This window comes from Benincasa hispida, chromosome 10 (genome assembly GCF_009727055.1).
Source record: "Benincasa hispida cultivar B227 chromosome 10, ASM972705v1, whole genome shotgun sequence".
Lineage (NCBI taxonomy): Eukaryota > Viridiplantae > Streptophyta > Magnoliopsida > Cucurbitales > Cucurbitaceae > Benincasa > Benincasa hispida.
In genome coordinates, this window is record NC_052358.1 from 36,899,221 (window position 1) to 37,043,399 (window position 144,179).

Here is a 144,179-nt window from a genome sequence, read left to right on the forward strand (position 1 = left end):
TGTCATTTTAGCCTCATATTACCAAAACATCAAAGAGAATAAATGAAACTTTCGAAGCCCTTTCTAACATTTTGTTCAATTTATAAGTATGGTTGGAAAGAACACGAAAAACTGTATGTACATGAGAGATCATTTAGTTAAAAACAGGAGTAGTATCGACGGAAATATGACCAAAACAAAATTGCATAATGAGAGGTACACGATTGTACACTTCATGCTTAATAGTCGTGCACCTTTTGTTATGCGATCGTGCAATTGTGCACCCTAAACAATAAGATCATGTAGATCTCGCAATGTGATTTTGTTTTGGTCATATCTTCATTAATATAACTTCATTTTAGTTAAATGTCATTCATTTTCATACATTTTTTTTTCGTTCTCTTTCCACCATGCTTATAAACTAAACAAAAACTAAAAAAAAAATCTTTGATTTTAATACCCAAAAATCAAATTGCTCTAAGTTTAAATTGTGTTAGGTTGTCTAAATTCAAGATTCTTTAACATTTTGCTCTATCTAAAAGTATGGTTGAGGATACGATAGAACGTATGAAAATATGTCGTTATTTAGTAAAATGAAATTGTAATAAGAGAAATACGATCAAATTTATGGTATTTGATGTTTTGCTAATATAACGGTAAAAGGAAAAATTCACTCCTCATAAAGGTAAAGAAAAAAAAACATGTTTTAAAAAAAAAAATCATTTGCATAGAAGTTTTTGGGTTTAGGTTATTTTGAGCAAATTTCCTTGTGAAATGGGAATGCTAAAACTAAGTTGAAAAGTCAAAAACTATTTTTAAAAAAAAATGATATGCTTTCTAAAAAGTGTGTTTATTTAACTTTTTGAGTGGTGAAATTATCTTCTTATCCTTTAGATTACAAACATATCAAACTATCTCCTTTATATCCCACCATGACTTGAGCACTACAAACTCAGAATGTTGAAAGAGTTGAAGAAAAACATTATGAAATCTAAATTTAGGGTCAAATGATTTTTTTTTTTTTTTGTTGAATAGTGAAATAAAGATACCTTCTAGTACGTAGATCCTTTTTGGAAATATTCAATGGTATAGTGCATTTTTGTGATCGTATCTGCAATAAAATCACAAAGCATGCACATGAATGAAATCGCATCTATGATAAGATCAATAATGTGCTAATGTGTTATAAGATTGTGCATGTCAACGTGATCGTACCATTAGAATAATCATCAAAGACTATGAGGAAGCTTCAAGCCATATGATTAACAAATCCATTGTTGGATATTTATAGTGAAAAAAAGTGAAACTTTGGTGAATATTTAAAACATAAAAATAGATTTAATTGTATAAATTAAATTCGTTGTTAGAAACTTTCAAATTAGATTGAAACATCAAATTAAGATGATGTTTCATGTACAAATTCAACATGTATGAAATTTAAATTTGTGGTTTCTTCAATTTGAACGAGTTATGTTTGATTTTGGTTGGGCTTGATGAATCGACCAATTCCTCTACCCCGCTTCTTCCCCTTATCTTTCTTTCACTATTCCTACCCTTGAGGTTGCTTGGCCGGTCTCGAACCAGTGCTTAGTAAGCTAGGCCAAGGCCCCTTGTATAGGTTGGAGCTTCAAAGCGGACCTTCTTATTAGAGAAAGGAGAAAGAGCTTTTTCATTTAAGTAACAACTTAATTGAGTTAAATTTGACAAATGTTTCAATTTTTGTATTTATTTGATTTTATTTTGTATTGTGGAGAGTTAATAAGTTGTTAGCCTATAAATAGCAACTTGGTTCTTCATTTTTTGTATCCCAATCCAAATTGAAGAGTTCTCACTTTTCTTTCTTTCTTTTCATCTTAAGTTAAGTTAAGAGTAAGTATTCAAGAGTTTTCTAGATTCGAGTAGTTCAAAGTTGCAGTTCTACCAGAGTTAGTCGTTATATCCTGCTGAAACGATCGATTTAGTCTACTTGCAGCTCGTGCAGAGTGAATAATTGTCTTCATGACAGCACTTATCAGAAGCGTGTCTCGACTTCCTATTGACGTTGCCGCAATATCTTGAAGTTTTTTTAGCTATTTCAATTCTAAACCTTGTTATACTATTTGGCTTACTATTGTATAAAATGTGTACTATATTTAATAGAGGTGTAATCAATTTACTAATCTATTGAGTTTATATATTTCATTTCCCCCCAACAAATTTATGTTTATTGCTACCAAAAATGTAAAATATAACAAAGTTGTGGAGATCGAGATGCTAGAATTTAAATATGTGGAGTTGGACTCTAACGAAGACTTAAAAGACCCCAAAATGATCGAAGTCGAAGCTGAATATGATTGGGCTTAAGTTAAGGTTTTTTTAATTAAACTTAATAAATAATTTTTATTTAATTTAACTAAATCTATTTATGGGACTTAATAAATGTCATAAATTGGTGACATTTAAAAACCATTCTAAATGGACAAAAATTCAAAAAATTACGTTCACACTTATGACACTATTTTATTTTAGCAACCTCAATTTATCCATATTATTGTGTCCATGAAACCTAAACTTGTTGTAGTGTTTCCTAACAAAAAAAATGAAGGTGTTTAATGAGAGGAAGAACAAAGTGTGGAAGGCTATTTAAAAGTAGGAAGAAAATATCGTTTTTGATCAATGGTCAAAAAGTTCTTCTCAGCAGTTTCTCAAGTTATTTCTGATTATAAGATAAATTGTATCGAACTCCCTGCTGATCCATATAGTTTTGGATATGATGTCAGGTCGTCTTGGTACGGTTTGACGAGTGGCAAACCACGTGTTGAAGAGATTGACACAAAAGGAAGAGAAACAATCTCTTTTGAAGAAAGAAACTTTAATTTAAAAATATATAAGGATGAACACTTACAAATTACTCTTTTACTCTCAAGACACTCAATCACTTTTCTACACTAGCTCTCTAACTTTGTTTGGTTCACATACGAGGTCACACCATATAGGCATGAGATCTTTTGAGGCCAAGTAAAAGGATTTTTCTAGGCTATTATTGGATCCTATAAACGTTCTAGATATTTAGATTATTCTTATCTAAAGGAATTCTCGAATTCCTTGAATCTAAGAAAAATCTAGAATATTTCTAGATCTTTTCTTTTGAGATATTTATTTTACATATTACAGCATGCCTCTAGAAATCTAATTTACATTTTTATATCATATAGTAGATACTTTAAGAACCTTCTAAACTAATTAGTGTTGTTATATATTTTAACATATCCCTTTCCTTGTAATTAACACTATAGCTTTACTTTAGGAGAACTTCTTTATTATAGATTGAGATAATTGGACAAATGACTAATTTAAATAATCGTCTCGAAAAATGAGTAATGACAATGAGTTTTTTATTGAATAAATGACAAAAAGAAAAAAGTAACAAATTATTTTAAATAATGTCGAATGGAAATCCATTCTACAAATTTTCAAATTTGAGAAGATTATGACGATATTGAATAAAGTTATACAATCAAATCAAATGAAAAATAAATATAAAACAGATAAAATATCGAACAAAATCTTAGACGTTTGAAATAATAATATATAATTGTGATTTTTCAAAATCAAAATAAATAAATGGTACAGATTTACTAAAAAATATGAAATTTTATGCACAAATTACCGATATTTTAGCTGTTTAGAAATTTCGTGAGCAAATATTGGCTCGATGGTAAGGAGACTCAACCTAGACTCTTCTCCCTTTGAAGGTGTTTGATTCATATTTTTTTTTTCAATTCAATAATTTGTATAGAATTATCATTTGAGTTATGCTCATGTTAACAACTTCATATATGAAGTAAATTAATCATTAATAAATTTTAGTTTTAAATTAAAAAAAAAGTAATATTTGATAAGTAATTATTATAATATAACTTAATAAATTAAATATACTTGTTATCAATCTTTACATAATTATTTGTTGATAATTTATATATATTTTTTTAAATAATTGTTTGAAATGTTGTGTTTTCATTTCTTTAGAACAACAATCGAGGCATGAGATTATTAAAAGAAAATTTTCACATATAGATACTGATAGATTTTTATAAGTGTGATAAAAACTGATAGAAATATATTATTTGATAGATGTCTATTAGTGTCTATTAGTATAGAAACGGATAGAAGCCTAAAATGATTAAATTTTACTATTTTATGTAAATAATATTTCTGATTTTTCTATTTTAAAAATTTTTCATTATTAAAAGAAATTTGGAATAGGACTTGAGCTTCTAAAATCAAGTGAAGATGTAATTGTATTATTAATTTTATTTTTTAAAATGATTAACTAATTTATTTGAAAATCAATGACACAGAATTTGAGTGCATAAAAAAATAGTGCTCATTGCATATAAAGCAAAATGAGACTAAAATATTGTAAAAATAGCCCAACTTAATTAGAACGAGTGGTAAATATAACAAATTTTATCTTCGATCCATAGAAAATGTCCAAAAAATCTGTTGAAGGCACAATAAAATGTTGGAAGCACGAAATTTTTTATTTTAGAGAAAAATAATGAACTTTTATCATTGTTTATTAGTGATAGATTTCTATCAGTGTCTATTAAATCAGTGATAAACAGTTATAGAAGTCTATCACCAATTCTTTTTTTTTCGACAGTGATAGAAGTTCGTCACTAATAAACTTATTCGATACTTCATTTGTTGGATGTCTGTGTTTAATGATAAACTAATTGTTTGTATTTACATGTAGGCACCTTGATAACTTGAAGCCGAAGAGACAACTAAAGTATCACGTGAGTGTGATAACTTCTCACTTTTCTTCTCTCCCACTTCCACAAGGGCGTTATTTTAATTAAACTAAATATAATATAATTAATTAAAATAAAAACTAATTAGTTAAATAATAATTAAATTAAGGGTTTTTTAAAAAAATAAAAAATATTTAAAAATATTTACACTTTATAGCAAAAAGTTCAAAAAATATAAATACTTTTTGAATTTTTGCTATAAAGTATAAATATTTTTTAGATTTTCCTATTTATAAGAATTTCCCTTAAATTTAATTGATTGATTTAATTAAATATCTCATATTCAAATATTTATTTTTCTCATAACTTTTAGTTTTAATATGAATCTTATTTACATTAACTTTTAACCTATAGTTTAATATGAATCTTACTCATATTAACTCGTTATTTGAATCACATTAAAATACATTACATCTCCCATATTATATAGTTTAATTTAGAATTAGCGATATATTATAATGTATCTATATACATTATGTTAGTCGTATTATTTTCAAAACATTGGTTCTTGTTAATCCATTGTGAGCTAGTAAGGGGACCTAATGAATCTACAGATAATAAGCTTCAATGATCCGAGATTAACTAATTAAACTCTTTAATTAGATTAATCAACATTCATTAAATAGGTGGCGAACCACTATAGACCCATAATTGCACTCTTATGCATTGTAGAACATGTTGCATCCATGGATATAACCACTATGCGTAAGTTAATCCTTCACGAGTTGTTCGTAATTGCATATGGGTCAAATATTCATATTACCCTTATAATCACCTCTTAATTCTTAAGTATTGTTGATCCTCTAATGAACAATTTGTTTATAGTATAACCATAAACCAAGTCTTTCTCCGGGTCAATGAGAGAGTGTGACCCTTTTGTTCAAGTCATAGAGTAACACTTAAGGAACTGCTCATCTACTTTCCCTAAATGGGAATGAGTGAATTCCATCTTATGAAATTATATTCTCAGCTCCCTATCCGATCAAATCCCAAAATGGTAGGCTTATTGAATTAGCGACTTGAATCACTCTCACACTTACAAATCAAAGGATGAGCCCCATTAGACAGGAGTTCGTAACTCACTCAGGATTCAAATCGAGTTACATATGAACATCCTGTGAAATAGATTAGCAGAGTTACAAAGAGAGATTAATTACTTCTCGGTTTAGTCTTATACAAACTTTTCGTATAGGATACCCCCACGGTCTCCACATGAACGATTTGGATTACATCATTTGTAACACTTACAAAGTGGGTCGTATCCATATACTATAGACCCTTTAGATTATTATTTGAACATGATCCTGTATGCCAACTATTTAAATTTTATGCAATAATATTGGATTTTTACTGTAATGGATAATTCATTGTATTAAGTAATTAAGTAACTACGAAGTTTTAGGGTATAAATCCCAACACAAAGTCGGTGAACGACTAAGGAGCCTTCAGTATTGCATCTTGATTTTTTTATGAGTGGGTGAAAGAGGTCGACTGGGCGATGACAACAGTATGGTAGTCTCAATTGCAGAGGCCGACGAGACGACATTTATAAAAATTTTGAAAGTTGGGTGAAGAGAAATAATAATTATTTTATATTAACTATTAATAATTCAGTTTAAAATATATTAACAAAAGAATATATAAATTGAATATGTATAAAAGAACATATAAATTAAAATATTTTATGCTATTTTTTTAAACAAAAAAAATCTATTATGATTGGAATGATTTGATTATTTTTTTTTTCGAACTTTAATCTAAACAAAAATATCATTATTTTCTTAAAAAAAGTTAGTTCACATTTAGTCAAAAGAATCTATTTGTTATTTTGATTTGAAGATTTAATTACCTTCTTAATTTTAAACTTTTATTTTAACCAAAATATTTTTAACTTTGTGTGGTAGTCCTCTCTTAATTCAATGTAAAAATCTTTTTCATTTTGTTTTGGATGATTTGACTATATATATATATATTAGATTTAATAATAATCCATGATTTATCCTCTTAAATTTAAACTTTAATTTAAATAAAATGATAACAATAATATTAAAATTTGTAACTATCTTCCTTCAGTTTAAGAAAAATATTTTTATTTTGATTTGGATTATTTGTTTATCATTTAAATGTCAAACTTTAATTTAAACAAAACATTAAAAATTTATTACTTACAAATTTTGGTTCTTCCTAATTTCAAACTTTATTTCAAAGCAACATACCTCAAACAAATAAAAATACATAAATAATAGTGGTGTGATACTCTCAGACCTGAAAAAATGGGAATAAGTAAAAAAGATAAAAGATAAAATTTGAAAATAAGAAATACATGAAATAAAAAAAAAACTATAGACAATGCCTACCCTAAAAAAGGTTAAAAGAATAAGAAAAATATACAAAATGTTGGAATAATAAAATTTAAAAAATTACTTGAATGCAACAAAAAAGAATCTGCGAAAAATCAAATAAAAAATATTAATAAATAGGGAGAGCGAGTTAACAAAATTAAAATAAAATTACAAAAAGAAAAAAAAATACATGAGGAAATTAAAGGTTTTCTCCCAGTCCTATATTTTGTAACTTTTTGGATAACATATCTTAATCTAGATTTAAAATCCTAGATTTTAAAATTAATTGACATCGTGAATCTCCTCAATTTTAGAAAATTTGAGAATTCCCCCCAATTTTAGATAAATGAGAAAGTGAGTTTTTTTTTTTTTTTTTTTTAACGTGAGATTTTTTTAGATCTATACTAATTTAATGAAATTCAAATTAAAAGTTAAATCCCTTTCGATTTTCAAAGTTTTATGAAGATGAAAATACAAAAACATATAAAAAAATAGTAAGAATTATTATAACCCATAAATTAATTGGTGTGCATATACAAAAATTAAAAAGTGAAAAAAAATACAAAAACATAAAAATAGTCTATCACGATCTTTTCTGTTACTTTTTCGACCTCTAAATTTCTTGAACTGGTCGAATCTCAAAATCAAGGTCTTTCTCTCCACCATCTTCAATATTTGAGATCAATAGGTGAATCTTAGGTGAATCTAAGTGTATAGAAAAAACTACAAAAGCATATAAAAAATTACATTAAAAAAAGTTGGAAAAAAAAGATTCATTAAAAAAAATAGATATTTCTTCTCGATCCAACAAATACCCGAAGCATAACAATTAAACTCTTCCCAAAGAAAATGAAAAGAAATCTTGGAAAAGATGTTACTATCAACAAAATGGAAAAAAAAACATGAAGTAAAAAACATGGGAGAGTGAGTTAACAAAACAAAAAAATGAGGAGATACATTATGGAAATGAGAGTTTTGAATTTAGTTATTTGTACAGAAAATTTTGATTTCAAATCAACATTTGAAATTAAAATCTATGTGAATCATAAATCTTTTTTTTATCCACGTAAATGATAAAATTTTTGTTTTTAATGATAAATTTTAGATCTTAAATTAAATATCAGAGTCTAATATTAGAAATAACCAAATTTTAAACTAATAAAATCCATGTGAATGACAAATCTTTTTTATCCATGTGAATTAAGGGTGTTAAAAAAAGTCGATGATCCAGACAAAACCGATCAACTCAACCCAACCCAAATTACGATTTGGGTTGGGTTATCAACTCTTTTAGATTGAGTTGAGTTCATGCATGAGTTCACCTAAAATAACCTAAACCAACCTGAACCAATGCAAGTTTTGATAGAGTTAGCAAGCAGTCAATCGAAGAAATCAGGATCATTAAGCTCTCTAATTCATCAATTTTAGCATCAAATTAAGCATGTTCATCAAGTAAAAATAGGATTTCAGACAAGACTCACCTTTGATGACTTTAAGCTTCAAATTCAGTTCCAATTTCCTCAAAGTGTAGACCACCAAAAGATCTTTCATACTATTCTTTTTGGTCCTTATATGATTTATGGATATCAAAATGAGCTAAATTCAAACGAATTTTTTTGAGAACTCTACTGTTCTTTTACTAGGAAAAATGAAGAACTTTTCTTCTCTTCCGAAGACGGAAAAATCGAGTTTGCATGGCTTTTTCTCTCAGTTCAATAAGCTCGGTTTTTTATCTTCTTCAGCTAGCCAACCAAAATCATGTAGTGAAGACACCACTACTTCAAAAAGGAAGTGGATTTCTAGGTGTTTTTTGAAATTCTTTTCAAAATTAATATTAAATTCAGTATTTTGATTCTTTAATTGAATTGAAATTTCATTAATTTTATCAAAATTAATTCAATAATTAATTTTTAAATAGAATTAATAACTAATTAAACAATTTACTTAATTCTTATTAATTTAATATCAAATATCAAATATCAATTCCACAACCTTGAATCTCTATTTATGTAATTTAATATTTAAATGAAATTTAAATATTAGCCAATTCTCCAATTTCGTTTAATTCAAATTAAACGTATAATTATATCGTATATAATTACAAATTCCCTAAATTCGAATTTGAACGTTTCATATTAACTCATCACTCTATTCTAAAGTTTAATCCATTTGTAAGCCAGTAGGGGTACCTAATGGACCTACAGATCATGGGCTCCAACAATCCGAGATTAACCGGCTAAACTTTTTATACGGATCTAATCAACATTCGTTAGCTATCGGGTCACTTCACTAAAGCCCAATAGTTGCACTCCTTTCACTGTAGATAGAATTTTGTCCACTCGATATAACCATAATTAGTAAGTTAAACCTTCATAGGTTGTTCTTAATAACGGCGAGGTCAATAGCTGTTTTACCCCTGATATTACATCTTGTTCCTTAAGTCCCACTGATCCTCTAACGAACAATTAGTTTGTGATCCAATCAGCAAACCGAGTCCCTCTCAGGCCAATGAGAGGGTGGGACCCCTTGTTCAAGACCCGGAGTCAGCACTTAAGGAACAACATTTCTACTATCCCTAAAAGCGGGTAAGGGGATATCTTGCACCTTATGTCCTCAACTATCTACCCAATCTTATCCCTGAAATGGGAGACATATTGAGTCGGCGCGGTTGAGCCAACCCTCACCCATGCAAATCTAAGGATAATCCCAAATAAATAAGAGTTCATAGTTAGCTCAGGATGAAAGTCAAGTTACCTAGGTTATCACTTTAAAATAGTCAGTCTTAAACAGTAAACAATGTTATAAAGTAAGAGTGACTTGTTTCTTGGTCCGATCTTACACAAAACTCATTGCATAGAACGCCCCCACTCGCATGTCTCCTCATGAATGATTCAGGATCACGTCATTTGTACTAAATACAAAGTGGGCTACATTCAAGGTACCAAACCTTATTCATTTACTATAGACCGTTTTGGCTATTTACTAGAACTTGATCCTTTCTTATGTCTCTATATAAAGTCCAAGTATTCATGTAATAGCCATGAATCTTAGTTTATTAGATTTAGTCTTTACAAATGAAATTTACATATTCAATAACAGTTTTATTGAATAAACCTCAATAATATCTTTGTTGTAAATAAAATATGTTTAATATTGCAAACTACGAGTTTAGGATATACAACCCAACAAACTCCCACTTGGACTAAAACTCTAGTGGGTTTACATATATGCAATGTTGAGAGACGAGAGACTAAATACAATAAACTAGGACATCAGATATCCGATATTTCTCTCACTTGCCCTTGTTCTATCCAACTTGTAGTCCTAGTCCCACTAGGTGACCCTTGAACACTTTAATTGGGAGAGCCTTTGTAAACGAATCAACTAAGTTGTCTTTTAAGGCTATTTGCGTGACGATAACGTTTCCTTGATGTACGATCTCCTTGATGAGATGGTACTTGTGCTCAATATGTTTTATGTGTTTGTGGCTTCTTGGTTCTTTGGGATTTGCAACTGCTCCACTGTTGTCACAATAGAGGGTGATGGGCAGATGCATATTTGGAACAACTTCCAAATCGGACAAGAATTTTCTGAGCCATACTGCTTCTTTAGTTACCTCACATGGAGCTACATACTCAGCTTCCATAGTGGAGTCGACAATACAATTTTGCTTGATACTTCTCTATACTATAGCTCCTCCATTTAGAGTGAATACTGATCCCGAAGTTGATTTCCTCGAATTCACATCGGTCTGGAAGTCAAAATCAGTGTATCTAGTAAGGATCAGATCCTTAGCACTATACACGAGCATGTATTTCCTTGTTCTTCGAAGATACTTGAGGATATTTTTAATGGCAGTCCAATGATCATATCCAAGATTGGACTGATATCTACTAATAATTCCAACTGCATAGTATATGTCAAGGCATGTGCACAACATGATATACATCAAAATCCCTACTGTTGATGCATATGGAATTTGTTTCATAACCCCAACCTCTTGAGGTGTCTTAGTGATGGATTAAGCATGCATAAAGCGAAAGCAAACATAACCATTAAGCACTCTAATTACCCTTAATTTGAGTACAAAACATGCTAATAAAAAACTTCAAATAGAAAAGGGTTTCAACATGTATACCTTTGAAGATTTCCACTTAATCCTATAGACATCATCGTATACATCACATGTGTTCTAAAACTAGAAGCTATAGCATTTGCATTGAGAGATGACTTGTTGTTGTATGTATGTAGCAAGATTGCATAACATGAATGCAATCTTAGGAAGTGTTAGCTAAATCCCTTCTCAACCCGTTCCCTTGCATACTCATTGCACTTACATATTATTAACACTTTTCTCAAATCCACCGCATAGACTTTATACCTTAAACAACATACCAACCAACACATTGTTTTATTTGTTACTGCAAAGAGATCTGAAATTACCATCGCATACTGTTTCCATAGTCCCTGTGTTCGATCCTGGACTTACCAGGCAACTTAGTAGGATTTATAATTGGATTTTGCTAAGAAAACTTGCATGCAAAATGCATATTCCACCATCGCATTCTACACCATTATTTCATCGCATTAAACATGCATAAAGTTTTTGGCGCCGTTGCCGGGGACTACGGCAATACAGATTTTGCTAACAGTAAATTTTTATTTTCTTTGCAGACTTCCCGTCTCTGTGCACTGCTTTTCCTTAGGTAAGGGAAGAAGCGGGCGTCGTATGAGTGAAGGACAAAATCTTGAGCCCATTTACGACCCAGAGATTGAGAGAACTTTCCGAAGAAGAAGAATAAATAGCCGTCAACAACAGCAACAAGAGAAAGATCCAAACATGGGGGAGCAACAAGAAGACAGAGCACCAAATGCAAATAATATCATGGCGAACCCCATCCTATTGGCGAACGACCGCAATACGCCCATCCGAGAGTATGCGTCGCCCAACCTCTATGATTTCTCCCCAGGAATCATGAGGCTAGCTCTTGACGGATCGAGGTTCGAAGTGAAACCGATGATGCTGCAGATGATTCAAACTGCTGGATAGTTTGGCAGTAGGCGTGGCGAGGATCCGCACGCCCACCTCCAGAGTTTTATTAAGATCTGCAATATATTTGTGTTCCCTAACATCTTCGCTGAGGAGGTTTGATTAACATTGTTCCCATTTTTATTGTATGACCAAGCACGAAAATGGGCTTATTCTCTCGAACTAGGGGAGATTACTATTGGGGTTGATGCCCTAAAGTCTTTTGTCCCGTAGTTTGTAAACAGTTTGTACGAACACTTGTGTTGTTAATATATGATATTTACTTCAAATCTTGTATTTTGCTCGGTTACTTATTTTATTTGCTTTACTATAAACCAATAAACATAAAATCCCTGGTTATCTGTATGTGACTCAAGCATGTATGTGGTGACATACAAGTGGATCATGTCTTGAGTGATAACCAAAATGGTCTGTAGTATATGGATATAGGAGGGAAACCTTATCTTGGTAACGCTACGGATGCGACCCTCTTTGTGGAATGGTCCCAAGTGTTGTAACTTGTCACAGATGATATGATCTTGATCATTCGTGTTGGGGACATGCGAGCGGGGACGTCCTATATAAAGAGTTTCTATAAGACTTGACCACGAAGTGTTAACGTTTCGTTATATAACACCGTTCATGACAGAGACTTCACTTCACTAGGATGACCATAGGTAACATGACCTCAATCCTGAGTGAGTTGGGAACTTTTGCCATTGACGGCGGTCCTTTGATTTGTATGGGTACGAGCAGCCAGGTCACCGATTCAAACCTATCATTTTGGGAATTCGTCTGATTTGGGAGCTGGGAACTCAGCTACACAAGATGGTATTCACTTCTTCTTCGAGGCAAGGGTAAGTAGATAGATGGCTCCCTTAAGGGCTGATTCCGGGGCTTGAACGATGTGGCGCCATACACCTTCTCTTAGCCCGAAAGGTGTTCACACATAGTTGGACTATATTGTATTGTTCATTAGAGGAATCAGTGGTACTTAATGAAGAAAATCAGAATCACAATTTCTATGAGCAGCGGAAGCAAGACTATTCCAAATTACAATCATGAATCAACAAATCATTTACAGTCGACTTCAATACAAGCGGTTATACAATTTACAGAGAAATTACAGCAGAGAAACAACAAATCTATAGAGGGAAAAACTGTACTAACAACTGCAAAGCATCTCTATGCTCCGATGTGCACTCTAATCGAACAGCAGCAACCACGAGTGCTTGATCTACACGACTACAACACCGCACGAACACAGCACAAACACTTCACGTTCGTCCTCAACGATTTCCTCGGTCACGATCTCCTCTGCAACATGAACTCCTCTGCAACACCACGAATGGACTCTTCCAAAGCACCACGAACGGCCTCTAGCAAACCTCGACGATGTTGAGTTGAGTCTGACACCACCAACAAGGCGACCTTGGTATTCTCGGTGTGAGAATCCAGAGGGTGGGCTCTGTTCAGACTTGGTGTGAGGCAGACGTAGGAGGGAAACAACGATCGCGTACACGACTGAGTAAGTGGGAGAAGTTGAAGATCTATCGTATAGATCGATGCCAATTGTTTAGATAAAACTATGCGATCGTCTAGCAAAAGCTATGCGATCGTTTAGCTTCGGTCGATTCTACACGATCGTTTACCTAGGGCCAACGATTGTTTAGCCAAGCAATGCGATCGTTTTGTAAACACCGCACGATCGTTTAGCTAGCACCTGCATGATCGTTTACCTAGCCCTGCCATCATTTAGTAAATCTGTATTTACTTGACGACTTCCATGAGTTTCTTTCACCGGAGAGAAAACTCAAATTCTTTTCAAAACTTTTATGAAAAAAACTCTTTTTCAAAATAGGAAACCGATTTCTTTTTAAACTCACGGTTACCATGATCAAGAACCACCCACTACATTTGGTTATTTAAAAGAAAAAATATTAATTATCTAATAATTAATATTATTATAAATATAAATGATAACCAACTTATCATACTAATTTATAACCTATAGTTTTAATATTTTCATCTCATGAAACATATAAACCAGAGTCCTTTTTTCTATTCCATGGTACTTAATGTAAATCTCATTTACATCAATCCTCCACTAGATGTATCTCATACATCATACCAATTATATCATATATAATCAAAATACCTCTTGTCAATTTGAACATTTCAAATCAACACCAAGAACTCGATCTTCAACATGAATCCAAGCTACAAGGGGACCTCATGGACCTATAGATCCGAAGCTCCAATGGTATGTGAATAACTGACTAAACTCTGTAGTCACGGGATCCACCATCCGTTAACTGCCAGGCACTCCACAAAAGACCGACAACTGAACTCTCTTCACTACAGATATATTATGTGTTCATCTTAACCAATCAGCAGTACGATAACCCTTCACAGATCGCTCATAAGTTCAGCTGGGCCAATAACCGTTATGCCCCTGTGGTTACATATGTCTCCTTAAGTACCACTAATCCCTCTAATGAACATAAATCATAGTCCTACTATGACTGAGTCTTCTCTTCCAAAGAGAAGTTGTGGCCACTATGTTCAAGCCCTGGAATCAGCCCTTAAGAGAGTAATTTCTCTACTTTCCCTGCTTCGGGAAAGGAGTGAATTCCATATTGTGAATTGAGTTCCCATCTTCCAGATCAGACAAGTCCCCAAAAAGGTAGGCATGTTGAGTTGGCAATCTGGCCACTCTTACCCATACTAATCAAAGAACTACCCTCAAAGGCAGAAGTTCACAAAACACTCAGGATTGAGGTCGTGTCGTCTATGGTTGTTTAGGTGAGATGCAAGTCTCTAGTATCAACGACGTTATATATAGAGTCTAGTCATCTCGTGGTTCAGGTCTTATACAAACACTTTGTATAGGATACCCCCGCTCCACGTCTCCACACGAATGGTCAGGATCAACCATCTATAGTAGTTTACAACACTTGCAAACCTCTACAAAGCCGGCCGTATCCGTAGTGTCAGAAGGATCAGGTATCCCACCTTAATCCTTATACTACAGACCGATTTAGGATATCACTTAAGGATGATTCACTTGTATATCGCATATCATGCTTAAGTTCACATAAGATAACCAAGGAGCTTTGTTTATTGGATATGAGTAAATGCTAGAATTAAATAACACTTATTTTATTCATTGAACAATGTGTATCTTTACAAAACAATGAAACTCCGGGAGAATTAGGACACCAATCCCAACACTTAAGAAGTGAGATGTAACTACAGGGACATAACGTAATTTGGCCCAGTTGTACTTATGTGCATTTGTGAAGGGTCATCGTATTCATGATTGGTTATATCCGATGGACACAGAAATATATCTGTGGTAAGAAGAGTTCATCTGTTGGTCTTTAGTGAAATGCCTGACAGTTAACTGATGATGGATCTCTGGCTAAAGAGTTTAGTCAACTATTCACGGACCGTTGAAGCCTCGAGCCATAAGTCCATTAGGTCCCATGGGTAGCTTGGATAAAGTCGAGAACTAGTATTTGGGTTAATTTGAAATGTTCAAATTGACAAGAGGAAGTTCAATTATATATGACATAATTGAACTGGTTAATTATATATGATATAATTGGCAAATGTATGAGATACATTATTTTGGAGGAAATTAGATATAAATATGATTTATATCAAGTAGAGGAGAAAATACTATAATAGATATGTGATATCAAACTATAGGATAGAAATATAATATGATTATATTTATTAATTAATTAGTTGGTTAATTATATGATAATTAATCCAAAAATTGTGTTTGGACATGGGTTAGTGGGAATGAGTTGGTTATTGTAACCGATGAAATGAAAATGAAAAGAGTTTTTATTTTTGCTCCGTCCGTCAATCGCTCAAAAGAATTCGTGAGAGCGTGCATTGGTAGAAAGCAAAACGATCGCTTAAGAAAATCGAAAGACTATATAATTGCTCTTCTCCACCTAAACGATCATCCACCTCGTGCTAAACGATCGCACACTGTTGCCTACATGATCAGATAGCTTCTCTAAACGATCGTATAGTGTGCCAGTTTTACTAAACAATCGTGTACTTTTTCCTAAACACTTGTTCAGTAAATCCTACATGATCGTGTAGCTCCTCCTGAACGATAAGCATTTCTGCTATGCGATAGCGTTTTCTTCCCTTCCACTTGCTTATCGCCTACACAATTCATGTTTTCTCCTTCCTCTACCAAATTCACCAAAGCCCACCCTTTGGGTTTTCACTTCGAGAATACTCGGGGCTCTTTAGTGGTGGTGTCGTCCCCATTGTGGTCGTGAGTTCGCATTGTTCGTGTTGCTGCAGTCGACGTTTCCACTGGGCATTGGTAGATCGCGTGGTGCTTTTCCGCTGCGTTGGAGTTTTGAAGTGTGAAGAGTGTCTTCAACTGGTATGGAACTCTCTCCTTCGTTGTTTATCTTATTCATAGCATGCCATTAATTAAGTTTTGTTTGCATAACTGTTTGTATTGAATGTATAATATGTATTTCGGTCACGGTGAGATCGGAGCGATCCAAACTCGCTCATGGAACTCTACGAAATGAGATCTTTCAATTACATCATAGGAACAAGTAGTGGAGAAGTTCATGAAGAAGTACTTCCCCCGATGGAGAACGCCAGAAGGAGGAAGTTGATTACTAATTTTGACCAGGATATTGACGAATCGCTCAGTGATGCCTGGGCGAGGTTTAAGAGGCTGGTAAGAGATTGCCCGTATAATGGCTTACCAGATTGTTTACAGATGGAAATTTTCTACCACGGATTGAACCCTGCATCGTAAAAGGCTGGCAATACGGTAACAGTAGGAGGTCTGTTCGATAAAACATACGATGAGGCTAAGAACATACTTGATCGCATTTCGAAAAATCATGAAGACTAAAGAGAAAACGATTAAAGATTGAGAATTAAGGACAGTGATGCAAATAACGGGGCCATCGCATCCATACAGAACCAAAAGACTGCGATGATGAATTTGATACAAGGCATTGCAATCAGTCGCATGGGAACGCATAAAATGCAGGTCAACGCAATCACTCAAACGACTACGAGTTGTGTCACCTGTGGAGAAGCACATCCAGTTGAAGAATGCCCAAGAAATCTGCAGTCAGTATACTTCATTAAGAATAACTCTTTCTCTGATACGTATAACCCCGGGTTGAGAAATCACCACAATTTCACGTGAAAAAATCAACAACAAAGCTATCATCCTATGGTGCAAAAGGAAGGGCCACCAGGATTTTTCCCGTGAACAAACAGTCAAACGCAAAATCAAGCCAGCAGTTCGCAGGCGCCGCAATCTTCATCTTTCGAGAGCTTACTAAAGCAGTATATTGAGAAGAATGAATCAGTGCTTCAGAATCAAACGACGTCCATCTGCAATCTATAAATTCAGATAGGACAGATTGCGGGCGAACTAAAAAATAGACTGCAAGGAGCGTTGCCGAGCTCAACTGAGCTCCCTCGCAACTCTAGGGGTGCATGAAAGGAACAATACCTAGCAGTCTCCTTGCTAAACGAAAAAACGACAACAGAAGAAAGGGAAAAGCCCATCATGACCAACCAGAATGCGGTGAAAAACAAGAACCCGTGATATATGATTCAAAAAAACCCAAGAAAATGAACCCAGAAGTTGCGTCCACCATCAATACTCTAGAACACGAAGCAGACATACAACCACCACCATTCCCGCAAAGATTGAAAAAGAAACAGAATGATGAAGAAAAAATCGCTACAGTGGTAGTAATGCAAAGGTTAGATACTATGATCCCACAAAAAATGTTCGACCCAGGAAGCTTTACGATACCTTGCTCAATTGGAGGCATCTACATTGGTTAAGCACTATGCGATCTTGAGGCAAGTATAAACTTAATGCCGCTATCAATTTTCAAATGATTAAATATGGGAGAACTAATGGCCACGACATAGACTCTTTTGCTTGTGGATAGATCCCGAGTACACCTCAAGGGAGAATTGAAGAATGTCGCGGTCTCGATTGAAAAATTCATTTTACCGGCAAACTTCATCATTTTGGATCATAAAGCAGACAAAGATGCACTCATCATATTAGGACAACCATTCTTATCAACCGATCGCGCTTAAATTGATGTACACAAGGGAGAAATCGTTATAAACCTTAACAGGGAGAAGATTCAGATTGAGGCAATCAAGATCCCAGAAGATTGAGAAAAGAGGAGAAAGCCGCCTTGGACGTAAAAACCCCAGATTGAAAGGAATAAACGGTCCCTAAGATTGTTGTGCGATTCAAATTTATCAGGGACGCAATCTTTTTTATAAGTATCCTTTGAAATCTTCATGAACTCAATTCTACCTCCTTATATCTGTTATCATCTTTACATTCTTTTTACTCGTTGCATCTTAAAAAAAAAACAAAAAAACAAAAGGGGTCGTGATCGTGGTAAACGATTTTGCTAACTCTGTCTTTTATTTGACCCTTTTGATGTTTTCTTTGCAACGATCATGATGAATGATTGCAGAGGAGCTACACGAATGACGCCACTAGTTTATTCTGCCACCACAATAAAAAAAAGCAGTTCGCCGCAAAGAAGGATGCGATCACAAATAATGCGGGCGATAGAGCAAATTTGGGGGTTGTATCTTTCCCTAACTTTGTCTATTCCAAATGTTACATTCTCACATCGCATTTTAACTTTGATAATTTTATCATCGCATCCTCTTTAGACGGCACAATCATTACACATTGATTAATTTAGTAAGTCGCCGCATTATTTCTCTTTGCCAATTATGATTCCAATGATGAAATGCGTGCCTATATTTTTCATTACATGCACTAGAATCAACTTAATTTTAGGACAGTCAATTCATGAAATATTTCTAGAAGTTAGTGGTCCACCAGTTTTCTTTTAAACTGACTTTTACGAAACTTCCTAAGAGCACCGCATGAATCCTTTCAATCTTTCAGCAATGAGGACATTGCTGCGTTTTAATTTGAGGGTGTGGTATTCATTTTCAACCTTGCTATTTTTAGGCATTACAAAAAATATATATATAAAAAATTAAATTATAACGTTGCGATCGGATCCTACTCGTAGTTGGATGTCTGCATTACACCCGTGGGGGCAAGCTAAAACAAAGTTAGGAATCGTGATCAATGCATAAATAAAATGATCGCAACTCCGCTGCCAAATGGGCATGAGTTCAGACTGAGAAAGAGCGCCTTGCTCGTAATTGGATGTCCGCATGACACCCGTGGGGGCAAGCCAAAACGAAGGCTAGGCACTCGGATCAGCGCAAGACCATAGAAAAAAAATATATCTAAACTACGCAAGGATAAAAATCAGTTGAAAACACCCAGTTGAATTTTTTTTTTTTATGAAATAAATCATGTGATGCCCTGGAAACTAGTAAAGTCTTTTTGAAGGTTAAACTTGCGGTCCCTAAATTTTAGAAATATTTTAAGAAGAGACCCAGATAAGAATTAAGGAGATTTTGGTACATAGGATTTGAATAAGGCAACTTTGAGAAATCTAGGAAAGAAGAAGGCGGTCGACTTTCTAGAGAAAATCTTTAGTTATGCTTGAGGACAAACATTGTTTTAAATTTGGGGTTGTGATAATGGGCATAAATGCACGTTATTACAACGCAACGATATAAAACAATGAAGGATTACGACGATAAAAATGTATAAAATTGTATCCAAAAACATTAAGTTTAGAACATTGCGATTGCATGCATCCATCGCATTAAAGCAGCTAACTTATGTATTTTGTGCAGGAAAATGCGTTGCTTTAAGGCAGAATTGCGATCCAAGGAAATTAGCGTCCGAGCACATTAAAAGATTGCGATCACAAGGTTATGCGATTGTTTGCGTTCACGAAAATCTGCTCAAGAAGGTGGCTGTATAGAGTCGGCGCATCAAGGTGAAAGCTTAATAATTCACGATGGGACAGAAAGCTGATGATGGTCGATTCCGAATTTAGTTGATAAGCCGTTAACGACACACTGTAGCAAGTACACTCAACTTTACGGTGACAAATATTCGGCGCATCAGAAAGAGAATTAATCACAGCCCATCAGTGCAATCATTTGAGAGAAAAAGCTCTTCACCCTGAAGCTCTATAAATACCAAAGGCCACCTTCGTTAAAGGAGTTCGATTTGATTCTATTCCAGCTAAGCCATATAGCGAGTTCACCATATAGAAGATAGTTAGCCTTTGTTCATAGTTTTTTTATACTTAGAAGGCGGAGGCAAGAGAAGAGAGAAGATGCCGAAAGATCGTCCTGGTAAGCTCGAGAGAGTGCCAGGGAGCGTGGAAAATAGAGAGAGGGCCGACTCTTGTGAAAGCAAGAGTATTCTTTGAGCAGAGTAGAGAAAAACAGTGTAAAAGCCTTGGGAAGCAAGAAATTGCTACCAGACTCCTTATCTTTATTTCCCATTGTCATTATGTATTTCGATTTCATTTATAGAATGGAACTTGCATTTCTACATCTGTTCACTCTCTTTACATTACACATGAGTAACTAAACTTTCGAATGGGTTGAGAAGCACTTAGCTAGCATGACCTAAGATTTTCATTGGATACGATCATCTTGTCTTATGTTGCGTCCATCACCCCTTTAGAGCTACTCGAGAGAGAGTCTAATGAAATAACCTAAGACTTGAGAGAGCTAGGCTAGAATCTAGACTTGAGAAAGCAAGATTAGATCTGCATAAGTAAGAGATAGAGACTTAGAAATAAACTTTGTTTGCTAACATGCATCGCATGCACCCTAGAAATAGGATATGGTATTATGCGGTTGCCTTGTGTATGTGTGTGTCATTCATCATCGCATAGACAAGAATAGAGGCTTAGACGTAAGTCCTATACACATCATCGCATACATCACATGCGTTCTAAAACTAGAAGCTATAGCATTTGCATTGAGAGATGACTTGTTGTTGTATGTATGTAGCATGATCGCATAACATGAACTCAATCTTAAGAAGTGTTAACTAAATCCCTTTTCAACCCATTCCCCTGCATACTCATTGTACTTTCGTATTATTAACTCTTTTCTCAAATCTGCCGCATAGACTTTATACCTTAAACAACATACCAACCAACGCATTTTTTATTTGTTATCGCAAAGAGATATGAAATTACCATCGCATGCTGTTTCCATAGTCCTTGTGTTCGACCCTGGACTTACCAAGCAACTTAGTAGGATTTATACTTGGATCTTGCTAAGAAAACTTGCATGCACAACGCATATTCCACCCTTGCATTCTACACCTTATTTCATCACATTAAACACGCATAAATGACCTGAATCCGGAGTGAGTTGTGAACTCCTGCTCATGAAGGCGGTCCTTTGATTTGTATGGGTGAGAGTGGCTAGATTGCCAACTTGACAAGCCTACCATTTTGGGACTTCGTCTGACAAGCCTACCATCTTGACAAGTCTAATGGGTTAGCACAATGTAAAGATATAAAACAATATGGGAATTCGATGATAAAAATATGCAAAATTGTGTCCAAAAGCATTAAGTTAAGAATATTGCGATCGCGTGTGCCCATCACAATTAAGCGGCTAATTTACATATTTTGTGCAGGAAAATGCATTGGTGCAAAGAAAATTGCGATCTAAGGGATTCAACGCCCGAGCGCGTTAGAAGATTGCAACTGCAAAGCTATGCGATCATATGTGCTCGCGAAGGTCTACTCAAGAAGGTGGCCGCATAAAGACGGCGCATCAAGGTGAAAGCATAATAAATCGTTATGGGATGAAAAGCTAACGACGGTCGAATCCGAATTTAGTTGACAAGCCATTAACGACGTACTGTAGCAAGTACATTCAACTTTTCGATGAACATTAATCAGCGCAAATTAATGACCGCCCATCATTGCAATCATTTTAGATAATAGTTCTTCACCTTGAAGCTCTATAAATACCGAAGGCCACCACCATGAAAGGAGTTCGGAAAAATAGTTTTGCTAGTCGGAGATATACACAATTCGCCATATACAAAGAAGATAGATCATAGGTAGCCGTTAGTCTGTAATTCTTATACTTAGAAAGCAGAGGCGATCGAAGAGAGAAGACGCTGAAATGAAAGATCATTCCTGGTTAGCTCGAGAGACTGTCGGGAAGCGTAGAGAACAGAGAGAGGGTCGACACTTGCGAGAGCAAGAACATTCTTTTGGGCAGAGTAGAGTAAAACACAGTGTAAAAGCTTCGGGAAGCAAGACATTGCTACCGGGCGACCTATCCCTACTTTCCATTATCGTTTTGTATTCTGATTTTATTTACAAAATGGAATTTATATCTCTATATCTGTTCAATCTCTTCACATTGCGCATGAGTAACTAAATTTCTAAATGGGTTGAGAAGCACTTAGCTAGCATGACCTAAGATCTTCATTTTATACGATCATCTTGTCTTATGTATGCGTCCATCACCCTTTAGAGATACTTGAGAGAGTAATCTAAAGAAAGAACCTAGACTTGAAAGAGTCAGGTTAGAATCGAGGCTTGAGAAAGTCAGATTAGAACCGCATAAGCAATAGATAGATACTTAGAGATAAGTTCTGTTTGCTATCATGCATCGCATGCACCCTAGAAATAGGATATGATAGTATGCGGTCACCTTGTATATGTATGTATTAGTCATCATCGCATAGACTAGAATAGAGGCTTAGACATAAGTCTTATAGACATTATCGTATGCATCACATGCGTCCTAAAATTAGGAATGATGGCATTTGCATTGAGAGAGGACATGCTGATGTGTATGTGTAGCATGATCGCATAACTTGAACGCAATCTTAGGAAGTGTTAGCTAAAACCCTTCTCAACCTGTTCCCCACATACTTATTGTAACTTTCGCTGTCATTAACTTTTTACTCAATTCCACTGCATAGGATTTATACTTTAAACAACATACCAACCAACTTATTGTTTTTGTCACCGCAAAGGAATCAAAATTTACCGTCGCATATTTTTTCAATAGTCCTTGTGTTCAACCCTGGGCTTATCAGGAAACCTAGTAAGGTTTATACTTGGATTTTACTAGGAAAACTTTCATATGGAACGCATAGTTCACCACCGCAATTTCATACCCATCAAGTTATTGGCGCTGTTGCCGGGGACTACGGCAGTACATATTGCACTAATAGTAACTTTTTTATTTTCTTTGCAACTTTCAACCTCTGTGCACTGCCTCTCCTTTGGTAAAGGAAGAAGCGAGTGTCGTATGAGCGAAGGACAAGTTCCTGAGCCCACTACAACCCAGAGATTTAAAGAACGTTCCAAAGAAGGAGAAGAAACAGCTGCCGACAACAACAACACAGAAATCCCAACATGGCGGAGCAACCGAAAGAAAGAGCACCGAACGCAAATAATCTCATGGAAAACCCCATTCTCCTGGTGAACGATCGCAATAGGCCCATTCAGAACTATGCGTCGTCCAACCTCTATGATTTCTCCCCAGGAATTATGAGGCCAGCCTTGGACGGATCGAGATTCGAGATGAAACCGTTTATGCTGCAGATGATTCAGACTGCCAGAAAGTTTGGCGGAAGGGTTGGTGAGGATCCGCACCCCATCTCTAGAGTTTTATGAAAATTTGTAATACTTTTGTGTTCCCAAACGTCTCAACTGAGGAGGTTTGACTAATGTTGTTCCCATTTTTACTATGCGACCAAGCAAGGAAGTGGGCTTACTCTCTTGAACCAGGGGAGATTACGTCTTGGGAACAAGTAGTGGAAAGTTTCATGAAGAAGTACTTCCCCTGACAGAGAATGCAAGAAGGAGGAAGTTGATTACAAATTTTGAACAAGGTATTGACGAATCGCTCATGACGCCTGGGCGAGGTTTAAAAGACTGGTGCGAGATTGTCTGCACAATGGCTTATTCAATTTTCTCCAAATGGAAATTTTTTATCATGGTTTGAACCCTGCATCGCAGATGGCTGCCAATGCGGCAACAGCTGGAGGTCTGCTTGACAAAACATATGACGAGGCAAAAAACATCCTTGATCGCATTTCGAAGAATCATGAAGACTGGAGGGAAAACGATCAACGACTGGGAATAAAAGAAGGTGACGCAAGTAGATAAATTACTCATTCCCCTATGCAGGGGCAAGTAGATAAATTACTCCCTTAAGGGCTGATTCTGGGGCTTGAGCATAGTAGTCACACCCTCTCTGGGGCTTGAGCATAGTTGGACTATGACTTATTGTTCATTAGAGGGATCAGTGGTACTTAAGGAGTTACTTGTAACTACAGGGGAAAAACAATATTTTTGGCTCAACTGTACTTACAAGCAATTTGTGAAGGGTCATCACACTCTTGATTGGTCATATCCAATGGACACAGAAATTTATCTACAGTGCGAAGAGTGCAGCTATCAGTCTTTAATGGAATGACCGGCAGTTAATGAATATTGGGTAATTTAATTAAAGAGTTTAATTAATTATCCAAGTACCGTTGGAGCTTCAATTTATAGGTCCATAAGGTCCCCTCTGTAATTCAACAGGGATCTAATTGAGAATTACTTTTGGATTAATTTGAAGTGTTCAAATTAATTGAGGGAATTAATTATATGTTATATAATTAATCAAATTAATTATATATGAGATATAATTAATATAATGTATTTGATACATTATAATATAAGGTAATTTGAGAGAAATTTGAATATGATTCAAATACTAATTATATGAATGAGATTCATGTAATTAAATTTAATATAAATATGATTTATATTAAATACCATAAATAAGTTGAGAGGAATTAAATATTTGAATATGATTCAAATATTAATTATATGAATGAGATTCATATAAGTGAATTTAATATAAATGTGATCTATATTAAATGCCATGTATGGTTTAGAGAAAATACATCTATATGTTATACAATATGTAACTATAATTTATGTGTTATATGGGTTATAACATATACATATAATAAGGTTGTTATTATACGTATAATTATTATTAGTTTTATTTTATTAAATTAATATTAATTAATTAAAGAGAGGGAGTTACAACTCCTTCCCCCTAATTTCTCTCAGCCATGTACGTGGGGTTAGAGAGATAGATGGTATTGGATTCATCTTGTCTCTACGGTGATGGGGTTGATATCCTAAAGTCTTGTGTCTTGTAGTTTGTAAACAGTTTGTACGAATGCTTGTGTTGTTAATATATGATATTTACTTCACATTTTGTATTTTGTTTAGTTACTTGTTTTATTTGCTTTAGCACAAACTAATAAACATAAAATCTCTGGTTATCTGTATGTGACTCAAGCATGTATGTGGTGACATACAAGTGGATCATGTCTTGATTGATAACCAGAATGGTCTGTAGTATATGGATATAGGAGGGAAACCTTATCCTGATAACGCTACGGATGTAGCCCTCTTTGTGGAATGGTCACAAGTGTTGTGACTTGTCACAGTAGTCTGATCCTGATCATTCGTGTTCGGGACATGCAAATGGGGGCATCATATACAAAGAGTTTGTATAAGTCCTGACTACGAAGTGTTAACGTCTCGTTATATAACACCGTTCATGACAGAGATTTCACTTCACTAGGATGACCATAGGTAACATGACCTCAATCCTAAGTCAGTTGGGAATTCCTACCATTGAGGGCGGTTCTTTGATTTGTATGGGTGCGAATGGCCAGGTCGCCGATTCAAACCTATCATTTTGGGGATTCGTCTGATTTAGGAGTTGGGAACTCAACTTCACAAGATGGAATTCACTCCTTTCTCGAGGTAGGGGTAAGTAGATAGATAGCTCCCTTAAGGACTGATTTCGGGGCTTGAATGATATGGTACCACACACCTTCTCTTGGCCCGAGAGGTGTTCACACATAGTTGGACTATGTTGTATTGTTCATTAGAGGAATTAGTGGTACTTAAGGAGCGAGATGTAATTACAGGGGCAAAACGGTAATTTGGCTCAACTGTACCTACGAGCATCTGTGAAGGGTCATTGTACTCAAGATTGGTTATATCTAATGGACATAGAAATATATCTATGGTAAGAAGAGTTCAGCTGTTGGTCTTTAGTGGAATGCCTGACAGTTAACGGATGGTGGATCTCGTGGTTAAAGAGTTTAGTCAGCTATTCACAGACCGTTCGAGCTTCGAGCCACAGGTCCATTAGGTCCCCTGGGTAGCTTGGATAAAGTTGAGAGCCAGTGCTTGGGTTAATTTGAAATGTTTAAATTGACAAGAGGAAGTTCGATTATATATGATATAATTGGCTAAATGTATGAGATACATTATTTTGGAGGAAATTAGATATAAATATGATTTATATCAAATAGAGGAGAAAATACAATAGTAGATATGTGATATCAAACTATAGGATAAAAATATAATGTGATCATATTTATTAATTAATTAGTTAGTAAATTATATGTTAATTAATCCAAAATTCACGTTCAGACGTGGGTTATGGGAACCGTCGGTTATTGTAACCGATGAATTAAAATGAAAAATGTTTTCATTTGAATCGCCCAGAGTTAGATCGTCCAAAAAGAAATCAAGCGCGCGTTGGTGGACATTTAAACGATCACTTACGCAAAACGAGAGCCTATACGATAGTTCTCTCCGCTTAAACGATCATCCACCTCGCGCCTAAATGATCGCATAGCTTCTCTAAACGGTCGTATAGTATGCCAATTTTGCTAAACGATCGTATACCTTTTCCTAAACGATCATTCAGTAAAACCTACACGATCATGTAGCTTCTCCTAAATGATAAGCATTCTGCTATGCGATAGTATCTTTTTCCCTCCCACTCGCTTATCGCCTACACGATTCGTGTTCCTCCTTCCTCTACCAAATTCACCAAAGACCACCCTTTGGGTTTTCACGTCGACAATACCCGAGGCTCTTTACTGGTGGTGTCGTCCCCGTTGCGGTCATGAGTTTGCAGTTGTTTGTGCTGCTGTTGTTGACGCTGCTGCTGGGCGTTGGTAGATCGCTTGGAGGGTTCCGCTGCATTGAGTTCCGAAGATGGAAGATTGTCTTCAACTAGTACGGAACTCTCTCTCTTGTTATTTTGATGTTCATAGCATGCCAATAATTAGTGTTTGTTTGCATAACTGTTCGTATGAATGTATAATGTTGTATTTCGATCACTGTGAGATCGGAGCGATCAGAACGTACTCATGGAACTCTTTGATATGAGATCCTTCATATGGATGTCTGAGAGAAGTGTTCTTTCTAAAAAGAAACACATAGAAGAGAAAAGTTCTCTGAAAAATTCCCTCTCTTCCAGCCCATTTCCCTTCCCTCTTCCAGGGATTCAAGCAAAGTCGACAACTCTTGCTTGAATCTTTTGTCCCAAGAGAATACAGAGGGTTCTCAAATGGTGATGTTCCTTTTTGGAGAAGCTAACTTGCTCGAGGGATTCTTGAAGAAAGTGTTCTTCAAAGGTAAGAGTTTCTTAAACCCTAAGTTTTCCTTTTTTTGAAAGCATGTTATAATTTATGTGAATGCATATCTTGTTCTTGTTTTACTGTAAAACTTATATTCAATAAAAAATGGAAATTTGGGTTGATCTTGCTTCCACTCAAGGATCTCTCCGATTAGAGTTCCTTCACACCCTTAACTCATTTTAGGTTTATGTAGTAGAGACTGCAGCGTACATCCTAAATTGCGTTCCTTTCAAGAGTGTTGCTAGAACACCTTTGGAGTTATGGAATGGTCGTAAAGCTAGTTTACGTCATTTCAGAATCTGGGGTTGCCCAGCACATGTGCTTGAGGCTAATCCTAAGAAATTGGAACCAATTTCAAGGTTATGTCTATTTGTAGGCTGCCCCAAAGGAATGAGCACTAGAAGAAATTCGGGCTTTAATGTCGATTGGAAATCGATATTAAAGATAGTGTTATTAAAGCCCTTTAATGTAGATTTAAAACCGGCATTAAAGGGCTTCAATAACACCAATAACACAGCCTTCAATGTCGGTTGACCAACATTAAAGGTCTTCAATGTCGGTTGCAATCGACATTAAAGGTCTTTGGAACCGACATCAAAGGTCTTTAGTGATTAAAGCCTGTTGGTTGCAATCAACATTAAAGCCTGTTTTATTTTTTTTTAATTCTTAACCGACATTGATGCCCGAATCTGTCTGTTTTATCAATTGTTGTCCATTTTTTAAAGTTCCCTTGCCAAATCCATTTTTTGGGTAAAAAAGTATAACATGACACATCATCATTGAACGTTGTGGCTATGACATAATATTCATGTATGGATTGTAAATCTATTACATTTAATCCGCAAATTATGCTATAGAATTATAATTTAAAAGGCGTACAATAATTCAAGCCTTGAAAACACAAATTACAAGTAATACAAAGATTATGATTTTACAAACATTATGAGTTTACTGTCCCTTTCTACTTGGTAAGTATGGATCCCTTCATAATTCTTTTTGAACAGACCCCCCAGCTTCAGCAGTGTCTGGTTATAAGCATCTTTGTCTGACCACTATTGTCAAAGGATCACAAACAATAAAGGTTTGAGCGTAAGCGTAACACATGCAACGGAAGATTGTATCCATTCAAATATATATAGATAGATATAAATGGATAAAAGGTTTGGGTGTAAGCGTAACACATGCAACGGAAGATTGTATCCATTCCTTACCCTTAGAAACTCTGCAACTTTTGCCAGCTAACTGTTGCTGCTCAAATGTACTTTGGTTTCCATGCCAAGAGAAAATAGGAGAGTCAGATTGCAGGACAAAACACTCAGTAGAGTTCAGTGAGGTTGCAACCTAGATAATTATAAGTTGAGACGTTACCATAAGACTTGCAATGGCTCAAATTAGTACAGGCTTTCAGCATAAACATGAAACATGACCCAATGACAATGTTATAACATTATTTCCAGTCAGCTTGAATATGTATGCACACATATATTTCAAACCTCAAGAGGCAAGATTGAAAGGCATTTTAAAAAGCATGAATCGCACTTAACATAGAAAAAAAATATCAAAATCACTACTACGTACAACTTCAACTTGCACTGCTTTATTGTTGTGAATGGATGTTTGTGATATCCTAATAAGGGCAACATAATCTTCTGTGTAAGTTTCATTAGCCAAAGCTTTATCTGCTATGAGTTTCTTGTAACTAGAGCTCAAGCCACCCTACACCAGAATTCATTAAGAAAATGATGGTTATCTGTGTCTCTCAAGGACCCTCTCAGTTCCACATCAGAACCTTGAAAAGAAACTACAACGTGATTCTAATCAAAAGAGTGAGTTAAGAAAGAAGCTTATAAGACTACCACCTTGAGCACCACAAAAGGTTGAAAAAGGGCAATAAATTGGGGTGGCTCTTTACCTGAAATATACGACCCTGCCAAAAGAAAAAAGCATATGATAAGGAAATTCCCAAAGATAGAAACTATTTATCACGTATACTTTATGTTTATGGTACCTAAACAGGCCTCCCTTTCAGCGAGTTGGACATTGTATTCGTCAACCGTGTAGCCATCTTTTGATCTTCCTGAGGTTTGAAAGAATAGAAAATGGTTTAACAACAATAAATAAAATTATGCCTAAGGTATCCTTTTAGTCGACAAGGCCATCTGCACTCTAGAGATTAATAATATAATACTTCTACTGGTAGATTTTGAAGTAGGGGTTGATTCAATGGTGAGAAGATGATGAAGGACCTGACACAATTAGAGAGTGAATCTAGAGCTCCAAAGCATAAAGTCAACCGAGAAAATAAAGGAACATGGACAAACTTACCTCACCGCCTACTGAATCATCAGAATATTGTTCTAAATTTTCAGATTCCATCTCGTTATCAATTGAAGGGTCCTTTGTAAGGGAAGAAGACCGCAAAGGCTCATAGTGGCACAATATTCTGAGAGTAGATATACGAACTCCCTTATCTGGGTGACACAAATTATCTACAAACACTTGTACAACATCTTCAAACTTATCTGCTTGAAACTCTTTAGAATAAAATCTTTTGCTGACCCCTGGCCTACAATTAACACGGTTAAGGGAATACTACATGCTTCCAACAACCAAGGTTGGAGATGAAATAATGATTAGAAGGTAGAAAAAATTGTCTAGAATGCAAAATTTCCAACTTACCCATAAATAAAATCCAAATAATAAGCTACAGCTACCAAGACTTGTGAACATGAGCTATATCTTTTGGCAAGGTACACAAATCTGTTTAATCCTTCAAGCCCAACCTTCTCACTAGAGAGTAACTTAAGGTAAGAACCTATGGTGGCACCAATTATGCTTTCCAAATTTTCTTTAGAGACGCCAAATATGTCGCCTAAAAGAGCATGAATAAATTCAACTGTAATTCTTAAAGAGAAAAATAAAACCAAGCACCTAAAAGTGGTAGTAGCCTCAACTAGTGCAATAAAGATAACCATAGCCATATCTTATATATCTAGTCTGTGTATGCATGTGCAAAAACAAACAAAATATCAAAACCATATTCAACTAGAAGAAGCACCTTTCCACTTGTTGTATAAGAGCAATATGTACTTATTATGATAATCTTATACACCCATCTAATTAATATCACTGTCATAAAGAAAATAAGATAAAATAAACCACTCTCATATTAGATGATTAAACTTTACCTTCAACAGTACAAAGCCAATCAAGTGCATCAATCAAGTCCACTAGTAAGGATAAATTGGCTTGAAATTTTACAATATATGGACAACAACGAATAACACCCCATATTCATTAATATCAATCGTGGATGAACTGTGTTGCATAAAATCAATGATCTCTTTAATCCAATGGCCAATGTGTATCTTGTTTCTTGTTTACTGTGAAATTTATATTCAATGAAAAAAGAAATTTCGTCGATCTGCTTCCATCCAACGTTCTCTCCCCAAAGAATTCCTTCAGATCTCCATATTATGTCTTCTGGAAAATATGTATAAAGTATCTTTTGAAGCTATTGAAGTGTTCGTTTTTTCAAGAGGTGTTCATATTTGTTCTGCTAGACTTGAAAATAACTTTTATATATTAAAACCAACTGAAGCAAAATTCATTTTAAATATAGAGATGTTTAAAACGGCAGAAACTCAAAATAAAAAACGAAAAATTTCTCCTAACACCTATCTTTGGCATCTTAGACTTGGTTACATAAATCTCATTAAGACTAAGATATTAGTTAAAAACGGTCATCTAAATCAATTAGCAAACAGTTCTTTACCTCTGCGTGAATCATGTCTTGAAGGAAAAATGACTAAAAGATCTTTTTCTGGAAAAGGTCTTTGTGTTAAAGAACCCCTAGAGCTTATACATTTAGACCTTTGTGGTCCAATGAATGTAAAAGCTCGAGGTGGATATGAATATTTTTTCAATTTTGTTGATGGCTATTCAAGATATGACTATATTTACTTAATGAGTCACAAATCAGATACTTTCAAAAAATTCAGAGAATTTAAGACAAAAGCTGAAAAGTTATTAGGTAAAAGAATTAAAACACTTCGATCAGATCGAGGTGGTGAGTATATGGATTTACAATTTCAGAACTATTCAGTAGATCATGGAATTTAATCACAACTCACAGCACCCAAAACACCACAGCAAAATGGTGTTGCAGAAAGAAGAAATCGAACCTTGTTAGACATAGTTCGTTTAATGATGAGTTATGCTCAGTTACCTCAATCCTTTTAAGGCTATGCAATACAAATTGCGATATATATTCTAAACATGGTTCCCTCAAAAAATGTTTCATAAACACCGTATGAGTTGTGGAGAAGACGTAAAAATAGTTTACTTCACTACCGAATTTGAGAATGTCCAACACACGCATTGGTACAAAACCCTAAAAAATTAGAATGATGTTCAAAATTATGCTTCTTTATAGGATACCATAAGGAAACAAATGGTGGATACTTCTATGATCCCTAAGAAGATAAAGTATTTGTATCGAAAAATGCTACATTATTGGAAGAAGATCATATTAGAAATCATCAACCTCGCAGTAAACTAATATTGGAAAAAATGACCAAAGATACTACATATAAATCAACAAAAGTTGTTGATTAAGTTGGTCCATCAACAACAGTTGTTGCCCGATCACATCATTCTCAAGAGTTAAGAATGCCTCGACGTAGTGGGAGGATTGTTAATCAACCTGAATGCTACATGGTTTTAACGGAAACTCAAGACATCATACTTGATGATGGGCTAGAGGATCCATTGACTTTTAAACAAGCAATGGAAGATGTTTATAGGGAACAATGGATAAAAGCCAAGGATGTAGAAATGGAGTCAATGTACTTCAATTTTTTCTGAGAAGTTGTAGATCAACAACATGGGGTTAAACCTACAGATTGTAAATGATCTACAAGAGAAAAAGAGACCAAATTCGTAAGGTGCAAACTTATAATGCCAGACTCGTGGCAAAAAGTTTTACCCAAAAGGAAAGGGTTGACTATGAAGAAACCTTTTCTTCTGTTGCCATGATAAGATCAATAAGAATACTCTTATTCCTTGCCACATATTATGACTATGAAAATTGGAAAATGGATGTCAATACAGCTTTCTTGAATGACTATCTTGATGAAAGTATTTTTATGTCTCAACCAGAAGGGTTCATTGAACAGGATCAAAAACCAAAGGTTTGTAAGCTTAAGAGATCCATTTATGGATTGAAGCAAGCTTCTAGATCTTGGAATATAAAATTTGACACTGCAATCAATTCAAGACTTTGAACAAAATGTTGACGAACCTTGTTTATATAAGAAAATAGTCAACAAAACTGTAGCATTCTTGGTACTTTATGTGTTGGATTAGTACCAGCACGCAGCGAAAGCGAACAGGATCAATAAGCACTCTAATTGATTAATTTTGGCAGAAAAGAAAACATGCTCAAACAAAATGTAATGGGTTTCAAGAACATACCTTCGAAGAACCGTTGAAATCTCTATTTCCAGCTACTATATCCTTCAAATCTTTATGCAGACCACCACAAGATCTTCCCTACTAATCTTTTGGTGCTCTAGATTGAGTTGTGAAAATCAAAATAAGCTAGAATCAAAGGAAATTTGGAGAAAGCTCACTGCAACAACCCAAATGAAGAACATTTTATTCTACCCTAATTTTTAAGAAAAATTCATTCGGTCGTCTCTCCTTAACTTCACTCCAATCTTTTCAATATATTGCAGACTATCATGCAAAGAGATTTCCTGCATGGGATGTAGCTCATGCCTGGAGTAAATAAAGTTTGAAGAAGTGGGTTTCATTGTGAGCAAGTTGAAGATGAAGATGAAAAAATCTAATTTTTTCTTTTTGTGTAATTTTCTATTTCCAAAATCCAAAATTGATTTTAAAATCATATTTTATTTCTAAAATCAAAATTTATTATTTTACAAATTAATTTCACAAATTAATTTTGTAATAAAATTAATAAACAATTTAAATAATTCTATTTAATTTAATATCCAATATTAAATTAATTTTTACACAAATTCATCTTCATATATTTAAATCATATTTAAATATATATTCTCCAATGTTTGATTCTAATTTGAACGTTTCAAATTAACTTATCATGCTACTCTAAACCTAATCCATTTCTGAGCTAGTAGAGAGACCTCGTGGACCTATAGATCATGGGCTCCAACGATCTGAGATTAATCGGCTAAACTCATTAGACTGATCTAACCCCTATTCGTTAACTAATGGGTGACTCCACTAAAGCCCATAGTTGAACTCCCCTCACTGTAGATATATTATGTCTACTCAATATAACCATGATTAGTAAGTTAACCCTTCACAGGTTATTCGTAATAACGGCTGGATCAAATCTCTATGTTACCCCAAAATCACCACTTGTTCCTTAAGTCCCCACTGATCCCCTAATGAACAATTGTTTTGTGATCTAATCAACAAAAACGAGTCCCTCTCGGGCCAGTGAGAAAGTGAGGCCCATTGTTCAAGACCTAGAATCAACACTTAAGGGAACAACTTTTTTACTATCCCTAAAGCGGGTAGAAGTGAATTCCATCTTGCACCCTATGTCCCCAGCTATTTATCTAGTCTTACCCCTGAAATGGGAGTCTTATTGAGCCGGCGCTGTTGAGCCAACCCTCACATATGCAAATCTAAGTGTAATCCCGAATAAACAAGAGTTCATAGTTAGCTCAAGATTAAGGTCAAGTTACCTAGGTCATCGCTTTGAAATAGTCAGTCTTAAATAGTAAACAACGTTATAAAGTAAGAGTGACTCATTTCGTGGTCCGATCTTGTACAAATCCTTTTGCACATGGACACTCCCACTCCTCATGTCCCTACATGAACAAATTAGGATCACTTCGTTTGTAGCACTTTACAATCCCTTGTAACAACTACAGAGCAGGTCGTATCCAATAGTGTTACCAGAATAAGGTATTCAACCTTATTCATATACTATAGATCATTGACTATTTACTCGAACCTGATCCACCTTTATATCTCCACATAAAGTTCAAGTACTCATCCAATAGTCAAGGGACTTTCAGGTTTATTTGATTTCTATCAAGCAATAGATCTATTCAATAATACCTTTATTGAATTTTCAGAATAAGTTCCATTGTATACATACCACGAGTTTTAGGACATAAAACCCAACATCATGTTGATGATATCTTGCTCATTGGGAATGAGACGAGTTTCCTTACTAACGTAAAGAGATGGTTAGCATCACAGTTCCAAATGAAAGATTTAGAAAATGCTCAATATGTTCTTGGGATTCAAATTTTTTGAAATCGAAAAAACAGAACCCTAACACTATCTCAGGCATCTTATATTGACAAAATGTTGTTGAGATATAATATGAAAAATTCTAAAAATGGTATGTTACCTTTTAGACATGGAATTCATTTGTTAAAGGAACAGTGTCCTAAGTGTTGGGAATGTCCTAGAACTCGCAGTTCATGTTAAACATTCTATTTATCAATAAATAATATATTGTTGATTTTGCATCTTATTATGAAAATCCAATAAACATATTCATGGCTATAGTCTGAATATTGTAATTTTATGTAGTGACATAAACAGGATCAAGTTAACAGTATATCGTTTAAATGGTCTAATAAGTATGTGGATGATATTCGATATCTCATCCTGGTAACACTATTGGATGCTGCCCATTCTATAGTTGTTACAAGAAGTTGTAAAAGTGCAACAAACGATGTGATCCACAGATCGTTCATGTTGAGATATGTGAGTGGGGGTGTCCTATGCAATGAGTTTGCATATAGACTGGACCACAAAATAGTCACTTTTCTTTATAACGACCATTTACTATTAAAACTGACTATTTCATTTATCAAATAATCTAGGTTAACTCAATCTTAATCCTAAGCCAGTTATGGACTCCTGTTTGTTCAGGATTATCCTTTGATCTGCAAACGGTGAGAATAGTCCAATAACACTACTCAATAAGCTTCCCATTTTAGGGATAAGACTGGATGAATAGCTTGGGACATAGCATTGCAAGATGGAATTCACTCATACCCGATTTAGGGTTAGCAGATAGGTTGTTCTCTTAAGTACTGATTCCAAGTCTTGAACAATCGGGGTCTCGCCTTCTCATGATAGAGAAAGGATTTGATTCATAGGAATTATGAATCAGAATTGTTCATTAGAGGGTCAGTGAGAATTTAAGGAACAAGATGTATTCACAGGGGTAAAAAGGTTATTTTACCCTATTACGATTACGAACAACCTGTGAGTTATTGACTTACTGATTATGGTTATAAAGTGGACATAATATATCTATAGTGAGGGGAGTTCAACTATGAGCTATAGTGGAGTGTCCCATTAGTTAACGAATGGGGGTTAGATCAGTCTAATGAGTTTAGTCAATTAATCTCGAATCGTTGGAGCCTATGATCTGTAGGTCCACGAGGTCCCCCTACTAGCTCGTAAATGATTAAGTTTTAGAGTTACTTGAGAAATTAGTTTGAAGCGCTCAAATTAAAATTAAACAGAATAGGAGAATATATATTTAAATATGATTTAAATATATGAAGATGATTTTGTGCAAAAATTAATTTAATATTTGATATTAAATTAATTAATATTTTTTAATTAATTTTAAAAAATTAATTTTTTCAGTTTTAAAAACAAAACGGTTTTAAAATCAAAATTTTGATTTTAAGATAAAATTGGAAAATTGGAAAACATGCACAAAATGGAAATTTGAAGTTTTCCATTATCATCTTCTTCATGCTCACACAAAACCCTCTTTCTCTTCTTCATTAACTCCAATCATGAGCTACAAGCCATGCATATTTCTTCTTTGCATGTTCATCTGCAATAAATAAAGAAGAATAGAGTGATTTGGAGGCATGAATTCTACAGAAATTTGAGAGAAAATTTCGGTTGAAGAAGAGTTCTTAAAAAACTGAGTGTTGTGAGCTTCTCCTTGCGTTTTACATTGCTTCAAGCTGTTCTTGAGTCCCACAACTCGGTCTAAAGCTCTAAGAGGATAGTGGGAAAGATTTTGAGGTAGTTCATAGTGATATTTGGAGAAGACTACTGCTGATTGATCGAGATCTTGAAGAGTTCTACAAATGTATGATTCAAAACCCTCTTATTTAGATGAGCATGCTTTAGTTTTCGCCAAAATTAATGAATTTGAATGCTTATTGATCCTTGTTACTTCTGCTGCATGTTATTACACTCTTACACTAAGACAACTTAAGAAATTGAGGAAATGAAAAGAATTCCATATGCATTGGGAGTCTGATGTACGCTATGTTGTGTACACGTCCTGTCATATGCTTTGTAGTTAAAATCGTCAGCAGGTTCCAATCTAACCCAAGACACATTCGTTGGACAGCTGTAAAAAACATCATCAAGTATCTCAAGTGAACGAGGGACTATATGCTTATGTATAGACCTAAGGATTTGATCCGTACAGGATACACTGATTTTGATTTTCAGACTGGCGTAGATTCTAGGAAATCTACTTCAGGATCAATTTTCACTCTTAACGGAGGAGCTACAGTATGGAAAAACATTAAATAAAGTTGTATAGCTAACTCCACGATGGAAGCAGAATACATAGCTGCATGCGAAGCAACTAAAGAAGCAACTTGGCTGCACAAGTTCCTGACAGATTTGAAAGTGATTCTAAATATGTACCTGCCCATTACTCTGTATTGTGACAACAGTGGTACAGTTGTTAATTCCAAGGAACCAAGGAGTCACAAACATGGAAAACACATCAAAAGAAAGTACTATCTCATCAGAGAGATCATAAACCGAACAGACGTGATAGTCATGCAAATAGCCTCAGAAGACAACCTTGCTGATCCTTTTATGAAGGCCCTCTCGGCTAAAGTGTTCGAGGGCCACCTGGTTGGACTAGAACTATGAGCATCATAATTTAGGGTAAGTGGGAGAATGTCAAAGGGTATTTTAGATGCCCTAGTTTATTGTATTTTCTCTCTTTATTTCTCAACATTGTAAACATTATATATTAATATTGTTTATCACTAGAGTATTAGTCAAAGTGGGAGATTGTTGGGAATGTCCTAAACTCGCAACTCGTATATGTTGTTTACATATTTTATTTATCAATAAAAATATTGTTGAGTACTTTATTCAATAAATTATTATTGATATTGCATTTTTGTATGAAAATCCAATAAACAAATCCATGGCTATAACATGAATACTTTAACTTTATGTGGCAATATAAAAAAAGATCAAATTTTAGTATGTAGTCAAAAATGGTTTATAAGTATATGGATGAGACTGGGTACCTCATCCTAGTGACACTATTGGATGTGGCCCATTTTGTATACTGATACAAATGATGTGACTCAAAAATCATTCATGTAGAGACATGTGATGAGGGCATTCTGTGCAATGAGTTTACATAAGACCGGACTTCGAAATAGTCACTTTTCTTTATAACAATTATTTACTGTTAAAACTGACTATTTCAATCTCAAGACCTAGGGTACCTCAATCTTAATGCTGAGCTAACTATGAACTTCTATTTATTCGAGTTTATCTTTTGATCTGCATAGATAAGAGTAGTTCTTCAACAGTACTCAATAAGCCTCCCATTTTAGGGATAAGACTAGATAGATAGTTAGGGATATAGCTTTTCAATATGGAATTCACTTCTACTCGACTTAGGGTTAGCAGATAGGTTGTTCTCTTAAGCGTTGATGCCTAGTCTTGAACAATTGGATCCCGCCCTCTCATGAAAGAGAGGGTTATGGTTTATAAGTTGGACTATAAATCAATTGTTCAATGGAGGATTAGTGGGAGCTTAAGAAGCAAGATGTATTTACAGGGGTAAAATGGTAATCTTTGACCCAGCTGTAAATACGAACGACCTTGAAGGATTGACTTACCAATTATGGTTAAAATGGACATAAATATATCTACAGTGAGGAGAGTGCAACTATCGAGCTATAGTGGAATATCTTAGTAGTTATTAATTCGATTTAAAGAGTTTAACCAATTAATTACAAATCGTTGGACTCATGTTCTGTAGGTCCATAAGATCTCTCTAATAGCTCGTAGTTTGGATTAGTAAATTGAGTAATCTTGATGAGATTTGAAATTAGGGTCTAGAAATTTGAAATGTTCAAATTCAATTAGGATTTCTATTAATTGTATTCGATACAATTGAAATGTTTAATTTTATCGAAATTAAATGAAATTGGAGAATCGATTAATGTTTAAATTATGATTTAAATATTGATTACATGAAATTAAATTTATTGTAGTAAAATTAGTGTTTTATTAATTTAATATTAGATATTAAATTAACAAGATTAATTAAAAGGTATAATTAATTAGTTTTATCTAAAATTAATTAATTGAATTAATTTTTATAAAACTAATAAACAAATAAATCAGTTTATTTATTAAATTTATTTTAGAAATCAATTTTGAAAATACAATTTGAAAAACAAAAGGGAAATTTCCAAAAGTTGGAAATCTCAACTAAAGGTGCAAGCACCTTATTCATCCAATTCCACTCAATCTCTATTAAATTCATGAAGAAGGAGTTGACCTTCATGCAAGCTTTGAGATTGCACGATGAAAGCTTTATAAATTGGAGTGTTAGACTGAATGACTAGCGATGCATTCAGAATTTCTACAAAAATTCTACCGAATTTGAAACCCTCAGCAGACCCTCTTCAATTCTATCAAAACCAACTCAATTTAGTGTTTCCACCCCAATCCTTGCAAGAGAATAGTAGAGAAGATCTTTGTGGTAGTCTACTTGAAGATTGAAGCATCTTTTCGAGGAGCTCAACTATTTTTGAAGAAGATTCATCAAATATATTGTATTCAACAAACCCTCTTATGAAATAGTTTTTCTAAAGCATGTTTTAAACTCAAATTAAGTGCAATTAAAGTGTTTATTGATTCTGATTTTCTCTGTTGCATGTTAATTTACTCCATCATAAGTATTCATGTAATAGTCATTAATCTTAGTTTATTGGATTTAATCTTTACAATTGCAATTTACGTATTCAATAACAGTTTTATTGAATAAACCTCAATAATATCTTTATTGTAAATAGAATATGTTTAATATTACAAATTGCGAGTTTTAGGATATACAACCCAACAAACTTATTATTAACTTTAAAATATATACATTTTTTTTACTTATGATATAATTAGATATACATATATTTATTTTAATTTTATTTAATTTCACTAGTTTTTTGATAATTTATTCTTCAACAAATCCTACAAATAGTTTTTTGAAGACTTTGGAAAGAAATTTTATATTATATAACTTGAAATTGAGTTGTTAAAGTTTGATTAAATGTATGAAAATAATTAAATTCAATTTTTACACATTAACATTTTACGTCCTTTTAGAACATAAATTTAAATAAATGATCAAAGTAACTCCAACCATCCCAACCCAACCCAAATGTTTCGTGGTTGGATTGGGTTAGGTTAATTTTTTAATGAGGGTTATTTGGATTGCAGAATTCGAATAAGTGGGTTAGATCTAAAAAGTTTTCAACCCAACTCAACCAACCTACGAACACCTTTATATGAATGATATAATTTTTGTTTTTTAATGATATAATTTTTTTTAATGATAAATTTTAGATCTTAAATTAAATATTTGAATAAAAATATTAGAAATAACCAAATTGTAAACCAATAAAATTTACGTGAATTATAATATATTACAATCAAAGTATAAAATTTAAAACCATTTAAATTTATGTGAATTATAAGTTATTTAATATGAATTTTTTTTAATGATTTAAATGCAAAATTACATCATATAACTTTAACCATCCATTAAAATGAGCACAAGAAAAACTCAAATGTTTCGTCATCAACCAAAATGGGCAAAATAAATAAAATGTTGCCCATTTTATGATAAGATAGATTTTCCAAAATGGTACTAGATATATAAAAATTAATTTTAATTCTTTTAAAAGAACAAAGTTGTAATGCAATTTGTTAAGGATAATGACATCATGGTTCTGTGATATATTAATTTCAAAACTTGAATTGTCTGACCAATGAAATTTTTATAATAATAATTTATGTTTTTATCTAGCTTCCAAATTTGATTTTTTCAGGAATGAAATTTGAAATTTTAGTATACAGAACTACATCAATAAAAGATATATTTTTTTAGTAAATCATGTTGTAAACTTTTTTTTTTGAGAGGATGTTATAATTTTTCTTTTGTTAAAATTAGAAATTCTATAATAAATATTTATAAAATAAATACATTGTAAATCTCTTAAAAAAATATTTAAATTGTAAAATAATAATCCTACCAAATTTTCCAAGAGCCCAAATTTCTATCATGTTAATTTATTAACATTAGTACTTTGAACATTGTATTTGGTAGATATAACAAAATTAATTGAGATATCATTTTTAAATATTTTGTCAAACATATTTATATTAAGAAAAAAAAAACATAGAATACAACTTTCATTTTCAACAAATCTATTAACTAGACATACATCATGTTTTAATGACAGTTTTATAAGATGCTTAGATATTTGAAGGTTCTATGATATTTTAGGGCACCTTTGTGGACGTCTAAGGAGTTTTGGATGTCCTCTTAAAATATAGATTTTTCGAATTTCTATACCGAAGACATCTATTTTCACCTTTTCATTATATATCATTCCTTTTTGTTATATTTTAATTGTTTTTATCTTTTAGAAAAATATTCAAATCCAAATCCAAATTAACATTTATTTTGCGAAAAAATATACATTATTGGTTTAGAAAAATAACATATAAAATAATAAAAACCATATTAACAAATATATTATATAAAGGTATTCTTGAAACATTAGATAAATTTAAGACATTCTCTAATAGAAATTTTATGAAACAAACACATTTATCTAAATTATCTCATATATCTACTAAAAAGTCAAACGACCCTTGTATAAATTCTAAATATACTATTTTTTATATAAAAAAATCCCAAATAGAAAAAATACCAAACTACTTATAGAAATAGAAAAAAAGATACGAATAGATATTGATAGATTTTTATCTACGTCTATTACATAGTATCATAATAAACCTCTATTAGTTTTAATTGACTTGTATCAATTTTTGAATTTTTTTATTTTATGAAAATAGTTAATTTCTATTTTTGAAAACCCACCGACGGAAATATTGACTCTTAAGACTGTAAGCTACGACCTAATCATATGGACATTTATATATTTAATAATTAATAAAGTGTGTTCATAAAATTGAAAAAAAAAATGTGGACATAAAATGCCTTCAAAAAAATAAAAAGAAAAAGAAGAAAGAAATTGTGAAGCATCTGAATTTCCAAGAAAACAAAGGGCGCCCTCAGATCAAGAGGGCATTACCAAAGTGTTGACGCTATTTCGAGAATTGGCGTGATTCTCAAGCGAAATTTCCGAATTCACTAAAAAGAAAAAAGAAATCACAGATTCTGATTTGACTTTTGGAACCCCATCTCTCCCAATTTAATTTTCCTTCGATATTTATCCAATTCAGAAACATAATCGTGACAATTTTATGCTTCGGAGCCTCCATCTTCCACTCCATTGAATCTCAGCCGTACGTTTGATTCAACTCCGACTCTCTGCGACTGCTCCACTTCTTCTTTTCCTATAAGTGTCCTTTCCTCACTAGGACTTCAGTTCTTTCTCTGCTTCTGTCTGCGGTCTGATCGCTGATTCCGGATTTCCGATTCAGGGGTCGAATTTTCGTTCTGGGTTTTTCTATTTCTTCGTAAATACACAGCCATGTCCGGCGGTATTGCACGCGGTCGTCTTGCGGAGGAGCGGAAGTCGTGGCGGAAGAATCATCCCCATGTGGGTATTTTTTCTTCTTTTGCGGAAAGGACTCTTGATTTTGTTTTTATTTATTTATTTTTTTAATGATTTTGTGTGTGTTTTTTTTAGGGTTTTGTTGCGAAACCGGAGACGATGCCTGATGGGACCGTGAATTTAATGATTTGGCATTGCATTATTCCTGGGAAAGTTGGGGTATGGTTTTTTTTGTCTTCAATTTTGTGGATGTGTTTTGTATTGGGGTTTTGATTTATGGGTTGATTGTTGTTTTGGATGTATTGCAGTGTATGCCTAATTGCGACATGGACTCTCCCATGTTCTGAAATCTTGCATGCCCTAATGCTTGTTTTGCTCTCGGGAACTCTGTGTCGGGTTCTTGATGAAGGATGTTATTTCTTGATTTTGTGGGTTGGTATTCTATTAGTTGTTATAAGCTTCTAGACAACTCTTAGTTCAACTATATCTAGAATTTAGATTTGGGAAAATGAAACCAACTTTGTGACTTTATCTTCTTTGCTTCTTTCCTTCCCGGTCTGTGTACTCGAACTTCAATTCACTTTTCTTTGCTTGTCATGTCAAACTGATCGGGATATCTAGGACTTTTCCTTTTCAACTTGGGATCACGAATTGGCCTATCTTTTGAAGCTCTTAGCCGTGCAATCAACTGGTATTGTGGCTAAAAGACAATTTTCTTTTCCATGACAAACTATCTTGATTTCAGGGCTCTAAGTTCCTTTGGGCCGACTAATTGAAATTTCTGACCACTAAATGAAGCTTTTCCAATCTGGGAATTGAAGAAAGGTTCAAACTAAATTGGGTATTATATCAAATTTTTTTTTTTCTTTCAGTAGTATAAGGTGACCAGTTGACACCTTCACGCAAATTCTTATGGTAACAAAACTGAAAATCTTTTCCCCATATTCCAGCTTCTTCAATATATAAAATAACGATCCTGTTGTTTCTGTACCATGTTAATATTAAAATATGGAATAAATGGAATCTTGAGTAATTGTCTAGGCTGAGTAGAAGTTAATTTGGTGATATAATCCTATCAGATAATGGGAAGTTCATAAATTCCAGATTCCACTACGAGGGGAAGGGGGGGTATTTATTTAATTATTTTTCAGCTGAATAATTTTAAACAAAATTTCTGGCCGTAGCTTGCTTTGCAACAATTATTGAAGATTTTCATTGATAAATTGACTTTGAAGGTTTTATTGTTAATGCTTGTTGGGTTGTAGTATGTGAAAGGCTTCGTTGAAATCCCGTCTATTGTCTATTTGAAAGGCTGCGCTGAAATCTGTTAGGAATCAAGGTAGTATGGGCTACCTTTGTCCCACATTAGTTAGAATGGGATGACCAATTTGGTACTTAAGTGGCTTGACTCTCTCTCCTCAATAAGTGGCTTTTGGGGTGTGGTTCTCCAAGGTACTTAAGTGCCTAATAACGGTATTAGAGCTGATTATTGACATTTTGGAGTGGAACCGATGGAGGGTTCTGACCGGTTGTGGCCAAGTGAAGTACCATTGGAGTAGCCATCGGGATTTTGACTTTCCAAGGATGGGATATTGTTAGGAATCAAGGTAGTATGTGCTACGTTTGTCTCACATTGGTTAGAATGGGATGACCAATGTGTTATTTAAGTGGCTTGGTTCTCCCACCTCAATAGTTGGCTTTTGGGGTGTGGTTCTCCAAGGTGCTTAAGTACCTAACAAAATCACTAAAGTATCGGTTGATTTGAGTGAGTTTTCAGCATATACATGCATAATATTTTAGTAGGAAAGGCTTTAGTAATTCATTTTAATATTTACTGCTGCCCTACTTTGTTGATTTCCATCTAGTTAAATTAGTGTTTGGCCTTTTGTAGCCTTTAGTTTGTTTGTTGTTGCTCTTATTGTTTTAATGGTAAAGGACTATCATCAGAGAGAGAAAAATACAAAAGGGTGATTAGAAGTCAATCCAAAACCATGGGGATTACAAGAAGTTCTCCTGTTAGAGACCATATGACATCCCACACTTCCTTAGTCCTTCTGGATTTGTCATAGAAAATATCTCATTTAACTGATAGAGGACTGTGCCAATTGATATTAAAAATGTCAAATGAAAATCATATCATTTGGTAAAATGGCATTGAACAAATAATTGATTCGTTTGATCTTTTGAATATTGTTATTATTATTAGGTTTACCTCTTCAAAAATCGAAATCAAAGTCATGACGACTACACGTGGCTACATGACTGTTTTTCTTAAACTTTGTGCTGTTCTTTAAGATGTTCTCGTCCATAGTCCTTTTCCCCGTGATTTCTATAGTTCTATGGACTTTGTTCTCCGACTTTTTTAAATAGTGCTCTGAAGTGTTGTATCATTGAAAGTTGACAAAGCCATTAACTTTCTACAGACAGACTGGGAGGGTGGTTTTTTTCCCCTTACACTTAATTTCAGTGAAGACTACCCAAGTAAGCCACCAAAGTGTAGATTCCCTCAGGGTTTCTTCCATCCTAACGTTTACCCATCAGGAACAGTCTGCCTGTCAATTCTCAATGAAGATAGTGTAAGTAATAAATGTAAATTTTTGGCCGTATGTTCATTGAGACATAACCTGACCTATCCTTGAATCTTCTTTGTTCATGTGTAGGGGTGGAGACCAGCCATAACAGTTAAACAAATTCTTGTTGGAATCCAGGATTTGCTGGATCAACCAAACCCTGCTGATCCTGCTCAGACAGAAGGGTATCATCTCTTCATCCAGGTATGTCATAACTTTTCTTGATAGGGCAGTGGAAAGCTCAATCCCCACTGATGATGGGCTAAAGGGTATTCTGTAGTGGTATATACTATACTCTCAGATATAAAACTAGTGATCTCAAAGATCTTGGGAATGGTAATGGCAACATTTGGTTCACAATTTTGTGTGAAGGCATAGTAATCCGAAGTCTATGCATTTAACATGTCAATGTATTGGCCCCTGAGCTGCTGACTAATGTGCGGGGTTTTAAAAGGCATATTTGTTGGTCAAGCTTGGGTAGAGTAGCAAAAAGATAATGCAGAGAAGAGAACAAAAGGAAATATGATTATCTGTTGTGTCTTCACTTTTATTTTAGTCATCACTCTTATTTCGATTTCACTTTATTTGGTGCTTCTCCTGAGTATTATAACCATTGCTGTTCACTATTGCACATAAAATTCCTTTTTGTTTCGTGGAGTTGTTTCTAAAATGGATTTTTCATGATGACCCTATCTACATGGTCCTGTGGGTTTGAACTTTGTGCACATTTTTTTCGAGGGAGAATATTTTGTTGTCTTCTTTGTATTAATTGTTTCTAGATTAGATACAAGAAAAGAGGCATACAATAGTTGTGTATGTGTTTCTAGACTTGCATGTGTTTCTTGAAATAGAATTGTTGAGAATAGTTACTTTTCAAAGGAAAAACAGAAGGGGTCTGGATGGATGGCTTTCCAGTTTCCAACTTTCATATGCCCTCATGTGGATTTCAGTGTCTTGTCCCTAGGAAAGGGGGCATGATACTGGTTCCTATAACCATTTGATTTGGAGGGAGTGCTTGAAGTTGAACCATACTCTGTTTGAAGAGATTTCGAACTGCTAGACTGTGCGGTTGGCAGTCTTTAACTCTGTGGAGGCACTGGGGTGTATAACAACCTTAATTGAACAAGATATGTTGTATAAGTTGTATGTCCTTGGGTTCTGAGGTGCTGAGGTGTATAATAACAAGTTCTGTGAATCTGATGTAATCGGACTTTTCTGATTTTCTATTGTTAAATGGAAGAATTTATCTTTGTGCAGGATGCCGTTGAGTACAAGAAGAGGGTTCGCCAACAAGCCAAACAGTATCCACCTCTGGTGTAAGCTGATTCTGGTTCCCATTATACTTCTTGATACTATGATGATAGATACTATGATGGTATTAGCAGCCAGTTGCCACTGATTGAATCAACATTTAAAACTGACTCGTTTTATAGATCGTTGGTATGTGGTGCACATTTCAATTGTCATGATAATCTCTGAAACTTTAATGTTTCCCAGATATGGACCAACTTATGTCGATATTTATATCGGTAGACATGTCAACAGCCTGATGCTGCATTGTGTTCATATTGTGAACTTGTGGTTTCCTGCTCTAAGAAGTGTATGAAAGAAAGGGTTTTTCTTAACTTATGGATCAACTTCTACTTTCTTTTATAAAGAATGCCATTTTCATGTAGGTCTGTCTTCTCTCAGAAGATTGAATAACCTCATCACTGCTCTTTGATAACAGGGATGCTCATTACTTATTTATATTTTCCTTTTGTCAATGGCTGCAGTGGCAATCGTCCTTTTGAAGTAGTCATTCTATAAAATTTTAATGACTTGGAATCACTTGAATGATGATTTTTTTAATGCTATTTTTATTGTTTTTTAATGTCCAATCATCTGGTTTCGTGAAATTTATGCCATTAACGTATGAAGTGGGTTTTTTTTCTCCTTGAACCATATACTTGTGGTCACTTGCTAGTTGAGCTATAATCACTTTGGTATGCATAAAGTGGTTGAAGAACGATGTAAATGGTATGACAATTTTGTGAGTGGGTGTGATGGGGCAGCACATAGGATTGGGAGTCCTAAGAAGTTATTGGATGAAAGTACACATTAGATCTTGTTATCTCTAATTCCCCTAATGGTTATCCTACTTTTTGTCTTTACATTAGAAATCATTTATCCTTCTTTACATTTGCATATGCCTCACACTCAATCATCAATGTTATCATCCTCTCCAATGACTAGTAACAAGTTTGAGGGAGATCATATTGGTTTGATGTGGGAGTTTTGGAGCTCAGGGGGATTGAAAATTTCTCGCCAAGCTTGTTGGGTCTGTTGCTTCTGCAACTAAATTGAAGATAGTTAAAAGCTGGGATGACTTTGACTCAAAGAGGAGCATCAGAACAGGGCTTCCCATGAGCTTTTATCTAGGAAGTGACCTTCAAGATCTAGTTGGGAGGGTTTTAAGATATTGAAGAAGGGATTGGTAATGGGTAGTGAGAGGAGGGAATAGATAGGAAGGATAAGAAGATTGTTCACATCAGTCCACAATTATTCTCTTTCACATTTTAAAGAGTTAAATGCCCCAAATTATTATCTTAAGATAAATTTTCAATATTTTTTTTGGGGAAAAGAAAGATAGCTCGTCTTTTTAACATTGCAGTCTCTACATAAAAAGGAATGTAAATACTTCGTGTTTATATAGAAAAGCACAAACAGTATGTTGGAAGTTCATAATCATCAATATTTTTTAACAAAGTATTTGTATGGATTAAGGGTGTGTTTGGTTTAACTTTTTTTTGTTTAATTTTAAAAATTAGTCATTTTGAAAATAATTGAAGTGTTTGGTAACTATTTAAAATACTTTCAAAGTTTATTTTAAACTCTTTATTAAAAGAGTGTAAATAAAAATGACTTTTTTCTTTTAACTTATTTGACCTTCAAGTAAAAGTATTTATGTTTAATCATCAATGTTCAAGAAAGGTTTTGAGATTATGAAGTTTTTGAGATTATGAGTGTATTAATGCAAAATTTGATATACAAGAAGATAGGAATCTTGGCTACAGCTCGAAAAACTTTGAGCTTCAATTTTATAATTCTATTTTTTGGAAGTGTCTATTTTCGTTTCCGAAATTAAATTTAGTTTTGATTTTAAATTAACTTAGTTCAAATAGTTTTATTTATTTATTTTAGATTAGGATACTTTATCACTAAATTTCAGATTTTAGTTGAATTTATGTTTTAGATTTCGGTTGGTTGTGTGTTGTTATATTCTTTATTTTGTTTTTTAAAAAAGAAAAACTGTAACTTGTGAATTGTATAGATGGTTTCATTCCAGATTTTGTTCGATTCTTGTTTTTTGGGATTAGATTTTGTTCAAAAAAAAAAAAAAAAAACTTTGTGCAGTGCACCCATCTGCTATACAGTCCAAACTGTACAACTGAATAAATCATACGTGACCTTTTTTTTTTTTTTTGTGTGTGTAGGGAAAGAATGGGAGCATAAAGATTAGGTACAACTCGTCCTTAGATTTGATATTAAGTACACGTAGAGATTTGCGGGGTATATCTATCCATTAAGTACTTTTAGATAAAATCAGATTTCATTTACAAAGAAAAGTCCTATTAGCTATTTCTTAAAAATACTATTTTATTTTAGCTATTTATCAAGTTGTCTTTAAAATAAGTCACTCTTACCTTTTGACGTTTAGAATGCATAATTGAAATTCGCTCTAAAAATTCAAAGTTTTAAGTATAACTCCTTGTCTGATGTCAATTCTGATGTAGCGTCTATCATGACGACTAAAGTAAGCACTATGGAAGAAAGGACAAAGATACCAAGAGTATGCTAACATCTTGTTGAAGGCAACTGAAGAAAGAGATTCACAAATTGCATACCTAAAGAACAAAATTAAGAACCAACATACTGCCAAATCAAGTTAAACTTTCTGTTATCAAATATGAGAACAAAGAGAAGAATGTTATGCATTTTTTTCATCTTTTAAAATTTTCATTGAGAAAAAATTGAAAAATAGGGTAAGAAAAATTTGTTGCGTAGGAAGATCGACCACAACACTTTGATTAGATTGCTTCTCCATCCATCTAACAACTTCTAGACATAAAAATGAACTCCATAAGAGCATAATATGACAATTTTTTTTTTAAAGTTCTCTTTTGTATTCTATACCATACACAAAAAGACTTGATAATTTGTACATGTCAACCAAATACTAGCTCCTGAAGTTTCAACAGTTTGATGGGAAGGATGACCTAAAGCAATATTTTGGTCATTTCCATTGAGCGAAAATACTGGTATACACAGAGAAATCTTTTAGTCAAACATATCTAAAGTTGAGTACGAGTCAATAGACAGTTAGGAATAGTTAAAAAAATGAACTTCTAAATGGTTTCTACAACACAAGACAAATCTTCAATATGTTTGCGCTCACAAACACTAAAGAACAAAAAGGTGAAAAGGAATTTCTTTCAAATTTATTTTAGATTCTATCTCTTGAAAATTTCTATTTGTAGCTTCAAATTGGTTGTGGATTGTACAACTAAGGTCAAAGGTCATTATTTTTGGGTAGGAACATCCTTGTAACTACTTTTTTTTTGGCTTTGATTAAGGTCTTCAAACTAAGTTATAACCCAGAAGCCCTGTTTTTATTGTTATAGGAACCTATGGAATAGTTTGAGAGCGATTTAGGACTTTAGAACATTGGTAAGTTATTTCTTACTTATTTTAAGAGTTATCAATTATGCAAGTTCTTAGGATAGGGCAAATGTATGGTCAATTTTAATTTGTTTTGTCTAATTTAATTAAGCATCTTAGTGTATGTTTTTAATTATTTTAATATTAGATAAATATGTCGTTTAGGTTAAAATCTCATAATAAGTTAAACATGTCATGCATCTTTATTATTTTGAACATATAAAGATAATACGATCATTGTCTTTCCTAATAATATTAGATCATCCCATATTTAGAGATAATTTAATTCAAATTTTAAATGGTGTAAAAATTGAATTGAATCTCTTTTTAGTATTTCAATGAAATATTGGGGATAATCTTTTAATTTTTGTTAAATGGGTTTAGAATTTTAGAAACTTAAGACTATCCATTAAGTGAATTAATGTTAAATAAGATTAAAAACAATGTTAATAATTCACCTAGGTTCATTAGATTAATAAGGGATTATTATTTAAAGATTCATAAATTAAAATGAAATTTGAGTATGAGACTTTGTTTATAAAATGGTTTTATCTAGATTGAAGTGCTAATCTATTGAAAGAAAACGATCTATTTGAAAATTTAAGAGTTGAATTAGTCCTATATTAGTAATATTTAATCTTGCATTAAAGAGTATAGTTTTTAGAAAATAAATTTAATACAAAGTCTGATAACTTAGGTTCAATATAATAATTAATTGTTAATTTAAATGAAAAAATTGTAAATAAAATTTTAAGAAAATTCTGTCTATTGAGTGTTCTTTCTAGATTGTAGGTAAAGAATATCTCTATCGGATTATGGGAATTCAAGAATCGAATTAGTGAAAATTATTAAGCATACTTAAGATGTGATTAGTCTTATATATAAATAGTTTAAAACTTGGTAATTCATGATATAAATCAATCTAATTAACGTAAAAATTATAAGAAGGAAAATTTAAACTATATGGAACTAAATTTCATATACTAAAATTTATGAACTATAAAGTTATAAAAATATCAAGGTACATAGTCATATTGTTACATCCTAAAATTCATAATTCAAATCATATTGGTTGAAACGAAAGTTGGAAAACCAAATGTATTTTTTAATCTAATAAAAATAGTCTAAAATATTTACAAAATTAAGCCTTTTTTAAGTACACTTCTCGGAATTAAATTAATTTGAGAGAAAGAGCAAAAATAAAGAGACAAAAGGCAGTGCTAAAAAACAAAACACAAGAAATAAAGAAAAGTAAATTGCTTATCTCATCAATTATTTATTTAACTTATTTCTCACTTGTTTTCAAGTTCTTAGTACCCATATTCTTGACTCAGTTGTGTAGTTACTGTTGTTGGTTAATGAATTTCTTTTTCAAATAATTTTTTTTAAAAAAAAATCAGTACCTTTATAATTAAAATAATTGTGGAAGTTTTAACGATTATATTTGATTTTTTATTTTTATTTTTTAAAATTAAGCCACTTTCATCCACATTTTTTTACCATCATTTATAACTTTCTTGAGTACAAAAACAAAAGGGGTCTTTTTAAATATAAAAAAATATTTAAAAATATTTACACTTTATAGCAAAAAGTTTCAACAGAACAAGTAATTTTGGAACATTTTGCTATAAAGTGTAAATATTATTAAGATTTTTCTATTTATAAGAATTTTACAAAACAAAAACAAATTTTTTGAAAGCTATTTTTTTTAATTCTCAAAATTTGGCTTAGGTTTTTAAATTATTGGTGAAAAGTAGATAACAAAAGAAGAAATTTGTAAGTGAAAGTAGTGTTATTTTCAAAACATCTAATTTTAGTTTACATATCTTTGAAAGTGATTCTCAAATGATTTAAATTATCACTTTTGTTATTTTCAAAGTCACTCATAAAATATTTTTAACTACTCAAAATTAATTTTAATACTATGAAAATGCGTTGCTGTAAAATTTAAACATTGAATTGATTTTGAGTGATTAAAAGTGTGTTTTCGAAGTAGTTAACATCACAAAGTGATTTTTAACCATTTCAAAATCACTTTCAAACATGCTCTCAATCAATACAACCAATAACAAACCACGGCTAATTTTAAGATTTAATCAATTTGAAGAATGGAATGAGTCTCAAGGTGATATTTTAAACTATTTTCAATCAAACCCTTAATGATTCATCTACATTTTTCTTTTTCAAATTTAAAAAAAACTACAAAGCCAGCAACACCTTACAATAAGTATCCATCATCACAAAACAACATTCATATAAAATCAAGAAGAAAGGCCACTTGATCAGCACACTTTTCACATCTTAATTTTATATTTCATTTGTAAATTTCAGCTTATCCCCATGAAGATTCTTGTGGTTCACTTCAATTATTCTATGGAGCTGTATATAAAGTAATGATCCTAAGGAACACTTCAATTTGCATGTAAATTAGAGACTTAATTGCAAATTAAAGAAGATATGAGTTATGAAGAGAAAAAGCAAGAAGAAAATGGGTCAAGTGATGATGCTTTGCCATTCCACAAGCTTCTTAGCTATGGTGATGCTTTGGATTGGGTTTTAATGGCTTTGGGAACTTTTGGTTCTCTTGTTCATGGCATGGCTCAGCCAATTGGTTATCTCTTGCTTGGTAAAGCACTCAATGCATTTGGGAACAATATTAATGACCTTGATGCTATGGTTCATGCCCTCTATGAGGTATTTATGAATTGTGTATTTGTAATTTGTAATTTTATTTTTTTGGCAAATTATCACAACCATGCCTAATATATGATGGTAGTTGCAATTATATTCTCTGACTTTTGATGGTAAAAACCGAGCTCTCAAACTTCTACATATGTTAAAATATGACTCTCAAACTTACATGATTATTGCAAAAATTGTAACAATTGTATAAGTTCAAGAGTTCAATTTTAAAATTCTATAAGTTGAGATCAAATTTTACCATTAAAAATTTGAGGATATAATTGTAACCACCCCCATACTTCAAGAGTAGTTCTTGCATGGTATGCCTGTGTGTAGGATAACGGAGTGAATGTTGAATTGTGTCTCGAAAAGACGTTTTTTGTCATTTATTATGAAAATCATTATACTTCAATATCTATTCTTCTTAGAGGATTTATGTCCAAATTTTTGCCATATTGTTTAATGAAATCGTCTCTTTAAGAGATGATTCATGATATTTGACAAAGTAATTGCCTTTTCAAATGATTTTGTGACATAATTAAAACTACAATAATATTTTAAAAATAAATTTCAAAGTTGATATTTTTTTTTAGAAAAAACAATACTAAGAAAAATTTGTTCTTGCATTTACCTATCTTTTATCTATAAGCATGTATTTTTAATGTGTTGATGAAAAGCACTTTTAGCATTTGGCTACATGTCAACATTAGGATTTGAAAGTTTAATAGCTACTTGAATGCATTGGAACAATGTTAACATGACTCACAAATAAAATATTATTTGAGAAAACTAAATTAATGACCTAAAGAAAAATACTGGATATATTATAGGTTACATCCACATTTTTGTAGTTGAAGCCGCCTTTTTAAATGTCCAAGGTGCCTTAAGGCGTAATGGCCCTCTAGAGCTTAGACACAAGGTACATAAAAAAGCGCAGACTTTTTTTCTCTTTTTTTTTTTTGGCGAGGTGCACTATATATAAAAATATTACATTAAAAAAAGAGTATAATTGAAGTGGAAATGTGGAAAAAATGGACCCCAAACACAAGAAATTTTGCATTTAGGTTAGGTAAACTTGATCCTTTTAGTTAATAAAGAAGGAAAACCCTTAATTATTACTATTTTTTAAAAATAATTGAAAAGCCCAAGGCACAGGACTTTGATCCTTGGGGCTTCACAAAAGGCGCGCACCTAAGGTGTGTCTTATTTTGTGAGCTCACTTTTCCAAGGCAAGGCGCCAAACCTGTGCCTTGGGTTTAGGCGCACGCCTGAGACGACTTTTTAAAACACTGAGCTGAGGGAGTTGTTCAACCATTGTTTAACATGAGACAAACTCTTCTTTCTCATTTGAGCAATATTTGGAAAGGTAAGTGTTCTAGGAAACATATTTAAAAATGATTTTGAAATTATTAAAATCACTTATGTCCTAAATTAATCACTCACAAATAATAGCACTCTTTTTAGTTATTTATTTTAATGGTTCATCCCTGTGTATCTTGACTAGAATCTATACCCAGATCAAAATAGAAATTTAGCTTCTTTTAATGGTACATTCAAACCATTAATTGTTTTGGACTTTTTCAGTAGAATCTCGATTAAGACGAAGATCGAGACTACTATTATTATGTTAGTCTTCCCCAAATCTTACATAGTTTTCCCCAAATATTAGGTATGTAATAATTTTCGAATTCTCTGTTCCTAATTCAAATCCCAAATCAATCTCTGTTTTGCTCTTCATCATGAACTCTTTCCGATTTCTTAATAGATATTGAAATAGGATTTGGAAGAAAGATTACGTAAGATTTAGAGAAGAATACATATGGAATAATAGTTAATCTTACCGCCTTAGCCGGTTGGTTTCATATATATATATAACTCTCAAAAGTGTCGACCACCGCCATTCAAACCAACACATGTCGTTGGTCAGAGTTAATTTGAGCCCAAAATCGATGTCAACCGATGGATGATTACCTCTATTCTAAGTGAGGATTGTTTTGTATTGATGCAGGTGGTTCCATTTGTATGGTACATGTCCATCGCCACTTTGCCAGCAGGAATACTTGGTAAAAGCCCATCTTCCTTTAACATTTGAATAAATATTACTTCACATATGAAACTACATGTCCTTAATTACATTTTTCTATGTAGAAATTGGGTGTTGGATGTATGCAAGTGAGAGACAGACAGCTCGTCTAAGACTTGCATTTCTACAATCAGTGCTGACCCAAGAAATTGGGGCTTTTGATACACATCTTACCACTGCCAAAATAATCACTGGAATTAGTGGCCACATGAGCATTATACAGGATGCCATTGGAGAGAAGGTAACCCATTTGCTAAATCTGATTAAAGTCATCGCAGTTCATAAACATAAACTTTTAGATTTAGTAGTGATTTTCTTTGATTGGTTGGATGCAGTTGGGACATTTTATATCGAGTGTGACAACTTTCATTTGCGGAGTTGTGGTCGCCATTATAAGTTGTTGGGAAGTGTCATTGCTTACTTTGTTGGTTGCACCATTGGTTCTAGCAATTGGGGCTACTTATACGAAGAAGATGACTGTCATCTCTTCTCTCAAAATGGGTTGCCAATCCCAAGCTACATCATTGGTTGAACAGGTAAAAATGCCAACTGAACAAATATAGATATAAAAAAAAACATTATAATTATGTGTCTATTTCGTTCTTGAACTTTAAAAAAGTTTCACTTGTCTTTGAGTTTTGAATGGTAATACATAATCTACATCGTTAACACTCTTAGGTTAATGGTAACATTATTACATTTTATTATACAAATGGATTTGATACGACATGATATATAATGACATTAGAAAATAGAAGATCAAAGGTTATTCATGCTAGAACAATTTGCCTTTTTCAAGCAATACATCAACTTGACCATGTCACTCAAATTTATCATGCTATCTTTTCCTTATGCCTTGTCATGCATACCAAATTAAGTCCATATTTCATTGTGCCACTTATGGATCTCTAAACGAAAGATAAACTTAGAGAACTCTTTTCAATAAATAAACGTAGGGAAGTCGTTGCTCAACTTTAGGTTCTCATTCTTTGTCACATACCTAATACTCATTGATTTACTCGTAAAATTAAGCATCTTCACATCGAAAGATGAAGTGCTCGTCCAATGAGCATGTAACACCATCATGTAATTCACGATGTTAATGACAACATCATTTTTACTTGTTTTGAACTACTTTTAAGAGCGAAAACTTTCCTCACAAACCAGCACACAGGTCATTTCAGCATGCTTTGTCCTCATTCCTATGTTTCTATAAGAAAATTTCTAGGAACTCACCTAACTCCAAGGCAAGCACAATTAAGTTTGGAGTTTTCATGATCGAACCACCGAGAAGGAAGGTGGACCTTGTTGGTGTAGATAATAGCTATCAATTCTTTAAAGCTTTTCTTAAACATACTTTTATATCCTCAAGATCCTTCTCAGTCGGATGTGATCTTAGTTCATTCATGGAACTTGGACATTACATAAAGACATAATTATAGTTAGAAACTATATGTAGACACAACCAACACTTATCGAAAACAAACTAAAGAGAATGTAAACTAAGTTAATTTGTTTTTTAATATATAGAATGATCATGTTAACCGATATGAATTGAGCAGTCAATATCTCAAATAAGAACAGTGTATGCATTTGTGGGAGAGGGAGGCTGCATGAAGGCATTTGAAGAGCAGTGTGAGAAACAGGCTGTGATATGCAAACAAGAGGCATTGATGAAGGGAGTGGGCATAGGAATGTTTCAAACTGCAACCTTCTGTTGTTGGAGTCTCATTGTATGGATTGGAGCTGTTGTTGTAACTGCAGGAAGGGCCAGTGGAGGGGACATTTTAGCTGCTGTTGTGAGCGTTCTCTTTGGAACAATGTGGGTATTCAACTCTGACAACCATTTCATTTTAGTTTTTTAGTTTTTTTTAAAATTATGTGTGTTTTCTGACCATTTCTATACCATGGTTTTCTTATTTTTGTAAGTAGCACTTGAATTCTTAGCTAAACTTAAAAAACAAAAACAAGTATTTAAAAACTACTTTTTATAGTTTTCATTTCACACTTGCTTCAAAAAACAAAGAAACCAAGAAGTGGAATTAGTAGTTAATTTTCAAAATAAAAAACCAAAAACTAGGGTCCCATTTGGTAACTATTTGGTTTAGAAATTTATGCTTATAAATATTACTTTCACCTAAAAGTTTCTTTATTTTGTTATTCATTTCACACTGTTTAAAAAACTAAGTCAAGTTTTGAAAAGTAAAAGAAAAAGGTAGTTTTTAAAAACTTGTTTTTGTTGTAGAATTTGATTAAGAATTCAAGTATTTTTTTTTTTATAGACATGTTAGAACCACAATATATAATTTAGGATAAAACAAATATAAATTTCAAAAACAGAAAACTAAAAACAAAATTGTTACCGAAAGTGACCTAAATGATTGTCAAAGGTTCTAAAATGTTCGAGAAACAATATCAACTTACCAAAACTAAAGATGACCTGAAGAATCACACATCAAATGAAAAATCTTAAAAACTTTTTTTTGGTGGATTGCAGCACATTGACTTATGCTGCACCAGATATGCAAGCATTCAACCAAGCAAAGGCTGCAGGGAATGAAGTTTTTCAAGTTATTCAAAGGATCCCAACTACAATTGACAGTTCAGAAGAGAAGAAGAGTACATTAAAGCATATTGAAGGGCACATTGACATACGAGAAGTCGACTTTGCTTACCCATCTCGTCCTCAGAAACTTGTGTTTCAAGGCTTCTCTTTGTCCATTCCAGCAGGCCAAACCGTCGCCTTAGTCGGTAGCAGCGGGTGCGGAAAGAGTACAGTCGTCTCCCTTGTCACTAGGTTCTATGACCCTCTTCAAGGTATGCCTCCACCACCCCCTTTTTTGTCTCTTCACTCTTAATTTGATTTTCATGTCAATCTTAAAACCACTTTTTCTTCAGGATATATTTTCATAGATCATCAGAACATCAAGGATCTGAATCTGAAATTCCTTAGGAGTAACATTGGAATAGTTTCCCAAGAACCTGTACTTTTTGCTGGAACTATCAAGGATAATATCAAAATGGGAAAAATAGATGCAGATGATAAAGAGATAGAAAATGCTGCAGTAATGGCCAATGCACACTCTTTTATATCTAACCTTCCAAACCAGTACCTTACAGAGGTAAAACTATGAAAGTCAAAACAATTTTCCTTACATATCAATGCTACTTTTCCAGCCAAATAATAGAGTTGCACCTCATTTTAATAATTCAAAGTGATTGAAGATTCTATCAACATAATCTGAAACATTTTTTAGCTTTAGTTTGGAAAAAAATTATAGCACTTTTTATAGGTGAAAACAGGTTCAAAGGGCGCTTGGGGTAAAGAGTGAAGTTGTTTAGTCGTTGATCCACAGTTTAGGAGTTAATAAGTCATGAAAGCTACGGAGTTCTTAGTCAAACAAGGAGTGGAATTAACAAGTCTGTGCCTTTAAAATATAAATATTTTTTTTTCCTAAGATCTGGTTCGAAAAAATGAATAATAAGTATGTGGGCCAAAATTTCAGGTTGGACAAGGGGGAACTCAACTGTCAGGAGGTCAAAAGCAAAGAATAGCAATAGCAAGAGCAATTCTCAAGAATCCAAGAATTCTCTTACTAGATGAGGCCACAAGTGCATTAGATTCAGAGGCTGAGAGGTTGGTTCAGGATGCTCTTGAAAAGGCTATAATTGGAAGGACAACCATTTTGATTGCCCACAGCATATCAACTATTGTTGGTGCTGATATGATTGCAATCATAGAAGATGGAAGAGTTTCAAAGACAGGAACACACCAAAGCTTGCTAGAAACATGTTCATTCTATAGCAACTTATTCAACATCCATAATATCAAACCAGTTCAAGACTCAAGGTTTGTTCTTCATACTAAAACAAACCAAACTTTGCTTCAAAAGAAAACATAACTAACTGATATTATTTGTTTATAAATGGACCAGCCATTCAAATTCTTTGTCAGAACCAGAGAGTACCCATCAAGAAGCTCCATCTTGTGATCTTGATCAAGACAAAAAACACAAGCTCAAAAATTCCAAAATAGATTCTCTGAGCCAAGAAGAAGAGAAAGAGAAATCAAAAGAAATATTCTTTAGAATATGGTTTGGCTTGAGTAAAATAGAGATTATGAAGACTTGTTTTGGATCTTTAGCTGCAGCTTTGTCTGGCATCTCAAAGCCTATCTTTGGATTCTTTATCATAACAATTGGAGTAGCCTACTATCACAAAAATGCAAAGCAAAAAGTTGGATTATACTCCCTCATCTTCTCTCTATTGGGATTATTATCACTTTTTACTCACACCTTGCAACACTATTTCTTTGGAGTAGTGGGAGAGAAAGCAATGAGAAACCTCAGAGAAGCTCTATATTCAGGTACAAACTTAACAACACTTGTATTTTGGTTATATAGAAAGTTTAAGATGATATTATAAAGTCATCAATAGCTTCTAACATTAACTAACTAAGGCTCCATTAGATAATCATTTGGTTTTTAAAAATTAGGTTTGTTTCACACCATTTTTTAATCATTGTTTTCATATTTTATATCTAAACATATGAATTCTTAGTGAAGCTCTAAAAAGAAAAGTAAGTTTTTAATAACTACATTTTTCGTTTTCAAATTTTGGCTTGGATTTTGAAAACACTCCTAAAATGTAGACAACATAACATCGATATCAATAGATGTGAGTGATGTTTATAGGCTTAATTTTCAAAAATAAAAAACAAAAAATAAAGGTCTTATTTGATAACCATTTGATTTTTGAAAATTAAGCTTATGTACTATTTCTTCTTATTGATTTTTTTTTTTTTTTTATCTACTATTTAGATGTGTTTCCAAAAACAAGCCAAAAATTGAAAACTACAAAAAATAGTTTTTAGAAACTTGTTTTTATTTTAGAATTTAACTAAGAATTCAAGTGTTTAATTAGAACATATGGACACCATGGTAAAGAAGTTAAAAAAAAAAACAAGCATAATTTTCAAAAATCAAATAGTTATCAAACAAGGCCAAAATGATGGCCAGACAGGAACTAGACTAATCCAATTCTACTGATGAACTATTTCAGCTGTACTACGCAATGAAGTAGCTTGGTTTGAAAAACCTGATAACAATGTTGGGTCACTGACATCAAAGATAATGAACACCACCTCCATCATAAAAACCATAATAGCTGATAGAATGTCCGTCATTGTACAATGCATCTCCTCCATTCTAATTGCCACCACTGTCAGTTTTATCATCAACTGGAGGATGGCTCTAGTTGCTTGGGCTGTCATGCCTTTCCATTTCATTGGTGGCCTAATACAAGCCAAGTATGCCAAAGGATTTTCAGGAGATTCTGCTTCTGCTCATCATGATCTAGTTTCATTAGCCTCAGAATCAGCAACCAACATAAGAACTATTGTTTCTTTCTGCCATGAAGAACAAATAATGAAACAAGCAAGAATGTCATTAGAAGAACCAATGAGAAAAAGCAAGAGAGAAAGTATTAAGTACGGAATCATTTACGGCGTCTCCCTTTGCTTATGGAACATTTCTAATGCCATTGCTTTGTGGTACACAACAATTCTGGTTCACAAAAGACAAGCATCTTTTGAAGATGGTATAAGATCATACCAAATTTTCTCCCTCACAGTACCCTCAATCACTGAATTGTGGACATTAATTCCAACCGTCATCAAAGCCATTGGCATATTAACTCCAGCATTCCACACACTTGATAGAAGAACACTCATTGAACCTGAATTACCAAAAGGTGAAACAACAGACAAAATTGAAGGGAGAATTGATTTTCAAAGTGTGAACTTCAATTATCCTTCAAGGCCAGAAGTCATCGTTCTTAAAAACTTCAGCTTACAAATCAAAGCAGGATCAAGTGTTGCTCTTATTGGACCAAGTGGGGCAGGAAAGTCCTCTGTTTTGGCACTTTTGCTCAGATTCTATGACACTGAAAAAGGCAATATCCTTATTGATGGAAAAGATATAAAAGAATACAATCTGAGAATCTTGAGAAAACAAATAGGATTTGTGCAACAAGAGCCTGTTCTTTTTAGCTCCTCTATCAGATATAATATTTTCTATGGGAGTGAGCAAGTGTCTGAAGCTGAAGTCTTAAAGGTGTCAAGAGAAGCTAACATACATGGATTTGTAAGTAGTTTACCTGATGGATATGATACAATTGTTGGGGAAAAAGGTTGCCAACTATCAGGAGGACAAAAACAAAGGATAGCCATTGCTAGAACTCTTTTGAAGAAGCCAGCAATTTTGCTCCTAGATGAACCAACTAGTGCATTAGATATTGAATCTGAAAGAACTTTAGTTAGTGCTTTGGAGTCAATAAACGGAAACAATGGCTTCAGAACTACCCAGATTACAGTTGCTCATCGGCTCTCTACTGTGACAAACTCAGATGTTATTGTAGTCATGGATAGAGGTGAGATTGTGGAGATTGGTTCACATACCACTTTATTGACAGCTCCTGATGGAGTGTACTCAAAACTTTTTAGGATACAGAGCCTTGTAAATGATTAATATCTGAAATCATTATACAAAAACGACTATATAATATACATTTTGAAAGTACAATGATCTAGAACTAAAACTGAGAGTACATGAATGAAAATGACTGTTTTGAAAGTAGTATTTAAACCTATATGATATATATTGATTTGCAAGATTTGAATGCTTAGGAGTAATTGGTATGCAAAGTTTATTTTGTTTTGATTAGGTCATTGTAAAACTCCTTTGAGTTTAGGATTACAATGCAGCTTGTTGTGTAATATAAGAATAAAAAGATCTACATGGTTTCTAGGAAAGTTGTGTGATCCTTCTAGAGTGGTGAACTGCACTTGAAGAAACTACTCAATTACTAGTCTCGAAATCAATACTTGAGGGAACTATTCATCTACTTTTTTTGTATGAGAAGAAGTGAATTTCATCTTGTTGGAAATAAGGGTTTTTTTTTTTTATAGTTTATAGCCCCAAAGGTATTTTAGTATTTTACTTTACTCTAGGTTTATTTCCTTTTTTATTTTAGGATTTGCTAGAGCCTATAAATATGACTTTTATTGTAACTTTCATGGTGTATTAAAATAATTATAAAAAAAAACTCTCTATCGTGGTTTTTTCTCCCTGTTCTAGGGTCTTTTACGTAAACCTAGTGTTCTCTATTTTCTATCTTTTAACATGGTATCAGAGCGTGGTGACGAAACCCTAGCCGCCATCGGCGAAAACCAACCGGTGCAAGATAATCTTGTTCTGCACCAGCCCCACTTCTGCCACAGCTGCTGATAGACCATCGACGCTATTGCCGCTGCCGCTGGTGGCGGCTACGCCGATACCGTCCTGTTGTCCAAGTCGTGGTTAATTGATACCTTCAGTCCTTGCATATCTGTCCAACTCTAGCACCGCCGCAACCCTTTGATGGAAATCGTAGCGCCGCCACCCTTTTGCACAATGCCATCGGCGTTTCTCCTTTGTTATCGAGAGCTGTCGTTGCCTATCCTTTCAACCTCACTGCCAGTAGTCGAAACCTACACCTTGAAGCTGAGATCGGTGAGTCATCCGCCTACCATAGAGGTAAATCCCCTACCGCAGCAACGTCGGGAATCCCTGGCTCCTTTTCCTTTCGGTCGCAAGAAACCTATCTGTAGCCACCGGGGCTTTCTCATCATGAGCCACTAGATATGAACATCAAGGTTCAATTGGTTTATCTCCAGTAATGGTTCAAAAATAGTTGGTTAATCTTCAAGCAAGTTTTCAGCAACAAATCATTGCTTTTGGGGCATCCTTAGGTGCTTCCACAGACTTAAATTCTAGTACAATGAAATCTGATATTCCTTCCAGTCTACCGATGTATCTAGAGAATCCAGTAACCTCTTTCTCTACTTTAACTACTGCAAACTATTTATCTGCATCTATGGGAAATTTCACAGGATTAATTGCAGGAGAAAAGTTAATGATCAGAATTATTTCTCCTGGTCTCAGTCCATTAAAATAGTTCTTGAGGGGGTGTCACAAGTTTGAGTATTTAACTGATGAGATACCAAGACCTAGGCCAAGGGATCCTCAGGAGCGGATTTGGAAAGGAGAAAACTCCCTGCTTCGATCACTATTGATTAATAATATGGAACCTCAGATAGAGAAACCGTTGTTGTATGTTGCGACTGCTCGAGATATCTGGGATGTAGTTCAGAAACTATATTTAAGAGGCAGAATGCATCTCATCTTTACACTTTGCGTAAACAGGCTCACGAGTGCAAACAGGGGACGATGGATGTCATTTCATACTTTAACAAATTGTCCATAATCTAGCATATGGACCTGCGTCATGAAATTTTCTGAGATTGTCCTTGTGGAAGTGTTCAATATTCCAAGATTGAGGAAGTCGATCGTGTCTATGATTTCCTAGCTGGTTTGAACTTCAAGTTCGATGCAGTGCGAGGCCGTATACTAGGACAAAGGCCTATACAGAGCTAGTGCTATGAACATCATGACTGTATCTGCGATTGATTCTGTTGCTTCTAGTGCAAAATTATTTGGTTCTGATAGTGACAAGCAAAATAGGAAATAGACCCCGGTGTGTGAACATTGCAAGAAACCCTAACATACGAAAGATCAGTGCTGGAAGTTACATGGTAGACCACCGAATAGCAGAAGACTACCTCCAAATGACAAGCCCAATCCTGATCGGGCTCTCATGAGTGAATTTGCGAATGCCCCCAGTCACAACCTTAGGTGAATGGCCAAAGTGACCCTGGTGTCTTTTTCCTTGAGGCTGTTGTTTAATAAGGTACCTCTCAATCCTTAAGTCTCCTCAGCATAAATGGTACGAAACCATGGATACTTGATTCAGGGGCTACAAATCATTTGATTGGATCTTCTGATAATTTTCTATCATATCTTCCGAGTGATGGTAATGAAAAGATTTGGATTGCAGATGGGTTTTGCTCATATTGTTGCATGTATTCTGAATCGTGACGTTGCCTTCTCACCAGATAATGTTTTCTTTCAGGACTTGAGCTCGGGAAAGACGATTGGCACTGCTCGATGATGCATGGAAAATGGAGTAAATAAATGTGTTCATCGTTCGTTCTCCATGCGTCGCTGGTCATGCGTTGGACTAAGGGATATGCAATATGCGTCTAAGAATCTATGTGATGACCATGCGTTCCTGCCACAAATTTTCTTGCTCTCTTGCCAAGTATAACAAGATCGCAAGTTTCTCGGGGTGATCCAAGGTCAAACTCAGGGACTTGTAGCTAAATTTTATGAAGTAATGTGTTTGCGGCGAAAAATAAAAGAATAATGAAGTTTAAGGGCTATGCGCTACTCTTATTCCTAACTAAACAGATTAAGCAATGGAAGTATGACTATGAGAGTTGGTAGGGACACGAAAACTGTTAACGCGTGATAAGATGTATGGAAAAATAGATAAAATGGTGGAGGGGATGACTTCAATGCATCAATAAGCTTGATCGCAAGGGTAACCCCAGCCAACACAAGTTATGCGATTATGCTATACACAATTGACTAAGACGCATGCGATGCATATGCGATAGTATCGATAGACAAGGTGACCGCATACCACCTTGTCTAAGTCTCTATTCTTGCTCACGCGATCTAACACATAAACAAGGTGACCGCATACCACCGTATCCTACTTCTGGACGCATGTGATGTGACTGCATACTATCATATCCTATCTATAGGGTGCATGCACTGTGTAATAGCAAATAGAGTTTATTCCTAAGCCTCTATTCTTGTTCATGCGATCCAATCTGACTCTCTCAAGCCTAGATTTGGTTTTTAGACTATTCTCTCAAGTATGCCCAAATGATGAATGATGCACTCATAAGACAAGGTAATCACATAAAGCATGGTTGACATAAGATTATTCCTATCTCTAGGAACACTGCTTACTTTTCTTAGTGAATTCCACTACTTACCCTCTCGGGCAGTTAGTCACTGCTGATTAGCTTATAAACAAGCATTGCAACCGCTCATAGACAAGCATTGCTACAGCCTCACACTAAGCAAAGATGATTTTCTCACAATACTCGCGCAACGCACACCTCTCGGTGGTTTGCTACATGCTTCATATGTCTATGCCGCATGATTAAGTATGTAATACTCTAGCAATCTTACTTAGTCGTTGCAATGAAAGTAAAGGATGGCAAAGAAGAGGTAAATGAAGATGGAATCAAAGGAGATAAAGAAATGTGTTGATCACAAAATGTATTAATGTCTTAAGCCACAATGTAATACAATACAAAGATAAAAGAGAGATGGAGGGCCAGATGTAGGCAATATCATGCTTCCATCAGATGCGTGTCAAGGCTGTCGGTGGTGCCATGGATGAGCTGTGGAGTAGTCTCTCTCGAGATCTATCTCCGACGAAGCTCCGATCGTCACTCGAAATGGTTGGAGGAATGAAGAACTCTCAAAGAATGTATTTTCGTGCTTTCGTCTGTGATCACAAGGATCTGCCCTAAGGCAGAAGCTCGGATGATTTGAAGTTGGGCTCTAAGGCTTCTATTTATAGAGCTCAATCACCGACAGCATTAATGGTCCTGCTCTGAATTTCCGCTGCTAACGGCGTGATAGACTTGCTCTGAATCTCTGCTATTAACGATGTGGTAGGTGAAATGTCAACATCACCTTTTGATACTCCCAAGCTATGCGTTCATGCTTGGTTTCCGAAGTATCATCGTATTCCACCACCCTTGCATTCATCCCTCTATTATGGTTATTACTCTGTAGTCGCAACATCCATGCGATGAACGTATGTGATCGCCTTGCGATGGTGGGATTCACTGCATGCGATCGATTCCTGCGATAGATACAAGAATAGACATTTGGACGCGAAATAACGCATAATATTGGGTTAGCCGAGATTTTCACTGCTGATCGACGCAAGCTCACTTTTCTCATGAATTCTTAGTATAATCATCGCATATTCTACTTGTTAGCCCTCATAATTCTAAATAAAAGGCCTATAATAACGTGCATTTCTGCCCGTTATCACTTGACACAATAGAGGATTCTATTTTCTTGATGGTGATGCTTCTTCTAGGAACTGTTATAGGACCTAGTTTGTTGTCTTCTTGTTTTTCAACTTCATAAAAAGACTGTATGTTGTGGCACCTTTGCCTTGGTCATCCAAATTTCAAATATATGAAATATCTATTTCCTCATTTATTCAATAAAGTTGATGTTTCTTCTCTCTTGTTGTGTGTGCATTCGTGTAAAACAGCATAGGGTCGCCTTTCCGTCTCAACCTTATAAACCTTCTCAACCCTTCACCCTTGTTCATAGTGATGTTTGGGGTCCCTCGAGTATTACCATCTCTTCGAGGAAACGTTGGTTTGTGACTTTTATTGGTAATCATACCTGTCTTATATGGGTTTTTCTCCTCACTGATAAATTTGAGGTTTCATCAGTAATTTAACAATTTTACACTACTGTTGAGACTCAGTTCAACACCAAAATTGCAATTCTTCATATGATAATGAGTTCCTACTCTTCGTGATTTTTTGTCTTCTAAAGGGATTATCCACCAAAGCTCGTGTGCCTATACATCTCACAGAATAGGGTGGCTGAAAGGAAAAATTGTTATCTTCTTGAGGTTGAACGGTCTCACATGTTGTTTACGTCATTTCCATCTTACTTATGGGGGATGTAGTTCTGACTGCAGCTCATCTTATTAATCAAATGTCTTCCCATGTCCTCTAACTCCAGACTCCTCTTGAATGCCTCAAGGAGTCATACCCTACCTCGCGGCTTATTCATGATGTCCCTCTTCGGGTTTTCGGGTGCACTGCTTTTGTCCATAGTCATGGCCTTAACCAAACTAAGTTTACCCCTCGTGCTCAGAAATGTGTCTTCATTGGGTATCCCCTTTACCAGCTAGGTTATAAATGCTTTCACCCTTCTTCCCAAAAATAGTTCATCTCCATGGATGTAACATTCCTTGAAGATAAACCTTTCTTTCCTATTAGTCATCTTCAGAAGGAGAGTACTAGTGAAGAGACTAATTGGTCCACTTCTGCAGTCCCTACTAACCTTCCTGAACTCCTTCTTGAACTTATCCTGAGTGCCCATGACACCATTCTACCCACTAAACAAGTCCCTTGGATAACTTACTACAGGAAGAATCTCAGAAAGGAAATGGTGTCCCCGACTACTCCGTCGACTCCGGTCCATGAATCTGAACCATTGCAAGCTCAAGGTACTACTAGCCCTGATAATACTAACTTGTGTGTTGAGGATGATATTGTTGATTTAACTGAGAATGACAGGAATGATAGGTTAGTTTAGAGAATAACAGGGTTGCAAGCAGTAATGAGACTTCGACAGAAACAAGAAAAGGTGAGATTCTTCCTCAGGCTAAAAAATGTAATTAAAATCCCATTACAGATGAGGAATCAGACAAACCAGAGGATTATGATATCCTCTTTTGGCATGCCCATTGCATTGAGAAAGGGCACTAGATTTGCACCAAGTACCCCATGTATAGCTGTATGTCTTACAGTAATCTGTCTTCTGAGTTCAGGGCATTCACTTCCAGCCTCGATATAGTAACAATATCGAAAAACATACATATGGCCATGGAAATTCCTGAGTGGAAGACTGCTGTCATGGAAAAAATAAGAGCTCTTGAAAAAAATAATACGTGGGACCTTGTTGCTCTTCCTAAAGGGCAAAAAATAGTTGGGTGCAAGTGGGTGTTCACTCTGAAGTATAAATCAAATGGAACTCTAGACAGGTACAAGGCCAGACTTGTAGCAAAAGAGTTTACTCAAACTTATGGTATAGATTATTCTGAGACTTTCTCCCCTATAGCAAAGGTAGGTCTGGGTCAGTTAATAAAGACTGGCTTGTCTATCAACTTGATGTGCAAAATACATCCAACCAGGTTTTGAAGCTCAGTTTGATCATCATGTCTGTAAACTCATAAAGTCTTTATATGATTTGAAACAGCCCCTAAGAGCATGGTTCGACAGATTTACTATCTTTGTTAAGTCCCAAGGTTTCATTCAAGGACACTCTGATCACACGTTGTTTACAAAAAGGTTAGTATCTGGGAAGATTGTTGTTCTAATTGTGTATGTTGATGATATTGTCCTGTCAAGAGATGATGTTGCTGAGATCACTAGGCTGAAAAAGAAAATGGCTGATGAGTTTGAGATCAAAGATCTAGGGAATCTAAAGTATTTCCTTGGAATGGAGGTGGCATGATCAAAGGAAGGGATCTCTGTCTCACAACGGAAATACACTCTTGACCTGTTAAAAGAAACAGGTATGACTGGATATAGATCTGCTAACACTCCTATTGAATTCAATGTGAAACTAGGAGATTCTGTTGACAAAGTTTCCGTTGATAAAAAGAGGTATTAGTGTCTAGTGGGAAAGCTGATTTACTTATCTCACACTAGATCAAATATTTCCTATGTTGTCAGTGTTGTTAGTCAGTTTATGCAGGCACCCTACGAAGAACATATGGAAGCTGTGAATTGGATTCTGAGATATTTGAAAAGTTCACCAAGTAAAGGTCTGATGTTCAAAAAAACTGATAGGAAATGCATTGAGGCTCATATCAACTCTGATTGGGCAAGATCATTTATTGACAGAAAATCTACCTCTAGATATTGTACTTTTGTGTGGGGTAACCTAGTTACTTGGAGAAGTAAGAAGAAAAATGTTGTTGCTAAAAGCAGTGCTGAAGTTGAATACAGAGCTATGAGTTTGGGAATTTGTGCAGAAATCTGGTTGAAGAAAGTTTTGTTTGATCTACACCAAGAAAATGTAAACCTATGAAGCTCTATTGTGATAATAAAGCGGCTATAAGCATAACCAATAATCTTGTACAACATGATAAAACGAAACATGTGGAGATTGACACACTTTATAAAAGAGAAACCAGACAATGGTAGTATCTATATTCCGTATATTCCACCTAGTCAACAAGTTGCTAATGTTCTCACCAAAATGTTACTCAGGCAAAGTTTTGACTCATATGTTAGCAAGTTGGGTCTGATTGACATCTACGCCCCAACTTGAAGGGGAGTGTTGGAAATAAGGGGTTTTGTTGACAGTTTATAGCTCAAAGGGTATTTTAGTATTTTACTTTACCCTAGGTTTATTTCCTTTTTTATTTTAGGGCTTGTTAGAGCCTATAAATATGACTTCTATTGCAACTTTCATGGTGTGTTAAAATAATAAAAAACAACTCTCTATCGTGGTTTTTTTTTCTTGTTCTAGGGTTTTCCACGTAAACCTAGTATTCTCTATTTTCTATCTTCTAACACATCTTGTGAATGTCATTCTCTAAAATGGTAGGCTTATTGAACCAGCAACATAGGTCATTCTCACCTATGCAAATAAAAAAACTAGCCCTCGCAGGCAAGAGTTTATAATTCGCTCAAGATAAGATCGAGTTGCATATGATTTATCTTGTGAAATATTAACTTTTTCAATTAATGGATTTATATAAAGAGATTAAATATTTCGTGTTAAAATTTAATACAAACTCATTGTATAGAATACATTCACTCACATGTCTCTAGATGAACAATTTGAATCATGATTTGTAACAATTATAATGTGGGTCGTATTGATAGTATTATCAAGATAAAGCATCCAACCTTGTCCATATATTATGAACTATCTTAGTTATTTCTTGTATGTCAACTAGATATTGTTCAAGATTACGGTATTAACCTTGGATTTTTACATATAATGGATAATATAAAATTAAAAAACAAAATATTTATCAAATATTAATTTAGAAATTTTAGGGTAAAAATCCCAATAACCTTCCAGTTGAACACTAAAGCTAAAGCTAGCAAGACATGTAACCCAAGGCATTTATACCCAAAAGTAAGTAGTTTTATAAATTTAGTTTTCAAAAATCAAATGCTATCAATTGGGAGTTTAAATTCTTTCTTAATATTTTAGATATGTCAAGTACGTAAATCAAATAATTTTGCTTGTCTCAATATATGCTTATTGATATATGTCGAAAACCTCTATATTTTCAATATAATTGTTATATTGAAAATAATAGGAATAAGATGTTTCCAAATAAGATTAGGTCACTGATAATTAAAAACAGTTAGATTCAAACTTTACGTGGTTTAAAATTTGAACTTAGTTTGATGACAAAATCTGGCCAACGAAAATACACTTGACTTTTACGTACCACTGACAATAAATTTGTTATTTGGGGAAGAGGTGATTGAATGAAACGACTACAAAAGAAAAAGAACTATGTAGTGATTTGATTCTTCCCACAAACACTATGATGTTTAAATCAGTTAAGAGCATCAAATGATAGAAAACTTTTTAAAGATGACGATTAATACATTTTGTGTGAAGTCATAATGATATATTTATAAGGAGTAAACCAAGATTTTCCTAAATCTTTTCCAAATTGGACTCTAGAAGGTAAAGTCTAACCACCTAGAAGAGAGAAATGAGTTGGGGACTGCAAAAGGCAGGCCTTATGGAAGGCTAGGTTAGCCTCGGCCTTTTAGTGCCACGGGTCTTTATCAAACCTTGCTTCAATAGTTCATGCAAACTATTGTTACCAATATGTGACAACCTTTTGTGTGATAATTCAATCTCCTCCACTTTCTTTTATTTTGAAATGAAGATTGAGCTTGGCGGAACAACATTTTTCAAAAAATATAACCCATTGATCTTTTAGCCAGTAAAAAAAAATCTTGAAAACTCTCTCGAGATTATAAATTGTCTATTCTTTACATGAAAAGAGCACCCTCATGTACATCTTTGTATGCTTTAGGTAGAGAGTCTATAGGGATCGTAGGTTCACTTTCTAAACTCAACTTGTCCCTTGTAGTAGCAAATTTTTTGGTGTATTTTTTGAACTCATCAAGATTCTCATTCAATGACTTCAAACTATTCATTCAGAAAGTAAACAACCTTTTCTCTGTAAATCTTGCTAGGGACATCTTTCTTGATGTTTGGCTTGCAATTTTGTCCAAATTTTATAAGTTGTATCCTCATCTTCAATTTGTCTAAGTACATTGTCTGAAAACATTGAAAATTAATGCACTTTATGTATGCAGCTTCCTCCATTTGCTTCTCCTCATCAATGAGCATGATTGGTAGTGTTTTAGGATCATCAAGGTCTTTTTAAGTGCCTTTTGCTGAAACATAATTGCTGTAATCTTCTTGCACCCACAAACCAAAATCTCCATTTCCTATTCAACTTCTCAATTTCATATATTCTTATTACCCTTTTAAAGAATTAACTTCTTGAATCTTTCTCGATACTTTCTTGAATTGTTAGTTGCTCTGATACCAATGATTAGTGATTTAATGTTTACAATGTATGCACATTTGCAATACATCAGTCACACCAAAGAACACATAAAAAGCCACTTTACCAATTACTCTTCTCAGAACAAGTGGAGAAGAAGAAAAGATAAAGACATGAAAATAAACAAGCTTCCTCCCAATAATTATAATCCCACATATTATAATAACTAGGGCTATTTTCAAATATAGAATAATGAATCAAAATATTTACAAATAATAACAAAATATCACCGTCTATCTGTGATAGATCGCAATAGACAACGATAGATTACTATCTATGTCTATCATGACATAGACACAAATAGTAGTCTATCGCTGGTGATAGACTATGATATTTTACTATTAATTATAAATATTTTTAATAGTTTTGTCATTTAGAATATTTTCCCTAATAACTATGGACTATTATATTTTGACAAGTTTTGCATCCCAAAAAGCTCTTAAGTAGCTATATAGTCAAATTGTTACATACTAGTCAATATGAATATAACTCAAACTGACACAAATTATATACCATCGATTAAGTGGTTAGATGTTCGAATTCCCCACCTCACATATTATTGAATTCAGAAAAAAGAAAAATTGTTACAAATTAAAATTGATAGATCAAATAATTGCTCCATGAAACACTGAAACCAAATATGTTTGTATTAACCTAAAATATAATAAAAATCTTCTCAAATACTTCCCAAATAAATCTGTTTTTCTTTTAAATAATGTACACCACAATCTCTCTCCTTTTACTACTAAGAATTAAATTAATTTGAGATACACAGCAAAATACAGCTGCCAAAGACAATGCTCAAAAACCAAAAACAAAAGATAAAAGAAAAATGGGCTGCTCCTCTCTCCATTATTATTAAACTTGTTCTTCATTTGTCTTCAAGTTCTGAGTGCCCATATTCTTGACTCCCTCTACAATTAATAATCATTCAAAGTTTCAGCAGTGGAATTTTCCAAGTTAAAATATCATCTTGTTTTTCTGGCAGTACTTTAGAATTGGTTTTATTTTAGTCCATAAACTTTTAAACGTCTAATTAATTTTTAGTTCTCCTTTTGAGTGAGTCTTAAAGGTAGTCCATGTCCTTATTTGTTTGTAATTAACTGAAACCTTCTACTATGCATTATTAGCGTAATAATAACGTTTACTTTATAAATGGATGATACAATAAAATCTCTATAAGAACATAAAATAATATTGTTAAACTGGCTAGGAGTGTGCACACTCGAAGTGCAACACATGATCTACACCGAAATAGTGGTGTTTGTTGATATAAATTGTACTTAATGAACTTAAAAGTTTAATGCTTATATATGTATATATCCTAACATTTAAGGGTATCGACAAATACCTAAACTCGAATAGTTGCCTTTTTATGCATGGATCACATCTATAATTAGTCATTTACTAAAATAAAAAGTAGCGAAGAAAGAGGAAAACAAAGATTCTCCTCTATAGTCTCTTTATATATAATTATACATTAATCTTCTATATGAATTTTGAAAAGATGTTTGGCTCATTTCCCACTAAACATTTGATGATTCATCTGTTGGGATTGATGTCCTATATCTAGTGTATCTCATGGTTTGTAGTTTTTGTTAACAAAAATTATTTATCTAATAAAATCAAAGGTATTTTATTTGACATTTAGACAGTATTAATTCAATTCAATAAACTAAGATCTAAAGTATATGATGTCACTTGAACAGTATGTGGTTGACATACAGGTGGTTCATGTTCAAATAATAACCTAAAAGGTCTGCAGTAAATGGATGAAGGTTGGGTATCTTATCTTGATAACACGGTGGATACGGCCCAATTGTTACATAAGATGTAAGTATTACAAACAATATGAACCATATTGTTCATGTAAAGACATGTGAATGGAATATCCTGTATAAAGGAGTTTATACATAGACCGAACCACGAAATAATTAGTTTCTCTTTATAACACCGTTACTTGAAGAAACTAATATTTCACTAGGTTGACCATAAGAGACTTGACCTTAATCCTGAGTTAAGTTGTAAACTCCTGTTTATGATGGCAGTCCTTTGATCTGTATGAGTGAGAGTAGCCATGATAGTCAACTCAACAAGCCTACCATTTTGAGGATTTGTCTAAGAAGCTAAGAACACAGCTACACAAGATGGAATTCACTTCTTCCCCTTCTTTGGGAAAGTAGACCAAGGGTGGAAGAAGAAAGCTTGAAGAATCATCAAAAGTAAGTTTAATTTCTTCTCTTCTTCCTCTATTCTAGCATGCATATGTTTAGTTTGAATGTTTATCCTACAAATGCATGATTTGTTTTCTGTTTTTGTTTCTTTAAAGATCGATTATCTAAATGCAAGGTGTTCATACGATCCGCTCGGGATTCAATCCCTTCATCATCTATGTATATATGTATATATATATATGTGTATATTATACATATATATATATATCATCACAAAAGAACATTTAGATAAAATCAAGAAGAAAAGGCCACTTAAATTGAGTACATTTTAGTCTTCCTAATTAAATATTTCATTTGGAAACAGCATATCCCATGAAGATTCTTTTGATTCACTTCAGCTATTATGGAGCTGTATATATATAATATAATGGGGAACTTTGGTTTTGCATGCAAATTGATTAAAGAAGATGATTGATGAAGAGAAAAGCCAAGAAGATGGCCCCTCCATTGATGACCCTTTTCCATTTCACAAGCTTCTTGGCTATGGTGATGCTTTGGATTGGGTTTTAATGGCTTTGGGGACTTTTGGTTCTATAATCCATGGTATGGCTCAACCAATTGGGTATCTCTTGCTTGGCAAAGCACTTGATGCATTTGGAAATAATATTGATGATATTGATGCAATGGTTGATGCTCTCTATAAGGTATATTTACTAATTATGGTCCATTTTTATTATTTTTTATTAATGATATTGTCATTTTTTAAAAGTTTTGAAACTTAGACGATTTCGACTTATTAGAGAAAAAAAATGTTTTTTAAAAAATCATTTTTATTTAAACTCTTTTGAAAAAAATTGGTTAAAATGCACTTTAAAAGTGTTTCAAAAGTTATTTTGATCGGTTGCCAAATAGTTTAATCTTTTTTTCAAAAATAATTTATTTTTAAAATTTAACACGTGAAAGGTTAAACCAAACATACTCTTATTTTAACTAAGTGAATGCAACATTGTTGCTTGAAATCGTCTCTTTGAACGGATGATCAAACTTGGTATACTTATGAGATTTTGCAATCCAAATATAACTAAAACTTTACTTTGACATAACGACCAGCTTCCATTCATCCCGTGGCTATAAAGGGACCATTAATGAAAACTAGTAAAATTTTGATACTTATCAACCAAATAGAAATTATACTAAGAGAAATCCTCGAAAAGTACTTGAAAAAGGGATTTTTTTTTAATAATTTAAGTTTGAAAACTTTTTATAAAAATATAAAATCTTTCAAACTTATTAGAAAATTATTATAATTTTAAAGAAGGTTGCATGTTGAAGAATACCACAAAATTTGAAAACTTATGAAAAAGTCTCTTTCAAAATTCCACAAAATTTTAGATTTTAGCCCAACCAATTGGTTTCCTGTGTTTTCTATTTCTATTAAAAAAAATCAAATCTGTTTGGTTACTTTATTATTTTGTTGTTTTTTAAAATTTGAAAACGTTTTTAAACTTTTAGGAATAGAAGTTGAAAGCAGAATTTTGTCGTTTTTCAACATTGATTTTGGGTTTTAAAACCAAAATGACCGCTGAAGCTTAAGGGAAAAATGTGTTCACCTTTTTTTCTTTTTTTTCTTTTTTGTTAAATTAATTCAAATATGTCGTAGTATTTTTCAATATATATTCTACATGTAATCAATATCTTATAGAAAAATTTGATTAGTCTCTTGAAGTACTTTTCGAGGATTATGTAATATATGGTCCTTTTTATATATTGAAAACTAGTAATCAATATCTTAAAAAAGGGACCATGTATTCTACATTTAATATATATTGAAAACTAGTAATAATCAGACATATTTGGTTACATGTAGAATATATATTGAAAACTAGTAATCAATATCTTGTAATAATTGAGATATTCAAATTATGTAGTCAACCGATCTTAAATGGAGAAAATATATTTTTGATTCTTGAAGTTTTGAAGAATAATTGTGTTTAGTCTCTCATATTTTAAATTGGTCATTTTAGTTCCTGGATTTTTAAAAATAAATTTAAAAGTTTCTTTAATAAAAAAAATATATTAAATTTGATAAAAAAAAAAAAAATTGACTAGACGACTCATTTTGCTACTAAAGTATTTAGTCAATTTTTTTTGTTCAAATTTAATAATTTTTTTATTAGATGAACCTTTTTATCTTATTCTTGAAAACTCATAAATTAAATTGGCTAATTTAAAATATGAGGGATTAAATGCATCTATTCCTCAAAACTGTGCGACTAGAATGATATTTTTTCCATCTTAAATTTATGTTCGCTCACTAAAATTTTCATATTTATGATTTTTATTATTTTTCTTTTTCTAACCTACGACTTCACAAATAAAAGAAAATTAAGAAAGAGATTTCTATCCTTAAAATTTTATCTTTAGCTCTAATTTATATTTGTAACTTAAAAGAAAAACAAAAAAACAAAAGATGGTTACGAAATATGTCTGATTTTTTATTTTTAACTAAAAATAAAACAATTATCAATAGGTTTGCTTTTTTTTAAAAAAAAAAAAAAAAATGAGAATCCCACAAATAAAAACCAAAAACCCAAAAAATGGATTTAAAAAAGAACCCAAATAAATAGTCCTTATTTTTTATTTTCTTAAAACAACTAAAAAATAAAAAACAATTATCAAACCAGTTATAAAAACGGAAAACAAAAAATAGTTACGTATATAGTTTTTTTAAAAAAAGCAAAGAAAGATGGATGTTTCAGATAATAAAGGCTAAATTATATAAAATATCCCTAAACTTTATACTTTGTATCAAAAATACCTTTAAACTTTTAAAAATTTTAAAAATACCTTTAAGCTTTCAAAATGAGTTCAAAAATATCCATAAACTTCCAAAATGAGTTCAAAAATATCCTTAAACTTCCAAAATAAATACAAAGATGCCTTTACTCTTAAGTTTGGATGGAAAACGTTTGTATTTTGTGTCAAAAATACCATTAAACTTTCAAAAGTTTTAAAAATACCACTAAATTTTATAGAAAAAAAAAGTTCAAAAATATCCTTACTATTATATGAACAAAATCGTTATTAACGTCTTATCTATCTATTTTCAATCGTTTTTGTCACTCTCTTCTTCATTATCCTTTTACTCCCCTCTTTGTTAATTGTTTGACATTTATTTATCTAAAATAAATAAATAAATACAATTGCACACTCCAGTTATAAACTATAAGAAAAAGAAAGAAATAAAGGAAGTACGAAGGATTTTAGGACTTAAATGTTTTAATAAAGTTGTATGTCGGTAGTTGAGCGTATGTTAATAGTCAGATGCGTTTTTTTATTTGACTTTTTATCATTTTAGTTTGTTTTAAGAGGAGATTTTGATTTTGGAATTTTGTGAGATTTTATGTTTTAATTTAAAATTTGGATTTAAAATTTTGGTTTTTATTTTGATGGCTAAGAAAATTGGTATAAGCTAAGAATTGAAAAATAAAGAAAAAATTAGAATATTTATATGAAAAAAAATAATGATATCTATATAATTTGTTTTAAAATTGGTTCTTTTTTAATCTAAAACAACTTCAAACAAATTGATTATCATATTTATGGTAGGAGTATTTTCAAACTTTTTTTAATTCTAAAGTTATTTTTGCAATTAGGTATAGATGGTTTTCGTTCATATACTAATGGTAAAGGTATTTTTTAATTTTTTTTTTTTAAATTAAGGATATTTTTAGAAGTTCAAGAGTATTTTTTTGAAACAAAACTTCAACGTTATCCATCCAAAACTAATGTCAAAGGTATTTTTGAACTTTTTTTTATAAAAAAAAAAGATTAAAAGTATGTTTGAAACTTTTAAAAATTCAGAATTATTTTTTACTCAAAGTGTAAAGTTCAAGAAGGATATTTCTTTATAATAATAATAAACTACTCCGACCCAGAAGAAATCATATACTTGAAGAGATTTTTATCAGTACAAATGATACTTCAAAACCTTATTGAGTTGTTCAATCAAAATCCACTCTTCTCTTGATTTGTACCCAAAGAAAACCCAATACTTGGTCACTTCTAATAAACTCATCTAGCTAGCAAAAAAATTTATATATTGTAAGTACTAAGTAAGGATTCATTTAGCTTCAATTTTTTGGCAGGTGATTCCATTTGTATGGTATATGGCCATTGCCACTTTCCCGGCAGGAATGCTCGGTAAATTTTCGGTAAATTTTCAAATCAATTTTGATGATATGAAAATAATCGTTCGAATTATACAAACTTAAAGTTTTTGTGTTTGCAGAAATTGGGTGTTGGATGTATACAAGTGAAAGACAGACAGCTCGTCTAAGACTTGCATTCTTGCAATCAATGCTTAGTCAAGAAATTGGTGCTTTTGACACAAATCTCACAACATCCAAAATAATTACTGGAATTAGTGGCCACATGAGCATTATACAGGATGCCATTGGAGAAAAGGTAAGCAATTAACAAATCCCCACACATACTGTGAATCGATTTAGTCTCTAGATTTCAAAATGTTACAATTTTGACTTTGAGATTCGAATTTTATTTCAATTTGATCCCTCGGTTTTAAGATGTACATTTTTAACCTCGATTTTTTACTAAGTACGTCTATTAATTGAGTTTAAAGTAATTATGAAGTGAAATTTTTTAATTTTAATTTTAATAGTTATGAAAGAATAGTGAAACTTAATTATAATTCTTTTAAATTAATTTATAGATATTAATACTAAATACAGAAAAAAAAAATGTTTTTAGTGAAAAATCGAGGTTAAAATTATAAATCTTAAATTTTAGGTCCTGTTTGATAACTTTTTTTTTTTGTTTTTGAAAATTAAATCTATATCATCTACATTTCTTACCATGATTTGTATTCTTTTAAGTACAATGGTTGAATTCTTCTTAAGTACAATGGTTGAATTCTTAGTCAAATTCAAAAAACAAAATTAACTTTTTGAAAGCTACTTTTTTTAGTTTTCAAAATTTGGCTTATTTTTAAACCATTGATAAAAAATAGATAACAAAGCAAATTGGAGGTGGAAGTAGTATCCATGGGCTTAATTTTAAAAAACAAAATGATCACCAAACGGGATCTTAGAGATCAAATTGAAATAAAAATCAAATTTCAAGAGCAAAATCGTAACATTTTGAAACTTAGATACTAAACTAAAACTTAGGATCAAAATAGTTTTTTCCCCTTAAATTTATCACCATCCAAGAAATAATTTGTCTTTCGTTTCTTTAATCTATTCTATATAATATATGCATGGATGCAGTTGGGGCATTTTTTAGCAAGTGTGGCAACTTTCATTAGTGGAGTTGTTATTGCTATCATAAGCTGTTGGGAAGTGTCATTGCTCACTCTGTTGGTGGCTCCATTGGTTATTGGAATTGGGGCTACTTATACCAAGAGGATGACTCTCATTTCCTCTATCAAAATTGGTTACCAATCTGAAGCTACTTCCTTGATCCAACAGGTAAAGATGCCCACTCAATTAGTATATAAAGACAAAACAATACAAAGATTCAAAAATTGTGATAGTTCCTAGTTCCAACATTAAGAGACTGTTCGCCTCACCAAGTTGGAGTTGAGAAAGTAAAGTTATGAATTCTACTCTTTATTCAGCTTAGAAAATTTGTAGGTCCACAACCAAAAAACCATCAATTTCATGTCTTATGTATTAACTTTTTACATTGGCCAAAGTGAATGAGATAATTGCCCAAAATATCCATTTTAAAAGTCTAAAATGGCAAATAACCCAATTTTTGAGAAAAAAATGTCAGGTGGCTATTGCTAATGTCATGACCATGTGAAATTACGGTATGCCCTTCTTTTTTCTTTTTCCTCTTCTTCTCCGTTACAAGAAATCTTCCACCGCACGTCTTCTTCTTCTTCAGCTTCTTCTCCTCTGTACGTCTTCTTTTTCTTCTTCTCCGGCACGATGAGTCTACACGAGTAGCTCCGATGCGACCAACTCCGATGAGCAAGGGACGAGTGAGAGGAGTGATTTTGTGAGTGAGGAAACGAAGAGAGAACGAGACGAGCTAGATCAAGAGCGAGAGACATGGTGATTTGTGAGAGAAAAATAAAGAGAGAGTGAGACGAGCTAGAGCGAGAGACATAATGATTTGTGAGTGAAAAAAAGAAGAAAGAGCGAGACAAGTAAAAGCGAAACAAGCAAGAGCAAGAGACATAATGATTTGTGAGTGAAAAAAGAAGAGAGCGAGACGAGCGAGAACGTTACTGCCTTTCCGCGTGCATGCAAATATATTTTGGTAATTTCACCTAAATTTAACGTCAACAAATGGTCATTCGACATTTTTTTTTCAAAAATCGGGTCATTTAACATTTTTTACCTAATTTTTGGGTCATCCATCTAGCAGCCCCCAAAGTGAATTTAACTAATTAGTATTAACATGTAATCCATCCCTAGAGATCAAAGGTTTAATCTCTACCCCACAATTGTTGTACTAAAAAAAACTCTTTACACCATTGAACAACTCTTTGAACTTTACAACTTCACTCCTTGCTTCAAATGTCTCCTAAAAAGTTTCAATGGTCTCTTAAGTTTGAATGGTAAGTCCACAGTCATTTCAATAGTACAAATGGTAATGGATGTCTGATTCAATATGATATATGGTAACATAAGAAAATGTGGAATCAAATATAATAAATCATGTAAATGCAATATGTCCTTCTTTCCAGGCAATATATCGACTTCCAAACATGGTATTGTATTGTTGGTAGTTAAGAACTTCCATAATCACCAACTTCAAATTCAAAATATAAAGACATAACTATAGTTTAGAAACTATGTAAGCACAGCCAAAATAGATCGAAATCAATCCGAAGAAGTTGTTTGTAAACTAAGTTATTTTATGATATGTATAGAACAAAAATATTAACTGATATGTATGGGACAGTCAATATCTCAAATCAGAGCAGTGTATGCATTTGTGGGAGAGAGAAGCAGTATAAAAGCATTTGCAGAGCAATGCGAGAAATTGATTGTGATGAGCAAGCAAGAAGCATTGGTGAAGGGAGTGGGCATAGGAATGTTTCAAACTGTGACTTTCGGTTGTTGGAGTCTCATTGTATGGATTGGAGCCGTTGTTGTAACTGCAGGAAGGGCCAGCGGAGGGGACATCATAGCTGCCGTTATGAGCATTCTCTTTGGAGCAATGTAAGTAAAAAGAAAACAATATCAACTATTAGATGATATAATATTAAACTTACATTCATCCATCAACTTAAGTTTTTGAGTCAATCAACGATTTCATGAATCCGGTGGTTTAGGAAGTCTTGTGTTAAAACCCCTGCGCAAAGTTATTTTCACTCCAATTAATATTGATTTCCATTTGACAAGTCTTCTATATATATTTTAAGCTTTAGGCAACCAGTGATTTAATATCAACTTTATAAAAAATATGTAATCCAAAATGAACCAAAGGTGTAAAATATTAAATGAGAAACCTCTCTTTTTTCCTTTTTTTTTTGGTGGGTTGCAGCTCACTGACTTACGCTGCACCAGACTTACAAATATTCAACCAGGCAAAGGCTGCAGGGAAGGAAGTTTTCCAAGTGATTCAAAGGAAGCCCTCTGTAAACGATGGTTCAAACGAGAAGACGTTGGAGCATATTGAAGGCAACATCAATATTCAAAATGTCCACTTTGCTTACCCGTCTCGTCCTCATAAACTAATCCTTCAAGGCTTCTCCTTGTCCATTCCAGCAGGACAAACCGTTGCCTTAGTCGGTAGCAGCGGGTGTGGAAAGAGTACAGTCATCTCTCTTGTCACTAGATTCTATGACCCACTTCAGGGTATGCCTCCACCAGCCCTTTGCCTTTTCATCCTCTCTCTCTCTTATTTTTCATCCTCATGACGATCTTAAAATGATTTTTCTTCAGGGGACGTGTTCATAGATCATCAGAACATCAAGGATCTGAATCTGAAATTCCTCAGGAATAACATTGGAATAGTTTCACAGGAACCTGCACTTTTTGCTGGAACGATTAAGGATAATATCAAGATGGGAAATTTAGATGCAAATGATCAACAAGTAGAAAATGCAGCAGTAATGGCAAACGCACACTCATTTATATCTGACCTTCCAAACCAGTACTCAACAGAGGTAAAGCTATGAGAGTTCAATTTTCCTTACCTGTCAATGTCATTTCCTGCCAGAATTCAAAGTGTAACCTGATTCTAATAATTCAAGGTGACTGAGGATTCTGCCATAGAAGACTGAAACTTATTTAGAGTTTGCAAAAGAATATAAAAATAAATAAAATAAAAATAACTTCTTAGTGATGTCTGGACCAGTTGGGAGCACCTTCAAAATAAATGTGTTCTTTTTCCAAAATGAATAGTAAGTATGTGGGTGAAAATTTCAGGTTGGACAAGGGGGAACTCAATTGTCAGGAGGTCAAAAGCAGAGAATAGCAATAGCAAGAGCCATTCTCAAGAATCCACGCATTCTCTTACTGGATGAAGCCACAAGTGCTCTAGATTCAGAATCTGAGAGGCTGGTTCAGGACGCTCTTGAAAAGGCTATAGTTGGGAGGACAGTCATTATGATTGCCCACAGAATGTCGACTATTATTGGTGCAGATATGATTGCCATCATAGAAAATGGAAGAGTTTTAGAAAAAGGAACACACCAAAGCTTGCTAGAAACAAGTATATTCTATAGCAACTTATTCAGCATGCATAATATCAAACCAATTCAAGATTCAAGGTTTGTTCTTCATACTCAATAAACCACATTTTCTTCAAAAGAAAACATGACTAACTGGTATGAATTGTTTATTAATGGACAGCAATTCAAACTCATTGTCAGGACCAGGGAGTGCCCATCAACAAGCTTCATCTTGCGACCTTGATCAAGACGAAAATCTTGAGCCCAAAAACTCCAAAATAGATTCTCTGAGAGAAGAGAAAGAGGGATCAAAAGAAATATTCTTCAGAATTTGGTTTGGTTTGAGTAATATAGAGATAATGAAGACTATTTTTGGATCTTTTGCAGCAGCTTTGTCTGGCATCTCGAAGCCTATATTTGGATTCTTTATCATAACAATAGGGGTAGCCTACTATCACACAAATGCAAAGCACAAAGTTGGATTATACTCCCTCATCTTCTCTATGGTGGGATTACTATCACTTTTCACACACACTATGCAACACTATTTCTTCGGAATCGTGGGAGAAAAATCAATGAAAAACCTCAGAGAAGCTCTCTATTCAGGTATAATTTAAGAACACTTTTCTACTTTAAGAGCATGCATGAAGCCAAAAGTAGCTTCTAACGTTAACTAGACTAATCCAATTCTTCTGATGGATTATTTCAGTTGTACTACGCAATGAAGTAGCATGGTTTGACAGATCTGAAAACAATGTCGGTTCACTTACATCACAAATAATGAACACCACCACCATGATAAAAACCATAATAGCTGATCGAATGTCTGTCATTGTGCAATGCATCTCCTCCATTCTAATTGCCACCACTGTCAGCTTGATTGTCAATTGGAGAATGGCTCTCGTTGCTTGGGCTGTCATGCCTTTCCACTTCATTGGTGGCCTAATACAAGCCAAGTCTGCCAAAGGATTTTCAAGAGATTCTGCTGCTGCTCATCACGAACTAGTTTCACTAGTCTCCGAGTCAGCAACCAACATAAGAACTATTGCATCTTTTTGCCAAGAAGAACAAATAATGAAGAGAGCGAGAATGTCATTAGAAGAACCAAAGAGAAAAAGCAAGAGAGAAAGCATCAAGTATGGAATCATTAATGGCATCTCTCTTTGCTTGTGGAACATTGCCCATGCCATTGCTTTGTGGTACACGGCAATTCTGGTTCACAAAAGGCAAGCATCATTCGAAGATGGCATAAGATCATACCAGATTTTCTCCCTCACAGTACCCTCAATCACTGAACTGTGGACATTAATTCCAACTGTGATCTCAGCCATTGGCGTACTAACTCCAGCATTCCACACACTTGACCGGAAAACTCTTATTGAACCAGAAATACCAAAAAGTCAAAAAATAGAGAAAATTAAAGGGAGAATTGAATTTCAAAGGGTAAAATTTAACTATCCATCAAGGCCCGAAGTCATTGTTCTTACCAACTTTAGCTTACAAATTAAAGCAGGATCAAGGGTGGCTCTTATTGGACCAAGTGGTGCAGGAAAGTCCTCCGTTTTGGCACTTCTGCTCAGATTCTATGATCCTGAAGAAGGCAGTATCCTTATTGATGGGAAGGATATAAAAGAATACAATCTAAGAATATTGAGGACACATATAGGGTTTGTGCAACAAGAGCCTGTTCTATTTAGCTCCTCGATCAGATATAATATTTGCTATGGGATTGAGCAAGTCTCTGAAACTGAACTTTTAAAGGTGTCAAGAGAAGCTAAAGTACATGAATTTGTCAGTACTTTGCCTGATGGATATGATACACTTGTTGGAGAAAAAGGTAGCCAGCTGTCAGGAGGACAAAAGCAAAGAATAGCCATTGCTAGAACTCTTTTGAAAAAGCCAGCAATTTTGCTTCTAGATGAACCAACAAGTGCTTTAGATGTTGAGTCCGAAAGAACATTAGTTAGTGCTTTAGAGTCAATAAATGGGAACAATGGCTTTAGAACTACCCAAATTACAGTTGCCCATCGACTTTCTACAGTGACAAACTCAGATGTTATTGTAGTCATGGATAGAGGTGAAATTGTGGAGATAGGTTCACATAGCACACTATTGACAGCTCCTGATGGAGTGTACTCAAAACTCTTCAGGATACAGAGTCTTGCTGATGTTTAATGTTCTAAATCATTACAGGTAGGATATAAGTCTAATATGCTTATAGAGAAGACAACTATAATAATTAATTTGTTGAAGAACTTGCTTTCTATTATCAGGTGAATGATCTGATTATGGGTCCTTACAGATGAAATATTTTTTAGTTTTAATACACTTCAATGACTAATGTCTTATAGAGAACATAGAAGCTACAACATATTCATTTAAAGCTCCAGAAAGATGCTATCGATTGTCTTGAGCAATTCCATGTCACCCCCAGCAGCAATTCCAGCATCAATATAACACAACTGGAAAAAGATATATTAAGTACATAGTCACTATTCAATAACCAGAAATTTTAACTTATAAGTTTATAGTAAAAGAAAACCTGGTATTGTGGCTTATTTAGCGTATGAATTCCTCTTTTTATTAGTTGCTGCCATCCAATATTCTCTCTAAGGGCCCTTTCAAGGCCTCTAGTACTCTGCATAATACGTCATGAGATCACAAGAATGCAACATGAAAACAAGAAAACAATTTCTACAATAATGAGTCAACTGAAATTGCCAACTGCAAGAAGGAAGATGAAGAAGAGTCTCTTTTCTTTAATAAATATATTTATGTATAAGAAACTGTAACTTCTATTAAGAAAACCAATGTAAAGAACTTCCAAACATCCACATAAAACTACGAGAAACAACAATATAATCAGGACGCACATGGTCTACGCATACTCAAAACCACCCAGTCAATAAGTGTTGTGATATTTAAGCAAACTTCAAGATGAACAAACTGCAAAGGTTCCACTTCCACAATATCACATTAACACAAAATAGTAATTACACAACTGTTTCCACCAACTCAAGATGGTAGGATCTTCCTTGCTTTGATGTACTGACCACATAATATACACAAAATACAACATAATCCCAAAAGTGCAATACTGACACAAACTAACGGCCACTAAGGGTTGGGAGGTGAATTTCCCTTCTGCCCCTCCTGACATACTTATTTACTTTAGGGGGTCTCGCACAAACACATTGAGAAAAATGTATGGCAACTCAAATATAGCAATTACTCAACTAAGAGTGTTGGGAAGAGAACGGAACTTTATGATGACTAACGAGTTGATAATGTTGTAGCAACAAAAAAAATATCATTCTTTGTTTTTTTTCAGTTCAAAATTGGGCAACAAAGAAAAATAACAGATACAAAGACAGGGCTCACAAATAAAATTGCAGGGGAAGAAAATTACATGAGCTGGGTCCAAAATCAGGAGATTGTATTGCTGCATTCCATTATGCTGCTGTTTAACTTGAATCCCCACAATGGTCCTAGAATGTCCATCATGCTGAAAGAACAATGGCCTGGTTGAAAAGATCTTATGAAGTTAATGACAATGATGGCAGATTCTTTCTTGTATTAAAGGAAAAAGAAACTTTGTTGATAAAATCAATGGAATTTGAAAATTGAAACATGATGTGTCCACATTATCATGATCATCGATATATTCATAATGTAACTTTTTTATATGAAAAGACATACAAAGTGCCGTACTTTATTATTATCTAAAGAATACAAGGAAGGGTACATACAAAATCCACCAAACGAAATCAAAGAAGACAAGAAAAATACTCTCCAGTGGGTTAAAATAAAATAATTACAAAATTACTTAGAAAGAGGACCCCAACCAAGAGCATTGAGATTATGATGTCCAAAGAGTCCTACCAAAATTTCTCTCAAGCAAAACAATGTAATTCTTCTAGTGCCAGACACATTATACATATACAAATGGATGTTAGAATAAACAGAAAAAAGATAGATTAAATGTCAATTAAAGACGTACGTTTTTCCACTAATATTAACGTGTTGGTGACTATATGTGCATATTCTTCCATCTGAGAAGTAATTCCATACCCAATCAACTAGAACCTGATGACCCTTTGCTTTATGAGGGGACTTATTATCTTTCATGATATTCTGAGAGATTTTAAAATACTCGGAATTTTCATGCCCACTAGAACCAGTTTGTGGAACACTATCATTTATATGGACAAGATACCTATCCATGGGCCCATAAACCTTAACCTTAACTGTCCTTCTCTTATTTGCATCAATTATGTTTACCATTTCTGCCCCACTACTTGAACCAGGGACTGAGAGATAAAGTTCCTCGCACTCTTTAGGACCAAAATCAACTATCCTTGCGTGAAGCCCAAAGGAACGCAAAAGGGCAGCACATTCGGTGGTTCCAATCCAATTTTTTCTGCCATAAATTTTGTAATTGAAATGTTCTGCACCATGTACATCAAATCCTCTTTCCCAAGCAATCTCAAGCCATCTCTGAAGTGATGGAATATCTGGAACAACTCCTGATCCACCGAATAAAACATTTCTCGTTTCTGGTCTTTGCATTAGCAAATGAGAGCAGAGCATTTGAATGTTCCGCCATCCACAGCCCCACCCAAAATCCTCAAACTCAATACTCTGGTAATGATCAACATACCCTGACAAAATACTAGTCGAGTCACGGGATTCTAATTCTAAGCAGTTTCTTAATAAAGACATCAGACCACCCTCCACCTTACAAAAGGCACCCCTATTCTGTGAACCAATCAAGCAAGATATCTTTTCATTAACATTCAACTCCCCCATCACCAAAGTCCCCCTCTCACAACTTAACTTGCTGCTACCCAAAGATCCCTCAAACATAATCTCTTGTGGCATGTCCCCGTTTTCTTTATTATCCTACAAACAATAATCATACAAGGATCAAATTACTGACATTGAAGCCTTATGGATTGCATAAAGAAAAATCAAACAAGAATCAAGGCCTTGGGATTAAAAAGATGGAACAACTTACATTGTCATAAGAAGCAGAGGAAAAAGCCATTTGTTGGGCCAACTCAAAGTCCATAGCAAGTTGGCGTTGTTTATAGTCATTGTCTTCATCCTCAAAGTGACCATTGGCATGCCTGCAACGGCAATAACATAAAGAGACCTTCCTCAGTCGCTCAGTAAACCCTAGCTACAGAAGTTTTGGAGTCAAAAGGTGAGAAATTTTCATATGAGAATCTAAGAATTCAGTTTACATAATCAGAGAATAAAGCAAGTGATTGGAATTGAAAGAGAAGCTGAAAGAATGGTACCGTTGAAGTTCTTCTAATGGAACAACTTGGTCGCAGAAGGGGCAAGTCGATGAATTCATTGAATCTCAGGAATACAATCTAATGACCTGCTTTCTCAAGAAATGATATACGACCTTTGTGCGATAGCCAGATTGTATTTCTAAAATTTGGGAACGCCAAAGTAAATAGATAATTGATTAAAGGATTTAATGCTACTTTTAACTCTATAATTTTTATTTTGGTTTATTTTAGTTTCAACACTTTCAAAAGGGTTATTTCGAAATCTATATTTTTAACTTTAGTTCATTTTGATACTGTACTTTTAAAATATTTATTTTTAAAAAAGTAAAATGACTTTTGAAAGTACATAGACCAAAATGAATCAAGGTCAAAGATATAAAGACCAAAATAGTATTCAAACTTTGATTAAAAGACTCATTTCTAAAGCCTAAAATGATGTTTATCCTACTTTTTAAAACTTAAAAATTTTTACCTCTTGCTTACATCATCATCTATCAATTTTATAAAATTACCCTTATTTATTTTTTGTTCTCTTCTTCTTCTTATTTATTTTTTGTTCTCTTCTTCTTCTTTCTTTCTTTCTTTCTTTCTTTCTTCTTCTTTTTCATCCTATTCGTCTTCTTTGTCTTCTCTCGTTCTTCTTATTCTCTTCTCTTTCTTCTCTTTCTCCTTCTTCTTCTCTTCCTCCCCCTCCTCTCTGATGCAACCAACGTCGGCAAAACCACGCACTATGTCACACCGCTTCCCAAATTGCTTTTCTAACCCAAGAAGAGATGTGAAGATAGCAGTTGTCAACCCTCTTAGGATAACTATTGTCCAACATGTACTTGTGAAGCTGTTACCTTAACACCTGTTAACTTGGTAATCAATTTATAACTTATAACAAATTCATGCCCAACTTAATAACAGCTTAACTATATAGATATTACTTATCAGAATATCAACATTTATTTACATAACAGTCTTAGCAAGAACAAGTGCTAACATTTACATCATTAGACTCGAAGTACTACCCTAATTCCTCTGTTATGTACATGACAGACTTAAAGTCTAAGCAAAACTTGATGGACCATCTAGACTTCGAGATCTCTGAAATCCTTATATAGTGACTGACTAACAAAATAGCTAGGTTTTGAGGTGTCGATCTCTACCTAGGAAGAGAAAACATTTGAAAAGTAAGCTTAAAATGCCCAATGAGTGACTATCTTTCAATTAAACATGTTTTCACAAACATTTACGTTCTCATGGTTCAGAGTTAGAAACATAAATTGATTATACAAGAAATCATAATATGAAAACCCTGAAAACAGATTCCACCATAATTTCATAGTAAAATACCCATACTCCTATGCATGAATTGGAAGAAGAGCCTTTTTGCTCAATCACCTCATTGTCTTAGTTGAGAGAGAGTCCTTTTGCTCAATCTCATCGACGTCGATAGTATAAATCTTACGTGTACGTAGATACTGGAATAGGATCCTATCTACCTTACCATACCTTCGGTATCAGGGATTCTTAATATATTTGGGTACTTTACCATACCTTCGGTACCATACATCTTGGAGTAGGGTTTGTACAAGCATAAAACATTTCAGCATTCCAGGAATCATGCTCATTAAGTCGCATACTCATGGAACTTTATCTAAACATCATGATTTGCATGTCATTACGTAACATTATTGTCACACCCTCTCCCAGATTACCCACCTAATCTAGAAAGAGGTGTGAATATGCTAAACATCACATCCCTTGATGACATTTAGCATCCAACTAACCAACTTTACCCATGCTTAAACCTAAACAGTTACACAATAATCTTTTAGTACATTTAATTTTCATTCAACATATTCCATATTGAGATATCCACAAACAAGTTTCATAAGCTTTCCATCTCCTGTTATATACTAACCATGAACAAAGTTTAGACACGACAAAAACACTTTTAAACATTACACAACTTCTCTTGTCCCAAACTCCCAAAACCATGACACGTAAGGTTCGTGATATGTAATCTATTTACAACAGTGCAGGGTCTACAATGTAGCAGGAAACTCTTGTCGTGTGGCAGTAAACAACTCAGCTCGTTTTCGGAACTTTTAACGCTACTTGGAGGGAGGGGACATAAAACATCGAAAGCATGAGCTAATGCTCAGTGAGTGGTAATTTAATATAACATAAGTTATCACTTTCTAAATCATCAATAAAAGTAATCAAATCATTCAATAAAACATTGGCAAAGTATAAAAGATTCAATAGTATCTCCAACATGTGCTAGTAAAACAGTGGCATGATCAGCTCTCATAAACATATTATAAAACATTCAGGCGTTATCAGAAAACCACACCAACTCTATACCCAAATACTCGTTTACAACGGTGGATTACTCTGGGCAAAGAATGCCCCCTGCAGTGTAAACCAAATCACAAGGTCATACATGCACCCAAAGCTGCCTCAAGTCTAAGCATAGATACACACCACGGGCCCAGGTTATTATGGACTCCCCAGTATACTCTAGCCATATCTGACCCTAGTGGTAGCCCCCTGATAGCTTGGGTGGTGCTACAGGCACAGGCTCCTCTGGACTTCCAGGTATACTTTGGCCACATCGGACCACAGTAGCCCCCTGTTCGCCTAAGCAGTGCTACTGAAACACATTCAAGTAGCACGGGAAAACAACCATGTATTGGGTACAAGAATTAGTAGTTTGAAACCATTTGCACAACCATTCAACAACCTTGATTCCACCAATAAGAGGTTTTCATAAAAACCATACAAATCACAAGTATGTAAACTCTGATTTTAAACTACATTTTGATAAATCAAGATCGTATAAAACCATCGAGAGTTTAGAAATCATGATCTAAACATTTTTGAAATACCAGACAAGTAAAACAGATCATGCCATCACAATTCATAAATCATAGCATACTATAAATATAATTAGTTTCTATATCAAAACATTCGAAAGTAAACCACTCACTATCACTGACACGAGCTCCTTGGGTTGTAAGCATGTCCAACCTCAATTTGGCCTGAAATAAAGTCCCAAGGTTACTAGATACTCACAAGAGATCAAATCAACCTTAAACAGCCCGTAGTGATTCAATGTGACCACTTGAACTCATTTTAACACCTAAACATTCACATTTTGCTCCTTAAGTCCATTTTCCTCAAATTACCCAAAATGGCCCAAAAATCAGTTTTTAATCCAAAAGTATTCATTTTAGTGTCAAAATATCAAGAAAATCTTAATTGGGATTAAAAAATGCTCACTAACGCCCAAAATGCTAAAAACAAGCAATTGGGCATTAGAAATGGGCATAAGCGCGGGTTGTGAGCGTGGGTGGGCGAGGCTGGCCATAGGTGTGCAGGGCTAGCGGGCTGAGGGGCGCTGGCACGGCAGGAGGTGCACTGGTAGGGCTGGCAGCCTTAGGGGGGTGGTTGGCCTGCTATTACCTTGTTTAAGAAAACATTAATTTTACTTTAACCAACTTTTAACCCAACTTAAAGCAAACATTTGCACATACTTTCTTCACACATCTAGATGTGTATAAGAGACAGCGCATAGTCTCCTCCCAATTAACCCTCGTACACTCTTCCTAATGTCTTTTTAAGAGAATTCGAGTTATCATCTGAAGTCCTTGGCCCTATTTATAGGCGTCCAAAATCTCTTCAAGGCCGACACCTCCTACTTGGCCGCATGTCCAAGTATCCCTTCCTTACACTATTAACGCAATCTTTACGTCATCACAATCCAAGGTGTCTTCCTCCCCTTTTTACCAGCACATAACCCTCAAATTTGCATGTTTTCTTGTGCATCCACCTCATTTACTTAAGGCCTAAGATTTCTTCCCAACAAGCCACATGTCCAGATGACGACCTTGAATGCGTCCATCCAATCTCATATGCGCCCATCCTACCTCAATGCGTCCATCAACCACAACAGCGTCCATCTAACTTCATATGCATCCATCCTTCATATACGTCCATTCTTTATATGCGTCTATCCTTCATATGCGTCTATCCTTCATATGCGTCCATCCCATCTTTGCACCTTTGAGGTGTCTTTTAACCTCATTACAACACCTTTCAAGCCATTGCCACCTAGCATCTTTCCCCATATGCGACTTACAACCCTCGATTGTGCCATTTATAATTAACGCAACCTTACCTTGTGCATCCAATTGACGCAACTTGGTCACATATGCTAAATGCTCGCAAGGCTCATCCTTGGTTGCATGCCCTCTACCGCATGGCTTACCTTTGTCCTATGCATTCAACTAGGAATTTGACCAACCTTCTCCAACGCATATTATTTGCCTTGTCCTATGCGCCCACATGCCCTCGGATGTCCAACGCATATAGCACATCTCCAACGCATGTCAACCCTTGAGTCAAGCTAAGTCTCAGCTCAATGCCTCATGGTATAACTTACTATCTCCTAGCCTCTTACTAAAGGATCCCTCGTGATCATCGCATGTATGTCTTAATTGTTTATCAACGTTCTTAGTCTCTTGTTCAAGACCAACGCAACTAACCTCACAAGCCTTATGTACTGCAAGCCTTAGCAACGCAAGACGTTTCACCATGCATTCCCTATTACCTCGTTTATCATTTAGCAAGGCCGCCGCATAGCATCATCGCATAGCATTACCGCATAGCACCATCTCATAGTATTTCTGCATAGCACCATTGCATAGTGTTGCCGCATAGCACCATCGCATATCTCTTGCTCATCGTGTAGCGCTGACATCATCGTCTAGTGAAGCATGACTATCATCTAGTGCACACGCCCATCGCGTAGCACCATCGTCTAACGCTAATGCCATTCATGCAATGCCAATGCCTCATCGTCTAACGCTATCGCCCAACGCATAGCATTATCGTTTAGCACCTCACGGTTCCACACGATCGCCTACCGCATTTGCTATACGATCGTCCGTCCACCTACACAACCGCCNGTTGGCCTGCTATTACCTTGTTTAAGAAAACATTAATTTTACTTTAACCAACTTTTAACCCAACTTAAAGCAAACATTTGCACATACTTTCTTCATAAAATATGTTAATAAAACTTTAATCTAACTAACCTAAAAATTTCAGCTCTTAACTCGTCTTTTAGAGCTCAGAATCTCTCTTAGACTACACCTTACTCGGATTTTCCAGTTTTTCGGGCAACCTTCATTATCTTCACAATTTCTCCAGTTTTCTGACCCAAAATCACTTAAGCAGCCCCATAATAGACTCCCAAATCAATAATATTTAATCTGGTTTTAAAATAGAAGCTTTTGCACGAGTATTTTAAGAGAACCATCGCATTCTTCAGACCCTAAGTTTCTAGCCGAAGCTACACACTTTTTCCTCCAATCAAAGTCTTCCACCCAGCTGCTTGTTTGACGTACTACGTGACTTTTTATTCATTTTCCTTATCCTTTGCAGCCTTAAATGAATTATCAAGTTAAATTAATTTTAGATTTTAGAAAATTAATTGAAAAATGATTTTTCAAACCAAACAACTCTAACACCCCTCTCGACCAACTTGCATTTTGTCACACCCCGCCCCAAGCCCGCACTCCTGAGCCCGAGAAGAGGTGTGAGGGACCGCAGATACCACCCTTTTGTGATACCTACTTTCTAACTGAACCTCTTTACTAGACTCAATAAACTTTAAGTCAAGGAGATAACAACTACTGATTAAGTAGGCCCATTGTATTTTACAATAATGTAGTGTTTATACAACTCCAAGACTTAATTACAAAATTTACAACAACTATTCTTAAAACCCTCCGGAAGTGTAACTGTGGCTTGTGGCAGACCTTGACCTTAGCAGTACCCTAGAACTCTTTACCTTCCACTACCTGGGGGGGAGGGGGAAAGACATAAAACATGGAAAACGTGAGCTACAAAGCTTAGTGAGTGGCAGTTTTAAACAAACATAAGTTTGATTTTAGAAATTCATCTTTGGGAAAAACAATTCCACAATCAACAACAATCACATAGTAAAATGTAATCTCCCCCAACGTATCAACTGGACAACCCTGGCATGATTATGTATTTTTCCCGGATATTCTCCACGAATAACCCGTGATGACCAATGTGAACACAAGCTCAATACCCTATAACCCATCGACTGTGCACACATCGACATTTCTTGGTAGCCATGTTTGGGTACGTTGACAATTCCAGCCAGATATTGTGACAATCCCATCCAAGCATCCTACCAAGCATGCTAATAATATCTCTGGGTATGAATCCCATTTCCTAATGCAAATATACATGCATTGTGACAATAAAACAACAACAAACAAATCCAGGCAAATTACATTTTCCGATCATGCCAAATTTCAACCACAACCTATATATATAATCACACACATATATATAGAAATCAACCATTCAAACAATGGAATAACCACTCACCTTGATTGGTTAGGAACTTTCCCTTCCGAAGTTCCTTAGGTTTCCTTGGTTTCCCTTTTGAACCCTAAATTCCAGATTCAATTATCAGCTTAGATTACTCATAGAAAACTTATTCTAAGATACTTCCTTCTGAAAATATGTTCTAAAATGTCTCAGGAAGCTTACCCTAAAATCTTAGCTTATAGCTCCTCGTGGTTTGGTCGAAATCATCAAAACATCAAGGCTGACCCATACTTACCCAACAGCTCGACCCTTCTGTCTTTTCCTCATTCTTCAGCCCAATTCCTTGGAGCTTCTTCTCTGGCAGCCCTACCCTGAAAACTAGACTCTTAGAGCTTTCAAGTGGCTTTAGAATCACTCCAAACGCACGCATATTCTGGGAGAAATCCTCGTCCCAAGTTGATGCTACTTCCAGACCTTCTTGTCTGACAACATCTTCCCCTCTTGGAACCTCTTGATCGACGCATGGTTTTTGCTACCAACGCATGCGTTCTTTCATCAACGCATAGTTCCTCCTACTTAACCCTCGTACACTCTTCCTAATGTCTTTTTAAGAGAATTCGAGTTATCATCTGAAGTCCTTGGCCCTATTTATAGGCGTCCAAAATCTCTTCAAGGCCCGACACCCAAACACCCAACAAACCCACCTTCCTACTTGGCCGCATGTCCCAAGTATCCCTTCCTTACACTTATTAACGCAATCTTACGTCATTCACCAATCCAAGGTGTCTTCCTTCCCCTTTTTACCAGCACACTTTAACCCTCAAATTTGCATGTTTTCTTGTGCAGTCCACCTCATTTACTTAAGTCCTAAGATTTCTTCCCAACAAGCCACCATGTCCAGATGGACGACCTTTGAATGCGTCCATCCAATCTCATATTGCCGCCCATCCACCTCAATGCGATTCCCATCAACCACAAACAGCGCTCCATCTAACTTCATATGCATCCATCCTTCATATACGTCCATTCTTTATATGCGTCTATCCTGTCATATGCGTCTATCCTTCATTATGCGTCCATCCCATCTTTGCCACCTTTGAGGTGTCTTTTAACCTCATTACAACACCTTTCAAGCCATTTGCAACCTAGCATCTTTTCCCCATATGCCCGACTTACAACCCGTCATTTGCCATTTATTAATTAACGCAACCTTTACCTTCCTGTGCATCCAATTGACGCAACTTTTGGTCACATTATGCTAAAATGCTCGCAAGGCTCATCCTTGGTTGCATGCCCTCTACCCCGCATGGCTTACCTTTGTCCTATGCATTTCAACTAGGAATTTGACCAACCTTTCTCCAACGCATATTATTTGCCTTGTCCTATGCGCCCACATGCCCTCCGGATGTCCAACGCATATAGCACATCTCCAACGCATGTCAACCCTTGAGTCAAGCTAAGTCTCAGCTCAATTGCCTCATGGTTAACTTACTATCTCCCTAGCCTCTTTACTAAAAGGATCCCTCGTGATCATCGATGTATTTTAATTGTTTAATCAACGTTCTTTAGTCTCTTGTTCAAGACCAACGCAACTAACCTCACAAGCATCTTATGTACTGCAAGCCTTTAGCAACGCAAGACGTTTTCACCATGCATTCCCCCTATTACCTCGTTTATCATTTAGGCAAAGGCCGCCGCATAGCATCATCGCATAGCATTACCGCATAGCACCATCTCATAGTATTTTCTGCATAGCACCATTGCATAGTGTTGCCGCATTATGCACCCATCGCATATCCTCTTGCCTCATCGTGTAGCGCTTGACATTCATCGTCTAAGTGAAGCATGACTATCATCTTAGTGCACACGCCCATCGCGTAGCACCATCGTCTAACGCTAAATTCCCATTCATGCAATGCCAATGCCTCATCGTCTAACGCTATCGCCCAACGCATAGCATTATCGTTTAGCACCTCACGGTCCACACGCATCGCCTACCGCATTTTGCCTATACGATCTGTCCGTCTTCCACCTACACAACCGCCAACCTCATCGTGTAGCGCGCCGCTCGCCTAACATACGATCGCATACCCCATCGTGTAGTGCTGCTCATTGCTACACGATCGTTATACCTCATCGTGTAGCACTGCTTATTTACTACACGATCAACCAGCGCCCATGTCCACGCAACTTGAGGTTGCCGCATGCTTTGCTAACCTCTCAAGACATTGGCTGCCGCATGCTTGTCCCCGCATAGCCTTTCCTCTCGGCCATACTTTAGCCTCTTTTAGCGCCTAAATAACCTCTCAAATGTTCATGGCCAATGCATGGCACAAAATTGCATAAAGCCAATGCATTGTTTAATATTTAGCTATTTTTTTTCTAGCCTTCAACCATAGTTCTTTTTGGATTCATACTTAACCAAATTTTCAGTAGTAACGGCTTATTTCAAAGCTACTAAACAATCTATTTAAATAATTAGAATTCTCCTACTCGTTAACATATGATTTAACTTATACTTAGTTAATCCTTTTTATTTCCTGCGTAAGTAGGGAAAATGGAAATCCGGGTTTCACACATTTCCTACAAAATTTGTTCTTTCTTTCCTTGTAACCCTTAACCAATCACAAATCATGTTCACTATACAAGTGCCCAATCATGAAAAATTGCTCCAACAATAACATATATTAATACATTTATAAAAGAACTTGCATTTGTTAAGTAATTTCCATCTTCAATTTCAACACTTAGCATCAGAACTTTCTCAGGTCATACAATCCAAGTTATTCATTTAGGTACATACTAAGCTCACTTATCTAGGTTAATGTTAAGCATAAATAAGAGAAAAAGGGACAAGGCTTACAATTATATAACATTTGGACATGCTTATAAAATTCCTTGTGAAAATTCATCATTTTCTGAAATATGAACATAAAACTTACTGAAAATGCATGCAATTTCACATGTAAAATCTGAGCTTTTGAAAAATGATGGATCATGTGATAAACATAAATTCTTTAACTAAGCATGTGTTGAGGAAATCATGTTATAAAAATAACAATGACTATGCGTTGAAAACTATTTGATAAACTGCTTGGTAAATATTTATAACACTATTCACTTACTATCTTAGGTTACTTCCCAGGGGTCTGTACAACTCTTCTATTTGTATTTGCCCTATAACAAGAATAGAGTCCCTTGGTTAATACCATTAACTCCCTTTTGAGCTTGACTTAAACATTCAAACTTAACATCATATTTAATCATTTCTCTTATAACTCATTAATCACCATTTTAGTTCATCGCATCATGATCAATCTCATTTCATCTCTTACATTTAGCCAGATTTACCTTATTCTTGACTGAAAGATAGCAACCCTCACTCAGTGGGTCCTCCTTAGGCATTAAGACACTCTTTCATGCCTATGCATTGAACATTCACTGCGCGTCACGCTTAGCATGCCTCGACTACTAACACTGTTCTTCATGTAGCCCCACGCCCTACTTCGCGTGCACACCTTGGTCAACGATTGCCTATGCTCGCGTAAGTCCTCGTCAATTACTTATGTGTGGCATTGCATACCTTGTCTGGTCAGTTGCTTGCTTATCCTTCGAGTGTAACTGCCTGCTTAGTCATTCACAATATCACTTCTAGACTAAATAACTTAGAATCAAGCCATTACTTAACTAAAGTTCCTTCTAAAAACTTGCTCATAAACATCTTATCTTCCTTACCTTAGAATTTTGAGTTGCAAATTCCTCTAGACGGGCTGAAATTCTTCTAACCTCTTAATCTTGCCCAATAATCTTTGAGGCTTGAATCCTTAGAAATTTATTCAATTTCCCAACCTTTAATCGTTCGAATCTCACCTAGGCAGCTCGAGTTTGCCTTTAGTTTCGTCTGAGCTTTGAAATGGGCAATAGTTCTTCCTCTTAGCATGAAGAATTTGGCAAAACAAACTTCATCTTTGCTTCACCTATTTATACTTAGGTGTGCATAAACTCAAAGCTTAATTAAGTTCTAACCGGCCACTAATCCTTAGTTAACATTTCTAAGGTTGCCACTTAGTGCATTAATGGGGTGATTAAACTGAATGCTTATTTTAACTTCATCGCATCGAGCTTGCGATCACTTAAGCTCTTTCCTAGTCATCGCTCACCAGTCATGATCGCATCGCCTTCCCCGATTAACCTTTCCTTTATTAACTTTCATAATATACTTCATCGCGTCACTTGAGTGACAACATCATCGCATCAGTCCACAACAACTTCTGCTACCAACCTCTAAGCCTCTCGGCCAATACTTATCACGCGACCTTCCTAGTACTCTGCCTTAGCATCCCTTAAAGTGCTTGTCTACACAACTTAGCCGTTCGCATGTTGCCTACATGAGCCTTTACCAACCTCATGTGAGATTGATCGCATTCTTCTCTCACCAGCCTCAGTCAACACCTCATTCGATAACTAACTTAGCTTCCTTTATGGCCTTCCATATACATCTTGAGCCATACTTAGCCAAACTCCCCCCTCTTGAATACTTGACCATCTGGCATGACCCACATAGCTTAACATTAGGTTTTCTAGGAGAGAAAAAAAGCATGTAGAAGTTGCCTTACTCACTTAGGGCGGGGTAATTGCCGGAATCGTCTCAGAACACCAATCATTAGAAGTGGACATCCCTTGTCGATCTCTTCACGAAGGGATTGGAAACTAAGCTCTCCATAGAAAGTTGTACGAGAAAGAGTTAACTTTTATCCATGTTTTTAAGATCCTGTTAATTTTTAAAGAGAATGGTGAGATGACTTATATTTTTGGATGACTAAATTGCTAAATAAATCAGTAATGCAAAAAAAATTTAGGGTTTCAATTTTGAATTAGGTGGTAAAGAAATATTCTATAGGAGATATCAAAAGTCATTTTGTATTCAAGATTTTGACATTTTACTTCGCCTTCATCTTGTTCAACATATGTTAGATGCAATTTCATCCTTAAAGAGTTAACAACAATCTTAGTAGCATGGATTAAAAGTTCAGGAACTAAAATGATCATTTTTAAAAATTTAGGAACCAAAATAGAATAAGATTCAAAGATTAAGGACACAAATAGGATTTAAAGCTTTATCTTATTCAGATTTTATTTGATAAAAGATTTAGAAGTTTTGATAATTTGAGAATTTAAGAAGAAAAGGGGAAAAGTGATAATTAAACCCAAGATTTGATTAATTAAACTAAACCCACAATTAACTATTAGGTTTTTTTTTTTTACCTTTTTTTTTTTAAATTAAGGTCATAAATACTACTTTTACCAAAATTTATTCTTTTATTATCTATTTTTACCATTAGTAAACTAAGTCAACTTTTAAACATTATTTTTATTTTTAGAATTTAATTAAGAATTCAACCATTTTCAAAAATAAAAAAATAAATAACTTATCAACCCACACTTCTGCGGTTTCACCGCTGTGTGCTAATCAACTCACGCTCGCAGGACCCCTCCGCGTCGACTTCACCTTCTTCGCCAAGCCACGCACTTGCCCTTGCAGCCGTCGACCCCTCCCCCACGGTTCTTCGCCGGCGACCACAAACTACGAGCTCGGCCGGTGAGTCTTCTCAGAGGACGAAACCTACCTGCTTCTTGGTGCCGACGACCTCAGATCCCTTGAGCGCCCTTGTCTTGACGCCAATACCCACGAAACCACGTCGACGACCGCTTCCTCCAGCGATTAACGCGAGCAGAAACCCACGCGAACGCACCAGCTCTGTTGACTGAAGCTTACGTTCTCCCGCGAATCTGACTTGCGACGGGAGCACCACTTCGAACGGCTTCGCCTAGGCCTTCGCAGCAGCGTGTCTCTGCGTTTCGACGAGTTTGGGCGTTTATCCACACTCGGATTGGCATCGAATTAGTTTACACATATACGTTTACTGTTTAGATCTGCAAGTTCGAACGTTTTCGAATGCTTGGGGCCTTTGCGGTAAGATTCCTTTCCTTTTCAAATTGGATTTAAGTGTTGGAATGTTATTCTGAACCATTGGAACTCATTTGTTGTTATGGTTGGGTCGGTTTCAAAGTGTTCGACTGAGGTTTAATAAGTACTAACACACTTCGGTCTATTTTCGAACTTGAGTAAAGAATGCTATGTCTTTAACCTGTAGAAACTCTCTTTTTGTAGTATTGAACTGATTTCGGAGTGATTAATGGAGGTCTTTGGTCGACTTTTGGCTAAGAACATCCCTCTTGAACACTCAATTCAATTAAGGTTTTCGAACTGAGTTCTAGCGTTTATGCGTTTTCTTTATTGTTTGAACTTCTAGGAAGTCGACAGTTGAACAAGGGAGTGAATGGTGGATTGAGAACTTTAGGATTGTTGATCGATGTAAGTAGTCTTCACATCCTTCCAAAATATCTTTCTTTCAAATTTTTTTTCAATGAAAGTTGTTTTTATATATAAAAAAAGAATATAGATTTGACTATAGTGATTTGTTATAAGATTTTGAAAGTATGTTTTAAAATTGATCCAATTGTTTTTGCCCGCTTTAAAGGTTGTTCACGAAGCTCTGACCTGATTGTGCTTCCTAAGCCCTTTGTTGATGGGATTGATTGGGTTGGTGGCCCCTTTCTCCTCGAAATTAGAAGTGCGGTGTTCAGGCTGATTAGGAATAAGTCTCCTGCTCTTGATGGCTTTTCCTTGAATTTCTTTCAGGATAATTGGGACATTGTCAAGGAAGACTTGGTTAAGGTTTGTGAGGAATTCTTTGAGAGACATATTGTGGATACTGGATAGCACTTGGAATGAAACCTTTGTTTGTTTTATCCCTAAGAAAGACCAAAAGGTGAAGGATTCTAGGCCTATCAGTTTTATTATAATAGTCTTTGCAAGATTCTTGCTAAATTATTTGCCAATAGATTGAGAAAAGTTTTTCCCTTGACTATTATGGATTCCCGAGGGGCTTTTATAGCAGGGAGGCAAAAAGCCATATAGGATTACAGGGATAGGAAGGAGGAAGGGATTTTTTTTAAGAATGGTTTTGAAATAGCTTATGATCACTTGATCTGGAACTTCTTGAATAAAACTTTAGAGAAGAAGGGCTTTGGCTATAAATGGAGATCATGAATTTTGGATCTGCGTTAGGTCAGTTAAATTCTCTATCCTTTTAAATGGATGATCAAAGGGTAAGATTCTTGCTTCAAGAGGTCTTAGGCAAGGGAACCCTTATCTCCTTTATTATTCCTTGTCGTGGTGGATGTTTTGAGAATGGTTTCCAAGTGTGTTCAAGGGAAGATCATTGAAGGCTTTGAAGTGGGTAAGAATAAGGTGACTCTCTCATCTCCTATTCGCGGAAGATACTATATTCTTTTGTTCGAGGAAGGAGGAGTCATTTCTAATTGTGAACCACATTCTTACTTTCTTTGAAGCATGGGCCTTAAGATCAATAGAAGTAAGTGTTAGATCTAGAGTTTGAATAGCAATTTTGTTAAGGTGGGGGACCAGGCCAATCTAGTGGGTTGTGAGGTGGTAGTCTTTATGATATCGTATCTTGGGCTCCCTTTTGGGTAATTACTTGAGACATTTGTCTTTTTGGAATCTCGTGGAGGATAAAGTGAGAAAGAGTTTAGCTTTTTGGAAGAAAATTTATTTTCCAAAAGGAGAGGGACTCACCTTAACTAAGTCGGTTTTGAGTGAGGTTCCCTTTGTAAGACCCCCGATTATAAATACTTACAAATATAGGGCAGGAAGGTAATTACGGAGGACAAAGGGGATTAAGGGAAAATTTGTTAGGGAGTTTGTTAGAAGGGTGGGGACCGGGGGGGGTGAGGAAAAGGGGTTTAAGAAGGGGAGACGATAGGTAGGGGGAGGTATCTTTTGGAATTGATCAAGCCTTGCTTGGGAAGAGGATTCCAACCCTCTTGAAAGTGCTGGTGAACATTTGTTTTCATTTCTTTCTTCTGAGTTCTCTTATTTTCTCATGTGTACTTCTTCCTTGGAGGTTTATAAATAAAATAACCAGAGCTGAGCTCTATTCCTTCGAAGTTTGTGGTGTTTGTTAGGAATTTCTGTTTGCAGGTGTGAGGATTCCTAACAAATTGGTATCAGAGCCGATCAATCGTGGGAAAGACTTTAGCAGAGAAGAAACGAGAGATGAAGAGAAAGTTGAAGGACACTTGAGGAGTATCGCTAAACTGTTGGAAGGGATGAACGAAATGAAGAAGAGCTTGGAGAAAATAATGGTGACGGTTCAATACCTGGCGGAATCACGAGAGAAGGAGACATCGACCATCATAGCAAGCTCTCAAAAGCTGAAGATACCTAAAGAGGGAGATGAGGGCGAGAGCTCTTAGACACGGACGATTGGTGGGATGGTTGATCGTAGTAAGTATAACTGACTGGAAATGCCAACGTTCTCAGGTAAGCATTTGGACTCCTGGGTCTATAGAGCGGAGCATTTTTTCGAGATCCACGACCTAACCGACGAAGAGAAGATCAAGGTAGCCGTCATCGCGTTCTTCTCGGATGCCGTAGATTGGTTCAGATGGTCTCACAACTGGAGACCGATTTAGACATGGATGAATTGAAGCGATGAATGTTTGAGCAATTTCGCCCTAGCCAAGAAGGTATTCTCTTGTCCCGTTTGTTGCAAATCAAATAGGAAGGAGCATACGAAGATTATTGAAAAATTTTTGAGACGTTCGCAGCCTCTATATTAAAGACGGTCGGGGAGGTGCTCGAGGAGACTTGCCCTTATACTAGAGACGGCTGGGGAGGTGCTCGAGGAGACTTTTCTCAATGGGTTAGCACCAGACATTAAAGTGGAAGTCATTAGTCGTCATCTGGTTGGGCTAGACGTCTGTACGAAAGAGGCCCAAGCCGTTAGTGATAGAAACATGGCCTTGTAGCTCACGAGAGGGATGATGGGCCCAACCCAAGTTATAGCCCAAAAAGGAATAATCCCACTAATTTGGGGTGTTGGGCTCAGACCACTAGGAGGAATGATAGGCAAGCCCAATATGAAGAGTGTCTTGATACCTGAAAAGGAGGACTTGACGCGGAAGAAGAGAGCATTCTGTAGGTTAACCGGTTTGGAGGCAAAGGAGAGGAGGGAAAAGGGTTTATGCTTTTGCTGTGACGAAAAATATTCCTCGAGCCATTGTTGCAAAACGAAAGAGACATGGGAGTTGAATTTGCTGATATTCCAAGACGAGGAGGACATAGAGGAGGAGTTGGCTGAAATCGTCATAGAGGAACCAAAGTGAAGACGTTGGGAGTCGCAAACAACATTGAAATTGCTTTATGATCTATTTTGGGCTTGTTTGGAAAGGGGATGCTGAAGCTCAAGGGAGTGTTGGTGGGAAGGGAAGTAGTGGTCATGATCGACTGTGGGGCCACTCACAATTTCATACATCAGAAGTTAGTGAAAGAGCTAGACATTCTCCAGACGGACACAACGAATTATGGGGTCGTAGTGGGAAATGGGGATGTGATTAGAGGAAAAGGGATCTGCAAGGCACTGGCAGTGGTGTTACCAGAGTTGACCATCACTGAGGATTTTCTTCCCTTGGAATTGGGAAGGGTGATGTGATATTAGGGATGATTTGGTTATGCAATATGGGGTATATGGAAGTTCATTGGCCAATGTTGATGATGACATTGGCCAACGTTGACGATGACCTTTATCTCAGGGGAGTAGAGAATTGTATTGAAGGGAGACCTGATCTTGACAGCACAGGAAGTATCCCTGAAGGTGTTAACTCAGTCTTGGGAAGAGGATGACATGGAATTTGTGGTGGAATTCCAGCAACTGGAGCTCGAGCCATTGGATGAATGAAGAGCGGAATCTAAGGGTGAGGAGGAGACTGAGTTATCACGCAATAATTAGGAATTATACTAAGGAGGAGGAAGCTCCAATGAATGTGAGACCTTACTGATATAGTCACAATTAGAAAAATGAGATAGAAAAATTGGTGAATGAAATGTTGACAGTAGGGATTATATGACCCAACCATAGTCCCTATTATAGCCCAGTTCTGTTAGTCAAGAAGAAAGATGGGGAATGGCGATTTTGCATGGATTATCGGCAATTGAACCAGATAACAGTGGTTGATAAATTTCCAATACCCATGATTGAGGAACTGCTAGATGAACTCTATGGGTCGGTAATATTCTCCAAGCTACCATCAGATACGAATGTATGAACCTGATATGGAGAAAACGACCTTCCAGACTCATGAAGGTCACTATGAGTTCTTGGTGATGCCATTCGGATTGACTAATGCCCCATCAATGTTCCAATCTTTGATGAATCAAAACTTCAGGCCATTCTTAAGAAGGTGCGTGTTGGTTTTTTAATGATATTTTAGTTTATAGTCCTGATGAGGACACTCATATAAACACTTGGGAATGGTGATGAATGTTTTGCGAGATAATCAATTGTGCGCCAATTGGAAGAAATGTCACTTTGGCCAACAGAGGATTCAATACCTGGGGCATTGGGTATCCACAGAGGGTGTAGAAGCAGATGGGGAGAAGATACAAGCTATGTTGCAATGGCCGATTCCAAGGAATATAATTGAATTGAGGGGATTTTTGGGCTTCATTGGATATTATTGGAGATTTGTGAAAGATTATGGGACTATGGCGACCCCACTGATGAGATTATTGCATAAGGATTCCTTCAAATGGACGGAAGAAGTCACAAAGGCATTTGAGGCACTCAAGCAAGCCATGGTGACATTTCCGATATTAGCTCTTCCAAATTTTGAACTTCCTTTCATTATAAAGATAGATGCCTCAGGCATGGGATTGGGTGCGGTACTTGTGCAAGAACATCGACTTGTAGCTTATTTTAGCCAAGCTTTATCAATGCACATGCAAGGAAAATCCATTTATGAGTGGGAATTGATGGCAGTGGTTCTATCAGTCCAAAAATGGAGACCATATCTATTGGGGCACAAGTTCACTATGTTTTTTGATCAAAAGGCCCTCAAATTTTTATTGGAACAAAGGGAGATTCAACCTCAGTATCAAAGATGGCTGACCAAACTACTAGGCTATGACTTCGAGATCATCTATCAATCGGGGTTGAACAATAAGGTAGCAGATGCTCTTTCTTGTATGCCAACACCTATTGAGTTGATGACTTTGGTTGCCCCCTCTCTGATTGACGTGCAGGTTATACAGCAGGAGGTTATGTCAGATGAGGACCTACAAGCAATTCGAGAAAAACTAGAAAAGGATCCTTCTAGCGTCAAGAAATTTTCTATGTCACAAGGTGTGTTATTCTACAAAGGTAGGCTGGTTGTATCCAAAAACACAGTTTATATACCGACCCTGTTATCAACCTTTCATGACTTAGTGTTGGGGGGCACTAGGGCTACTTACGTACTTATAAAAGGTTGTTATGGGAGCTATATTGGAAGGGAATGAAGGAAGATGTCAAGAGGCATGTATCTGAATGCTTGATTTGTCAAAAGAATAAGAATGAGTCCTTGGCCTCCACCGAGTTGCTTCAACCATTACCAATATTGGACAAGGTGTGGGAACATATCTGTATGGATTTCATAGAAGGATTACCTAAATCACATAGGAAGGATTCATTAATGGTGGTGGTCGATAGGTAAACTAAATATGCCCACTTCATTCCTCTGAGTCACCCGTACACAACAAAAAAAGTGGCTGAAGTGTTTATTTGGTAAATTGTTTGCCATCATGGGTTTCACAGATCAATTGTATCAGATAGGGGCAAGATATTGGTTAGCAGTTTCTGGGTAGAGTTGTGCACTATCCACAATGTGGCATTGAAGAGAAGTGCGACTTTCCACTCCCAAACAGATGGACAAGTCAAACGAGTCAATCATTGTGTGGAAACTTACCTTAAAACAGCCAAAGCAATGTTATAACTCTACCCCTTGGGCTGAATATTGGTATAATACCACTTTCCATGGCTCCATTAACATGACCCCCATACACTGCTGTTTTTGGGAGGCCCGCTCCACTCTTAGTTTCTTATGGTGATCGAAAGACAACCAACGATACCTTGGAACAACAGTTAATAGAAAAGGATAGAGCCTTAGTTACTTTGAAGGAACATTTGAATCTAGCTTAGGAAAGGATGAAAGGATGAAGCATTATGCTGACCAACGTCAGAGAGACGTCAAGTATGAAGTAGGGGATCTAGTTTTCCTCAAGCTTAGACCATATAGGCAACGTACGTTAGCCCGGCGACGGTGTGAGAAGTTCGTCCCAAGGTTCTATGGACCATATAAAGTGGTGGAGCAAGTTGGGGCAGTGGCTTATCGGTTAGAACTACTAGTGGAAGCAAGGATTCATGTCGTTTTCCATGTTTCGCAACTGAAAAAGTGCATTGGCAAAGGAGTGCAAGTGCAGACTCAACCTCCAGACCTATATGATGATTTTGAATTGCAGTTGATTCCAGAGGAAATTCGAGGCGTCCGCTGGAATATTGAGATGATGAGGGAAGAATGGTTAGTCAAATGGAGAAATTACTAAGAGAGTGAAGCAACTTGGGAAGACGTGGAAGGTATGAAGCAACAATACCCTCAATTCCACCTTGAGGACAAGGTGACTAGAAAACCGGGGGGTATTGTAAGACCCCCGATTATAAATACTTTAAAATGCAGGGGCAGGAAGGTAATTATGGAAGATAAGGGGGATTAAGGGAAAATTTGTTAGGGCGTTTGTTAGAAGGGTGGGGACCGGGGGTGAGGAAAAGGGGTTTAAGAAGGGGAGANAAGAAGGGGAGATGATAGGTAGGGGGGGAGGTATCTTTTGGAATTGATCAAGCCTTGCTTGGGGGAGGATTCCAACCCTCTTGAAAGTGTTGGTGAACGTTTATTTTCATTTTTTTTCTTCTGAGTTCTCTTATTTTCTCATCTGAACTTCTTTGGTGGTTTATAAATAAAATAACCAGAGTTGAGCTCTGTTCCTTGGAAGTTTGTGGTGTTTGTTGGGAATTTCTGCTTGCAGGTGTGAGGATTCTTAACACCCTTCTACTTCCTCTCTTTTTAGATCCCCATGTTGGATGTGCAAGAGCCTGGAGAAACTTATGAGGGATTTTCTGTGGGAAGGTGTGGAGGAAGGCAAAAGAGCTCACTTGCTCCACTCGAGTCCTTTTCCTTGTGGTCTCGGATTATCACAAGCAAGTATAGTCTTCATCCTTTTGAATTGGATGTTGGGTTGGGTTAAAAGCACATTCAAGAACTTGTGGATAAAGATTTCTGCTTAGTTTCCCTCTTTCTCTCGGTTGATTTAGTGTGTGGTGGGAAATGGGTCACATGCACGAACGATAGTATTCACACAAGCATTGCAAAATGATTCAAGGAAGAAGGAGTCTCTGGAATGGAAGAAACTAGAGCCTTAGCAATGATTACATCACTAGTGATAGGAATCCCTCTCGTGGGAAGGTGATGGGTGTGGTTGCTACACTAGAGAGAGGGGATTGTGTAAGGCCTCCAATTATACACACATATGAACAGAAGGGTAGAAAGGGAATTATAGAAGAAAATATCAATAAAGGAGGTAGAGTTAGTTTGGTTGATAGGGACCACGCAGGTGGAGTTTGTTGAAGGATTGGAGGGGACCATGAAGAATGAAGGGTTTAAGAGAGGTTTTGGCAAAAGGGTGTGGTAGGCATTTTGTAATCAAGCTTGGCTCGTAGGAAGAGGATTTCCAGCCTTCTGGAAAGTGCTGGTTTGCTTGTTCTTCTTGGTATTTTCATTATTGTTCTTCTTGATTACTTGTACTGTAATTTGCCCTTGGGTACAAAAAAAAAAAATTCATCAGAGCCATGCTCTGTTCTTGGGTGAGTGCTCGTTGGGAATTTCTGACCTTGTTGCTGCAAGAACCTCTGATATTCTAAGATTAAAATTTCATCAATTGAACCCGAATACTTACTGACAGAAAAAAAATCAACTCTTTCGAGGGCGAGGTGAAGTAATTTCATACATTTGACACCCACTAATGGCAATAATAGATGAGAAGTTATACTGACGCAATATAAGAAGAGAAACACAATCTGCTTAATCGGAGACTGGGAATTTGATTTTCAAATAATCATACAACTTAATCAAATTCGGAACATTAGATTTGTCCACATTGTCATTAGCCAATGTGCTGTTATAATTTGAATTTCCCAAATCCAATTTGGAGCATGACTCCATAAATGTTTTTATGAAAAGTTTTAAATGATTTGGCCTTGGAGGCAAGACTAAGAAGGAAAGTTTCAAATGTTTTGGCCTTGAAGTTTAGGCTAAAAGGATTTCCTTTTTTTTAGGCCCCAATTTGCCATATCTTCCTTGTGATATATCTTTTTGCATTTTTTTCTAATTGTATGGTCTTTGAATGCTTTTCTATTTTTGGTATCATGTACTTGGACTTGATTAATTATAGTATGCAGGTTCTGGGGATTGAATGATGTCTGCAAAATCAAAGTCCCTTAAGGAATATCTTAAGCGCTATGAAAGTAACACTGAGGAGGATAAGAAAAAGAAGAAGAAAAAGAAGAGGACAACAGCAGCAACCAAACCAAATGCTCTAGGTGTTCTAGTCGTTGATGAAGATCCTATCTGGCAAAAGCCAATAATTATAGAAGAGGATAATGCTGATAATTCAACGGGTAAAGTATCAGTGTTGTTTATGAATGTGTTTATTTTTTTTTGTGGCTCACTGGGGTGTGTGCAATTGTTTGAGATATTTGGGGGAGAGGAATGATAGAGTGTTTAGAGGTAGGGTAGGGAAAGGGACCCTTGTGAGGTTTGGTCCTTAGTAAGATTTCATGTTTCACTTTGGGCTTCTGTTTCGAAGCTTTTTTGTAATTATTCTATAGGTAACATTTTACTTAGCTGGAATCCCTTCCTTTAGATACACTGTCTTGGTGGGCTTTTTTTTTTTTTTTTTTTTTTTATTTTTTTTTTTTTTTTTTTTTTTTAAATTCTTATTCTTTCATTTTTTCTCAATGAAAGCAGTTGTTTTAACAAAAAAAAAAAGAACGTCTTTATTTTGTCCTTTGGAAATTTTGGCTGTTGTTTTTACATACTCGTTCTCCTATAATGTAGATGAGGAGCCCCAAGTTGATGAAGATATTGAGGTTAAGAGAATGAGGAGGCTTGAAGAACTAAAAGCCAAGCGACCGTATAATTCCATAAGTGAAGATGGAAGTGGTTGGGTTTCACTCTCTCCAAACCATGCAAATTCTAGCATGGTGAACTCTGATATGTCTCCACCTCGTAGAACAAGAGTGCGGAATGATACACCTTCTCCATCGAATGAGTTGAAGCCTCCAGTGTCTGGTGAAGAAGGTGAAGATTTTTCATCTCCACGAAGAAGGCAGAGGCAACATCCTAGCTCACTTGAACATGATGAAAATCCTACAAATTCTATTTATCCTCCAAGTTCTTCACCACCACAAAAGCAGAATGTTTATAGAGACACACATTTACAAGGAGCTATCCCAGAGCATATGGATTGTGCACAAGAAGATATAGATTTATCACCTCCACGACAGCGAAGGAAACGCTACCATACTCCCTCACCAGAACCTGATGTAACTCATACACACTCTGTTTCTCCACAATCTGACATGTCACCCCCTCGTAGATCTGATAGGCAGGCATCTAAAGCAAGTTTAGGGGGAAACCACAAGGCTGCAGGGTTATCTGACCTTTCTCTTCCTCGACGCAGAACCTCAGATTATGCAGATGATGCATATATATCGCGTGGGCCTGATCTTTCACCTCCAAGGAAACAAAGGAAGGATGTGAGGGGGGATCGATCACTTTCAGATAAGCCTTCACGGAACCATGTTACTGATGCTTCACCAGAACTGCTGGCAGATCTTTCTCCACGTAGGAAACAGCAAAAAGCACTACCAGTCTCAGTCTCTTTCAAACAGGCACGCAAGACTGGTTTGCTTACTCAGCAAGAGTTTGGGGAAGAAATGTCTAAAACTAACAAAGAGGACTGGACGAGGTAAGGATGTTCTTGTGATGGCAGGAACTTTACATCATTTTCCTTTAAAAGATTCTGGGTTAAATTATCACTTCTGTCTAAGAATTTTTCCTCCATCCTAATTATCTTCTTTTTCTGCCATTTTGATAAGAATATTGGATGGATGATTGTGAATGATATAGGATGTCCCATGAGCTATGACCACAACATACAAATGTCACAAAAAATGAACGTATTTTGGAATTTGGATAACTTTTTTTTTTGGGTGGTGTTTGTTCATATTTCCATAGGTTCCCTTCATGAAGTTTTATAAGTCAATGCCATGTCTATTTGTGCTTCAAGATGGAGAGACTATGGTTTGCTTTTGACCATGGCTTCAAACTCTCATCAAGTGGCTGTTGCAATGATCAGAGAAACATGTTCTTTAAAGCCATTTAGCCTAGTGACCTCTTTGTATTTATTTTATGTTTATTTTGTGAAATTTAGAATCAATGAGCCCTCTATGTTTGTCGGGGTTAAACGCTGAAAACTTGTTATGTGGTAGGGTAGTAAAAACATCATTCCCCTATTATAAGAACTTCAGCTTGGGTAAAGTTTGAAGACTCCAAAACATTACCAAAAAGGGCCTTTTAACTTTTTTTTAAAGGAAAAAAAACTAAAAAAAACCTTTTAACTAAAATTAATTACATTATAATAGTAATTACAGAGAACTATGTAGCACACCAGAAGCATGACCCTTCGGTAAGTTAAAGAGTTTAGTCAAGCTTGTTGGTTGAATACAATGCAATTACATTTGGTTCCGTTTCAATGAGTTTGCTTTTCCATGAGATATGTGGTATGGTTTATGGTGAAATATTCTTGTGCTTTCTAACTGGATTTACAAATGGTACGGTGGAATAACCTTTTTTCTCTTTCTAGGTTTAAAGAGATGAATCCTTCGGCAAGTGGTAATGCGGAACCTGTGTACCGTGACAAGATTAAAGGTAAGGCAATCAACATCTCACTTTTCTTTATCTTGTAGAAAATTTGGCATTAAGTTATACAATATACCTCATACTTCAAAACATTACAGGAGATCGCATTTCAAAAGAGGAATTCTTAAAAGCACGAGGGAAAAAAGAAGAAAAGCCCAAGGTACTTCAAGAGTTATTATCATAAATTAAAATTTTGTTTTGGCGCATTTGATTATTTACTTCTCAGGAGATAAAGTTCTTATCATAACCTATGCTTTTGTCAAATCTCATTGTCGCTGCTTGTGATGTTGGTCTTCCTCCACAGGAGATAAAGTTGGAATGGGGCAAGGGTTTAGCTCAAAAACGAGAAGCAGAAGCTGAACTTATGGAATTAGAACTTGAGAAGGATAGACCATTTGCACGGTCAAGGTAAAACTGAGTACTCTTGTATTTTAGGTTTATCTGTACTTGGATATCAAATAAAATTGGAAGGATACACTTTTATTACCTGTGTGCCTCTATTACCTGCACGTTGAATGGTTTATCATTTTTGAATGGAAACTCTTACCATTTTATTTTCAGTATCATTGCTGTCTTTCATTTTATTTCCTATCCATAATTGTTAGAGATTTCCCAATGTCCGGATTGTTGAAGGTTGAATCCAAATGTAAATTTTTTCTGTACTTTTATGAGACTACTTTAATGTCTGCCAAATTGCTTTCAGGAATGATGCAGAACTTGACTCAATGTTGAGGGATAGACTGAGATGGGGTGATCCTATGGCACATTTGGTGAAGGTAATTAATTGAAATTCTAAAATAGTAAAATGTGTTGAAGTTGAAGAATTGATAGTAGGTTTGACCTTTTTGCACACATTGCAGAAAAGACAATCTGAGATGGCTCTTCCTGATCTAGGAGACAGCGAGAAGATGAAGGAATCAGGGTTCATCATTCCTCAGGAAATTCCACCTCACAGCTGGCTAAAAAGAGGATTGGATGCTGCACCTAATCGATATGGTATAAGACCAGGAAGACACTGGGATGGGGTCGATCGTAGTAACGGTTAGTTCATTTCTGTATTATTGCTCAGTGTCTGAAATAATAAAAATAGGTTAAATTATAGTTTTTGTTCAAATATATCTGTACTTGAAACTTTTGAGAGTTCCAAATTTTTGAGTCTGGAGTGGCATTTGCATGTATGTTACAGTTTGGTCCCTTCATTTGTAGTTTAGATTTCAATTTTTCCATCTAAGTTATACATAAATAGGATAATGTTCAGATAAACTACATATGTATTTACAAGTTGATCCTTCAACAATATATATTTGATTAGTGAAGATCGTAAGGACGATTTTGGAATATCTAATAGTTAAGTGGTATATTTTAAACTTTTTAGTGTTGGACTTAATTTAAAAGTAATTTGAGTCAAGAGTCAAAATATATAATTTAAGAAATCAGTCGGACCTTTGTATTCTCTTTTTAACTGCAATGTGCTTGAAAAACATCAAACACAGCTGTCTGACTCTATGTTCTTATCTTGCATCAACGTTTTTAGTTCTTACATCGTTTAATTGGTTTTTCTCGTAGGATTTGAGAAACAAATGTTCAAGAGGATGAACGAGAAACGAGCTACAGAAAGGGAAGCATATCTTTGGTCTGTGTCTGATATGTAACATGAAAGGAAAAGGTGCTTAATTGGAAGATATTTCCTGCTGTTATCTATGGCTTCTTTTCAATGTCATGTTTTCTTGTAATTTTGTATGTTAATCCTTTATAGCTATCGAGGAATTCGTTTTTTCTATTTTACATTTGATATGGTATGATGTAAGATGTAACTTGTAAGTGGAAATTCCAATTGTGTAAAAAGTCATGCGCAAGCGGCGTAATAGGTCCTCTTAAGTTTAGTTCAAATACTCAATTTGACCATTGGTCTGCATATGAAAGGTTGTACTAAACTCTAAATGAATCTCTAATTGCCAAAAAAAAAAAGAAAAAAAAAAGGATGTGAAATGGGGTCGCTATCGGACAACTAAGGTAGGTATTCCATAAAGTAGGACAACCTCTTTCATATACTACTATGAAGCTTGAAAATGTTGAAAATCAATAGTACTTTAAAACATTTGCTTTGAAAATCATCATGGGCTTAACAAGTCCCATTTACTAAAACTTGTATATGAATGAGTTGTATCGGCATGAGAAATCTCCATCCACTGGTCATAATACGTAGGAAGGAACTCAATGTAAACAGAGTAACTAGTCTTTAGTACAAGTAGAGGAACTCTGCATTATTATTAATGGTTCTACTGCAACGATTAATCAATTGGGTAGTGGAGTGTAATTTAATTGATTTCTCTTTAATTCTCGGTTGGTCATTAAAATATGAGTTTTGGATAGCCAACACATGCAAACATGAATTTAATTCTCACTACTTGTTAGGCAATACACAACATTTACGAATTATGCAAAGTTTTTTAGTTATTAGATATGCATCAATGACTAGGGCATCAACTTATTTAATAACACATACGAAAGAGTCAAAACGATGACTAAAAATGTAAGCATTAAAGTTCAAACCTCAAAAGTTTTACATTGAATCTTCTAAGTTTGGAAACGATCCTTAACAACCTGTTGGGGCCATATCGCCAAGACCCATCGTCATGGAGCTTGATTACAAGGAAAAACTAAATGAAATGACTAAAAATAGGAAAAAAATGGAAGGAGAATTGAGTGGAATAACCTAAAAATGGAAATAATAGTTCTATACTAAAGTGAAATTGTTGCCATGTTACTAACATTATTGCAACATTTTCAAGCATTGGCCTCAACAGCCCACAACGTCAAGTGACGTTGTTTATGAGAAAGTAGTAGGAAAAATTGTACGGATAACTCAATTTTAGGGTCCAAAATGTCAAATGACCTATTTTTAAAAAATAATGTCAATTGACCATCTGCTTACGTCATCACGGGAATAGATTATAAAAATTGCCCCGGATAACCCTCTCGCTCTCGCTTCCCTAATCTCGCTCTCGCTGTCTGTTCATCTTCCATCGTGATGTGATTGTTTGTCACTATACGATTGATTTGACAATTTTCACGAAATCTGTCTACAACTTAAAATCGTTAACAAAAAAATGGTGTATTCTTTAAAATCTAAACTTCATTTGAACTGTCATTATGTTGAATGGAGATTTATTGAACGAGGTTTTCCAGAGCGAAGTTTTTCTAAACCAAACGGAGTTTTCAAAATGGGGTTTCAGAACGGAATAGACTTTTCTTGAACTTGGTCTCATTGGTGTTTGTAGAAACGTGGTCTCAAAACAGATATGTATGAACATTGTAAAATAGCATAACGAAAAGAGTGTGAGAAAGAGGGACAAAGAGAAAGGTGGAGAGAGCGACATTGAGCGATAGTGAGAGAGTGGGCTTGAGCGACAGCGATAGAATGAGCTTGAGTGACAACGAGAAGTGCGAGAGCGAGAGACAAGAGAGCGAGAGGTGTGGGAGCGACAGCGAGAGAGATCCATGTGTATCACCATCTGCTTAATAAAAAATGTTCTCTTGCTTTGTAGGATGACACGAAAGTGTGTACTAATTCGATAAGGAGGTCATTGGGATGAGAACCAAAATTTGTATGTTGGAGGTGAGCTAATAGGAATCGTAGTGCCTACTACCTTGAAGTATGAAGAACTTAAAGCTCACGTTTATAGGATTGCAAATGTAAGTTGCTTAGAGTTTGATGTTGTTATGAGAGTTAAATATAAGCTTGACTTTGAAGCCCCTCCACACTACATACAAAATGATGGTGATGTTGACTTCGTTCTTTGTCGGGACGATCTTTCTACAATTCAGATATATGTAACACTAAAATCATACCGTGATGAAAATGTGAATATAAGTGATGATTGTATAGGTGTAGATAGACAATACGAGGCATCATATGAGCTTAATTGAGAAGAGGGTGATATCTCATTATTTATGAAAACTCAACCATCAACATTATCAATAGACAGCAACAGCATCCGTGCAGTGGACTTGGAAAGAGAAACTCAATGTAACAGACCTGTGCCTGGTAATGAGAGATTAGCAGGCTTGAATTTTATGGATTGTGGTCCTTCAGAAGAGCGTGATTCTTTCGTGGTCGATAATGAGAGATCAGAAGGATTAAATTCTATAGACCGTGGTCCTTTAGAGGTGCATAGACCTACAGTGGCTGTTATTGAGAGATCAGGAGGATTTATGCCATATTTAAGATCATGAAGTATATGCGATTGCACATATATTCTATTGGAATTTTAAATCATGACCATAGACAAGCAACGACTACGGTAGTTGGTGAACTAATCAAAGACAAGTTTACAAGCATAGGACGTGTTTATAAACCTCGTCACATTGTCGAGGATATGAGGAGAGAGTACGACGTAAACATAAATTACGATAAGGCGTGGCGTGCAAGGGAAACCGCTTATGCTCTCGCCAGGGGTACTCCAGAAGAGTCTTACGCTGTTTTACATGCATATGGTGAAGCGTTAAAGATGGAGAATCCAGGTACAAGGTTTGAAATCTTTGAAAATGATGTCCATTTCAAGTATATGTTTATGGCATTAGGACCTTGTATTAGAGGTTTTTCAAGTTGTCGGCCGATGATAATTGTTGATGGATTGCATCTGAAATGAAAATACAAAGGGACCATGTTGGTCGGCGTCTCCATGGATGGAAACAACCAAGTTTATCCACTAGCATATGCCATAATGGACAATGAAATTGATCGAGCTTGGAAGTGGTTTATGTCGAACTTGAAGTGTGCCATTGGAGAACCTTCTAACTTGGTGTTTGTGTCCGATCGAGCGGTATCTATTGGCAATGCCATTCGTGTAGTTTTTCCCACAACATTTCATGGATTGTGCACCTACCACCTAAAAAATAATATTCTTTCGAACTTTAAGAACAACACGATTGTTGGGATGTTCAAGGATGCAGCTAGGGCATTTCGCATGTCAGAGTTCCAAGCACACTGGGACCAACTACGTACTCTTCGAAATGGTGCAGTATCGAGATATTTGGAGGATATTGGTCTTGAAAAGTGGGTGCGTGTTTACCAAACAGAACGAAGATACGATAACATGACGTCCAATAGTGCAGAGTGTTTCAATTCATTGACCAAAGAATATCGACAGCTGCCCATAATGTGCTTGTTGGAACACGTTCGAGGCCTCATCCAGTCATGGTTTTATGAATGGAGAAATTATTGGACATCTCGAACGACGTCACACTCGGACTACTGTGAAAACCGATTAGCAACTGAGTGTGACAAAGGCAGACGATATCGAGTTGAGCCGATTGATTGTTATAGGATCCATGTGCGGGACAATCGATTGGACGGTATTGTGAACCTCCATATGAAGGAATGCATATGCAAGAAATTTGACTCACTCGGTATCTCATGTTCTCATACGATTGTGGCTGCGCGAGAAGAAAACATCCCCATCCATGGTTTGTGCAGTCCATTTTATAGCGTTGACTTCCTCATGGCTGCTTATGCAGAGCCTGTAAATCCACTCGGTTACATATCTGAATGGAAGAGACCTCCGAGATATGTGGAAAAACATATTGCACCTCCTAGAAGAGTGGTACAGGTCGGGCGGCGAAGAGTACAAAGAATACCATAAAGAGGAGAAAAATGCAGACAAATAAAATGTGGTAGGTGTGGGAACTACGGGCATAATCGGCAAAACTGCAGTGAACCGCTGACGACCGGGCGACCCATTGACTCTAATACAAATGATTTAAATTTCGGTCGATTGTAGTTGTCTATGTGCCACTTGTCTTTGTAATTGTGTAAACGCCATTTGTCTACGTAACTGTAGCATTCTATGTGCCACCTTAATCCTCAAAACTGTAATTTTTTATGTGCCACTTGTCATTCTGGAAATTTCTAATGTCTTGCTTATGAGTTTGATTACTAGAGTTTGTCTATTCATAAATCTCTTCAGATATCTCGCTTTATAAGTTTGATTACTAGAGTTGGGCTATTCTTGAACCATTCTGGAAACTTCTCGCTCTCGCGCATCTCGCTATCACTCATCTCGCTTACGCACATCTCACTTATGCTCATCTCACTTACGCTCATCTCGCTGTCGCTCATCTCGCTCTAGCACATCTCGCTGTCGCTCATCTCGCTTTTAATTTAACTTGTTGGCAATGAATCCCTTTTATAAGTTTAATTAATGAAGCTCTTCAGATGTCTCGCTTATCTAAGTTTAATTTAACTTGTTGGCTATTCATGAATAAATCTTCTTCTATATTCATGGTAGTTCTACACTAACAATTTAATCAGTTTTATAAATTTAATTTAAATTAATTTAATCCCTTTTAAAGTTTGATTACTTAAATTAAACTTAAATTAAATTCTGATTACTTATAATTTAATTTAACTTGTTGGCTTAATGAATCCCTCCAGATGTCTCACTTATCTAAGTTTAATTTAACTTGTTCGCTATTCATGAATGAATCTTCTGTATTCATGGTAGTTCTACACTAAGAATTTAAATAACATGTTAGTAAAAGCTAAATTACATCAATAATATACATAATATACATGTACGTCAATAATATGGAGTGTTCGTCCACAATTGACATGCCAATTGCATCCTATAGTCAGTCATCTTATCCTGAGTTAGATGGGTCACTACCAGTCACTAAATGTTCTAAGAATTTTACAACAAAAATTCCACAATCTAATGACCCGTGCTGTGTATTCGTAGCAGTAGGTCGGGCTATCTTCCATTGAGATGTTTCGATGTCCGGCTTCGAATGTTTCAGGTCACAGTAGTGAAGAAGCGAAGGTAAGGTGTAAGTCAATGGTTCAAGGAAAGACTCCAGCTTCTTCTTTGATGTCATGGAAGACAGTGAATCAAATACGAACAACCGGCCTCTATTCAGATCGAATGCTACCAACATCCAATACTGATCAATGTTTTTTGCCGTGTATATGAAGTCCACATTTGACCACTTGATATCAAATTTACCCATGACATAATCTGGTAATGTCTCATCCGCCCATGCTACGACAGCTTCCAAGGTCGACTTATTCTTGATATGTTTGTAGACCCCATCTCGAGAATTTAGATGACTTTACACAACGAAAAGAACATTAAAACATTAAAACACATAATAGTCAACCAACATATTCTTATTCAAAAGTGCAGTAAATGGTTACCGTTATTCCAATTGGCAGAATGGTGAAGCGAGCCATACACATGTCTGGTCGCCTATAGAATTTTTCTTTCATGAACTCAAAAATCATATTTTAGGTCTGCATCCAGAACAAGATATACGTTAGGAGAGAGTTTATAACTGTATGTACTTGGTAAAAAGGACAAGGATTGTAAACTTACGTCACACTCAACCCATGAACTTGGTTCAGTCAACTCTTGGAAAAAGGTTTTTGATAATGGCTGAACTGCATTTTCTCGAACTTCGTTGTCCGTGTTCTCATCGGCTATCCAGTTCACCATTTCCTTCAATGTAGCCGTTGGAACCTCATGCTCCAAGGAGTATTGGATCGTAGCTTTAAACTGCATCGTAGATACATCAGGGAGAGGATACTTAATATTTGGACGATCCAAAGGAAGTTGAACCCTAACTTCCATTTCTTTTGTTATTTTCTTCTTTGGTTCAATGGGAGGTGTGTACTTATCAACGACCTTCCTTTTACGCGTTGTTTTTCTACTCTCGACCATAACCTACATAAATGTAACAAAATGTTGAATATATTGAATAACAAATATGAAGAAAGAAATTTTCGAATCACATAATGATCATACCTGTGAATCAAGATGTAGGATGTTAGAGGAGGTCGTGATATCGGGCTGTACAGATAGTGGTGGAGATGGGATCGGTGGAGGTGCGATAGGTGACTTAGGTGGAGGTGGGGTAGGTGACTTAGGTGGAGGTGGTGTAGGTGACCTAGGTGGAGGTGGAGGTGGGGATTTAGGTGACCTACGTCACAGGTGGGGTAGGTGACTATGTACAAGTCGGGATTGGGGGACATAATGGCATCCTGTGGAGTGGGAGACCTCGTCGGCATCGTGGAACCTTCATCGATAGTAATAGAGACAAAATAGTTAACAATTGGCCTTTCATGTCTCTCACGTCCGTCTCTAGGTTCGATACACGGGCATCCAAGCTCGATATTGAGTTGTCGATGCTCCGCAGTTAGGCATATACATCAGGTTCAAAATTGGCTCTTTCCCTGCGGCTCGAATCCTCCGGACACTCCTCCTTAAACTCAGGACGTACGTCACCAACCACTAGTATATTATGAAACATATCCTCAATGGGAGTGTAAGTAGGATGGTGGATGTTTTGGTCCCCATCAGATTCTTCATCCTTCGCTCCACCTTCTAAATGACCCTCTTGTTCACCTTCCTCACCTTCTGAACCATTATTATCTGAACCACCGTCACTATTTGGACTACTAGAACTCCCTGAACTCGAGCTCCCTGAACTCCCGGTGTCGGAGGGGGCTTTTCTTACCGCCCATCTATCAATTGGGGCATCCCGAAACTCCTTCTCAGCCTCGGACATGATAAGACCCTTTTTGATTTTTGTCTACATTAAGGAACCCAGTAAGATGGTTGGTATACATTTAACTACCGAATAAACATATTGTGGCTACATAGATTACACTTAAATTTCAAACTAAAAAATCTCTCTCTCGAGTGTTCTGAATGACACCGAGTGGGAGCATGACCACCGTAATATACGAGGAATCGCTATCTTGCTCTTTCGAGTGGCAACGTTTCCTACTATTGACGAAAGGATCTCGTACGTCCACACCTAAATCCAAACAACTCAAATTTATAACTATGTTAATGTTAAACTAAAGATAAAGTTAGGTTAAGCCATCTACCTGGAATGTTTGGGGGAATCCACGGAGCGAGTACTTCACAATATAATTTTTATTTCCTCTCACCTTCTCCTTGTATAGACCAACCTTGTCTTTAAGTGTGGTCTTCAAGGAGTCGAGTGTCCTTTGCCAAATGATTGTACCCCAATCAAGAGAGTTATAGTAGTCAATGTCCTCAACATCATCAAATAGGGTATGATCCACAACATTCTTCTGCTTGTTTTTACTCATCATTGCAACCTCTGTGTTGTATACTAGGGTAATTTTCACTGCATTCTCATCATTTTCAAATACCAATTCTTTGTATTCTTCTTCAAGCAAATGTAAGTGGAATGCATCTGAGGCCAACCGACTACCAAAGTACTTGATAAAAAGTTCGTGTGAGGACTCTTCACTCTGTCCAACTCGCGTAGGAGAACGCCACAAACCCTATCAACAAAAAGTTGTCCTTCGAAAATGTGACGACCTTTCCTCTAACAAAGAAACTGATTGAGTCCATTCCTGAGTTCTTGACTTCTCTCAATAACATATGGTGGATTAGAGGGCTGTTGAATATAAGTTCAATGTCTAGGAATCGACCAAAAACTTTTCTCTTGAACATCTCTAACTGCCTTTCGGTGAGCTTCTGCTTTATAATCTTGTTGGCATTAGCAACATGGGCCAGACAAGTTACTTGGCCAGGAAACCTATCAACTTCACGAATTTTCAAAGATTTCGAAATCTTAAATTACTCCTGCATTGTTCAATGAACATTCAATTTATCAGTTAACAGGTCCGTACTAAAAAATCCCTAACAAAATATACTGTAAAAGTCTCGCTAATCTTGCTATCTCTCGCTCATCTCGCTCTAGCACATCTCACTTTAGCTCGAATCGCTCTAGCACATCTCACTTTAGCTCGAATCGCTCTAGCACATCTCGCTCTCGCAAAACTCATCCACTAACTTGTCATCTAACTACATCTTCTTCGTCCTCAACAAATGCAGAACACATCGAAACACAAAATAAAAGACCGATCAAACAATACCAACTTAAACAGACCCTAAACATGAAAGACAAAAATTAAATTCACTAACCCAGTAGAGAACTTTGATTACGGTAGTAGAGAACTTCGATTATGACACTGATGGCTTTGCAGAGTGAGATGAACAACACTTGCACGTACAACAATTTGTTTTCCCTAATATTGAGCGGAGGGGGACGACCGTTGAGTTTGAGTTGAGCGCTATAGACTAGAGGGGCATTTTTGTAATCTATTCCCGTGATGACGTAAGCAGAGGGTCAATTGATATTATTTTTTAAAAAGGGATTATTTGATATTTTGGACCCTATAATTGGATCATCCGTACAATTTTCCCAAAGTAGTACAATGCGCCGCCGTTGGATATTTTCTCCTGTCTCTAAAAAAGAGTTTCATGAAGGGGCTGCAGCGTCTAGGAAGAAATTCTTGCACTATTAGTTTCTTCTAATCTTCCGTATTCTTGTTTAATCATTAATCTTTGAGATTAATTTGTCCTTAGGTTAAATTTTCTATGGTAAGACTTGACTTGATCCCTATTCTGTAACAGTTTACCAGTATTAATCTAATTTATTCTTGAACTTATTTTGCATCTTTTTTCCTTAAGAATTACTATTGCAATTGTTTATTTCTATTTGGCCAATCGAGTTTAAATAGTAACACATGAACTTTTTTTAATAAAGTGTGTGAAATTATTTAAGGTAACTGAAAGTGAATATAAATCACTAAATTATTACTATAGGAAAAAGTGCCAACGATAGCTTCTAAAAAAACGTTATAATAGTTCTTTTATAGCGTTTTCTACAAATTCATGACAATCACATACTATTAAAAGTATGAGACATTTTATAGCATTTTTAAAATGCTATAAAAAGTCCAACCTTTTTATAGCCTTTAGTAACACGTTATGAAATACTTGACTTTTTGTAGAATTTACAAACCATATTTGATCTTTGTCAAACGTATAGTATTTTGTAAAAGCTATAAAAATACATTTATGCCTAAAATATGAGTTTATTGTTTGTTTATTATAGCTTCTAGTTGCAGTTACAATTATTTGTTTAGTGAAAGCTATAATAATCCTTTAGAAGTTTCAAAAAAAAAAAAAAAAAAAAATCTTTCCATTGTTTTTAAAAACATTTGATACTTTTTTAGGAAGAACTTTTTTGTAGCTTCTCAATTATGTTCATATTGCTATCATCGTGTTTTATACCTTGCTACACATTAAATATGATAAGAAATATTTATAATCCACATAATCAAAATAAGTATTCACACAAGATTCATATTGTCGAAAAAAAGAAGAGATATATTGATTAATATCATACATTTGGTGATGAATAAAACATGAACTCTATAAATTACAAAATGTTGATATAAAAATCCAATTAACTCCAACTTAGTTGTGTTTGTTGTCTAGACATTGCATGCATTGATAATACTTCGGTGACCTACAAAAAGTTATTAAATATTAAAAAGTTAAGTAAACTTATTGAAATAAAGAACACAAAATAATAAATAGATACACATTACTACTAATTACATATTGGACGTGTGTCTTATGATGATAGAAGAAACAAACAATTGCATAATATACACCTAATTAATCAAATTACAAATATAGTCACAAGGATAACTCTCCTAAACTTTTTACCTTCAACAACATAGCAGAACCCTTGAAGTCATTTTTAACCAAATACACCTATTCTATAACCAAAAGATCACAAAAGTATCACAAAGTTAAGATTTTACTTTCCATTCTCTCAATAGTCAAAGAAGCTAAAAGAAATGAAGACTAAAAATAGAGTTGAAATATAAATAACACTAATTAGTTGGAGTTAAACATAGAGACTAAAAATAGAGTTGTCAGGAACTTATGAATGCAATGGATGTCAAGTTAGCATGATAATAAGAAAAAGGTGAAAGGATAAATACGATCATGCCAAAACCTGCAATAAAAATTTTAGAGGTAAAAGTTATTGGAAGTGTAAATATTCTAATGTGGAAAATAATACATACCAACCATCTTACTTAGTACCCATAAAAGAAAAATATCAACTGCCATACTCAACAAATTCTAGATTGATGGTAAAATTAAAAGACATCAGTAATAAGGCCTTCTGAAATTTCCACATCAAATCCAGAAAAACCTATCAAACATCATTCAAAAGAACAAGAAACAATACAAAATACCTCCAAAACAAATATATAACTAAAGGTTACCTGTGGTAATGTCGAGAAAAAAATAAAAAAGGAAGAATATTGGGTTAGGGTTTCAATCAAAACATATTTCAAGATAGATTATTATAAATTATAAAGGATGGTTACTTATAAAACAACAATGGAAAACTAAAGAAGGAAAAAAATAAATTGCTATCCTAAAAATAAGGGAAGAATAAATAATGAGCCTAACTAGGCCTAACCATAATGGAAAAACTAACTCTAAACAAAACAATCAAATAATGAAAATAAATGGAATGAATAAATCTTTATAAATCTTCATGTTGTATTTCCTATATCCCTTGAAGCTGGAGATGGTGTAAGCATTGGACCAAAACCAAGCTTGAAGATGAAGCTTTGAAGCATGGGCGAGCTCAATTTCTTCGTAAATAGGTCGGTCTGCAAGTTTGTGTGGAGGAAGTAACAAAGGAGGTAGAGATGAACCTTTCTTTGAGCTTGTTTCTTACTATATGGCAATCAATATCAAGATGCTTTATCCTTTCATGAAAGATAGGGCTGAAGGCAATGTGAATTGCTACCGTGTTGTCATAAAAGAGCTGTATTGGAAGAGAGTAGTTTACATGCAAGTCTTGAAGGATGGAAGTTATCCACTAGAGTTCGTAGTGGCCATGCTTAGATACTCAGCTTCTGTAGATGACTTAGAAACAATTGCTTGTTTTTGTGTTTTCTAGGAAATTAATGAGCTACAAGTAGAATACAATGCCCTATTAAGGACTTTCTTGAATATAGACAAGTAACCTAGTCAACATTACAAAAGACTTTGATATTTGTATTAGAATATGTAGGATAGAAGAGACCTTCATTGCTACATGAATATGTAGAATAGAGGAGGCCTTCATTGCTGCATCCTTTTAGGTATTTCAACAAAAGAATGACTGCATTCCAATGTGAAAGGCAAGGATTGTCCATAATGACCACAAATACCACTCTTTTGTGATACCTACTGTCCAACTGAACCTCTTTATTATACTCAGTAAACTTTAAGTCAAGGAGATAAACAACAACTAATTAAGCAGGTCCATTTTATTAAAACAATGTAACGTTTATACAACTCCAAGACTTATAAGAAAGTTTACAACAACCACTCTTAAAATCCTTCGGAAGTGTGACTGTGGCTTGTGGCAGACCTTGACCTTAGCATTTCACTTTGACCTTGACCTTGACCTACCCAACGTCTTGCACTCAACATTTCACTTTCCCTGCTCTTGCTTACGCATACCTAATGCATGAGCAACTCTTTGCAACGCCTCTTATCAACGCTTCAGCCAACATGCATCCAACCTCACAAACGCATGGTTGCCTTCTCATCTTATGCGTTAATGTCTCCTAACACTCAATGCATGGGTCCTTTTTGACCTTACACTTAGCCAAATTTCACCAATTATGGCTTAACTCAAAACTACTCAAGGAAAATCTATTTAACACTTAGAAATTTCATTTTCTTCAACATAGGATTTAACTTTCACTTAGTTAATTTCCTTAATCACCTGCTTAAGTAGGGAAAATGAAAATCCGGGTTTCACAGTGACAGAGGCAGAAATGGAACAAGTAGAAAGCTGGAGTGATGTGAGCTCAAACAATCTTCCCATTTTGTGACCCGCATCAATCATCTGCCCCATTTATGAATCCTGAACCTGACATCCAGTAGAAGAAAAAGAAAAGTTAAGCCAAGGTGACACAATTGTTTGATTGACGCAAGGTTAAAGATTAGGTTTGGAACACAATAAGTATTGGAAAGTTTCAATGTGGGAGTGTCAATTGAGCCAACATGAGATATGACCATACAACTGCAAGAGTGGAGAAATTGAACGAAATTACCCGTTTTAGCAAGTCCTGTAGATCACGCATCTAAAAACTAGTGAGGAAGGGTCGGGATCAGCAGAGGAGGCAACAATAGCAACAACAGAGGAAAGACTAGTTTTAGGAAAATTTCTTGACTTTGGAGGATGACCTGGAAGTCAAGGTGGTCACATGAGACAATTGTCCTAGGGAAATCAGCAAAATTGTGCCTAAAGAGCTTACAGTTCTTACAAAAGAAAGCTCTAAGAGTATTGTGCAATTGGGTACTTGCGAGAATAATTTCAGATTGTTTGGAGGAAATGATGCCAAGTCGTTTCTCCTCAAACAGGATTTCCTAAATCGCAGTATCCAACGAAGGTAGAGGATTGCGATGTAGCGAAAGCAGCAAGGATAGTTCATATTCTGGATGAAGCCCCATAAGAACCTTAATAAGGTGAAGATGATCTATATATTGATTTTTGCTTGATCCAATTGCGTCCAAATTAGTTGAAGAGTTACTAAATATTCATTAACTGATTGGTCAATATCCTAATTGAGATTAACAAGAGTATTATGCAATTGGTAATAATGAGCCATTCCAATAGATTGAAAGCGGGTAGACAGGAAATCCCATAAACTTTTAGCATCATTAAATGCATCAAACTGAACATGAATAGCAAGAATAGATTTATTACCTATCTAAGTGATAATTTGGTGATTCTTATTGTCTCGATATTCTAACTATTGGATAAATTTATTATCATCCTCTAGGGCTGTCTTGACTGACTTAAAAATATCTTCAGTGATAATGCACCATAACTTGCACCTAATTAGAAAATTTTATTTGATAGGCCCAAAGATAGTTGGTCCCATCAAGAATAGGACGAAACAAGTGGCCTTTCTCTATTTTGGCGGACGCAGCTCGGTTGAAACATATACCAGATTGACGGCTCGGCTCGGCTCGGCTAGGAGAAAAAAGAGCAGATTGGTGGCTCGGATCGGCTGGGTGAGAACAGAAAGATCGACTGCTCGGTGGTGTGGCTCGACTAGGAGATAATAGACTCGACAGCTCGGCTCGACTAGGAGAGAACAGACCCGGGTGATGGCGTGGCTCGACTGGGAGAAAATAAATCAGTCACTAGGGACCTGGGCGACAGACGTGATTCACTGAGAACAAACCAGACTTGGGTGGCAGACCCGATTCAGATTGAAATGAAATATTAAAAAAATCATCCGTGATTCAAATTGGAATCGGGGTACGGTTGCAGAGGTAGGCAGTGGATGCACGGTCGTGGAGGCAGGCGGTGGACGCGCAGTCGTGGAGGCAGACGACGAATGCAGATGTGGGGCAGCTTCTATCTTGACTTCTCTGTTCTCTAGGTCGGCGGACGCAGGGCAGCTTCTATTGTGACCTCCTAGTCAGCGGCCTGCAGTAGACGAAGACAAGGCAGGTTGTCGACGGAGGCAGGGAGGGAGTCAGAAAGGTGGCGGCTGGGCTAAAGCAAAGAAAAAAACCTAGCTCTAATACCATATTACGATGTATTAAATCAGAAGTGTATTTTTTACAGAAGAGTACAGGGGTCTAAATACAAAGTTAGACTAAGGACCTAAAAAACTCTCTTCATATTTAACTAATTGGCCATAATATACATTGACCAATATACATTCACTAGTCTCGAAAAGATGATGTTGTAACAATGGATCTTTGGGCCTTCTAACTAAATCAGCTATTTGAGCAAGTTGGTCGCTCAAGCTCTGCATCTCAGCTCTAGTCTCCGTTTTGAACCAATGACTCTCTTGTTGGAAGCAAATATTTTCATATTCTATGATTGTTGCTAATAATCTCTCTCACAATATCCTCTAATAACATACCTTATTGGTTGTCTGAGTGCATTTTGATAAGTCAGACTAATAACTTATATTTCTATAAGTTATTGTGTATGAGAGAACTAGAATAATTAGAAGTCTTTGATGGGAAAGTCATTAATATCATGAGAAAATAGAGAAAAAGACCTTATTTGCATTTATTGGATGCAAAACTAAGATATATGAAATTTCAATCACTAATCCAATGAATAGGCAGGAAAATAGAAGAAAACAAAGAAGAAACCAACTTGCATCAGAAATGACATGCGGCAAAGAGTAGTCATGCGACAAGGATACATCAATTGCATGGTAGGAGACCACCGACAAACGCAACAAGTGACGTGAAAAAGTTATCTGATACGCCTATTGTGGTCCTAAGTGGCAGAATGATCCCCGCATCTAACTATATATAAGGGTGGACCTAAAAGAGAGAGGGATATCATATTTCATTAGAGAACATTCCATTCGACTCCATTTCCAAGATAAATTCTCTTGAAAAATTCACCATCGACCATCTCCACCTGATCTGCTGGGAACTAGAAGCTCAAGAGGTTCTCTTCTTCTGCTCAACTTTCCATCGATTCCAGAGCATAGTGAAAGAAGTAGAAGGACATCCAAGCTCGCGGGAAGCAAGACATTGCTGTCGGCAACATGTTCATCACCTTCCAGCATTACTTTTCTATTCTTATTTTATGCTATATTTAAACTATTGTATCGACTTTCTAAAAATGCAATACATCATGAACTTCGTCTCTTTCCTCTTCTTTATTTTTACTTTTTTCACGATTATGAGTAGCTAAATCCTAAGTGCAATGAGGTGAGTTTAGCATTAATCCCACGAGCATAACCTAAATGGATATTTATGTTGTTTAATGCATGTTTAATATTTATTTTGGGTTTCATCTAGCTAAATAATAGTTAACTACTTGAGAGAGTAAACGACGGTGGATTTTATTAAACATGTCAAGAAGTATCTTTAGAGATAAAGACAACATTAAGTTTCACTAACTTAAGCATGCATCATAGAGATATGATAGTTTGGCTAGCTCACCGAGTGGTGAAAAATATGTCTATGGTTAAGAACATAAACTGAAACTTGATATTATGTTCAAATGGTGGATAGTATTCATCACATTCCCATTTCTCACATTTGCCTTTTTCTCCCTAATTATTACTTTGCTTCTTCACTATGCAAATTAACCATTCACTCCACACCATTAAACTTTTTTTCTTACTGTCATTTACTTCTTGCATTTCCAAAAAATACATGAATATTAGTGTGTCTTGATGCCTGTGAAACCTAGTAGGATAACATAACTAGATTAGTTGGTTCAAAACAAAATCCTTGTGTTTGACTTCGAACATCATCGAGAACAACTCTTAATTAAGTTTATATTTGAGCTTCTTAAGAGAGAACTCAAAATTTTTAAGAGATTTAATCCATTTGACTCTAATATGCGAGACAACACAGGCACAATAGGATATCAACATAGTGTCTCTGCTACCAAAGTTGTCCATATCCACAGGACTGATCATAATTGATTTAACTTCCATTGATTGCTTTTTTTTTTTATTACACTCACTCCATTGTTGAACCCTTGCAAGAGAAACCAATTGCTCTGGAGAACTTGAGAGAGAGATTTATTTAAAGAAAACCCTTGCACTCTTTCCAAGCAAACTTTACCTGAATCCAAAATATAATTTGGGAGCCAAATTTTGATAATATTTTAGGAACCAACTTTAATAGTTAACTTTATTAGAAGGCCATTAAGAAACTCTTTTCAAACTTCAGAAACAATTAAAAATCAAATTCAAACTTCGATGACCACTGGCCAAACATGTTATATAAGTTAACCATTCTACTATATTCAAACAAAATGTTATATAAAAATAATGAATATATAATTTAGCAAGCGATTCTTATTTTCTAGTTCACCGATATATAATTTAACTCTCAATTTTTATAATTATAACTAATCATAATCAGTATTTAATAAATTCATTACAAGCAAAAGAAAAAATTTAGGTATCTAATAGATAGGAAATTGAAAATTGAGACTAAACTTGTAATTTAATCTATAAAACAATTTTTTTACGATCATATAAATATTATTTAAATGGATTGATAAATAATATATAGATTAAGGAATATTTATTATAGAATTTTAATATATCATTGTATAATAATCCACTAAATATACAAGAAAAGAATAATGATACTTGAAATATTCGTCAAAAATTTTTTAAAATAAAATTTAAGTATTTTTTTGGATAATTTTTAAATATAGAAAAATGAACCAAAATATTTATAAAATATAGTAAAATTTTAGAATTATGCTAATAGACATTGATAGACTTGAGTTGATAGACACTGATAGAAGTCTATCGGTGTCTATCAATGTCTATCATTGATAGTTTTAAAATTTTACTACATTTTATAAATATTTTTAGCATTTTTGTCATTTAAAATAATTTTTCTTTTTTCTTTTAAAGTATAATTAGAGGTAGGGGATTCAAACTAGGAACCTCGTGGTTATTAAGATATTTATATGTCAATTGAGTTATATTCGATTAGGCAAAATGATAAAAAGTTATACCTAGAACAAGTAAGGAATGTATCCTCAAGTTTCCATACTCATTTAAACATGTACAATTTATCTACCTTCCTAGTCGTCTTTTTTTGTTGTTGTTGTTTAAATTTATTTTTACAGTTCAACATACATCTGAATGAAGATCAACCTTTTGTTTTTCCAGTTCAACCATAATACTGCTGGAGAATTACAAACCATGAATTATATAGACATTAATGAGCACTGTGCGATAGATATTATTACAATATTATAGGGTGAAAAAAAAGTGTGGAAACATTTAAATTTAAATATGATTAAAACATAAAAACATAGGTTTGATATGTGCATATATAATAAAATCATTGTTAAAACGTTTAAATTGGATTGAATCATCAAAATGAATGATATTTGTAGATGTTTGTAGTTACTTCCCTTTGATGGGTTATGTACGAATTTTGTATTTATTTTATTTTATTATATATATATATATATATTTTGAAGAATTACTAAGTTACTATAAGTTGCTAGCTAATATATATATAACAACTTGTTTATTCATTTGGATCATCCCATTCCAGTTTGAAGAGTTCTCATCTTCTCTCTTTCTTTCATTTGATATTGAGTTGTGTCGAAAGTAAGTATATCCCAGAGATTTGTCAATCAGATCCGAATAGTTCGAAATTGTTGTTTTTTACCATAATTGATCACTATATTGGATACCCTACTAACACAATTACTATACTAGCGATGGATGGAAGACGAATAACTATCTTCGTGATAGCATTTAATACTATACTCATATTGCCATCAAGTCCAATAATTCTGACCATTTAAGTAGTGTTGCCTAACTTGGTTTAATTCATTCATGATGACATAAATTTGAGAGAAAAATGTAAAGAAAGAAGGAAAGTTAGTTAAAATCCCTCCTTGTACAAATAGTTGCCTTGTTCCTCCCCAGCTGATAATTTGAAAATTTCTTTGTATATTGACAATGTCCACAACAAGTGCTCTTGTGTTCAAAGTAGAAAGATGCCAACCAGAACTAATTGTTCCAGCAAAACCAACACCCAAAGAGTGGAAACAACTTTCTAATATTGATGACCAAGGAGGCTTTAGATTTCAAGTTCCAATGATTCAATTTTACCCACATAATCCAAGCATGGAAGGGAAAGATCCAGTGAAGGTGATAAAAGAGGCAATTGCAAAGACATTGATTTTCTACTATCCTTTTGCAGGCAGAGTTAGAGAAGGGTTTGGTAAGAAGCTGTCTGTAGAATGCACAGGTGAAGGAATCTTGTTCATTGAGGCAAATGCAGATGTGAGTCTAGATCAGTTTCAGGATTCTTCTTCTCTTCAACCTCCATTTTCATGTATGGATCAACTTCTTTATGATGTTCCAAACTCTGGTGGGATTCTTGATTCTCCATTATTGCTCATCCAGGTATGCTTCATTATTCATTTATTCCATACCATTATTGTTTTGAAATGAGATTCGAACCGAAAGATGAAGAACAATGAATGAAATGACAAAAACTAAACACCAAAATTGAAAAAAATGAATGAAAAAATACAAAAATGAAAAATTAAAGTCTTGTTTGGTAACCATTTGATTTTTTTGTTTTTGTTTTTGAAAATTTAGACTATACCATCTACATTTTTTACAATGATTTGCATCTTTCTTAGAGTGCAATGGTTGAATTCTTAGTCAAATTCCAAAAACAAAAACAATATTTGAAAGTTATATTTTTTTAGTTCTCAAAATTTGGCTTGATTTTTTAAACCATAGGTGAAATCTAGATAAGAAAGGGAGAAATTTGGAGGTGGAATTAATACGCATAGACTTATTTTTTAAAAACAAAAACAAAAAATAAAATGGTTACAAACGGAACTTGAATTAAATTAATTCTAGAGTAGGCATAAGGATGAAACCTATTCTCTAATACAATTGAATTGAGATAACACCAATCATTAATGGAGTCTTGATACCAAGTGATAAATAAAATTATCTTAATTATATTTGAGAACTCCTCTTATTCTATGTGAACTCCAAAAAATAATGGTTAGAAATCACTTTTAGTTCCTAAGCTTTTATATAAGTAGCAATTTAGTCTCTTAACTTTGGTTTGTAACGATTTAGTCGTTGTACTTTCAATTTTGTAACAATTTAGTCCTCGTACTTTACACATCCCTATTGTAAAAGTTAATTAAAGGTTTAATGAGATTTCATGCATAAATAAATTGTTAAACTAATTAGAGACTCAAAATTTTTACAAAATACAAAATCTAAATCATAAAATATTAACCACTGACATATAATTTTGATTAATATTTTTATGTTAGGAACTATAATTGTGAAAATTTTGAAAGTACAAGGACTAAATTGTTATATATTAAAGTTCAAAGATTAAATTATTACGAAAATGAAAGTAAAAAGATTAAATTGTTACAAATCAAAGTTAATTTCATAAAAGTTCGGGGACCAAAAATGTTTTTTAACCTAGAAACAACCTCCAGTAATGAATTGATAAACAAGCCTCATGAAAGTTAAAAGCATTGTTTGCTTGGAAAGATGATAAATGATCAAGAAGAAATGTGAACTTGTTTCTATCTTCAAGATTTTGAACTCTCCATAATTTAACTGGTCAAATTAGAATTAAGTTATAAAACATGCGTTCTAATCACAATACAAAGAAAACATAAACTTGAGAGAGATTTTGACTTAACAAGAAATTCCATTAAACTTGTTTCTTAAATGAGAAAAACATCCACCCTATTTGTACAAAATGAAAAGACATCATGAAAAGACAACTTTTAACCTATGCAATCTAAATTACTAACAACCCTTCAACTCCATACATGAATCTTTGTAAATTTCAATATATAAATTTAATAGGTACATAATGTATTAAATATGTGGATGAATCTAGATTTCTAGATTCATTGTGTCTTTTAGATGAAGGTACCTTTTGAAACTCGATAGGATGTAACCCTTCATCATGAATAGGAACCTCAGTTTAGAAATAAGCATTATTATTGCTTCTGGGAGTCTTTTACCTCTAGCTCTTATCATTATCACTTATTTCTTTATCATTTTTTTTTATTCTCTCTTTGTCTTCCTTTCCTTATATTTTAGCGAGACCTTATTCTTATAAAGAATACAATACCATCTTAATTTATGATGACAATTATCATCTTGAATAATTAATGTCAAACTTTTGTTGATAATTGGATAAATGTTGTTTATTTAAACACTATCCAATTACTAATACGGTGAAAAAAACTGAACCCGAAATTAATATGGAAACTAGACTAATTTAGTTATTTTAATTGTTCATGTAGGTGACGAGACTCAAGTGTGGTGGTTTTACCTTTGCTATTCGTTTTAACCATACGATGACAGATGGCTTTGGTATAGTTCAATTTCTAACGGCCATAGCTGAGATGGCTCGTGGGGCTGTTGCTCCATCTGTTCTTCCAGTATGGCAAAGAACTCTCTTAAATGCAAGGGACCCTCCGAGAGTCAGTTGTGCCCATCAGGAATATGACCAAGTTAATGACACCAAAGGCACCATAGTTCCCCTTGACAACATGGTTGAACGTTCATTCTTCTTTGGCCCAACTGAGATATCTATCATTCGCAAAACTTTACCCACCCACTTCCACAATTACTCCTCTCCTGAGCTTCTCGCAGTATTTATTTGGCGCCTTCGTACCATTGCCCTTCAACTTAGCCCAGAGGAGGAAGTGCGTTTTCTTTCCCTCGTGAATTTACGCACCAAGTTCAGCTCTTTGCCATTAGGATATTATGGCAATGCATTTGTTTTCCCCGCAGCACTTACTACTGCAGGTAAGCTTTCCCAGAATCACTTGGGTTATGCTATAGAATTAGTTGAGAATACTAAAGCTAAGGTGACAGAGGAGTACATGAAGTCTATGGTAGATCTTATGGAGGTCCAAGGACGACCCCATTTTACTGTAGTTGGGTCGTTCCTTGTGGCCGACTTGACAGAAGCTGGGTTTGAGGATGTGGACTTTGGATGGGGAAAGGCCATATATGGCGGATCTGCCTCTGGGAAAGTTGGACTTGTACCTGGTTTGATAAGCTTTTGTATACCTTTTAAGACAAGAAAAGGGGAAAAAGGAATTGTAGTGCCTCTTTGCTTGCCTGCTCCAGCCATGGAAAGGTTCATGGAAGAAGTTAATGCCTTGCTGAAAATAACAAACCTTTGAAATTGGAAAACTCCAGGCTGCATATCACTCTTCTTATCTGGTCTATAATAAGAAAGGACTTAGGTGACTGCATCCAGATTTATGTATCCCCTTCAATCACATAGATAAAATAAAAAAAGAAAAATATTTTTTTTTGTAACGGTATTAAATTAAATGCGTGAGTTGGGGAGAACCGAACCTCTGATCTAGAGATTGATAGTACACACATTGTGAAATTGATAGAGTACAAACACTATGACAGTTGAACTATTCTTATTTTGGCTTGTCACATAATAATAGTTGAGTTATTCTCATTTTGGCTTGTCATATAATAACTTGCGATTGAACACTTGAATGGATTGCATAAAAATAAATGTAGCCTAGAATATACTCAAATATTTTTTGGTAAGGAATCATATATACACATGTATAGATACATGCTTTATAATTTCATCATAAATTTTTGGGGCAATTGCAACTTTAATAAAAAACAAATAAAAAATTCGACGCGCGTCCCTAAGTTTTACTTTTTTTGCAAACATGGCAAATGACTTCCGCTTGAAAATTTGATTACTATCTAATTTCTATGTGATTGTTATGTGATTGCTATCTGATTTCTATGTGATTGTTATATGATTGCCACACCTGCAACTACGAAAAAGTTGAAGTCACAATTTTGGTTTCTTAAAAATGTATTTTCCATACAATGCAATTTCCCTAAATTTTTTAATAGTCTTCCAGAATTTAATTATTGTAATCTTTTTCACCAAACAGTAAAAATTTAATGGCGTCATCAAATTATTAGTATTCTAAACAATGACGGTAAGACAAGATTTTGGATTTTTTCCAATGCAAGAAAGTGTCGGGGAAAGCCTCAAATGCATTGGAAGAGTTTCATGTCGATATGAAACAATTTTAATAACAAAATGTTGAAAGCATTGACGAGCCTAGTCTAAATTCACTCTAAATCTCACAAACTTTTAAGAGAAGAAACTTGTTCTCTTAGAAAACTCAAAAACTCACAAGAGAAGAAAATTGTTCTCTTGAAACTCAGTTTCTTTTCAAACTTCAATTTGCTTCTATTGATTTTTGATTCTTTTCTCTTGCATACAAATGAGGGAAATGAACTCTTATATAGTACTCAAGAGACACTTCCTAAAAGACACAAAATAAATGAAGTATATGTATACATATCATTCATGTACTTGAACAATTACATGTATCTAGAAATGCATGTATCTTGAAATTAGAAATGTATCTAGGAATGTGTTATCCATAATATATCTAGCTTATTAATTTCTAACATGCCTCCTTAAGCTAGACTTCCCTGACTCCGAGCTTCTCTTTCATTTTCAAGAATAAGTCTGTCTTTAATTGTTTTGTGAATATGTCTGCAACTTGATCTTGTGTCTTGCAATACTTGATATATATTTCTCCATCTCTGATCAATTCTCTGATGAAATGATACTTGATCTGTATGTGTTTGCTTCTTCCATGAAAAATTGGATTCTTCGAAAGGGAAATAGATGATTTATTGTCACAGAACATGACAGTCCCTTTCTCTTGAGGACACTTCAATTCATGTAGTACCTTTTAAGCCAAAGTGCTTGACAACTAGCTGCAGACAAAGAAATGTATTCAGCTTCCGTTGTTTACAATGCTACAACATCCTGCTTCTTTGATGCCCACAAAACTGCTCCAGAGGCAATATTAAATACATACCTAGAAGTACTTTTGAAATCATCAATATTTCCTCCCTAATCACTATCACTGTAGCCAACAAGAACGTTATCCACATTCCTTTTATAGTGGATTCCATGATCAACAGTTCCAAGAATATATCTAAGAACTCTCTTTCCAGCTTCCCAATGATTTCTCTTTGGTGATGCCATAAATCTACTCAATAAACTTATTGAGAACATAAGATCAGGTCTAGTTGTAGTTAAATACATTAAACTTTCAACAAGACTTCTATAGATGGTGGCATCAAAAGCTTCACTGTCATCATGCTTGCTTAACTTTAAACCTAGTTCCATAGGAGTACTAGCAGGATAAGCATTCTCCATTTTGAACTTTATCAACAAATCTTTTGCATACTTCTTTTGGGAAATTGCAATCTCATTATCACCTTGTTTAACTTCAATACCAAGAAAGTAATGAAATAAACCCATATCAGTCATCTCAAATTCTTTCTTCATGCTCTCTTTGAACTCATCAATCATCATGTTTGAATTTTTCGTAAAGATTAAATCATCAACATATAGACAAATCATCAATAAATTACCATTTTCGTCTTCTTTGGTGTAGAGAGCATGTTCATAGAGACATCTTATGAAACCATCCTTAAAAAAAAAAAAAAAAAAAAATATCGATACGTTCGTATCAGGCCCTTGGTGCTTACTTTAGCTCATACAATGCTTTCTTCAATCGACACACCTCATTTTATTCTCCAATTTTGGCATAACCAAGGGGCTGCTCAACATAAATTTTGTCCTCTAAATACCCTTTTAGAAGTGCTGACTTGACATCCATTTGATGAACTTTCCAGTTATTTTGTGCTGCAAGGGTTAACATCAAACAAATAGTCTCCAAGCGAGTTACTGGTGCAAAAAATTCTTTGTAATCTACACCAAACTTTTGTTTGTAACCTTTTACCACGAGTCTGGCCTTGTATTTCTGCACTTCTCCATTTTGCTTCAGTTTTGTTCTATAGATCCATTTGACTCCAAGAGCTTTTCTATTCTCTGGTAGTTTGACTAACTCCCATGTCTCGTTTCTTCTGATTGCATCAATCTCTTGATCCATTGCATCTTTCCATTTCTCATCTTGAATTTCTTCTTCAAAGTATATAGGATCAACATCTGCAAATAAAACAAAATCAGCATGTTCATCATCTTGTATTCTTCTTGAAGTATTATAGATCTCTTGAATATTTCTCGTCTTCCTTGGAGTAGTTTCTTCATCACTTATGGAGTGTGATGAAGAAGGTGAAGTCAGTGATTGAGTCTCTTCAAGCTCCAAGTCTCGAACATCTTCTTTGCCATTCATGTTAACAAGTAATGGATTCTGGTCTTTATTTGATGCATCCCATTGCCAGAATTTTGCTTCATCGAACTTGACATCTCGACTAATAATAACTTTCTCACTTACAGGGTTGTATAATCTGTAAGCCTATGAATTCTCACTGTACCCAACAAAAATGTATTTTTCTGATTTATCATCTAGTTTACCACTTTTCTCATCTGAAATATGAGAGTAAGCAATACACCCAAACACTCTTAAGTGACTAATAGTTGGTTTCAATCTACTTCATGCTTTTTGAGGAGTAATATCTTGCACACTTTTAGTTGAAGCTCGATTTAGGAGATAAACAACACAAGTTACTGCATCTCCCCAAAATTGATCTAGAAGCTTCTTGGCCTTCAACATACTTCTTGCAAGTTCCATTATTATTCTGTTTTTCCTCTCTACAACTCCGTTTTGTTGAGGAGTTCTTCGAACAGTCTTTTGATACTTGATTCCATTTTCCTTCAAGAAATCTACAAAGAATATATATTCTCCTCCACGATCCGAATGCAATGCTTTCAATTTTAAGTTACTTTCATTTTCCATCATTGCTTTGAATGTCTTGAAACATTTGAAAGTAGAGCTCTTTTCTTTTAGCAGATAAATTCACGTTTTTCGAATGAATGTGAGAAAATAACGGTTACCTCCATGTGTAGTGGTTCTCATGGGTTCACATAAGTCTGTATGGACAAGCTTGAGAGGTTTTGATGCTCTCCAAGAACCTCCAGTCAGAAATGAATTTCGATGATGCTTTCCGAAAACACATGCTTCTTTAAGTTGATCTTCCTTTTTAATATTTGGCATTCCTCTCACCTTATGTTGTTGACACATGTGAGACAAAGTGTCAAAAATCAGGTGCCCGAATCGACATGCCACAACCATGAAGAGTCATTTACTAAAGTCTCAAAACAAACAAGCTTCTCATAACATATTTTAATTGGAAACATTTTGTTGTGAGTCATGCGTACCTCCGTTATGAGACCTCCATTCTTGGTTCTAATTTCACATATGTTATCTTTAAAGATAACATCATGCCCTCTTAGGAGAAGTTGCCCAACACTTAAAAAGATTGTGTTTGAGACCTGAAACATAATACACATCAGTAATTCTTTTTGCTCCCTTTTTTGTCTTGACAAGAATATTTCCTTTTCCTTTGACCTCAAGCTTCTTGTTATCACCAGACTTCACTACATTTTGATGAGATTCATCTAAAGATATAAAAATATCATTTCTTCCTGTCATGTGGTTACTGCAACCACTATCAAGATACCATATTTCCTCAGTGCTTGTTTCTTGGACGTTGAATGTGAGGAAGAGAAGACCTTGATCATTATCTTGTTGCTCATGCATTAGAGTGGTTTCTACTTGATTAGAATTAGCCTTCTTAGACCAACAGTCTGCTTGAAAATGTCCATAACGTCTACAATTGAAACATTGTATGTGAGAAAAATCTCCATGACCACCACTTCTGCCTCTTCCTCTATTTGAACTTCTTTCCCTTCCTCTATTTGAAGAAGATTGATTGTTTCTGCTCTCTGAGTCTGAATTTGTTACGAAGTTGGATCGTCCATTGCCTCTACCACCACGTCCATCTCTTCTTCCACCAGATCGCCCTCTAGAGGAGGATTGCATATGAAAAGCTTCTTATGAAGGAGTAGAATCAAACAACTTCAATCTGAGCTCATGAGATTGAAGAGATACCATTAAGCTATTGATGGAGAGAGTTGATAAATCTTTGGATTATTCAATTGCTACAACAATATGCTCATATCTTCTAGTCATGCTTCTAAGGATCTTTTCAACCACCCTTTGATCTTTGATTTTTTCTCAATTTGATCTCAATTGATTAACAATTAAGAGAACACAGTTGAAAAAATCTTCAATAGTTTCAACATTTTTCATTCAAATGGTATCAAACTCAGTTCGAATTGTTTGCAATCGGACCAATTTTACCTTTTCTTCTCCTTCGTACAAATTCTGCAATGCATCCCATGTTGCTTTAGCAGTAGAGACTTTTGATATTCTTTCAAAAATATTTCATCCACAGCTTGGTAGATGAAAAATAATGCATTCTTATCTTTTTTCTAGTATCTCTCAACTCATTGAGTTGTTGTGGTGAAAGACCATCCTCACTTTCTGGCTCCAAATATCCTCTGTCAACAATATCCCAAAGATTTTGAGATCCATAAAGAACCTTCATTTGTTAGCTCTACCGTCTATAGTTTTTTCCATCAAAGCGAGGAAGTTGAGGCTGCAACATGTTAGATGACATCTTTCAATCCTTTTGCTCTGATACCACTTTGTTGAAAGCGTTGATGAGCCCAGTCTAAATTCACTCTAAATCTCACAAACTTTTAAGAGAAGAAACTTGTTCTCTTAGAAAACTCAAGAACGCACAAGAGAAGAATATTGTTCTCTTGAAACTCAGTTTCTTTTCAAACTTCAATTTGTTTCTATTGATTTTTGATTCTTTTCTCTTGCATACAAATGAGGGAAATGAACTCTTTTATGTAGTACTCAAGAGACACTTCCTAAAAGATACAAAATAAATGAAGTACATGTATACATACCATTCATGTACTTGAACAATTACATGTATCTAGAAATGCGTGCATCTTGAAATTAGAAATATATCTAGGAATGTGTTATCCATAATGTATCTAGCTTATTAATTTCTAACACAAAATTGTTAGCGTAGAACCATAAATAGAGCAAATAATGATGATAAGTATGCTTTTGTAGTAAAATAACCTAAATCATTATTATTCTTTTATGAAATAAAAATCAGTTCTTAGTTACATAAACAAAGATACATGACTTAGCCTATAAATAGATATCAAATTGATGAATTAGGGATTGCATGTAAAGGAAAAGCATATCTGATTTGTTGCTGTAAAATTATTTTTTGAATCTTCAATAAAATCTTCTCTCATACAGTGGATGTAGGTATTGTAATAGCCGAATAGCTTTAAAAATCTGCTGAGTATCATCTTCTCTTCCTTATCTACACCTTCTTATCTTCTTCTTCAATATATGAATCTTTATCAATGCTTATGCAAATCATTTAAAACAGAGGGGTAAAGAGGAAGGGTTAGTCGTTGAGAAAGAGAGCAAGAGTTCGAACAGAAGGTAGAGTAAAATTGCTTTTGCATTCTTTTTCAACCATTACAAAATTAATAAACTTTGTTGCATAAGTAAGTGAAGGAAAATTGGCCACATTATCCTTGAGGTGTTTTCAATTCTTCCACACACATGTTTAAAAATCTCAACAGATTGAGCTTGTAAAATTTAAGAAAGCTCCAAGAATTACTTTTTTGATTAAGAAATGGTAGTGACTCCCTATGGCATAGAGAGGTTCGATGGAAAAAGAGACTTTGCTCTTTGGAAAGCAAAGGTAAAGACTATTATTGGCCAATAGAAGGCATTGAAAGCCATTACCGATTCATCTAAACTTCCTCAATCAGTGATCAAAGAAGAAAAAGAAGAAATGGAGAGTGCAGCCAACGACACAAATGTTTTAAATTTAAGTGATAATGTATGTAGAGAAGTAATTAATAAAGAAACGACATATGAAATTTGGGTGAACTTAGATGAACTATATCTCTCAAGCAACCTTCCTAATTGAGCATACCTTAGAGAATTTTTTTTTTTACCTATAAAATGGATTATAATAAATTCTTGGCTGGTAATCTTAGTGGATTCAAGAAGTTGTCTATTGAATTCAAGAGCTTAGGTAACAAAATAGGTGAAGAAAATGAATCATTAGCTTGCTAAACTCACTTCCAGAGGCCTATAGAGAGGTCAAAGTGACTTTCAAATATGGAAGAGAGAAGATCACCATAGATGCTGTGATTTCAGCAATCAAAACTAAAGGGTTAGAGATCCAAGCTCAAAAGAAAGATTTACTAATGGAGAAGGGCTGTTCTCAAAGGGAAAATCCAAAAATAATTGGAAAGATGGCAAGAATCAAAAGGAAAAAAGTAAACTGAACTGCAACTTATGTTATAAGATTGGTCATATAAAGCAAGATTTGTTCTTCTTTAAGAAGAAACAAAATCAGAAAAAGCTAAAAGAGAAACAAGCTGTAGAAGCTAAGGAACCTAAAGCTGAAGCATCAGTAGCAGATCTGGACAATTTCATCTTTGATGATGCCCTTGCCACATGACAATATTGAAGAGATCTATGCCTGTTACTTCGATTTTGTTTTGAAAAACACGACATAGAACAAAGAAATACAGTACACAACATTCACAATGTGTAAATAGTAGGCTAAGCATGCTTTAACAAAAACTACAGGGAAGAAGAAAACTTATTGAAGAACCTTTCTTCAACCTTCTCCAAGACTTTAAGAGTTTCACCAACTCTTTCTTCATGTACTAATCTCCCACGAATAGTATGAAGATGCCAACGTCGAATCTTCCGTATGATTCTCTTGGCAAGAGATCGATTGGTGGAAACTTCCTTTTGAAAGCTAGAGAACTTTATTTTGGGAGAGAATTCACAGAGAAAGAGAACAAGGTTGAGAGAGAGTGATTAGAAGGGGAAGAGAGTTCAAACTTGCAGAATAATTCTGCATCCTTGAACTCCCCTCTCTCCTTTTTGTTAATCATGAAGTGAAAAGAAACCACTCACTTCTCATTTTAATTTAATCTCCCCTCTCCCATTTAGCCCGACAAAGAAATTTTTGGTTGAGACTGAGGTGGACAAGTTAGGCCATCTGGGCCAATAAAGCTAGGCCGAGGCCGAGGGGGTAAGTTAGGCCATCTAACCCAATATTTTTTCTGTTCTTGGTCTCTTCCTTCCTTGGCTCATTGGCCCGTTTCTAACACTCCTCTGACCCTCACACGACTGTCACTATTTTGATTTTATCTTTAATAGTTTGCACTTCTGAGCTCGTGATTCTTGATCTAGAAATGACCCATAACATGAGTCCCCACTCCCTAATTTTAATTTTAAGAAAAAATACATCGAGTTTGATCTTGATCAATCCCGATTTGGGAGTATTGTCTTTTTGATAGTTTTAGCCCTACATGATGTGCACTTTGGTGTTTTGGACTATCAGATGTTGAAATTCGAATGATTGTTGTAAGAACCCATTTAATGACCTTGGTTTAAAAACTAAAAGTACTTAAGTTAAATAAAAGGTGAACTAAAAGGAAAAGAAAAGTAAGAAGTGAGATGTTGGTTAGGAAAAAAAAGACAAAACAAAATTAATTTAAAAAGAAAATAATAAATTATGGCCGAAATTTTTGAGGAGGGGCTGTTAACATGTGGGTGTCATGTGGCAAAGAAGGGGGGTGTTTGGATTTTGTTCTTTTTTTTAAAAAAATAAATAAAAATAAACCAATTGAGGAATCCATGCAAACTTTAAAAGGGAGGGGAAGATAAAAAGCAAGGGAGATGCAAACGTTGGACGAAAATTATGGGCTTGAAGAAAGTGGAAGAAGAACATTGAAGGAAGAGGGGAATTGAAGAAGACGGTGGATAGTTCATTTGTAGGACAAATCGACATCAGAGCGGTTTACAAACCAAATTTTACACTTCAAAAGTTCGGTGAACGATTTATTTTATAAAGTTATTTATTGTTTAACAAGTATTATGAAATTTTATGAAAATTATCATTACATATGATTTCAAGCAAGTGTTATGTGTTTGTATTTTTGTTAATTATGCTATAATTTTTATGAGATTTTCATGATTCTAAATATAACTGTGATTTTCATATATGTTTTGAGATAATTTATGTTTATTATGAAATCATGTATCAATTGGATATGATTTTAAGGGTTCAAAAGTGGCAAACATGTTTTAAAATTTGACTTTTAGTTTAGTAAAGTTGTACCCATAGTAATTACCCATTGAACTCACGTGAATGTGTTTCTGTAGTGTAGTCATGATATACATGAGGGCTTTGAGACCCACTTCAGTACACATAGTCTTTGGGTCATGTGTTGGGGTACTATGCTTTTTGGGGCTGCTCTGTGTCACAATTGCACTTTCTGAAACTTCACTTAGCGATTGTGCGGCACTTGTTCCCGCTCACGAACAAGTCACAATTCAAATACGAACAGCTAATGGCACACTGGGTACCTCTCGTAACCTCTACCCCCGTTCTTGGAGAAAACGGTTTTATAAAATGGGTTTGGAGAAAAGGTTTTCGTAAATAGTTTGATTGTAAGAATAAAGAAAAGAAAGATTGTAGTAGGCTAGAAAACAATAAGCAACAACAACAACTTTATAACATACTACTTCGGATATGGGGAAGTGATGGTTAGTCTTATCCCCATATAGTGCATTCTAAACAAAAATACATCCACTACCATTGCATATGGAAATGGGCGAGCGGTCACTCACTAAGAAAAGTACATATAAACCTAACTACCTAGCAAAGAAAATACATAGGATGAAAGCATAGTAAAAAGAGGTGGAGGCGGTCATGCGGCCATGGGCAACACGCCCGGGACAAACATGATCGTGACATTCTCCCCCACTCAATTAGTTGACGTCCTCATCAACCGACTCTGCTCGAACTCAGCATACTGTTGAGCAGCTGCCTGTGAGGCCTTCCATGTGCTCCCAACAAACTTCTCTGTCTTGGAGGCTTCTCCACTTCTCGAGGAACTCTTCCCAGCCTGGTCCTGGTCCTTCCACTCTATCACTCCTTCCCGTAAGTCTCTCATTGGCTTCTTCTCCTGCCATTCTCTTCGTTGTGGCTTGCAGATGGGTCACCAATCTACATCTCTCCTCGGCATGGTTGGGATGATAGGGTTTCAGTCTACTTATGTGGATGATAGGATGAATCTCCATCCACGATGGCAACTGCACCCGATAAGAGTTTTCCCAACCTTTTCAATGACTTCCACTGGTTTCTTAAAGTTGCTCATGAAGGCGATATTCTCTTTTGCCCACGACTTCGAAACTGTCCCAGGCACAAATTCACTCGAACCCAGTCTTCTTGGTAGAAACTCTCGGTGTCTAGGCTTCCTCCTTCTCCTTTTCTTCTCTTCTTTGGAGCTGGGGACTTGTGTAAACTGTCCGGCTCAACAACACTACACTGCTCCAAGACACGCAGAATGTCTTGGGGGCCTTCTCTTCCACGATTTTGACTGACTCGTGGGTAACGTCCTTCTCCAATTGGAGGGCCGAGATCATCCTTATCCCCTTCGGCCGTCTGATCTCAGCATTCACAACGGTGGGCGTAGACTCGGTGATCACTAAACATTGGTGAGGGTATCGGTTTACCTTGTGCTCAAGCAAGATCTCCATTTCCAATACCACATCAAAGTCATCCATCTTAACAATCATGAAATCAGCAGGGCCACTCCAGTCCCCCAAATTTACGACTGTCCTCTTTTCCATTCCTGTAATCGGCAAGGCCTTAGAGTTCACTGCTTTCATTTTACCTACGCCTCCCTCCCAATGGAGATTAAATCGTCTGGCTTCTGTTTCGGACATAAAATTATGGTGGCCCCGAATTGACCATGGTCAATGTACATCAGTCCGCTTCCATGGGATCCATTTTCTTCCCCTACATTCTTTTGGAGGGTAGCTAAAATCTCAGGGCCCCAACCATGGGGTTCTATCTTCTTCTACTTGCACATTCTAATCTTCTACCTGAACAACTTTGCCTTTCCAGTCCGAAGTTAATGAGGCTTGGAAAGCATTAAAGGCGGCTCGTTCCGGACATTCACTCGCCTTGTGCGGACCCTTGCATATATGACAGGATAAAGGCCGATAAGAATTCTTCTGATTCTGCCCCCGCCACGTATTTCTAGTCATCTGTTGAGGGGGTCTACTGTTCCCATTGTTATCTTTTTCTTCCCCACTGTTTCTTGATGGGCTCGGACCGTTGCTCTTTCTCCCTCTATTAGGGGATCTCGAGTGTTGTCTCATCTCCTGAGATTCATCGATCAAGTCAAATAACCGTTCGGCCACTGCGTATGCGGCTGGGAGATCCTGTATTCTCTGCTCATACAGTTTTGTTTTCGCCCACGGTTTCAGGCTTTCGACAAATTAAAAAACTTTGTCTTTTTCGGACATGTCTCTTATGTCCAGCATCAATTCGGAAAATTGTTTCACATAGTCCCTAATAGTATCAGTATGTTTCAACTCCCGTAGCTTGTGTCTTGCCAAAATCTCAACATTTTTGGGGAAGAACTGAGAACGCAACTCTTGTTTCAGTCTCTCCCACGTGTCGATGGTACACCGTCCCTCTTAGACATCCATGAAATGGGATCTCTACCATAACTTAGTATCCTCTGTTAGGTGCATCGTCGCTAGGGTGATCTTCGATTCTTCAGTC

General features: G+C 35.1%; 8 protein-coding genes, 1 long non-coding RNA gene and 1 other non-coding gene across 17 annotated transcripts; 7 read left to right on the forward strand and 3 right to left on the reverse strand.

Moving 5' to 3' along the window:
* Positions 1 to 16,791: 16,791 nt before the first annotated feature.
* LOC120089539 lies at positions 16,792 to 16,898 on the reverse strand. The gene has a single exon (XR_005485215.1). It is a non-coding gene; the product is annotated as a small nucleolar RNA R71 (small nucleolar RNA).
* A 25,048-nt stretch (positions 16,899 to 41,946) lies between these two features.
* Positions 41,947 to 46,632, forward strand: LOC120088092 (SUMO-conjugating enzyme SCE1). 2 transcript variants are annotated; one of them, XM_039045149.1, is made up of 5 exons: positions 41,947 to 42,482; positions 42,573 to 42,656; positions 44,861 to 45,013; positions 45,098 to 45,211; positions 46,265 to 46,632. In XM_039045149.1, the coding sequence occupies exons 1-5, from the start codon at positions 42,414 to 42,416 to the stop codon at positions 46,325 to 46,327; spliced, it is 483 nt and encodes a 160-aa protein (XP_038901077.1). In that variant the 5' UTR covers positions 41,947 to 42,413; the 3' UTR covers positions 46,328 to 46,632. The 2 variants fall into 2 exon arrangements, with proteins under 2 accessions (XP_038901077.1, XP_038901078.1); XM_039045150.1 differs by lacking the exon at positions 41,947 to 42,482 and adding an exon at positions 42,746 to 42,869 and having other exon boundaries at positions 42,589 to 42,656.
* Positions 46,633 to 46,909: 277 nt separating this feature from the next.
* Positions 46,910 to 61,121, forward strand: LOC120088089 (ABC transporter B family member 14-like). 3 transcript variants are annotated; one of them, XM_039045146.1, is made up of 12 exons: positions 46,910 to 48,509; positions 49,672 to 49,717; positions 52,040 to 52,402; positions 54,399 to 54,453; positions 54,539 to 54,714; positions 54,809 to 55,009; positions 56,036 to 56,295; positions 56,971 to 57,290; positions 57,372 to 57,595; positions 57,980 to 58,323; positions 58,409 to 58,839; positions 59,535 to 61,121. In XM_039045146.1, exons 3-12 carry the CDS (start codon positions 52,166 to 52,168, stop codon positions 60,998 to 61,000), a joined length of 3,714 nt encoding a protein of 1,237 aa, XP_038901074.1. In that variant the 5' UTR covers positions 46,910 to 48,509; positions 49,672 to 49,717; positions 52,040 to 52,165; the 3' UTR covers positions 61,001 to 61,121. The 3 variants fall into 3 exon arrangements, with proteins under 3 accessions (XP_038901074.1, XP_038901073.1, XP_038901072.1); XM_039045145.1 differs by lacking the exons at positions 46,910 to 48,509; positions 49,672 to 49,717; positions 52,040 to 52,402; positions 54,399 to 54,453; positions 54,539 to 54,714 and having other exon boundaries at positions 54,873 to 55,009; positions 56,004 to 56,295; XM_039045144.1 differs by lacking the exons at positions 46,910 to 48,509; positions 49,672 to 49,717; positions 52,040 to 52,402; positions 54,399 to 54,453; positions 54,539 to 54,714 and having other exon boundaries at positions 54,873 to 55,009; positions 56,058 to 56,295.
* A 6,650-nt stretch (positions 61,122 to 67,771) lies between these two features.
* LOC120089048 (secreted RxLR effector protein 161-like) lies at positions 67,772 to 68,287 on the forward strand. The gene is made up of 2 exons (XM_039046480.1): positions 67,772 to 67,860; positions 67,930 to 68,287. The coding sequence occupies exons 1-2, from the start codon at positions 67,772 to 67,774 to the stop codon at positions 68,285 to 68,287; spliced, it is 447 nt and encodes a 148-aa protein (XP_038902408.1).
* A 5,153-nt stretch (positions 68,288 to 73,440) lies between these two features.
* LOC120088093 (ABC transporter B family member 14-like) lies at positions 73,441 to 83,844 on the forward strand. Its single transcript, XM_039045151.1, is given in 10 exon segments — positions 73,441 to 73,692; positions 77,137 to 77,191; positions 77,280 to 77,455; positions 78,277 to 78,477; positions 79,925 to 80,184; positions 80,510 to 80,823; positions 80,911 to 81,134; positions 81,397 to 81,806; positions 81,853 to 82,247; positions 82,351 to 83,844. Coding segments are annotated over 10 exon segments (3,738 nt in total). The 5' UTR covers positions 73,441 to 73,455; the 3' UTR covers positions 83,817 to 83,844.
* LOC120088094 lies at positions 80,171 to 80,815 on the reverse strand. Its single transcript, XR_005484820.1, has 3 exons — positions 80,682 to 80,815; positions 80,475 to 80,601; positions 80,171 to 80,317 (listed from the first exon to the last, which is right to left on the reverse strand). It is a non-coding gene; the product is annotated as an uncharacterized LOC120088094 (long non-coding RNA).
* A 40-nt stretch (positions 83,845 to 83,884) lies between the features above and the next one.
* On the reverse strand, positions 83,885 to 87,089 carry LOC120088090 (zinc finger-containing ubiquitin peptidase 1). Of its 2 annotated transcripts, none has more exons than XM_039045147.1 (6): positions 86,945 to 87,089; positions 86,659 to 86,770; positions 85,642 to 86,543; positions 85,051 to 85,162; positions 84,184 to 84,279; positions 83,885 to 84,103 (listed from the first exon to the last, which is right to left on the reverse strand). In XM_039045147.1, exons 1-6 carry the CDS (start codon positions 87,001 to 87,003, stop codon positions 84,020 to 84,022), a joined length of 1,365 nt encoding a protein of 454 aa, XP_038901075.1. In that variant the 5' UTR covers positions 87,004 to 87,089; the 3' UTR covers positions 83,885 to 84,019. The 2 variants fall into 2 exon arrangements, with proteins under 2 accessions (XP_038901075.1, XP_038901076.1); XM_039045148.1 differs by having other exon boundaries at positions 86,659 to 86,823; positions 86,945 to 87,085.
* An 11,656-nt stretch (positions 87,090 to 98,745) lies between these two features.
* Positions 98,746 to 112,221, forward strand: LOC120088062 (BUD13 homolog). Of its 4 annotated transcripts, none has more exons than XM_039045099.1 (10): positions 98,746 to 99,281; positions 99,622 to 99,683; positions 107,712 to 107,937; positions 108,377 to 109,289; positions 110,187 to 110,251; positions 110,341 to 110,402; positions 110,547 to 110,650; positions 110,946 to 111,018; positions 111,103 to 111,283; positions 111,809 to 112,221. In XM_039045099.1, exons 3-10 carry the CDS (start codon positions 107,733 to 107,735, stop codon positions 111,892 to 111,894), a joined length of 1,689 nt encoding a protein of 562 aa, XP_038901027.1. In that variant the 5' UTR covers positions 98,746 to 99,281; positions 99,622 to 99,683; positions 107,712 to 107,732; the 3' UTR covers positions 111,895 to 112,221. The 4 variants fall into 4 exon arrangements, with proteins under 4 accessions (XP_038901027.1, XP_038901026.1, XP_038901028.1 ...); XM_039045098.1 differs by having other exon boundaries at positions 107,719 to 107,937; XM_039045100.1 differs by lacking the exon at positions 99,622 to 99,683.
* Positions 112,222 to 114,909: 2,688 nt separating this feature from the next.
* LOC120089049 lies at positions 114,910 to 115,887 on the forward strand. The gene has a single exon (XM_039046481.1). It carries the CDS (start codon positions 114,910 to 114,912, stop codon positions 115,885 to 115,887), a length of 978 nt encoding a protein of 325 aa, XP_038902409.1.
* Positions 115,888 to 129,493: 13,606 nt separating this feature from the next.
* Positions 129,494 to 132,873, forward strand: LOC120087771 (benzyl alcohol O-benzoyltransferase-like). Its single transcript, XM_039044664.1, has 2 exons — positions 129,494 to 130,043; positions 131,942 to 132,873. Exons 1-2 carry the CDS (start codon positions 129,594 to 129,596, stop codon positions 132,830 to 132,832), a joined length of 1,341 nt encoding a protein of 446 aa, XP_038900592.1. The 5' UTR covers positions 129,494 to 129,593; the 3' UTR covers positions 132,833 to 132,873.
* The last annotated feature ends 11,306 nt before the right edge of the window (positions 132,874 to 144,179 follow it).

Excerpts from the sequence above, each read along its gene's own strand:
- LOC120088062 (XM_039045099.1), top strand. The coding sequence starts at position 107,733 with ATGATGTCTGCAAAATCAAAGTCCCTTAAGGAATATCTTAAGCGCTAT. Across the intron at positions 110,403-110,546 it reads AAAAAGAAGAAAAGCCCAAG|GAGATAAAGTTGGAATGGGG; the intron begins GTACTTCAAGAG and ends CTTCCTCCACAG. Across the intron at positions 111,019-111,102 it reads CTATGGCACATTTGGTGAAG|AAAAGACAATCTGAGATGGC; the intron begins GTAATTAATTGA and ends CACACATTGCAG.
- LOC120089049 (XM_039046481.1), top strand. The coding sequence starts at position 114,910 with ATGTTGGTCGGCGTCTCCATGGATGGAAACAACCAAGTTTATCCACTA.
- LOC120088092 (XM_039045149.1), top strand. The coding sequence starts at position 42,414 with ATGTCCGGCGGTATTGCACGCGGTCGTCTTGCGGAGGAGCGGAAGTCG. Across the intron at positions 42,657-44,860 it reads TTATTCCTGGGAAAGTTGGG|ACAGACTGGGAGGGTGGTTT; the intron begins GTATGGTTTTTT and ends AACTTTCTACAG. Across the intron at positions 45,212-46,264 it reads GGTATCATCTCTTCATCCAG|GATGCCGTTGAGTACAAGAA; the intron begins GTATGTCATAAC and ends ATCTTTGTGCAG.
- LOC120087771 (XM_039044664.1), top strand. The coding sequence starts at position 129,594 with ATGTCCACAACAAGTGCTCTTGTGTTCAAAGTAGAAAGATGCCAACCA. Across the intron at positions 130,044-131,941 it reads CTCCATTATTGCTCATCCAG|GTGACGAGACTCAAGTGTGG; the intron begins GTATGCTTCATT and ends TTGTTCATGTAG.
- LOC120088089 (XM_039045146.1), top strand. The coding sequence starts at position 52,166 with ATGAGTTATGAAGAGAAAAAGCAAGAAGAAAATGGGTCAAGTGATGAT. Across the intron at positions 52,403-54,398 it reads TGGTTCATGCCCTCTATGAG|GTGGTTCCATTTGTATGGTA; the intron begins GTATTTATGAAT and ends GTATTGATGCAG. Across the intron at positions 57,596-57,979 it reads CAAACCAGTACCTTACAGAG|GTTGGACAAGGGGGAACTCA; the intron begins GTAAAACTATGA and ends CCAAAATTTCAG.
- LOC120088090 (XM_039045147.1), bottom strand. The coding sequence starts at position 87,003 with ATGAATTCATCGACTTGCCCCTTCTGCGACCAAGTTGTTCCATTAGAA. Across the intron at positions 84,280-85,050 it reads TGATTTTGGACCCAGCTCAT|AGTACTAGAGGCCTTGAAAG; the intron begins GTAATTTTCTTC and ends CGTATTATGCAG. Across the intron at positions 84,104-84,183 it reads TAAATAAGCCACAATACCAG|TTGTGTTATATTGATGCTGG; the intron begins GTTTTCTTTTAC and ends ATCTTTTTCCAG.
- LOC120089048 (XM_039046480.1), top strand. The coding sequence starts at position 67,772 with ATGACTGGATATAGATCTGCTAACACTCCTATTGAATTCAATGTGAAA. Across the intron at positions 67,861-67,929 it reads GTTTCCGTTGATAAAAAGAG|TGTTGTTAGTCAGTTTATGC; the intron begins GTATTAGTGTCT and ends CTATGTTGTCAG.